Here is a 144,179-nt window from a genome sequence, read left to right as displayed (position 1 = left end):
CAGCAGTTTGAGCATTCTTTGGCATTGCCTTTCTTTGGGATTGGAATGAAAACTGACCTTTTCCAGTCCTGTGGCCACTACTGAGTTTTCCAAATTTGCTGGCATATTGAGTGCAGCACTTTCACAGCATTGTTTTTTTAGGATTTGATATAGCTCAATAGGATTCCATCACCTCCACTAGCTTTGTTCGTAGTGATGTTTTCTAAGGCCCACTTGACTTCACATTCCAGAATGTCTGGCTCTAGGTGAGTGATCACATCATCGTCATTATCCAGGTCAGGAAGATCTTTTTTGTACAGTTATTTTGTGTATTTTTTGCCACCTCTTCTTAATATCTTCTGCTTCTGTTAGGTCCATACAATTTCTGTCCTTTATCGAGCCCATCTTTGCAAGAAATGTTCCCTTGGCATCTCTAATTTTCTTGAAGAGATCTCTAGTCTTTCCCATTCTGTTCTCTTCCACTTTCTTTGCCTTGATCGCTAAAGAAGGCTTTCTTATCTCTTCTTGCTATTCTTTGGAACTCTGCATTCAGATGCTTATCTTTCCTACACAGTCACCCCCAATTATGAGAAACTAAAAAAAGGGGAAATTGTCAGGGGATGTTCAACTTTAAGGGATCCAGTATGTTTTCTTGCTTTGTGTGCCATTTCTCAAGGACTATCTGTTCCTTATCAGTTCCTGGAAAACCGGAATGAGCAGGGCTGCATGCAGTTCTCAGGACTGAGATCATGGGAAAAGAGCACCTGCTGGGATTCCCTTCAGTGACTCTCTTCAGTGACCTTTTATTTAAATGACTATCCATTTTGAACTGTGGTGTTGGAGAAGACTCTTGAGAGTCCCTGGGACTGCAAGGAGAGCCAATCAATCCATTCTGAAGGAGATCAGCCCTGGGATTTCTTTGAAAGGAATGATGCTGAAGCTGAAACTCCAGTACTTTGGCCACCTCATGCAAAGAGTTGACTTTTGGAAAAGACTTTTATGCTGGCAGGGATTGGGGGCAGGAGGAGAAGGGGACAACAGAGGATCAGATGGCTGGATGGCATCACTGACTCAATGGACGTGAGTCTGAGTGGACTCCGGGAGTTGGTGATGGACAGGGAGCCTTGGCATGCTGCGATTCATGGGGTTGCAAAGAGTCGGATATGACTGAGCGACTGAACTGATCCATTTTGTTGCAACGGGTGGAATTCCATTCTTTTTAATGGCTGAGTAATCATTTTTTTGACGATATATAAACATGCATTTCTGCAAATAAAGTATCCTTGTTTCACTTGAGACTTGCGTCCCCTGTGTCCCTCTTCTTGTCAACTCCAGCCCCCAGTCCCTGTCTATGAAGACCGTGACATTCATGCACCTCACAACTGGGAGATGCTGTATCTCCCAACCACGTTCCTACTTGCAAGCCTCCTTGTCCCACCAGATTCCAAACCCAACAGCACCACCAATCCTCATCTTCCCATGTGATGGCATCACTTTGATAATCCAAAACTTCAACAGGGCTCCCTGCCTGCAGCAGTGTTTTCCCAACTTGAACCCTTCCCCAGGTCAACCACCTCGGTGGCTTTGAACATCCAAAATCCCCCTATGTATGCCTCAGCTGATGTTTATAAAGTCACTTTGCACTTAAAGCAATCAGAAACTCAAATCATCACCAAAAGCAGGAAAGCACAATACCTGCCACACACAGACAGCGACTCTACAAATCAACATAATGAAAACCAAACTGTAGCAGGAAACTTGAGGTGGGTGCTATGCTGCTGCTGAAGTCTCAGGTCTGCTCTGCCTTTGTCAAAAAGAGAAGCTAGAAGAAGGGATGAGGAAGATGCCTCAGCTCCAAAATCAACGTGTGCTCAAGACGCAATCACAAGACCCTAGTGAGAGTGAGAAGGGAATTGACAGGCAATTCAGTCATAATTCCATGCCTATTCCTATTCATATTCCTCCTAAAGTCAGCTCATGCCACTCTCCCTTCATGTCTCCTGAACCTAAACCCCAGTTCCAGTGCCACTGGGAAACCTCCAGCCACCCTAACAAGGGACACCCTTTCTTCCTCCATGTATTCAATATGCAGAAGTGGAAAAAAAAAAGTTTGGTTTTCAGTGGAAGAAAATGATCTGGGAAAGAGAAAGATACTGGAGCTGAAGGACCCTGAAAAACGCAGAATTCTGAGGATGAACTGTTTTGAAATGCCCTAAGACTGGTGTGAGAGCATGCAAGGGAAAGCCCATTGGGCTAGGAAAGAAGACAGCATAAACTCCACAGAAGATGAAAACTAGAAAAGTTAGTGCCACCCGAAACAGGCTGCCAGGTTATCCCTTGAGAGGAAAGATTTTTACAGAAAGATCACTTACCTAGAAATGCTTTTTTCCTCTGAAGGCCTCCAAGGAATGTTGGTGCTGGGACCTCAGGGACAGTTTCACACAGTTTCATTCACTACAGTCATTTCTGAGGGCAGAAGAACTGCCCGAACCAAATGTATCTTCTACCTCACCCAAGGTCAGCAAAGAATCTGTCTTCTTTGATTCAAAACTCAAAAAAAAAAAAAAAATTCAAATAAGGTAAATACTGATCCCTTTGGAGAAATGCCACAAAGCTGCTTGCCCAGCCATCTGTCACCTCTACTGACTGGCCCAGGGTGCCCCGAATGATTCCTAGGCTGCCACAGTTGGAAAACCACTGACCTTAAACCTTCAGGCTTTCCCTGAGGACATGGCTCCCCTCTACCCTGGCAAAACATAAGAGCACATTCACCCATTAGGGGGCAACATACCAGAGCCTAGATTGGAGCCTAAGAGAAAGGAGAGGGCATCTCCCTGGAGCCAGAGAGGTCAAGGGTCTAGAAATACAGAAAGAGAGAGATGGAGGCAAGGCACTGTGGGAAACAGAGCCACCCTCTCCCCTCAACCCCCCTACCCCCCTGCCCACTGCCCAACCCAGGGAGGTCCAGGCATCCATGGACACGGCTCCAATGACACTGCCATGCCCCCTGCTTGGCATGCTCAGGGAGGGAAGGCCAGGCCAGCCAGGGTGGCCTTAACCCTGTGCCCCTTTTTGCTCTGTCTGCCTGGACACAGAAATAGGGAGGCCCCTTACTCAACTATAGAGCCTCATCTTCAAGAACACTGTTCCTCAACTCCCCCCTCTCTTACCTACTGCTTCTCTGGATTTCTACTTTATCTCAAAAGGAAGTGCGGCCATCCCCTAGTACCCAAGGTGGAATGGTTCCAGGAGCCCCCAAGGATACTAAAATCCAAATTCCTTCTATAAAATGGCCTAGAAGGATGAACACAACTGTGCCCTTGTATCTGAGGGTTTCACATTCACAGATTCAACCACAGAGGGAAATTTGGCTGGTTGCCTCTACAGGTGAGAAATCCATGGATAGCGAATCCTGTCTATATATCATATTACATTGATTTATTTCACAATAACCTCTTCCTAGGCAATGGTATCAATGAAGTCAAAGACGTTTGACTTCTGGGATGACTTAATGTTTTTCCAACACACATGAAGTAAAATCATAATGACTACAAAAGTCAAACATGACCAATGCATCCTCTAAAATAATGTCTGCATACTATCCATATACCACACCCTCAGAATATAAGAGATTCGATCTCTGTGTCCAATATGGCAGTCACCAGCCACCCATGGCTATTGTATTTAAATTAATTTATTAAATCAATTTAATACCATCTGAAATCCAGGTTCTTGGTCACACTAGCCCCAGTTCAAAGGCTCACAGTTCAAGTGCCAAAAGAGGCCAGTTGGTGGCCCCATAATGGGCAGAGGAGATGTAGAACATTTCCACCATCACAGAAGGTCCTATTGGACAACACTTGCCCTCAACACACACCTGGGGAGACGAAGACCTGCAGAGACTCTGTCACCTCTACCTGCAGCCTGAAGACAGACAACCTCCCACACCATAGGAATCGCCATGGAGCTGGGAGGGGTACAGGTCTGAGATTCTGCTTGGCCCCAAGGTGTGTGGGATGGATCCTCACTGGGCCACTGTCCTTGCTTTTCTCAGCTGGTGTCCCCTTCTCATTCAAGGCACTGGTTTCCAAGGGTTGCTGCCTGAGTATTGGAGGAGGTGCCCTGGGATGACTTATTTAGTGTTTCTGTGTTCACCTCAGGGTCTATGTCCTGCTGACGGGTGGTGGCTGAGTGCAGAGGGGGACAGAAGCCACATATAAGCCGAGCATAATAGCTCCCAGGACTACAGGGAACCCTGCTCTGTGCAAACCACGTGTTAAGAGATGACACACAGCCCCACCAAGGTTACAGTGAGGGCCAAGAATAGTAGGATCAAAGCCTTCCCAGACACAGGAATTCCAGACTGTGTGTGAAGATATGTTCATTTTTAACAAACTGTGATTTAAGTTTTATTAAATCATTCTGGAGAGAAAAGAATGTTCCTGAAGCAAACAGTATGGCTGTTCCAATTTCATAATTTCCAATTTTAGGCCACTGTTCACCCCAATGCACTTGCTTTCACCCTGTAACAACATAATTGAGAGGTTTTGACAGACCACATGGACCACAAATCCTAAAACATTCATTCTCTGGGCCTTTATAAAAAAAGCTTACCAACCCCAGCCTAGAGCTTCTCAAACTTGGGTCATTCATCTACCACCTTTGAAAAATGTGGCAATCTATTTACACATTCCCTTGTCACATTATTTATGTTATTTGTATTTAAATAAATTATTTGAAGTGGATACTTTTACTTCTAAACACAGAAATCTAATATTGGCCATAAATAGGCACTAACTATAAAATATTAATAATGCATATTATTAATACATTCCAACTAAATGTTGTTTCCAGCTAGAGTTTCCTGGCCTGGGATCTGCTTGCTGTTCATTAGAAAGAGACTTTAAAGACAGATTAGTTCCAAATCAACACTTTATCCTTCACAAAAGAACTGGTGATTGTTTATAGCCTTGAGTCCAAGATGAGCTCTACGGCTTATGCACTGTACAGTGTGCATTGTAGAATGGGGTAGAAGATGCATTTAGTGTGTGTGTGTGTGTGTGTGTGTGTGTGTGTGTGCGTGTGTGTGTCTGCTTAGTCACTCAGTCATGTCTGATTCTTTGCAACCCCATGAATTACGGCCTGCCAGGCTCCTCTGCCTGTGAGATTCTCCAGGCAAGAATGCTGGAAAGGGTTGCCATTTCCTTCTTCACGGGATCTTCTCAACCTAGGGATTGAACCCAGGTCTCCTGCACTGCAGGCAGATTCTCTACCAAGGAATGCCAACACTGGTTTGGGCAGAAACAAATACTGTCCCCAGTAGAGAACCACAGCAAACCACATGAAACTAAAGTCATCTGGGCTACCATTACAAGCTCCATTCACACAAGTGAATGCTGCCAAGGAAACCAGAGGGTGGAGACAATGGTGCCTGGAGACTTGGCTATGTGTCTGCCTGCTGTTCTCATGTATGTAGGAGTCACTGGTGGTCAGTAAGTGTGGCAAGTGCTCTGCGGTCCAGGGGGAGCCAAGGGCCCATCCACCACAGTCTGGGCCAGGGGGCACTCCTAAGGCCCTACATGACTGGGTGCAAGACTTCATGTGCTCGGGCCAGTGGGCCTGCTGGCAGGGGTAGTCACAGCAGCTGGTGTTCCAGCAGCAGTAGGAAATGGCCTCCTTCTTGCAGTTGGCACACCTCTGCTACTTCTCGGTCTCATCCACTGCCCGCCACTTCTCCAGCTCCAGTTGCTTCTTCACCTCAGCAATGAGCTGGTCCTGCTCCTGCTTGAGGCTCAGACACATCTCTGCATGGTCAGCTCTGCCAGAGGCGGGGAGAAAGAAGATGCCAACTTCATCCCCATCACAGGCCATGGGATTGTTCACACCAGGTCAGAAGGTGAATCCTAACGGGAGGAACCCCAGGGTCACGGATGCCCTGGTCATGTGAGCCAGTGCAGAGAGTCACTAAGCTTTCCCAAACTCCAATGTCTTCATCTGTAAAATGGACGTCCACCCTGCTGACCATGAATGTCAGCACGATCATGAATGTCAGGTCCTGAGGATACTGACAATGGGGCCCTGTGGTGATTCCGCAGGAAGTGCTCACATAAATCCTCAGAAAAATTTCCACTCAATTCACTTCAAAATTTACCATTTGTATAGGCTTTTTTCTCTATCAAATACTTATACAGCACCCGTGATTGGTAGGCACTGTTGTAAACACTTTATAAAGAGGAACTCTTTTAATCCTTACTCTAATCTTAAGGAGGTGAATACTATTATAATGCCCATTTCACAGATGAGGAAACTGAGGCACACAGCTAAGATGAACAGAGCTGGGACAACAACTTAGATATACTTCCTTCTTGAAGTGTTTAGTGGCAGCAGATCTAATCTGCCAGACAGGGTGGATCTTTAGGCTGAAAGGACAATTATCAAACTGTTCAGACTACTGTTCAATTTTACAACAGGTCGCAGCTCACAAGCAGGAGCAGCTACCACAGCTGTTGTGTTGCATTTGTTGCTGATGTTGGTATTTGGAAGAGAGGAAAAGGGGTTCCTGCCACCTCTTGCTTCATACACGGTTTCTCCAGGTTAGACTCCCCAGGATGCTGTGTTCTCCCAAGGAGTGGTAAGTCGCCCCAGCCTACTTTTGACTCAGTTCACATCTGGGCCCAGCTCTAGACATGCCAAGAAGCTCCTATCCAGAACCTTTGTCAGTGCAGGCCAGGTCAGCAGCACTTACCCAAGTTTCATGTCCGAGAACTGTTGGTACAGCCACTGGAGATTTTGTAGCTCTGTGGAGCTGTAAGGAGACAGAAAGACTTACAAAGTGCATCTGGGTGCCTGTTGCCAATAAATAGGGCTCGGAAGCTCCAGCTATCACTATGGGGTTAATGTCATGTGCTGAGTCAAAGGGTGGGAAGCCTGGTCTCTCCTGGCCTCCCCCAGATGGTTGCCAGTAAGTTAATTCAAATTCATGAGAAAGTCTGCTTAAGAAAAACAAATACAAATGCTCCATCTTTTCTAACAGATGCTCCAGTAAAAGCCATTTAAAAGAGATGTGAACTAATTTACATGATTAGACATGCAAACATTCACGTCTTTCAAAATTGCCAACTTGAAGGTTCACACATAAGAGACTTCAGTCCAGTTCAGTTGCTCAGTCATGTCTGACTCTTTGAGACCCATGAACCACAGAACGCCAGGCCTCCCAGTCCATCACCAACTCCTGGAGTGTACCTAAACTTATGTCCATTGAGTCAGTGATGTCATCTAACCATCTCATCTTCTGTTGTCCCCTTCTCATCCTGTCTTCAATCTTCTCCAACATCACGGTCTCTTTAATGTGTCAGCTCTTCGAATCAGGTGGCCAAAGCATTGGAGTTTCAGCATCAACATCAGTCCTTCCAATGAACACTCAGGACTGATCTCCTTTTATAACTTTTTGTTAATTGGAGGCTACTTACTTTACAATATTGTAGTGGTGTTGCATGTGTTCCCCATTCTGAGCCACCCTTTCACCTCATTGCCCATTCCATCCCTCTAGGTCATCCCAGTGCACCAGCCCCAAACACCCTGTCTCATGCATCGAACCTGGAATGGTACCCAAGTTGCGGGGGAAGGGGTTGGAGGATTAAATAAAATGATGACATCAGTAATAAAGAGTAGAGGGTAAGGCCTGGGATTAGGTAGGGTGGCAGTTATAGCCCCACCACCTGCTGCTGTGATGGAGACTGCTGGCTGGCTCACTGCATTCCACAGGTCACTAGGTGTGAAATATGCTTGGAACTACAGACAGAGGTTTGTAACACTGTATGGGAGGAAGTGATGAAAATCATCCCCAAGAAGAACTGCAAAAAAGGCAAATGGTGGTCTGAGAAGGCCTTTCAAATAGCTGAGTGAAGAAGAAAAGTAAAAAGCAAAGGAGAAAAGGAAAGATATATCCACGTGAATGCAGAGTTCTGAGGCATAGCAAGGAGAGAGAAGATAGCCTTCCTAAGCATTCAATGCAAAGAAACAGAGGACAACAATAGACTGAGAAAGAATAGAGATCTCTTAGAGAAAACTAGACATACCAAGGGAACATTTCATGCAAAGAAGGGCACAATAAAGGACAAAAACAATATGGACCTAATGGCACAATAAAGGACAAAAACAAGATGGACCTAACGGAAGCAGACAATACTAAGAAGAGGTGCCAAGAATACACAGAAGAACTACTGAAATGACTGAGATAACCACGATGGTGTGCTCACTCACCTAAAGCCAGACTTCCTGGAGCAAGAAGTCAGTTGGGCCTTAGAAACCACCACTATGAACAAAGCTAGAGGAGGTGATGGAATTCCGGTGGAACTATGACAAATCCTAAATGATGAGGCTATGAAAGTGCTGTACTCAATAGGCCAGCAAACTTGGAAAACTCAGCAGTGGCCACAGTATTGGAAAAGGTCAGTTTTCATTCCTATCCCAAAGAAACGGCATGTCAAAGAATGTTCCGACTACCAACAACGGCATTCATCTCACACACTAGCAAAGGAATGCTCAGTCTCCAAGTCTTCAACAGCAAGTGAACCAAGAACTTCTAGATGATCAAGAGGGATGTAGAAAAGGCAGAGGATCCAGAGAGTATATTGCCAACAACCGCTGGATCATAGAAAAAGCAAGAGAATTAGAGAAAAACATGCAGTTCTGCTTCACTGAGTATGCTAGAGCCTTGGACTGTGTGGATCACAACAAACTGGAAAATGTTTAAGGAAACATCAACACAGAACGACTGAGAAATCTCTATGCAGGTCAAGAATCAACAGTTAGAATCGGACATGGAACAATGGACTGGTCCCAAACTGGAGGAAAGGAGTGCGTCAAGGCTGTCTATTGCCACTTTGCTTATTTAACTTCTACGCAGAGTACATCAAAGGAAAGGTAGGATTCCATGAAGCTCAAGCTGAAATCAAGATAGCCGGGAGAAACATCAACCTCAGGTATGCAGATATGCATATTTCAAATGTGCAGACGACAACCTCAGATATGCAGATGACACCATCGCTTCTCAGAAAGCGAGGAGGAACTGAAGAGTCTGTACTGATGAAAGTCAAAGTGGACAGTGAAAAATCTGGCTTAGAACTCAACATTCAAAAAACGAAGATCATGGCATCTGGTCCCATCACTTTATGCTGAATAGAAAGGCAAACAGTGGAAATACTGACAGACTTTACTTTCCTCAACTCCAAAATCACTCCAGATTCTGAATGCAGCCATGGAATTCAAGGAACTTGCTCCTTGGAAGAAAACCTATGACAAACCCAGAGAGCACATTAAAAAGCAGAGACATTAATCCATTGACAAGGGTCCATCCAACAAAGCTATGGCTTTTCCCATAGTTATGGATGGGTGCGAGAACTGGACCATAAAGAAATTGAAAGCCAAAGAATGGGTTGACGCTTTTGAATTGTGGTGTTGGAAAAGACTCTTGAGAGTCCCCTGAATTTCCAGAAGATCAGCCAGTCAATCCTAAAGAAAATCAGTCCTGAATAGTCATTGGCCGGACTGATGCTGAAGCTCCAACAGTGTGGCTACCTGATGTGAAGAACTGAAGCACTGGAAAAGACGCTAACCCTGGGAAAGACTGAAAGCAGGAGGACAAGGGGATGACACAGGATGAGATGGTTGGATGGCATCACTGACTCAATGTACACAAGGCTGAGCAAGCTAAGGGGAGAAGGTGAGGAACAGGGAAGCTTGGTGTGCTGTAGGCCATGAGGTCACAAAGAGTCGGTCACGACTGAGCGACTCAACTGAACTGAATAATGCTTATGAGAACCGTCCACTATAGCTGAGTCCTGGCTCCAGCTCTATGAAGTATTCAAGGTGTTGGAACAAGTCTGATACAGCAAGTCTCCAGGAAGTTCCAACAACCCCAGAAATACCTGCATATTTCAGATGTTCATATGACAACTTCAGCTATGCAGATGACACCACCCTTTGTCAGAAAGCAAGGAGGAACTGAAGAGTCTGTACTGATGAAAGTGAAAGTAGCCAGTGAAAAAGCTGGCTTAGAACTCAACCTTCAAAAACTAAGCTCATGGCATCCAGTCCCATTACTTCATGCTGAAAAGAAAGGCAAACAGAAATATGTCCTGAATTTCTAACTGGTGATACTGCACTTAGTCTAGTCTGGTATCAGGTCAGTTCAGTTCAGTCACTCAGTCATGTCTGACTCTTTGCGACCCCATGAAACACAGCACGCCAGGCCTCCCTGTCCATCACCAACTCCCAGAGTTCATTCAGACTCATGTCCATTGAGTCTGATATGCTGAGGCACTAACACCGTAAAAGCTCGGAGGGCAGTGGCCACCTTTCTTTATTAAATTTGACCGTAAGTCCCCAAGGCCTCCAGATATGTCTGAAGCAGCTCCCACCACCTCAGGAAGTCAGATCGTAGCTCAGAAATCTCCCCTTCATTCTCCTTTCCAACTTCCTCCAGCATATCACCTACCTGTAGCATTTTCTGTCCCTGGCCTGGGAAAGATTCTCTGTTCTTAGAGTCTTCACTGAATTCCATGAGTGCCCATCCATTGTCCATATTTTGAGCTGCCTGCTGACTGACTGGCAACATTTGAGGAATGGAAATGAGAGGCTGAAGGCAGGCCTGCACTGAGATTAATTAAGTTCCATAAAGGGAACCTGTACTTCCTTTTAGCTAAGCTGAGTGTGTTAGTGATTTGAATCCTATTGATCTGATCATCTGGGAGATGAGCATTTTCTCTCCAAAACTGGAATTAAAGGCATCTATTGGTTTCACTTTGGGTGTTCGACTTCTCCAAGGCCTACTGTACCTGTACTGTTACCTCCAATATTCTCATTTGAGCATGCCTTGGTCATGATGGGCTGCAGTAGAGACTCTTCCAGGTGTGGCTAACATGGATGGTGGAGAGGTCTTGCTAGCACAGTTTCTCGAGCTGGTAGAGGACTTGAAGTCTATACTCTATCAATCCTGGGGATGTGTCCCTGGCATGGCTGAAAGTGTTAATATTAAGCTTGCCTGGAGCTGCGGTTTTGCTGCCCATAGTGGCCCTTGTTGGGGTTGAGGACCATGTACCTCTCCATGGGTTGGGGGCCCTTCAGCCTGGAGTGGATTGTATTCCTGTTTTCTTTTTTTATTTTCCAGAGATGTAGTTAGGAAGCTAGAATGGTGGCCTCTTTGGGGTCTCAGGAATCCAGAGGACTGGAGAGAGGCGTGGCGGCCATAGACAACAAACTCTGCTGTGGACAAAGTGACACCAACACACCCACCTGGCCAACTGTGTGGGGGGCAGGCCCAGGCAGCTCCAATGGTTTGAGAGGGCTTGAGATCCTCTAGGCTGCCTCATGGCTACTGCAGCCTAGAGTCTTGGTGAGGGGAGGTTTAGGGACGCCTAGACCTCCCTCCTTACCATGATGTCATGGTGACCATGACATCACAACTGTGTGATTTCACTACAGCAATGGGCAGCGATGCCTTGGTCACTACCATTCGCCTCCTCGGATTTAAAAGGAGAGGACTGTGTCTTTTTAATGAGGTCAGACTGCCTTCCTGATGTACTTATTTTCATCTACCACTGCCTGTGAATTATGCTCACTCTAATAGATCAACTTGATCCATGAAAGAGGAGTACGTTCTAGCCCAGCTGAATCTCTAAAGAGACAGTGAAAGCTCTTAGGGAGCATGAGGTATCCATGAGGATTATCAGTTGATGGCAAAAAGAGCTCTTTAGCATTTTCCATTCCCTGAAAATATACGTATGACAGGGCCAATACAATATTGTAAAGTAATTAACCTCCAATTAAAGTGAAGAAATTTTTTAAAAAGTAATAAAGTATGCCTGTTTTGGAACTGACGGCTTATTTTCCAGAGAAAGTGCATGTACTGGTTTGCTAGTGTTGCCGTAACAAAGTGGCCCATACCAGGTAGCTTCAGTAAATGTCTTCTCCAAATCCTGGGGATCAATTCAGTAATCAAAGAGTCAGCAGATTTGTCTTTTTCTGACATCTCTTTTGGATTCTGACTGGCCATTCTTTGCCTTTGTCTTCACATAGTAATGTCTCTGTGTTGATTGTGACTGATCTCCTGCTCTTATAAAGTGCCAGCCGTATTAACCCAACTACCTATATAGAGACCCTATTTCCAAAACGGGTCCGAAATAAATTATAATTTATGCAGTCTGACTATACATAAAGTACAGACTGTTACACCTTAAACATACACATTCTGAGAGAACACAATTTATTCCATAATATCGAGTTTCTTCTTTCCACTTGGTATTGCTCTATCTCCCAGAATTCACCCTATGAAGTAGGTCTCCACAACACAGAAAACAACTGGTTAAAAAAAAGGATTGTCCAGGGGTAATACAGATGAAGACAAATTTCAGAATTTATAACCAATCTAGAAATCCTCTCCTCAAAGACATAATGGAAGGAAAGCATTTCTATCTTGGAGTAAGTGTTAAACTATAATTTGAAGTACACTCTATAAGCAAACTACTAAAAGACTGACAAGACAAAGATATACTCTACATGTGCATCCTAGAAAATCAGCTCATTACAAAATTTTCAAAATAGTAAGTAGTCCTTGAGTAAGACCGGATGACAGCCTTTGTCACACTTGATCCTAAATTTACCTGGTAACTGGGGGAGCTATCAGTCTCTGCTAATTTGCTTTATACAGAAGGAAAAACTGCTCATACTTTTCTGAGTGTATGTGGTTTTGAACTGAGTCACTCTCAGTCTGTTACCCTCTATAGACTTGAGAGGTAACTCGTTACTGTAACAAAATACTCATGCAACCAACATCCTTAGGCCAAGCAATATTGAAACACTAGAGTTTAAAGCAGAGATATGCTTTGTTGCAGAGACATGCAAGGAGATGGATGGCTTATGCCTTTAAAAATCACAATCTACCTACAGAAACAAAAGACCTACATATAGAAAACTATAAAACACTGATGAATGACAAAAATAGATGGAGAAATAGACAGTGTTCATGGAATGGAAGGACTACTATAGTGAAAACGAATATACTACCCACAGCAATCTATAGCTTGAATGCAATCCCTACTAAGATGCCAAGGGTATTTTTCAGAGAACTAGAATCAATAATTTCACAATTTGTATGGAAATACCAAAAAACCTCCAATAGCCAAAGCAATCTTGAGAAGGAAGAATGGAACTGCAGGAATCAGCCTGCCTGATTTCAGGCTATACTACAAAGCAACAGTCATCAAGGCAGTATTGTACTGGCACAAAGACAAAAACATAGATCTATGAAACAAAATAGAAAGCCCAAAGAGAAATCCACGCACCTATGGACACCTTATCTTTGACAAAGGAGGCAAGAATATACAATGGAGGGAAGACAATCTCTTCAACAATTGATGCTGGGAAAACTTGTCAGCCACTCATAAAAGACTGAAACTAGAACACTTTCCAATGCCATGCACAAAAAATAAACTCAAAATGATTGAAGGTCTAAACGTAAGACCACAAACTATAACACTCCTACAGGAAAACATAGGCAAAACACTCTCTGATGTAAATCACAGTAGGATCCTCTAGGACCCACCTCCCAGAATAATGGGAATAATAGCAAAAATGAAACAAATGTGATCTAATTAAACTTAAAAGCTTTTGCACAACGAAGCAAACTATAGGCAAGGTGAAAAGACAGCATTCAGAATGGGAAAAAAACAATAGCAAATGAAGCAACAGTAATAACTAATCTGAAAAATATACAACCAATTCCTGCACTCAATTCCAGAAAAGTAAGCGACCCAATCAAAAAATGGGCCAAAGAACTAAACAGACATTTCTCCAAGAAACATATACAGATGGCTATCAAACACATGAAAAGATGCTCAAAATAACTTATTATCAGAGAAATGCAAATCAAAACTACAATGAGGTATCATATCAGGCCGGTCAGAAAGGCTGCTATCCAAAAGTTCTCAAACAATAAATGTTTGAGAGGGTGGGGAGAAAAAGGAACCCTCTCACACTGTCGGTGTGAACTGAAACTAGTACAGTCACAATGGAGAACAACATAAAGATTCCTCAAAACCCTGGAAATGTAACTACAATTCCTCTGCTGGTCATACACACCGAAGAAACCAGAATTACAACACATGTGTGCCCCCGTGTTCATTGCAGCTCTGTTTACAACAGATAGGACATAGAAGCAACCTAGATGTCCATTGGCAGACAAATGGAGATGAAATTTGTGGTACATATAGACAGTAGAATATTACTCAGCTATCAAAAAGAATGCATTTGAATCAGCTCTAATGAGGTGGATGAAACTGGAGCCTATTATGCAGAGAAAAGTAAGTCAGAAAGAAAAATTAACCCATATATATGGAATTTAGAAAGATGGTAACAATGACCCTATATGCGAGACAGCAAAAGAGACACAGATGTAAAGAACAGACTTTAGGATTCTGTGGGAGAAGGCAAGGGTGTGATGGTTTGAGAGAATAGCACTGAAACATGTACATTATCCTATATGAAACAGATATCGCCAGTCCCGGTTCAATGCATGAGACACGGTGCTCAGGGCTGGTGCACGGGGATGACCCTGAGAGATGGGATGGGGGACAGGTGGGAGGGAGAATCAGGATGGGGAGTGCATGTGATTCACGTGAAATTACGGCCAAGACCACCACAATAATGTAAAGTAATTAACCTCCAATTAAAATAAAATTTTAAAAATAGGTATTAAAGAAAAATTAAAAACATATTGTAGCTGAGTGAGAATAAAACCACAGCATATCTGAATTTGTGAGATGCATATCTAAAAGTGCTTATAATTATAAATGCTTGTATTAAAAAAGAATAAAATGCTAAGTCAATGGAAAGAAAAATTGCAAACTCCCTCAAAGCTTTCAGCAAAGGCCACGTATAGGAAATGTGAGGTCGGGGGGGTGGGGAGGAGTGGGGTGTGATTAGCTGTTGCAAAATTCTTGCTGTCAGATCTTGTGTTCTTGAGGTAAGGTGGTGGACAGCTAACTGTGTCCTGTAATCCTCAAGGGAAACAATTATTATTCCCTATTCCCTGAAAGCAGATTTCGAAGATCGACTTTTACCTTCCAAGGTCCTGGCTGCAAGGATGGGGTCCCTGTATAGCCTGGTTATCCTGTCTGAGAGCATCCATCTAGCACCAATCTTGTTAATTCCAGCAGTTCCCAGTCCCAGTTGGAAGACGCAGATCTCAGTTCTCTGCGCCCTTCCCTTACCAAGGCCCCCACACACTGCCCAGCCACCTTCAATGAGGGAACTAGGTAACCAGCATGCTGCTGACCCTCAGCACCCTCAGTCTACCCAAATGGGGAGCTGGGTCCTGTATACTGTGACCCATGGAGACTGCCATGACCAATCGGACATGAAGATGGCGATGGGACATGTTGGCCATTGCTTTGAAACCTGGGCCAGGCCAGTGAGTGGATCCAGCAAGGGCTCCGGGACTCTGCAAGACAAAGCCTGTCTTCAAGCTTGTCCAAGCTCCACAGTTCATTACCCAGCCCAAGGCCTAAGGGCCTGGAGGGCCCTGTGGGAAGTCTGTAATATATCTTTCAGTACATTCTGCTGAGAGGCTTTCTGTTGGTGGTGTGGGGTTTTCTAATTTCCCTAATGGTTTTGGGCTGAGGCCTGCAGCTCTGTTTTCCATCCTGCCTCTATTGCAGTATCTTCCTTGATGGGCTTATTGAACCTGTGAGTAAAAGTTGGTAACTTGGGCCATCATGGGCCATTTCCACTAGCCTGATGACCACATTCTATTCTGTTTCTATACTATAACACAGGGATTTGAACTTTACAATGTTATGTGATGTAAAAGCTTTTGTCTGCCTCTAACTGAAGTAGTTAACTTAGCATAACATCCTCAAGGACATATACTGCAAACGGAGCTACCATTTATTTATTCATTGCTGGAATTATAGTTGACATGTACTGTATTTCCAACAGTCATATTTGGACTGCAGTTGCATAACAGTGTTGCTTTCGTTTCTGCTGTACGTATGTCACACTGAATCAATTTTACGTGTACATCAGGTCAGTTCAGTTCTGTCAGTCAGTCGTGTCTGACTCTGTGACCCCACGAATTGCAGCATGCCAGGCCTCCCTGTCCATCACCAACTTCTGGAGTTCACTCACACTCATGTCCATCAAGTAGGGATGCCATCCAGCCATCTCATCCTCTGTTGTCCCCTTCTCCTCCTACCCCCAATCCCTCCCAGCATCAAAGTCTTTTCCAATGAATCAATTCTTCGCATGAGGTGGCCAAAGTACTGGAGTTTCAGCTTTAGTATCATTCCTTCCAAAGAAATCCCAGGGCTGATCTCCTTTAGAATGGTCTGGCTGGATCTCCTTGCAGTCCAAGGGACTCTCAAGCGTCTTCTCCAACACCACAGTTCAAAAGTATTAATTCTTCGGTGCTCAGCCTCCTTCACAGTCCAACTCTCACGTCCATATCTACATCCAGTCAATTTTGGATTTCCTTCCTATTTATGCCACCATACAGCAGTTGAGCCCCTCTCTTCTTTTACTTTTCTTAAAACATAGTAGTTTTTTAAATTTAACTGGTGGTTAATTACCATACAATATTGTGATGGTTTCTGTCATGCAACAACATTAATAAGCCATAAGTGCACAGGTGTCCCACCCATCCTGGAGCCGCTCCCACATCCCTTCCTATGCTATTCTTCTGGGTTGTTCCAGACCACTTGCTTTGCATGCCCTGCTTTGTGCAGATGAAAACCTGAAAGATGATTTTTCTGCATAAAATATGTAATTTTCTCCATTCCACCTGTGAGAAAATGAGTGCATATGTTTCTACCTGAAACAGGAAATTGGTATTTCACGTCAGAAAATCTTGCATAATTTTCTTCATCATATGTGGAATCTTGTCTGTTTCACAGATGTGTATCTGTGCACATGTTTTCCTACATGAATGGGGAATTCTATACATTTTAGATATGAAAAGTTGAGCATACACTTCCCTTCTTGGATTCTGAAACTGGAATAGGAAATCACATTTCCTATATGAAAATCTCCATGAAATTTTACTGACATGAAGTTTGTAATTAAGATCTGGGGAACCAATATGGAATTTAAATTATCTCTTTTCATAAATGAAATTCTGGGCACCACCGTTTCTTTGTGAAATACTTAACCCTTTGTATTTCTAATGTATAAAACAAGGACTGTCCACCATGAAATGTGGAGTTCTCTATATTTCCTGTATCAAAATCTAGGCATTATTCTCCTTCATGAAAGTTGGATTTCTCTATATATCATATCTGAAGATCAGAATAAATATTTTCCTGTGAGAAATAAAGAAATCTATGCAGTCATGCTAACCACTGGTTCTTCAGTCTCTGAAACACCTGTTTGCATTTGTGTCTATGCGTGTTGCACACGTGTACAAGTGTGAACTTGTGTCACCTGTTTGTGTGTGTGTGTGTCTGTGTGTGTGTGTCAGGCCTAAGATAGGTGCTCAGTGTGAAACACCAGACATCCTAGGAGACAAGAGTGTGAGCAGTGGAAACTGTCCAGGCACTTAACCTGAGTGTGCTCACCTTAACTATGGGGCCGGGAGGTAGGAGAAACTAATGGTCAGGAGGAGCACTTTGGGCCACTTGAAACAGGAATACCTCTGTTCCTCTGGGAAGTGCATCCGCAGGCGCACATCCTTAACTACCCAGGTGCCTGCTCTAAGCCACAGGCCTGGGGGATGTGCCAAGAGCTGACCGAGTGTAGGCCAGGGGCTTCAGTGGGGGTTGGCTAGGGGCAGCACTGTGGAGCTTGGACAGCTAGCCGAGGAAAGTGCTCTGCTTCTTCCTCAGAGGATGGCTGCATTCTTGACACTGCTCAAGCCTAAGGCACAAGTTTAGGGATGACTCTAAAGCACGTGCACATCGGTGAGGTCGGCGTAAGCCCTCCCCCAACCCGCCCACCTTCCCCCACCCCCTCCACCGTGCACTCCCCTCCCAACCCCCCAACCCTGCCCGCTTCCGTCCTACTCCACCCACCCCCAACCCGTGGCTTGCAGTTTGATTCGGAAGTGAGCAATTCTGAACCTGAGGTACCCAGGAAACCTGTCACAACTGTGTGGATCCCTGAGCATGCGGAGTCGCCCACTGCCCCAGGGGCAATTTCAAGCTTGAGGATGATTGCAGCGGCAGGTGCCCTGGCTCTCCCAGCCGCTCCTCAGGCACTGCTACATTGTTAGGCAGGCAAATAGCTTGCGAGGACACGCCCACTTTGCGCTGGGTTGGGTTTGGCGGATCTTCACCTGCTGCCAGAAGGCCCAGACCTCCGAGGGGCGTGTCCAAAGAGCTAACGCCTTTAGACTCCATTTGATTGGTTCTGTGATGAGGTCTGGAGGTCAGGGTGGAGAGTTCAACCCCTTCCCGCCGCCATATTAGACGTGCGCGGTGGCACAGGGTTCTGCGCATGCGTCTCTCCCTTTCCCTGTTCGTTGGCTGTGGGCAAGTAACCCGTTGAAGTACCACGTGTACTGCGGCAGGTGGGCGGACTGTGAGGGCTGTCTGCTGTGCTCTAGTGTCCAGTTTGTTTGCAGCTCGGGGCTACGGCGAAAACAGCATGGAGAGTGAGACGGGGCCAGAGGAAGGTGGCAGCACTCCAGGATCCTGGATCTTAGTTGTGAGCCCGGGTCTTCACGAGGGAGGGGCCCTGGGCCCTACCAGCCTGGTGGGGGCGGCAGAGGCGATGCAGGCCCCAGGTGGTGAGTCAGGAGAGGAGGCCGCCCTCTTCTGGGTGGAGGCAGTGGAAGAAGGTGCAGCCCTGGAGGAGGGAGAGGTGGCGGGAATCGGGCAGGAGTTCCAGCTGCTGGTGTTAGACGTCATGGAGGAGGTGGAAGTGGTGGTGTACGAAGAGCAGGAGCAGGTGGTCTCGGAGGATCAGGGCCAGGAACATCCAAGGCCCAGAGCCCCGAGTGACCAGCCTGCACTGGAGGCGCTGGTGGCCTTGCAGCTGGAGTTGGATCCCGTGAATAAGAAAGCCCAAAGGGCGCATGCTCGCCTGAAGCATAAGAACTGCCAGAGGCGGAGGGTGCATTTAGAACACAGAAGTGCCATCATCCAGGGAATCCCTGGCTTCTGGGTCGAAGTTGTATCCCTTGGTGTGGTGCTTGTGATTTTTTTTTTTTAACCTGGGGTATTGCAGGAGCAGTTTACAGATCTGGCAGTTCTGGTACAAAATTTACTTTTTTGGATGATGTGTATTGCATATCCATTCCTGCATATCTGTTCCTGAAAGCAGGTGTGATGTCCTAGCGTTCTGGTTAGTTCAAACTGATTACTTGGACTTTATTTGCAGAGGTCTCAGTCAGAACTGTCATTAGCACCAGGGACTCTTCAGAGAAAAGGGTAGTCTGGAATCCAGTTCTTCTCCGAAAAGCTGAGTGAATTTGGGGGTGATGTTGTGATGTGTAAGTGGTCATACTGGTTCTAGCTAGGAGTGCTTGTTTTCCAGAGTAAGCTAACTTTCAAGGGGCTGTGATGAAGCTTATGCTCTTAGGAAGAGAACTTCCTGATACTGCATGCATAGGCACAGCCTTGGACCTTATTCAGCATTCATACAGTTTGGGTCAACAGAAATGTGACGAGTTAACTGGTAGCAAGTTGAAGTCAAACAGTGCCATTCTACTTTTTAGGCTAGCTTTGTTTTTCCAGCACTTTTCCCTCTAGCATCTAGAGGCTCCTTGACTTAAAGCAGTTTATGAACCACCCCCAAATGTCAGTTTTGATGAGCAACCAAGATGAAGACATGCTTCACTTCATGACCAACTTGAAGGTCAGGCAGGGGACACTGGTGATTGTGGGGGAGAGGTGACTGGGCGGGGGCATTGTTTATCCTTAAAACATGAAAGGACAGCTCTTCTGTAAAAGGTTCACACCTACCCCACCCCCAGCTCCCCACACTTTGTCCTGGCAGGTGGAGGAATTCAGGCATCCCACTCATCACTGCAAGATCACATTGTCCTTTCGGAGGAATAGGTATTTCCAGAATGAAGTGATTGTTAAGGAGTATCTGATTAACGTCACTGGTAAGAAGCAGCTCCCTGGATTTGGGAGGTGGGGTCAGAAAAGTGTAGGTTGAATTGGAAAGCGATTTAGGTCTTTCTCCCATGCGACTTTTCCTGCAGGATACCAAGCATCTTGTTCGACTCCAGTTCAGTGGTACCAGGGGTTTGAACGTAAGGCATACAGCCGCAGGCACCATGACAGCAGCGTTAATTTCTTCAACTGGTTCTTTGACCACAACTTCACTGGATCTGACCGGATTGCTGAGGTGGGGTCCCACACAGCCAATGGGCCAGAACTGGTGATATATGTTGGAGCTTTTGGTGATACACGGGAGGGCTTGTGGTCTGGCCAGCCATGTGCTGACCTTGCTCATTTCCCTGGCAGATCATCATAAAGGATCTGTGGCCCAATCCTTTGCAGTACTATGTGAAGAGGAAGGCTCCACCACGAGAGATACCGGGAGGACAAGAGGTGAGGTACCCAGGGTTTGAGCACTGGGATAAGTGTTGTCCAGGAACTTGGGTCATTTATTTCACTTGTGGAGAAAGTGGGACTCTGTGGAATACAGAGTGACACCAGGGCATGAGGGAATCAGCAAGAGACAGCAAGGGTACAGAAATGTAGTGAAGAACAGGTTCTAATTAGAGAAGCTTGAGGCAGATGAAGTGGCCTGGCCAGGCCAAAGTCACTCCAATTTATATCTAAGTCAGCTGCACATCTCTCAACTCTCATTCCATGGCCAAAACGTCCACCCACAGGCTCCTCTTAAATTGGAACCCACCTACTATTCCTCATGAAGTCCCCTTTCAAAAAAGGTCTGTGAGTCTCCTTTGTGCAAGGCGGTTCCCTCAGTGACCCAGCATTTGATTCGATTTTGATCATCACACTTGTTTTGTTTTTTAATTTTCTTTTGCATCTTTTTCACCTGCTACCCTCATTCTGAGAATAGTGACCACTGTGCAGGATTATGGAGAACAGTCTATTTATTTATTTTAACTGGAGGATAATTACTTTACAATACCTAGACAGGTTTTGCTCTACATTGGCCAACATGTGTCCCTCTAAATGCTGAACCCACCACCCACTGACCTCCCCTGCCTATCTTTCTGGGTTGTCCCACAACATGACTTTGGTTGCCTTGCTTCATGCATCAAACTCACACTGGTCATCTATTTTACATAAGCTAATGTAAATGTTTTAGGGCTGTTTTCTCACAGTAACCTACCATCCCCATCTCCCGCTGAGTCCAAAGTCTGATCTTTATATGTCTCTGTCTTATTTGCTGCCCTGCATGTTGGATGTTCAGTACCACCTACAAGGTCCTCAACTCCGTGTATTTGTGTTAATGTAGTGTTTGTTTTTCTCTTTCTGACTTACTACACTCAGTATAATAGGCTCCACATTCATTCCTTCTCCTTAGAACTGACCTAGATGTGTTCCTTTTTAGAGCTGAGTAACATACCATTGTGTATCTGTACTCCAACTTATCCCTTCATCTACCGATGGACATATAGGTTGCTTCCATGTCCTAGCTATTGTAAATAGTTCTATGGAGAAGACTGGGATACGTGTTTTTTACTATGTGCTTAGAAATAATGTAAAAGTGCACAGACACTCTCTCCTAGGAACTGACTTGAAAAATTCAAGCCGTCTTTGGTGTTTTTAGAGAAGGTAGGTTTACATATTTCTTTCTCTCTCTGTTTTGAAAGGAACCCCCTCCCCCTAGATGTTGAAAAACTTATGATGGAGTGTCCCCATTTACCCAAAATAGAAAACCGAAGAAGCTGCTTCACATGAAGATCAATGGCCAGCATAGTTCTCGGATGGGAAATTAATGAAGAGTGGTCTGGTGCTGAAATGGTTTGAGCGAGAGACACAAATAAACCTGAAATAATTGTGAAGGATAAATAAAAAGCATCTACTGCCTGTGTCTGCGCATTGTTTGGGCAGGATTTCAGGACAAACACTTCAGCTGCATGTAGGATTCTCAGTTTACTGCGCGTGAATTACCATCCATGGAGATTTGTAGAGAGAGTTAAGTCATATGTTGGGGTTGTGTCGGGGACGCAGTTCTTCCTATGGGGAGGGGGTTGGGGAGGATGGAGAAAGAAGATGAAGGGCCCATTAACTGTGTGTTTGGAAGTTTTACAAGAGAAATGTGGATGTTCATGGAGAGGGTCTGGTGAACAAGGACCAGAGATTGAAACAGTGGAACACAAAATTTTGTTGGAAGGTGGTGCCCCAGGTATCTTCTCTGTCGCATATCATCAGACATTTTAAGAGTACAGGACAAAGAAAAGGCCTTCACATTCAACTCACTATGAACCTAGAAGGCCATATGTATATGAGCATGTATATGAGTGCACAGTCAGCTTTGCTGAGAGTGCTTCCCAGAGTTAGGTTTCCAGGTAACGTCTTAGGGAATCAGGTATAAAGTATATGGTGAGGGGCTGTGGCCTAGGGAGAAAGTGAGGGGTGGGAAGGCAGTGAGGATATTAGTGTCTGGTAAAAGTGACCAGAGGGAAAGATAAATTGCAAGGAGTCAGATAAAGGAAAACAACTCCCATCATAGATGTTTGAGGTCATGTGAACTCTTGTTTTTTTCCAGGAACTCAGGTAGGTACAAAGTGTGCAAGGGCAGCGGTGAGGGGAATGAGGATGTTCGGGCCAACCTACCCAGCCATGTGCTCTGTGTCCCATGCTGCTGCTGCTGCTATGGCTCAGTGGTAAATATTCCTTTTTCAAGGAAGGCTTAAGCTCTTTGCCCAAGCGCCTCTATCAGGCCAAGGTGTAGAAATAACATTTTTCTCACGAGCCCCCTGGTGACAGTTTCTCTTCCTTGCTGAATGGCTCAGCACAGAATGTTTTCAACCACAACGGACCTGTCCTTTATCTAGGGCTATGTCGCTAGTCTGTTCAAGGGCCAATGGGAACACCTGGAGCGTATGGAGCTCACTGAAGGACTGGTCAACACTTAGGGTGGTCCTCCCCAAGTAGATGACTGCTTTCTGGAATCAAATCCACCTCTGGATTGGGCAAAGGATAGACTAGCACAAATGGGGTAGGGAGTTCAACATCTATTTAACCCCAGTGTTGTCCTCTCATCCCAGATAGAATGGCTCCAACGTGGGCATGCCTGAGGGTGATGTCCCACATGAAGTTCTGTCCCACATGAAATTCTCACTCTACGACTTTCCTTCCTGAAGCAGCGTCTCTTGACGGCAAAGGGTAAATGTTGAATGTCAAAGTTCACGGGTTTATGGATGTCCCCTTCAAGATGTCCTGAATGAGATCTCCTGCTTAGGGCCAGCTTTTCCATTGTTGTTGTTGTTGTTTATTTTTTAAATTTTATTTTATTTTTTTTTTCTCTTTTTTTTCTTTTTAGTTTTTTATTTTTTAAATTTTAAAATCTTTAATTCTTACATGCATTCCCAAACATGAACCCCCCTCCCACCTCCCTCCCCATAACATCTTTCTGGGTCATCCCCATGCACCAGCCCCAAGCATGCTGCATCCTGCGTCAGACATAGACTGGCGATTCAATTCACATGATAGTATACATGTTAGAATGGCATTCTCCCAAATCATCCCACCCTCTCCCTCTCCCTCTGAGTCCAAAAGTCCGTTATACACATCTGTGTCTCTTTCCCTGTCTTGCATACAGGGTCGTCATTGCCATCTTCCTAAATTCCATATATATGTGTTAGTATACTGTATTGGTGTTTTTCTTTTTTTTTTTAGTTTTTTATTTTTTAAATTTTAAAATCTTTAATTCTTACATGTGTTCCCAGATGTGAACCCCCCTCCCACCTCCCTCCCCATAACATCTCTCTGGGTCATCCCCATGCACCAGCCCCAAGCATGCTGTATCCTGCGTCAGATATAGACTGGCAATTCAGTTCTTACATGATAGTATACATGTTAGAATGCCATTCTCCCAAATCATCCCACCCTCTCCCTCTCCCTCTGAGTCCAAAAGTCCGTTATACACATCTGTGTCTTTTTTCCTGTCTTGCATACAGGGTCATTGTTGCCATCTTTCTAAATTCCATATATATGTGTTAGTATACTGCATTGGTGTTTTTCTTTCTGGCTTACTTCACTCTGTATAATCGGCTCCAGTTTCATCCATCTCATCAGAACTGATTCAAATGAATTCTTTTTAACGGCTGAGTAATACTCCATTGTGTATATGTACAACAGCTTCCTTATCCATTCATCTGCTGATGGACATCTAGGTTGTTTCCATGTCCTGGCTATTATAAACAGTGCTGTGATGAACATTGGGGTACATGTGTCTCTTTCAATTCTGGTTTCTTCAGTGTGTATGCCCAGCAGTGGGATTACTGGGTCATAAGGTAGTTCTATTTGCAATTTGTTAAGGAATCTCCACACTGTTCTCCATAGTGGCTGTACTAGTTTGCATTCCCACCAACAGTGTAGGAGGGTTCCCTTTTCTCCACACCCTCTCCAGCATTAAAAGCTTCTGCACAACAAAGGAAAATATAAGCAAGGTGAAAAGACAGCCTTCTGAATGGGAGAAAATAATAGCAAATGAAGCAACTGACAACTAATCTCAAAAATATACAAGCAACGTATGCAGCTCAATTCCAGAAAAATAATGACCCAATCAAAAAATGGGCCAAAGAACTAAATAGACATTTCTCCAAAGAAGACATACGGATGGCTAACAAACACATGAAAAGATGCTCAACATCACTCATTATCAGAGAAATGCAAATCAAAACCACAATGAGGTACCACTTCACACCAGTCAGAATGGCTGCGATCCAGCTTTTCCATTTGACTATCTACACCCCAGCTTTGCTCCTACAGAGATGCAACTACAGCTCGAGAAGGCTTGGCCTTCTCTGGGTGCTTTCTGAACAAGCAGCCCAGGAGACACTGGAAACATGTCTTCTTACTTTCTTAATCTGTAAACTTCAAAGAATCCTTAGGGCTCTGGCAGGCTGGTACCTGTCTTTCCTAGTGCTAGTTAAAGCAGAAAGTATGGTGTGATAACTACAGCAGGTGTGAGATAGCATAATGGGGCATGGTTTTCGGGACCTTATACTGGGTCATTCTAGGGACTGCATGGCATTCATCCACATTCAGAAGTTTTAAGCATTGTAAAGAAGATAAAGACAAGAAAAGTTTAGGACAGTGTCCCCCGACACCTAATATTTCCTAGCAGTGCTTCAGGACCAGGGGTGGCTTTAGCTCCAACCTGTCCTGCAGTGAAGTGTAGAGATAGTCATGGATCAGTCAGTAAATCTGAACTGTGGATGGTTGACTGGATGGTCATTCTCTGGAAACTTGCCATGACTTGTGCCCCAGACTCTTCAGGGCTTTCTCTTGGGCCCTAAAGTCTAGGTAGTATTAGATTTGACTGCACACTCGGATGTGTTGTGTAAGGTTTTCTTCCACTGAATATCAATGCGTGTGAGACTCAGTGGATTAGTGATGAATTCATGAGCATTCTGGCTCAATCATCCTGAGCTGCATTTGCTTCCTGTGCCCTGGATGTGTTCATGTTTTCCTATGTTTAGAATGAAGACTGGGTGTGTCCGTTGTGTTTGCCCATGATTGTGAGTTGATATTTCTTCCTGTGAGTCTGCCTGTGCCTCCTATCTTCTTTCATGTTGCACCCCTGCTTGTGCCATTATGCACAGCTCTGCTGTCATATCTGTCTTGCATGTCCCTATTCAACATACATGTATTGCTTGTGTTTACTCCTTCTTTTTTTAAGTTTGTGTATCTTTGTTAGACTGCATGTGAATTTGACCTATTCTTTCATTCCTGGATCAAATGCTTCCAACATCTTGAATTGTGACTTTTTAAAAGACTTCCATGATATTTGCACACATCAAGAAATTCTTTATCACAGGAATAGTTAACTGTGACCCACATGTGGAAACAAGAATACCCATACACTTACAGTAATGCCTGATGGGCAAGAATATCACTCGTTGAAGTGAGAATATTAATTAGGATCGCAGAGGGCAAAGATGTTGCAGGAATGCATCTGTCAGGAAATTTTTTATCTGTCAGGAAAGATTTGGGGTTGACTTGTTAAGTGTTCTAAAAACACTACTGCAGGACTGAAATACATTGACTTTTACCCCTACTCATGTATTCTTGCCTTGATCATTAAACTGACATTACCCACGCAGAATTTCTTCATGATTGTCAGTAAATCATCACCCACGTGAGAGGAATTGGGGCTTGCCTTTCTGTAAAGAGAAAGTTGTTAAGGAATTCTTGTCCCAGGGAAAAGGCGTGCATGATCAATTTCAAGTTCAAAGTCCCATGCTATTTCTGTGTCGTTTCTAGACGGAAAGCACGGGGAATGGAATCATACCAACCTGATTGGCACTGTGAACCAGTCCACAGTGAGAGGAGTAGAGAACACAGGGACAGGTCACTCAGCTGTCCACAGTGAGGACTTCCAACCCTGACACCTCCTTGCATGTCAATCCCCATCATAAGCAGATCCCATTCACCTTCCCGAATATATCATAGAAGTAGAAGAGGACACTGACATGATCAACTAGTGAGTGAAAAATTAACCGGGGCCAAAAAGAGAGTGGTGCTTACCAAAGTCCATTATACTGAATAAATAAACCAATAGTTCCGCACGTCTGCAAGTTTCTTTTCAGAATTCTTCTGTGTGTGTGTGTGTGTGTGTGTGTGTGTGTGTGTGTGTGTGTGTGTGTGTGTGTGCTTGCCCAGATGAAACAGTGAGCATAAAAGCACTTGGCAAATAAGAGACAAGTAGAGAGGAGGGCTGGGGTGGCGGATGGGACACTGGGAATCTGGGAGTAGCGGATGCAAACTATGATGTGTAGACAAACAGCAAGGTCCTTCTGTATAGCACAGGGAACTACAATCAATATCCTGTGATAAACCATAATGGAAAGGAATATGAAAAACTATGTGTGTATATAACTGAATCATTTTCTTATATAGTTGAAATTAATACAACACTGTACATCACCTATACTTCAATAAAATAAATTTTAAAAGACAGAAGACAGAACCTAAATGGAGAGTGTGCCCACAAGTGAACATAGAGCAGGTAAGCCTGCCCACCACATCCCTAACAAGGACCATGCTAAGAGAACAGGCAAGTTGGAGAGGGATTCCACCACTTCCCGGTCCCCTTTAATTCCTGGAAAGATCCAAGGTTGGCCCTCCCCTATCCAACCACTGGCACTCACATTGCTAGTGTACTTGGTGGTGTCTGCAGCGACATCAGCTGAAGCAGTAGTGATGGGCGTGCTGACTGAAGATGCAAGGGTGCTCATGGTAACTGAGCTGGTCACCAGGGGCCACAAATAGGTGCTGGTCACCAGGGTGATTGTGGAGGTGGATGGGTTCTGTGTGATCTCTTTCTGCTGGATACCTGAAAAAGCAAACGTTCTTGGTCACCCACAGCCTGGGGAAGGCTGTCCCATCTGGAAGCTGTGGTGGGAGCAGGGCCCAATCCACACTCTTTGAGTTTCTCTGTTTTCAAAGAACAGAGATTGTCACATTGGCCAAATTTGAGCAAGGCTCCAAGGAGCCCTTTCTCAGTAAGTCCCCCACCTGGGTCTTTAAGTTTCCAACAGCTCAAGGCTGCCTCTTAGGATGACCCCCCCCCCCAAACGCCTTTAAAGTCCCCACCTAAGAAAACTCAAGGCTGCCAATAAAATTGACTATTTGCTCCAGTCAACACTTAAGGATAGGGCCCATTGCCCAGTCTCTATGGGAGGGCAGAAGCCTACCTTTAAGAGGTACCAGAGTTAGCAAACCCAGATATTTCACATGGACCAACACCCCCTTCCCACTTTGTGTAAAAGTGTCACTTTCCGACTCTATAGAGTTCCCATGATTCCCCCTGCCTATTCCCAGATTCTCCCTTTAAACCCCAGTCCCCTGTGTACACATTTGGGTTGATGTCAGTTCATGCTGGACATTTTGCCCTACTGCGATAGTAAATAGCAGATTAAAATCTATCCTAACTACCTCAACTAGTTTTGAACAGTTTTGTTTATGTTTAACAGCACAATCTGGGAATTAGGAACCATACCATCAGTGAGCTCCTTCTTGCCAGCTCCCAAGTTCCCCTGGAATGCTCGTTATACTTAATTGTTATGAATTCAGGAGCCTGGAACTGCCCATCCCAACTTGAAAGATCCCAGACCTGGTTCAGCCATAGCAAAATTTCAGACAGCAGTATCAATCTGGCTGTACTCCCATACTCTGTGTTCAATCTTTGGGTCTTCCTCCACCCCAAGCTTTGAAGAGTTTCACTGGGGGCCAGTTCCATATCTGGCTACTCTTTTATTTCACAACGTGCTGCAACTCTTACCAGTTCTCCTCCTCATGGTGCGCTCAGTATGTGAGAGTTCCAATCCAAGAGCCCAATAATGAAGGATCTCAATGCAGGTTTCCTCATGAAACAAGACCAGTATCAGTCCTCATGAGAACCAGACAAACTAGTCCCCATCAGATCAGCACTTTGTTCCGCTTTCATCATCCCAGAAAGAGACTCCAGCTGGGAGCTGTCATTCTGCACTTTGGCAATGGTTCTTGACACTGGCTCTTCTTGCACTGGGTGGCAGGTGCTAATCCCTTGGTATTAAGGTATCCTTTATCATCCACTTCACACACTCTACTCTTTCAAAAATAATGCCCAGGGGTTCATCAACATGCACAAAGATACTTATACAAAGATATTTATTGTAGCAATGCTTACAACAGATAAAAACTGGAAGCAACTGAAATGTCTATCAGGATGCAAATATTTTATTAAATAAACTGTGGAATATTACACACAAGTCCAAAAGAAAAAGAGAGCCATATGCACTGACATTGATTGCTCTCCAAAACATGCTGATGGGTAGGGGGAGAAAAAGGTAAGGACAGTACAATTTTTATGTTTTCAAAGAGAAAAAAAAAGTAATAACTTTATGAAGTCATTTATGTATATATAAACACACGTAGATAAACATATGTGATACATGAATTAGAGAAAGATCTCATGGTTAACAATACCTCTGAGAAAGGGTGCAGAAAGAAACAGAGAGTCAATAAACACAACAGATTTTTATGTGTCTCATTTTTATGTGTCAGATTTTTATTTTTTAGGTGAAATCCATTTCACCCCGTTTTAAGAAGATGTGTATATACTGTATATGAAATGAAATTGAAAAAGGAAAAAAGCAAGCTGCCAAATAATTTTTTAAAATAATGCCAAATGGCTGTACTAGTTTGCATTCCCACCAACAGTGTAGGAGGGTTCCCTTTTCTCCACACCCTCTCCAGCATTTATTGCTTGCAGATTTTTGGATCGCAGCCATTCTGACTGGTGTGAAGTGGTACCTCATTGTGGTTTTGATTTGCATTTCTCTAATAATGAGTGATGTTGAGCATCTTTTCATGTGTGTGTTCGCCATCCGTATGTCTTCTTTGGAGAAATGTAGTACTGCCACTATGGAGAACAGTGCAGAGATTCCTTAAAAAATTGCAAACAGAACTACCTTATGACCCAGCAATCCCACCGCTGGGCATACACACCAAGGAAACCAGAATTGAAAGAGACACATGTACCCCAATGTTCATCGCAGCACTGTTTATAATAGCCAGGACATGGAAACAACCTAGATGTCCATCAGCAGATGAATGGATAAGGAAGCTGTGGTACATATACACAATGGAGTATTACTCAGCCATTAAAAAGAATTCATTTGAATCAGTTCTGATGAGATGGATGAAACTGGAGCCGATTATTCAGAGAGAAGTAAGCCAGAAAGAAAAACACCAATACAGTATGCTAACACCTATATATGGAATTTAGGAAGATGGCAATGACGACCCTGTATGCAAGACAGGAAAAAAGACACAGATGTGTATAACGGACTTTTGGACTCAGAGGGAGAGGGAGAGGGTGGGATGATTTGGGAGAATGGCATTCTAACATGTATACTATCATGTAAGAATTGAATCGCTAGTCTATGTCTGACGCAGGATGCAGCATGCTTGGGGCTGGTGCATGGGGATGACCCAGAGAGATGTTTTGGGGAGAGACGTGGGAGGGGGATTCATGTTTGGGAACGCATGTAAGAATTAAAGATTTTAAAATTTAAAAAAATAAAAAAAAAGATGAAAAAAAAAATAAAATTAAATTAAATTAAATTAAAAAAAAAGAATTAAAGATTTTAAAATTTAAAAACTAAAAAAAAATAATAACAATGCCAAATGGAATGTGTTAGGCCTCCAGAATACAGTGGCCATGAAAAGAAGGGAAACTAAGCAAATAAAACAAGGACTATTTTCCTCCTGTCCATGTGGCAAAAAAGGAGAGGATACCATGGAAAACAGAGCGGGGAGGCTCGGTACCTTTCACAGCCTGTCTCTTCGGATATCTTGTCCCCTGTGAAGACTGAGGCTGCTGCTGCTGCTGGCGCTGTATCTTCTGCATATGCCACTTTTAGGAGGGCGTTTGAAACCTGCTTGATGAGTTCCAGTCAACCTGCTGCATGGCCAGGGCAGTCTTCTTTGGTAAAAGCGGCCTCAGCCTTTGCACCGGGCTTCCCATGGTGCTGGTGGCAACACCGGCGGCTGGGCAGTGACCGTGCAGGTGGTGATGGCAGTGGCCGTGACCCTAGCCATGGGAGTTTGGGAGGATGAGTGGATGAGGACCAGCATTTCAGGGGCAACTGGCTGCCCGCTGTTGTGGCTGGTGGAGCTTTACTATGACTGAAGCCAATACATGAAAAAACAAAACAGAAAGTAGATGGGATTCAGACTGACCTGCAGGGTCACCATGCCACTGAGTTCTATGTGACCATCCCAGGCTGCCATGCCAAAGACTTCCACATGAATGAGAACATTCTCACTTTATATCCTTAGGCCTCTTCTGCAGCATGTTCTAGCTTAAAACATCAGCTTCCTTGGATCAGGTGCTTGTTCAAATCTGAGATACTTGCCAAAACCTTTGAGGTTCTGAGGCCAACTGACCCAGCCCCTGGCCTGGAGTTGCCCACCTGCCAGCCGATAACCCAGTGGATGAACAGAATCATTGAAAGTACCTTGTTTTACAAAATTAGAGTTCAGTAAGCACTGAGAAAGACTAACCAAAGTCCATCTGGATAATAACAAGAACGCTTTCCTTGGCCAGGAAACCTACAGAGCATGTACCCCAAGGAAATTGACAGCCTCCCAATGGCCAAAGCACTGAAGAACAATCACTGAGAAAAATGGGTATTGTTCTCATCTCTTTTAATTCGTTCCAGAATAGTCTCAGCATGGTCCTGGCACCTTGACACCTAACACTCAAGGCAACTCACACCAGGAACAGAACAATCCCCAGCAAAATGGTATTTATGGAGAATTTAGAAGAGTTGCTTTTGTTTTGACTGCAGTTATCCACATTGCATCTTTTATTCCGAGCAAAAATACCATCTTAACCTACTGTCTGGTAGTCAAGTTTATGTCCAAAATTGAAATCAGGTTTTGTTTTTTTCTTTTTTTTCCAAAAGAGCTGCTGCTTCAGATAAAAAATATATTAAGGCAGTAGTTGTATGATCAGGTCTTGGGAATGCCAAAAATAATAAATACAAGTGACTAGAGTTTGAAAAACACTGCCCTTCAGAATGTATCTACTGGGAGGAACTGGGCTATGAGTGTGGAGGGCAGGATTTCAATAGGCAACAGGGCAAATTTGGAGGAGAACTGTTTTAGACAAGACATGCCCAGGAATAGGCAGAATTTTGGTGAACAAGGACAGACAGGGAGAAGGACTGGCCAGAATGCAGGTTAGAGCCAGAAGCATTGAGCAGCGGAGAAGGGGTGACCACAAGAATATTCATCTGTGAGGGGAAGGGGGCCACCTCTGACTGCAGGGGCTCCAGGAACTGGAGAGATGAACATGCATCCCCAGAGAGGATTCTCTCATGTTCACAAAAACAAAAACAAAAACAACACAACAACATCAAAACTGGTGTAAGTCAGCATTCTTGATCTCAGACGATGTGCCTGGACACATCGTCACACATTTTTAAAAAGGACTGAACGTGAAGTCACTAAGTCTTGTCCAACTCTTTTCCAACCTCATGGACTATAGCATGCCAGGCTCCTCTGTCTATGGGAGATTCCAGGCAAGAATGCTGGAGTGAGTTGCCATTTCCTTCCCAGGGGACCTTCCCGACCCAGGAAAGAAATCTGGGCCTCCAGGACTGCACACACATCCTTTACTATCTGAGCTACCAAGGAAGCCCTTAATGACAACACTTCTTTTAGGGCCCAGCATGCTTCTGCTGCATGACTCCATGCCTGTCATTTTTAGATTTCTATCACCCTAAAAAGACAGGAGTTCTTAATTATTCTAGGGGAAAGTTTCAGTTAACTGTGGGTCTGTGACAACCAAGGAGTGTGAAAGAAAAAGTGTGCTGACAGGCTGATTTTTCTGCCTGGGGGTGGGGGTGTCTTGGTCATTACACAGCTGACTTGCCCTTTTGCTCCTCTGGGGAAGAATTCAGCCAAAGTCCTAGGTAGGAACACAGGGTGGTGCTGGGAGCAGATCTCTACCTAGAGTGAGGAGCCCCCATCCTTGCCTAGGACAATCTTTTGGATATCAGTCACAGCCACTGCCCCTTCCCCTTGTAGGGGCAGAATTGGCTTTGAGCTTGGCCCTTCTAAAAGGCAGAGCTCCCACAGGCAAGGCTTCTAACCTGCAAAAGCAACTTTAGTGCCTCTCATTTCAGCCATGTGATTAAAAAATATTCTGTCTTTGTCATTATGCTAGCCCAATAGGTCCATAGGCAAAGGGCAACCAGGAAAAGATCCTTTTCCTCTCTCATCTTGCAAAAGCAAATAGCTGACTTTCTGGCATGTTTACCACTCTGATAGAGTCCCACTGGAGCGCTTTCAAATTAAAACAAACAAACAAACAAACAAACAAACAACAGCAACAGAAACAGAAGTATGCAATCTGAAAACATTCTAGGCTTGACACACCCTTGGGCAGTTTTAATTTAAACACTAAAATATTTTAATTTCTAAAGGATACTAATGGTTTAATGGGGGCAGTGCTGGCGACGGAGGAAAGGCCATGGAAAGTTTCATTTGTCCTAAAACTTTAGGAATATATAATCACCTGTAGTCTCATAGAGAAGAGAACTTCTTAAATGTCAACACTCCAAAGTGATCCCACCCAGCTAGCCTACTTATATCAGACTTAGGTCACTGTCTTGTACATTAATAAAGGGCTTTTAAAGAGAAGGCTGGAAATGACAGATGTGATACAGGTTAAGTGTAGTCATGGTCCTGAAGTGAGCTCACTTAGCCTCTGCTCTAGGATCTCTAGCAAGAAAAGCCAGAAGATTCAGATTCTGTATATAAGCTGAACTCCTAACTGAAGATTGGTTGGAGGTTACCAAGCACTCTCAAAAACACCCATCACTTAAACTTATGAGTTAAAGCATACCTTTGAAAAGATGCTCAACTGCATTCTGATGTGAAGTCAATTCTTCAAGACTGCACTCATACTCGGGTGGCTCTGGATTTCAACCTGTGCGAAGTTCCTCTAACTGAATTATTGTTTCACAATCATCCATTGCTTAAAAGCCCCACACACTCAGAGGTTTCTAGAGAAAATTCAGTCAGACACCAGTGAAAGGAAAAGCTCAGCTTCATTTTATCAACTGGAGTACTTTTTTATTTAGGGTGTGAAACACAAGCTCTTTTCATGCACTCATATGTTTTTCCATTTTCACTTTGACTGACAGGAAGCTCAGAGCCAAATGGAAGCCTGACGTTGCTACTTCTGAAGGCCGAAATGGTTATTTTCGTGTACAAACATTCTCCCAGATCTCTCACTATTCTATTTTCATCTTTCTCACTGTCTTGATTTCCATTCTATCAGTATATCGCAAATCCTTTCTGGAAGGGGTGAAAACAACCACCAAAAAAAACACCTATTTGAGAAAGAGAGGAATAGTATAAATGTATCATTCATAGGAACACTGTCACAGGCTGCTGCTGCTGCTGCCGCTTAGTTGTGTCAGTTGTGTCCGACTCTGTGTGACCCCATAGACAGCAGCCCACCAGGCTACTCCGTCTCTGGGATTCTCCAGGCAAGACTCCTGGAGCAGGTAGCCATTTCCTTCTCCAGTGCATGACAGTGAAAGTAAAGTTGCTCAGTCATGTCCGACTCGTAGTGACCTTAGGACTGCAGCCTACCAGGCTGCTCCGTCCATGGGATTTTCCAGGCAAGAGTACGGGAGTGGGTCTCCATTGCCTTTGGGACACAACAATTCCACAAACTTCATGGAATAAATGCCACCCCTTTTGCTTTCTACAACATCAGATGTGGTCCCTCAAACCCCAATCCACACAGAGTTGGATGTTTCAGATGCCATTCATAATTTTAAGGGATGGGGTGGTGATCCATCCTTCCTGACTGACTCAACTGCTTCTCTCTCTTGCTGCCCTGTGTCACTGAGAGACAGTCCCTCCTCTTTCAATGAACTGCCAAACTGAGGTTCCGGAACAGTTCACAATGATGCAAACACAGAGGAAAAACTGCTCAGAACACTTCCCCGCTCCTGCTTTAAGCAGCCAGACTAGGAAAGCCCCAGGGGACACAAAACTGAGATGATAGCTCCTGTCAAAAGCTGTGTGTTGTCTGTTTAGTCACTAAGTCATGTCCAGCTCTTTGGTGACCCCAGGGACTATAAAGCCCACCAGACTCCTCTGTCCACGGAATTCTCCAGGCAACACCACTGGAGTAGGTTACCATTTCCTTCTCCAGGAGATCTTGCTGATCCAAGGATCAAATTCGTGTCTCCTGCATTGGCAGATGGAGTCTTTACCACTGAGCCACATAATGAAACCTGACTATCCCTGTATGTGAGTCTGAGTGAATTCCGGGAGTTGGTGATGGACAGGGAGGTGTTGCATGCTGCAATTCATTGGGTCGCAAAGAGTCAGACACGACTGAGCGACTGAACTGAACTGATCCCTGTATGTAACTCACAAAGTACAAGAGGTTTTGTGGCTATCATCTCCAATTTGTCCTTAAGCCATGTCCCTTTGGGTCCTTAATTAATTCTTCTCTTTCTCGGGCATACCATCTCCCACTTGCCAAGCCAGCTGAGAAATTCTCTGACTGCTTTGCCAATGGGACAAATATCCTTCAAATATTCCTATGTTCTGTAGGGGGTCTGCCTGCATGCCTGGGGTGTGGCAGGTTTGAGAGAAGCCACTGCTGGTTCAGTCCCTAACAGCCGCAGCTGTTAAGACCTGCTAACACTCAGGCAGCAGTTCACAACTAGGGGAGATTTCGCTTTGTCAAGACACTTTTGCAGGACACCACTGGATAGATGCTACTGATATCCAGTTGGTAAAGGCCAGAGATACCGCTAAACATCCTTCAATACTCAGGACAAAGAATTATCTAGAATAAAAAGTCAATAGCGCCAAGGTTGTGAAACATCAGGCCCATGTCAGTTACATGCAAATATGGCAGACCACAGGCACAGGTGCATATCATACAATGCCCCTTGGATTTCTAGAGGCCTAAAGAAGAACTCAGCAGTCTGGTCCCACCGACCCGAAAGGGCTTATAGTCTAGTAAGAAAATGTATTTTGAGATGCCTGGGCAGCGTGAGGGGAGGTAAGGTAGAATAAATTCATCAAGGTCTTTGACCTGAACACTTTCATCAGTGTCAGTCTTGTCCAGTGTCTTAACACTGACAAACATTTTAGGTATATTTGTGAACATACTGGAAAAAGAAACTGCTTAGGTTCAAAATGACTTGACTGCTAGAAGCAACCGTTCCTTTCTAACAGACTTCTTTTCCGGTGCTCAAGGTCAACCACATTGGGTATCAAAAAGGTAAAAGGTGGGCAGGCCCAGCTTAAGTCCTTGTCCTGCTCAGTAACTAGCTACGTGACCAGGAGCTAATCCAAGCTTTATTGTGCCACACTTTCTGACGTCAGAAGGTGACACGACATGCAACATTACAAATGGCAAGGTGACATCCTCAGACCAAATCAAGAAACCAGAAACTGGTACAGTCACTCACCCTCCTCCTTGGGAGATGGTTCTCTGGCTTCCTTCCTATATTTTTGACCCTCCTATGCAGAATGGTGTTTTCCTAAATCTATGTCAAGTCCACTCTTTGAATTGGAGTCCAGGCCCAAATGCACTGTTGGGGATTCCACTTCACCTTTTCCCTCCAGCATATCCTTTGTGGGATGAGGCAAGGGTTTTGCTTTGTCTGAAAAGTCCTTCTCAAGCTGGGGGCTCATCTTCTCCTAGACTGCTCTTGGGTCCACTTTCTCACTGGCTGGTGACATGCTTTCAGCTCCTCTTCCATCTCCACTGGGTTCAGCAATTTGGCCTTTTTTCTTGACAGCACATGGCTTTTTGTACATCTGAGCCCCCTCTTTTCTTCAGCATCTTCTGGCTCTTTCTTGGACCTTTGCTCCTCATCATTCATAGAGTCATTTCAACTACTATCTGACTTCTCAGAATCCCCTGAACTGCTATGGTCGACAGGCATATAAACATCTGCTGAGATTTCATGTATGCCTAAGCAAACGAACAGATAAACCTGAAACAAACAAGCAAACCCAGCATGTAGTGTAGTCATAGAATAAAGAGCAGGACCAAAACCCCACAAATATTTTCCATGCTCACTGCTGGAATAAAAAGGAATATACAAGGCATCACACTGGCCTGGTGGGGTTAGCAGTAGACTTAAGTTGCAGCTGACTACAGGGAACAAATGGAACTTGCTGGCAGAGCATCATTTACTGACATTCAGAGATGACAGGGGACCAAACAACATGAATTTCTGATTTATCCAGAGCTCAATCTTGCCCGCATATGTAACACACCAGGACACAGAGAATGGGAGGCATGGAAGCAAATGATACACAGGAGTTGTTAAAACTCATTTAACATTTAACTGAACATTTCCAGTTCAGTTCAGTTCAGTTCAGTTGCTCAGTAGTGTCCAACTCCTTGAAATCCCATGACTGCAGCACATCCAACTGTTTTTCTATTTGTAATTGAGTCCAGAGGAAAGTCACCCATTTCCATGCCTCAAGCAAAAGGAAAAATGATAAAACAGCAGGAATTTCCTACATATACAAGCAAAAATGGGAAAATCTCTTTTCTAACAAGAATTTCATTTAACCCATTTATGTTTTCTGCTCCTGGTAGTGAGTCTCATCCATCTGTAGGTAAATAATCTGATACCCTACAATTTTGAAAAGACGAAATCCCCATCAGCTCTGTATTGTCTTCATTCTAGAGCAATGGTTACCCTGAGTGGGATCACAGAAGAGAAAATCATAAAAGGGTAAGAACTACCAACAGCCCAGCAGGATCAGGAGTGAATGATATCCACCTCCTCCAAGACTCAAACGGAAAGAACCTAAAAACCAAATTGGGTTTAATTTCTGGATCTCAGGGCTGGTGCAATTAGTAACTAAAGGTTGGCCAACAGAATGACAAGCATGGCCACACATGCTTGGATACTGGAGCCCAAAGTAGGTGAATTCAGATCCTGCTTCTCTGCTTCTACTAGTTGTGTGACCCTGAATGAGTGAACTACCTGTCTAAGCCTCTGTCCCTTCCCCTGGATAATGGGTGTGATAATAGTATCAACCTTCCAGGACAATCTACACACAGTTCAAGGGGCATAGGAAGTCCTCTGTAAATCCTTAATAACAATGACAAAACGAGGACCTAGACCAGCTGCCTGCAAGGACCCAAGACACACACCTCACTGTGCTTTGCAACTCTCTATATCTTGTCGAGATTTGGCTGGAATCTGCTGTGAATCTGCCCCTTGGGAGAGAGGAGAAGAGAAAGGAGCAGACTGCTGCTGGACAGACTCACTCACCTCCATCAGGTTCATCTTAGCCTTGCTTTGATCTTGAAGACACCACCACACTCTTGTGAGATCAGGCACTGGAGGGAAATATCGAATAAAACTCATCACTTGGCTTCTTCTAGAAAACACGTTCTTGCGTTCAGGAGGAAAAAACTTTAAATACCTCCATCGTTTATCCCAACAATATTATCTACTTGACTGCCTGGGCTGACTTGGACATAAGAGGCTGAGAGAACATTTGGCCGGTTTCTACTCAACTATCACCTACTTTCAATATGGAAAATGCACTACTCCAGCCAGATGGTTGGTTTCCATGAAGCTCAGCATCATTGTGGATCCTCCAAGGTCAAAGATTACACTATTTTCAACCTCAACAACACTTTGCTTTGAATTTCAGGTCCAGATTAGCATGGGTTTGTAACATAGAGTGGTGCTGATCCTCACAGAGAATATGGTGATAAAGATGGGGAGATCAGCTCATTTACCCAGAGACTTCATTCTTTGTCAACCTGGTCTGGAGCTCAAATTAGAAAGAAAGGGAATGTCGGGGTCCAGCCCCAGTGGATCTAGGGAATTTGAAGTGGAGACTGCATTGGCAAGGAAAAAAACTTATTTATTTATAAATATAAGATTCGATTAAGGAGGAATAGTGTAGTAGGAAAATTAAGTGGAGAAAAGAGTCTGAATAACTTGGTTTATGTGGAAAGCCAATAAAGTTCCAGACAAGGAGCTTGCACCATCTATGTTAGGTCACTGGCATCCATTTGAATATTGGATAGTGCCCCGCCTTGGGCTCCCTCTCTCACGGATCTTAGAAGCTGGGACAAGTAAGCATACATAGCGAGCCTCCACACCCCAGATGGGAATTCAGCCTGAAAACAGAGTAAAGAGAAGACACAATTTTACGTATACATACATCCCATCAATTTTGGATTTCCTCCCCATTTAGGTCACCACAGAGCAGAGTCGAGTCCCCTTGTTCTTTTACTTTTCTCAAAATGAAGGTTTTGTTTGTTTGTTTTTATAACTGGGGGTTAATTCTTATACAGTATTGTGATGGTTTCTGCCATGCATCAACATTAATAAGCCATAAGTATATAGGGGTTCTATCCATCCTGGAGCATCTCTCAAATCCCTTTTTACACTATTCTTCTGGGTTGTTCTACAGCACTTCCTTCATATGCCCTGCTTAGTGCAGATGAAAACCTGAAACATGATTTTTCTGCACGAAATATGTAATTTTCTCTATTTCCCATGTGAAAACATGGGTGCAGATATTTCTACCTGAAATCGAAAACCTGTATTTCATGTTTGAAAATCTACTTGTATACTTTGCTTCATCATGTATGGAATCTTGCCTGTTTCACATATGGATATCCGTGGACATGTTTTCCTACACGAATGGGGTATTATATATATTTCAGATATGAAAATTTGAGCATACACTTCCCTGCTTGAATTGTATACATTTCCTATATGAAAATCTCAGTGAGTGGGATGGAAACAACCTAGATGTCCATCAGCAGATGAATGGATAAGAGAACTGTGGTACATATACACAATGGAGTATTACTCAGCCATTAAAAAGAATACATTTGAGTCAGTTCTAATGAGATGGATGAAACTGGAGCCGATTATACAGAGTGAAGTAAGCCAGAAAGAAAAACACCAATACAGTATACTAACACATATATATGGAATTTAGGAAGAAGGCAATGACGACCCTGTATGCAAGACAGGGAAAGAGACACAGATGTGTATAACGGACTTTTGGACTCAGAGGGAGAGGGAGAGGGTGGGATGATTTGGGAGAATGACATTCTAACATGTATACTATCACGTGAATTTAATCGCCAGTCTATGTCTGATGCAGGATGCAGCATGCTTGGGGCTGGTGCATGGGGATGACCCAGAAAGATGTTATGGGGAGGGAGGTGGGAGGGGGGTTCATGTTTGGGAATGCATGTAAGAATTAAAGATTTTAAAATTTAAAAAATAAAAAACTAAAAAAAAAAAAGAAAAACACCAATACAGTATACTAACACATATATATGGAATTTAGAAAGATGGCAATGATGACCCTGTATGCAAGACAGCAAAAAAGACACAGATGTGCATAGTGGACTTTTGGACTCAAAGGGAGAGGGAGAGGGTGGGATGCTTTGGGAGAATGGCATTGAAATACGTATACTATCATGTAAGAATCGAATCGCCAGTCTATGTCCGATGCAGGATACAGCATGCTTGGGGCTGGTGCACAGGGATGACCCAGAGGGATGTTGTGGGGAGGGAGGTGGGAGGGGGGGTTCAGGTTTGGGATTGTATGTACACCCATGGTGGAGTCATGTCAATGTTTGGCAAAACCAATACAGTAGTGTAAAGTAAAATAAAGTAAAAATAAAAATAAAATAAAAATCTCAATGATAGTTTACCAACATGAAGTATGTAATTAATACCTGGGGAACGAATATGGAATTGGAATTATTTCTGCTTCATAAGTGAAATTTTGGGCACCACTGTTTCTTCTTGAAATACTTAATTCTTTGTATTTCTAATGTATAAAATAAGGACTGTCCACCATGAAATATGGAGTTCTCTATATTGCCTGTATCAAAATCTAGGCATCATTCTCCTTCATGAAATTTGAACTTCTTTATATTTCACAGAATGAACATTTTCCTGTGAGAAATGAAGAAATCTATGCATTTCATGTGAAACACTAGTTCCTCAGTCTCTGAATCACCTGTTTGCATTTGTTTCTCTGTGGATTGCACACGGGTGTGTACATGTGTGTACTTGTGTCACCTGTTTGTGTGTGTTTTTGTGTGTGTGTGTGTGTCTGGGAGGAGCTCTGTTCCTCTGGGAAGTGCATCACATGCGCACAACCTTAGCCACCTGGGTGCCTGCTCTAAGCTGCAGGCCGTGGGGAGACCATAGGCCAGGGGCTCCAGGGTGGTTTTCATGGGGCTGCATTGTCCGCCCCGGAAAGCAAGAAGAGGAAAGTGCTCTGCTTCTTCCTCTGAGCATGCCTGCATTCCTGCCACTGCTCAAGCCCAAGGCACAAGTTTAGGGATGATTCTGCAGCAGGTGAACGGCAGTGACATCGGTGTAAGCCGGCCCCTACCCTGCCCCCTCCCTCCTCATCCCCACCCCCTGCCCGTGGCATTCACTTTGTATCTGAGGTGAGCACCTCTATCCCTGAGGTACCCAGGAACCCTATCTCACCTGTGTGGATCTCTGAGCACATGGAATTGCCAGCTGCCCCAGAGGCAATTTCAAGCTTGAGGATGATTGCAGCGTCAGGTGGCCTGGCTCTCCCAGTCGCTGGTCAGGCACTGCCGCACTGTTCATCAGGCAAACGGCTTGCGTGGACCCGTCCACTTTGCACTGGAACGTGTTTGGCCGCAGGGTCACCAGAGGCCAGAAGGCCCAGAATTCTAAGGGGCGTGTCCCAGGAGCCAACGCCTTTAGACTCCATTCGATTGGTTACTTGATGAGGTCTGGAGGTCAGGGTGGAGAGTTCAGCCCCTTCCCGCCACCATACTAGGCTTGCGTGGTGGCGCAGGGTTCTGCGCTTGCAGGCTTCGCTTGCCCTGCTCATTGGCTGTGGGCAAGTAACCTGTTCTTAGTACCACGTAAACTGAGGGCGGGGGGTGGGCTGTGCTGGCTGTCTGCTGTGTTCTTGTGTCCAGCTTGTTTGCAGCCCGGGGCTATGGGGAGAATAGCATGGAGAGTGAGACGGGGCCAGAGGAAGGCGGCAGCACCCCAGGATCCTGGATCTTAGTGTGAGCCCCGGTCTTCACGAGGGAGGGGCCCTGGGGCCTACCAGCCTGGTGGGGACGGCAGAGGTGATGCAGGCCCCAGGTGGAGCACTAGGCGAGGAGTCCGCCCTCTTCTGGGTGGAGGTAACTGAGCAAGGTGAGGCCCTGGAGAAGGGAGAGGTGGTGGGAATCGGGCAGGAGTTCCAGCTGCTGGTGTTAGACTCATGGAGGAGGTGGAGTTGGTGGTGTATGAGGATCAGGAACAGGTGTCCTTGGAGGAACAGGGCCAGGAACATCCAAGGCCAAGAGCCCCGAGTGACTGCTCTGCACTGGAGGTGCTGGTGGCCCTGCAGCTGGAGTTGGATCCCATGAATAAGAAAGCCCAAAGGGTGCATGCTCGCCTGAAACATAAGAACTGTCAGAGGCTGAAGCTGCATCTACAACAAGGAAGCACCATCATCCAGGAAATCCCTGGCTTCTGGGTCGAAGTTGTATCCCTTGGTGTGGTGCTTGTGAACTTTTTTTTTTTTTTTTAACATGGTCTATTGCAGGAGCAGGTTACAGATCTGGCAGTTCTGGTACAAAATTTACCTTTTGAGATGATGGGTAATGGTTTCTGTCCTGCATATCTGTCTCTATTAGGTGTGATGTCCTTGCTGTTGCATACTTATATTAGGTGTGATGTCCTTACTCTTTAGGCTAGCTTTGTTCTTCCAGCACTTTTCCCTCTAGCATCTAGACGCTCCTTGACCTACAGCAGTTTATGAACCACCCCAAATATCAGTTATGATGAGGAACCAAGATGCAGACATGATTCACTTCATGACCATCTTGAAGGTCAGGCAGGGGACACTGATGATTGTGGAAGGGAGGTGACAGGGGAGGGAAGATAACATGGTTTATCCGTGAAAATAAGAAAGGACAGCTCTTTTGTAAACAGATTTCATCCCTGGGCAACCACCCACCCCCTGACACTTTGTCCTGGCAGGTGGAGGAATACAGGCATCCCACTCATCACTGCAAGATCACATTGTCCTTTCAGAGGAATAGATACTTCAAGAATGAAATGACTGTTAAGGAGTATCTGATTAGTGTCACTGGTAAGAGTCAGCTCCCTGGATTTGGATGGTTGGGGGAGAAAAGTGGAGGTTGAATTGGAAAGCAATTTAGGTCTTTCTCCCATACACCTTTTCCTGCACGATACTGAGCATCTCATTCCACTCCAGTTCAGTGGTACCAGGGGTTTGAATGTAAAGCATACAGCCGCAGGCAACACAACAGCAGCGTTAACTTCTTCAACTTGTTCTTTGATCAAAACATCACAGGATCTGACTGGATTGCTGACTTGGGGTCCCATGTGGCCACTGGGCCAGAACTGGTGATTTATGGTGGAGCTGTTGGTGGTCCATGGGAAGGCTCATGGTCTGGCCATCCCTGTGCTGACCTTGCTCATTTCCCTGGCAGATCATCATAAAGGACCTGTGGCCCAATCCTTTGCAGTACTATGTGACAAGGAAGGCTGTACCACGAGAGGTACTGGGAGGACAAGAGGTGAGGTGTGCCCAGGGGCTGAGCACTGGCATAAATGTTGTCCAGGGACTTGGGTCATGTATTTCTCTTGTGGATAAAGTGAGACTCCATGGAACAGAGTGACACAAGGGCATGAGGGAATCAGCAACAGACAGCAAGGATAGAGAACTGTAGTGAAAATCAGGTTCTAACTAGAGAAGCTTGAGATAGATGAAGTGGCCTGTCCAGGCCAAAGTCACTCCAATTTACATCTAAGTCAGTTGCACATCTCTGAACTGTCATTCCATGGCCAACAAGTCCTCCCTCAGGCTCCTCTTAAATTGGGGCCCACCTACTATTCCTCATGAAGTCTCCTTTCCAAAAAGGTCTGTGAGTCTCCTTTGTGCCAAGTCTGTTCCCCCACTGACCCATTATTTGATTCCATTTTGATCATCACACTTTTTTATATTATTTTATATCTTTTTCACCTGGTACCCGCATTCTGAGAATACTGACCACTGTGCAGGATTATGGAGAATAATCTTTTATTTATTTTAAATGGAGGATAATTACTTTCTAATACCGTGACAGGTTTTGCTCCAGATTGACCAACATTAGTCACCCGTACGTATACATGTATTCTCACAAATGCTAAACCCACCACCCACCGCCCTCCCCTTCTTGTCTTTCTGGGTAGTGCCACAACATGACTTTGGTTGCCTTGCTTTGTGCATTAAACTTGTACTGGTCATCTGTTTTACATGAGGTAATGTAAATGTTTTAGAGCTATTTTCTCAAATTAACCCACCATCACCATCTCCCCCTGAGACCAAAGTCTGTTCTCTATATGTCTGTGTCTTATTTGCTGCCCAGCATGTTGGATGTTCAGTACCACCTACAAGGTCCTCAATTCCATATATTTGTGTGAACATACAGTGTTTGTTCTTCTCTTTCTGACTTACTACACTCAGTATAATAGGCTCCATGTTCATTCCATCTCATTAGAACTGACCTCGATGTGTTCATTTTTAGAGCTGAGTAACATACTCTGGTGTATCTGTACACCAACTTCCTTATCCCTTCATCTACCAATGGACATATAGGTAGCTTCCATGTCCTAGCTACTGTAAATAGTTCTACGAGGAAGACTGGGACGTGTGTTTTTTAGTATGTGCTTAGAGAATATGTAAAAGTTCACAGACTCTCTTCTCTGGAGACTAACTTGAAATATTAAAGCTGTCTTTAATATTTTCAGAGAGGGTAGGTTTACATATCTGTTTCTGTCTCTGTTTGGAAAGGAACCCCTTCCCCCCGATTTTGAGGAACGTATGATGGAGTGTCGCCCTTTACCTAAGAAGCTGCTTCACATGAAGATCAATGGCCAGCATAGTTCTCTTGGATTGGAAAGCAATATAGAGTGTTCTGGTGGTGAAACGGATCAACAGGGAGACACAAATAAACCTGAAATAATTTTGAAAGCTAAATAAGAAGCATCTAGCATGTGTCTGCATATTTTTGGGCAGGTCCTCAGAACAAACACTTCAGCTGCATGTAGGATTCTCAGTTTACCACATGGGAATTACCAGTCCATGGAGATTTGTAGAGGGGGTTAAGTCATGTGTTGGGGTTGTGTCAGGGGACACAGTTCTTCCTCTGGGGTGGTGGTTGGGGAGGATGGAGAAGGAAGATGAGGGGCTCATCAACTGTGTGTCTGGCATTTTTACAAGGGAAATGTGGATGTTCATGGAAAGGGTCTGGTGAACAATGGCCAGAGATCGAAAGAATGGAATGCCATTTTGTTGGGAGGTGGTGCCCCTCCCAACAGGTATCTTCTCTGTTGCATATCATCAGACTTAAAGAGTACATAACAAGGAGAAAGCCTTAACATTCAACTCAATATGAACCTAGAAGGCCATACATATAAGAGTGTGTATATGATTGCATGGTCAGCTTTGCTGAGATCCATTTCTTAGAGCTAGATTTCCTGGTAACATTTTAGGGGGGAGGGAATAAGGTATATGGAAGGAGGCTGTGGCCTAGGGAGAAAGTCAGGGGTGGGAAGGCCTTGAGAATATTAGTTTCTGACAAAAATTACCAGGGAAAAGATAAATTGCCAGGAAACTGATAAAGGAAAACACATCCCGTCGTAGATGTTTGAGCTCATGTGAACTTTGTTATTTTTTTTTCCAGGAACTCAATTTAGGTACAGAGTGTGCAGGGGCAGAAGTGAGGGGCCAACCTACCCAGCCATGTGCTCTCTGTCCCATGCTGTTGCTGCTGCTGCTGCTATGTTTCAGTGGTTAATATCTCTTTTTCCAGAAAGGCTTAACCTCTTTGCCCAAGGCCCTCTATCTGGCCAAGATGTAGAAATAACATTTTTATCATGAACCCTCTGGTGACAGTGTCTCTTCGTTGCTGAATGGCTTAGCACAGAATATTTTCAACCATGACGGACCTGTCCTTTATCTAGGGCTATGTCGCTACTCTGTTCAAGGGCTAATGGGAACTCCTGGAGTATATGGAGCTCACTGAGGGACTGGTCAGCACTTAGGGTGGTCCTTCTGAAGTAGATGACTGCTTTCCAGAATTGCATCCACCTCTGGATTGGGCAAAGGACAGACTGGCACAAATGGGGTAGGGAGAGTTCAACACCTGTCCCTCCAGTGTTGGCCTCTCATCCCAGATACCACGGTTCCAACGTGGACATGCCTGAGGGTGATGACCCACATGAAGTTGTGTCCTGCGTGAAGTTCTCACTCTACAACTTTTCTCCCTGAAGCAGCATCTCTTTGGAGGACAAACGGTAAATGTTGAATGTGAAAGTTCATGGCTTATGGATTTCCCTTCTAGATACCCCAAATGAGATCTCCTGCTCAGGGCCAGCTTTTGCATTTGAACATCTATACTCCAGTTTTCCCTTTCTACAGAGAAGCATCTACAGCTCTAGAAGGCAAGGCTTGGCCTTCTCTGGGTGATTTCTGAACAACCAGCCCAGGAGACACTGGAAACATGTTTTCTTACTTTTTTAATCTATAAACTTCCAAGAACCCTCGAGGCCCTGTCAGGCTGGTACATGTCCTTCTCAGCGTTAGTTCAAAACAAAACAAAGCTGAAACTATGGTGTAATAACTCTGCAGTAGGTGCGAGATGGCACATTGGGGCATGGCTTTCAGGATCTTAGACTGGGCTCGTTATAGGGACTGCACGGCGTTTATCGACATTAAAAATTTTAGCAAGGCATTGCAAATAAGACAAAAAAAAAACTTTAGGACAGTGTCCCCCAATGCCTAATATTTCCTACCAGTGCTTCAGGACCAGGGATGGCTTTAGCTCTAAGCTGTCCTGGAGTGCAGAGTGCAGAGATAGTCATGAATCAGTTAGTAAACTGAACTGTGGATGGTTGGCTGGATGGTCATTTTCTGGAAACTTGCCATGACTTGTGTCCCAGTCCCTTTATGGCTTTCACTTGGGCCCTAAAGTCTAGGTGCTATTAGATTTGAGTGCACACTTGACTGTGTTGTGTAAGGTATTTTTCCACTGAATATCAATGCATGTGAAACTTTGCAGATTAGTGATGAATTAATGAGCATTCTGGCTCAATCACCCAGAGCTGCATTTGCTTCCTATTCTCTGGATGTGTTCCTGTTTTCTCTGTATAGAATGAAGCCTGGATGTCTCCATTGTGTTTGCCCATGAATGTGAGTTGATGTTTCTTCCTGTGGATCTGTGTATGCCTCCTGTCTTCTTTCATGATGCACACATGCTTTGCCATTATGCACAGCTCTGCTGCCATAGCTGTCTGAGTTCTTGCACATCCCTATTCAACACACATGCATTGTGTTGCTCGTATTCACTCATTTTTTTTAAGTTTGTTTATCATTGTTAGATTGCGTATGAATTCCTGAATCAAGTGCTTCCAACATCTTGAATTTTGACTTTTTTAAAAAAGAATTCCATGATATTTGTGCATAGCAATTAATGTTTACAACAGGAATAGTTAACAGTGACCCACACGTGGAAACAAGAATACCCATACACTTACAGTAATGCCTGATGGGCAATATTACTTGCTGAAGTGAGAATATTGATTAGTATCACAGAGGGCAAAGATATTTCAGGAATGCATCTGTCAGGAAATTTTTTATGTTTTGGGAAAGATTTGACTGGTTAAGTGTTCTATAAACACTACTGAAGGATTGAAATACATTGACTTTTACCCCTACGAATGTATTCTTACATTGATCATTAAACTGACATTACCCATGCAGAATTTCTTCATGATTGTCAGTAAATCATCACCCAGGCGAGAGGAATTGGGTCTTGCCTTTCTGTAAAGAGAAAGTTGTTACGGAATTCTTGTCCCAGGGAAAAGGGGTGCATGAGCAATTTCAAGTTCAAAGTCCCCTGCTATTTCTATGTCGTTTCTGGAAGGAAAGCACAGGGAATGGAATCACACCAACCTGACTGGTACTGTGAACCAGTCCAAGGCAACGGAAGTAGAGAACACAGGCATATGTCACTCAGCTGTCCACAGTGAGGACTTCGAACCCTGCTAACCTCTTTGCATGTCAATCACCCTTATGAGCAAATCCCATTCACTTTCCAGGATATATCATAGAAGTAAAAGAGGGCACTGACTTGATCAGGTAGCAAGTGAAAATATTAACTTGGCCAAAAAAGAGGGGTGTGCCGGGAGCCAGCACGGGAGATCCCACCCATGACAAGGTCATGCGGAGAGGCCTGATGGGCAAGACGAGTCAGGTATCAAGGGGTCCTCTGTCTGAGCATCTACCCCGAAACCAAAACCTGTCTGTTTACTGTCTGCTATACTGTACTCTTCTGACATTACCACCTTTTCTCTGGAAAGAGTTAATTCAGAGCTCCAGTTAACAGTCTCCTGTATGTAAAAAGAATGTCTCAGCTTGAAACCCCTTTGATGGCTTTCTAACTTATCTGACAGGCCTGTTTTACAACTTGTGGATTGTTTTCAGGCCCCAACCGTGAGAGGCACAAAGCTTAAAACATCTTCAAGATATAGAGCCTTTTGGAGCTAAGAATTACTTTGGTGAAGAGTTTGTTAAGTTAATGTTTGCTGCCAGGCCTCCATATCCTTCATCTTTTAGGCAGCTGCGGGGATATTAATCAATGTAAACATGATGCAGAAATAGGAATATAGTAGTTTTGATGTTAGCAATACTAGATTTTTGAGTTAATTAATTTTCTCTTTGTTATAAATCACTGTACTCCACTTTCTTGTTATAAAATGTTGTATCCTTGCTATGTAAGAATGTCACTTTATTTAGTGCTTTCTGAGAGTGGCACCAGACTTTGGGGAGAGCAACATTTTTAAGACAAATAAGTCTTCTGGTTGACAAACCCTTATCAGGAAAGGGCCATAAAATGTTAATTGGCCTTCTGGCCAGGAGATGATATAAATCACCTAAGACTTTTGTATACAACTAGGTATGCAGAGATAAAGCCTGGTCTTGATAAGAGTCAGGGCGGTTGACACTGCATAATTTTGTATTACCCATTGATTTCTATGTATAATCAGAGGTATAAAAAGCCTTCGGAACAATAAAGGATGGACCAGTTTCTCGGACTAGTCTCTCGAACTAGATTCAGGCCGAATCTTGCATTGGTAAAGCCTTCAGCAAACACTCCCCAGCACACATCTGTTGTCCAAGCTTCCGAAAAATATTCCTGGCTCCACCTCCTGGTCTGTGTACTGAATCAGGCTGGGTCCCGCCCTTGTGCATGACATCTACAACACCCCTTAGTGCATATCTTTGGTACTGAGCAGAACAAAGCTGGACCCTGTGCTTGCTCAAGCCCCTGAAAACGATTCCTGAGCCCACATTAGGTCCCTTTGCTGACCCAGGCTGGTCCTGTGCTTGCTCAGACCCGAGAGACACGGGTGAGGCCACATATGCCCCATACACGGAACCAATCTGGGCCCTGTACTTGACAAAGCCCTCGACAAATAATCCAGAACCCACATTTCGGTCCCTTTTCTGAGCCAGACTGTGTTCTGCCCTTCTTCAAGCCCCAGACAATCACACCTGGGCCCACATCATGGTCCCTGAACTGAATTCTGCTGGGTGGTGAACTGGTTCCATGCCCTGACCAACAACTTGAGCCCATATCTCACTCCCAGAACTCATGCAGGTTGGACTGTGCCTTTAGTCATGCCCCAGCAAACATTCCTGAGCCCCCTAAGTCATCTCTGCACTGACCTAGGATGGGTCCTGCCCTTGTTCAAGGTGCCAGCCAACACTGCTGAGTGTCTCTCTGACTCTCCGGCTACTCCTGGCCATATTCAAACCACCGACCTACAATTTGAGCCCACAATTTGCTCCCTGGCTCTGAACTAGGGTGTGTTCTGCCTTTGGTCAGTCCCCATAGGAAACACTCCTATCTGGCATCACACTCGCAGCACTGAATCAGAATCAAAGGCCTTTGTGCCAGATCCCAACAAACGCACCCGATTCCACATTTCATACCTACGTGGACCATGCTTGGAACTGCCCTTGTTCACGACCACAAAATACCCCTGAGCCCGCATTCCAGTCACTCTACTGAACTAGGCTAATTTCTGCCCTCTTAAAGCCTCAACGGATACTCCAGATTTGACATCTAGGACCTGCACTGACCCAGGCTGGATCCAGGCCTTGTGCAAGGCCTTTTCAAAGGCTCCCGAGCCACCCTCACAGTTGCTGCACCAAACCAGGCTAAGTCCTGCCCTACTTCCCCCCGACAAATACTCCTGAGGCTCATTTCGGTGCGTACCCGGACCAGGCTGGGTCATTCCCAGCATATGGTCCCTGCACTGAACCAATCTGGGCCCTGTACTTGAGCACCCTTCGACAAATATTCTGGAGCCCACGTTTCTGTCCCTTTTTTGCTCCAGACTTGCTCCTGGCTTTCTTCAATCCTCAGAAAATGGCTCCTGGGCCCATATCGCGGTCTCTGAACTGAATTCTGCTGGGTCCTGAACTGGCTCCATGCCCTGACCAACAACTTGAGCCCAGATCTCAATCCCAGAACTCACGCAGGTTGGACCCTGCCTTTGGGCATGCCCTGACAAACATTCCTGATTCCACTTCATCGTCTATGTACTGACCTAGGATGGGTCCTACCCAGGTTCAAGGTTTCGGCCAACACTGCTGAGCCTCTGTGTGACTCTCCGGCCATATCAAACCACCTACTTACCATGCTAGGTCACAACTCTCTCCCTGACTCTGAACGATGGTGTTTCCTGTCCTTGGTCAGTCCCCATAGGAAACACTCCCAATCCGAATCGCACTGGCTGCACTGAACTAGGTTCGATGTGCCTTTGAGCAAGACTGCTACAAACGCTCCCTAGCCCACATTTCGATACCTATGTGCACCATACTCGGTCCTGCCCTTGTTCAAAACCACGAAATAACCCTGTGCCCACATCTCGGTCCCTTTACTGAACCTGGCTACTTTCTGCCCAATTAAGCCTCAACGGATGTTCCTGAGTTGACATCTAAGGACATGCACTGACCCAGGCTGGGTCCAGGCCTTGTGCAAGACCCTTGCCAACACTCCCGAGCCTCCCTCTTGGGCCCTGCACCAAACAAGGCAAGGTCAGGCCTTTCTTCCTCCCTGACAAATACTCATGAGGCTCTTTTCGGTGCTTACCCAGACCAGGCTGGGTCCTGCCCTTCATCAAGCCCACAACAAATACTTCTGAACCCATGTCTCGGTCTCTGCACTGAACCAGGCTAGCTTCCTCCAACGTGAAAGCACTGACAGACAACCCTGCCCCCAAATGTCGGGTCCTGCAAAGAATGAGCCTAAGTGCTTCCCATGTTCATGACCCCTAATATGAGGCCTGAGCCAACATCTTGAGTCTGGCACTGAAGCATTTTGGGAGCTGCCCATGTTGCATCCCTGCAAGTGCTCCTAAGCCCACATCCTGGGCCCTGCACTGGCCTGGCAGGGCCCTGCCTTTGTTCAAGCCCCCGACAAACACTCCTGAGCTCACATCTCAGTTCTGGCTCTGAACCATGCTGGGTCATGACTTTGTTTACACCCCGGAGATACAACTGCGCCATCATTAAGGCCCTTTCATGACCCAGGCTGGGTCCTGTACTTATTCAAGGCCCCTACCAAAATAGCTGAGCCTGCATTTGACTCTCATGCTAATTGCTGGACTTATTCGAGCCAACGGCAAGCAATCCTGAGCGGACAAGGAGCTCCATGCCTCTGAACTACTGTGTGTACCGCCATCGTTCAGTCCATCAGAAACACAGGCGATCCCACATCCCACTCGCTACACTCAAGAAGTCTGGGTCATGCCTTTGAGGAAGACCCTGATAAACACTCCTGAGCCCCAGGACACTAGGTCCCTGCAGTGAATCAGGCTGAATCTTGCAGTGGATAAAGCCTCCGGCAAACACTCCCCATAGTACATCTGTTGTCCAAGTTTCCGATAAATATTCCTGGGCCCACCTCTTGGTCCGTGCACTGAATCAGGCTGGGTCCTGCCGTTGTGCATGACACCTACAACACTCCTGAGTGCACTTCTGTGGCCCTGAATGGAACCAAGCTGGATTCGGCGCTTTTTGAAGCCTCTGAAAAGGACTCCTGAGCCCACACCAGATTCCATTGCAGACCCAGGTTGGTCCTGTGCATGTTCAGAATCAAGAGACATATGTGAGGCCACATATGGTCCCTGCACTGAACCAGGCGAGGCCCTGACCTGGCACAAGCTCTGGACAATATTCTGGAGTCCACATTTCGGCCCATCTCCTGATCCATACTGGGTCCTGGCCATCTTGAAGCCCCAGACAATTGCTCCTGGGCCCACATCGCTGTCCCTGAACTGAATTCTGCTGGGTCTTGAACTGATTTCATGCCCTGACCGACACTCTTGAGCCCATATTGAACTCACAGAACTCACACAGGTTGGACCGTGCATTTAGTCAAGCCCCGACAAACACATCTGAGTCCACAGTGTTGTCTCTGCACTGACCTATGATAGATCCTGCAGTTATTCAAGGTGCCGGCCAACACTGTTGAGCCTCTCTCTGCCTCTCAGGCTAGTCCTTGCCTTATTCAATACAGCGACCTACAATCCTGAGCCCACATCTTGCTCCCTGACCCTGAACTAGGATGTGTCCTGCCCTAGGTCATTCATCCAGGACACACTCCCTCTCCAGCATCTCACTTGCTGCTCTGAACAAGGCTCGACATGCCATTGTGCAAGACCCGTATAAATGCACCCAAGCCCATATTTCGATACCTACACGGACCATGCTCGGTCCTGACCTTGTTCAAAACCATCTTGAAGTCTCAACAGATACTCCTGAATTGAGATCTAAGGACTTGCACTGACCCAGGCTTGGTCCAGGCCTTATGCAAGACACTTGGGTACACTCCCTAGCCTCCCTTCCAGTCTCTGCATGTTACCATGCTGGGTCGTGCCCTTCTTCCACCCCAACAAATGCTCCTGAGCCTCATTTCAGTTCTTACTCAGATCAGGCTGGGTCCTGCCCTTCTTCAAGGCCATGACAAAACTCATGAACCCACATCTTGGCCTCTGCACTGAACCAGCCTATTTTCTTCCCACGTGCAAGCACTGACAGACAACCCTGAGCCCAAATGTCGCGTCCTGCACAGAAGGAGGCCAAGTGCTGCCCATGTTCATGACCCCTAGTAACAAGCTTGCGGCAACTTCCTGAGCCTGGCACTGATCCCTTTTGTGAGCTACAAATTTTAAACCCCAGGAAATGCTCCTATGCCTTAATCATTGGCCCTGCACTGATCCCGGGACGGGAGCCATGCCTTTGGTCAAGCCCCAACAAACACTCCTGAGCTCACTGCTTGGTTTGGCAGTGAACCATGCTGGGTCCTGCCTTTGTTAGAAACACTCGTGCGCCTGCATCTCCCTCCCTGCCGTGAACCAGGCTGGGTTCTGCACGTATTCAAGACCCAGTCCAACACTCCATGCTAGTTCTCGGCCTTATGCGAGCCACCAGAAATCAATCCTGAGCCGACAAGTAGCTCCATGCCTAGGAACTATGGATTGTACTGCTATTTTTCATTATACTGGAACACTAACCATCCCATATACCACTAACTGCATTCAAGGAGGCTGGGTCAGGCCTTTTCCCAAAAAGCCGAAAAACACTCCTGAGCCCTAGGAGACAAGATCCTGGCAGTGAAGCAGGCTGAATCTTGCACTGGATTAAGCCACTGGCAAACACTCCCCATCGCATATCCCTTGTCTAAGTTTCCGATAAATACTCCTGGGTCCACCTCTAGGTCCCTGCACCAAATCAGGCTGGGTCCTGCCCTTGTGCATGACACCTACAACACTCCTTAGAGCACATCTGTGGCCCTGAAAGGAACCAAGCTGGATTCTACGCTTCTTCAAGCCTCTGAAAAGGACTCCTGAGCCCACATCGAGATTCCTTCGCTGACCCAGGTTGGTCCTACACTTGTTCCGACCCAAGAGACATATGTGAGGCCACATATGGTCCCTGCCATGAATCAAGCAAGGACCTGTACTTGCACAAGCCCTCGACAAATATTCTGGAGCCCACATATCAGTCCCTCTACTGATTGATACTGGGTCCTGGCCTTCTTGAACCCCCGACAATCACTTCTGAGCCCCCCTCTATGTCCCTGAACTGAATTCTGCTGGGTCTTGAACTGATTTCATGCCCTGACCAACACTCTTCAGCCCATTTCTCACTCAGAGAACTCATGCAGGCTGGACCATTCATTTAGCCCCGACAAACACATCTGAGCCCACAGTGTCATCTCTGCACTGACCTAGGATATGTCCTGCAGTTATTCAAGTTGCTGGCCAACACTGTTGAACCTCTTTCTGACTCTCAGGCTGGTCCTCGCCATATTCAATCCACCGACATACAATCCTGAGCCCACAGCTCTCTCCCTGACCCTGAACTAGGATGTGTCCTGCCCTTGGTTAGTCCCTCCAGGAAACACTCCCTATCCGGCACATCACTCGAGCTCTGAACAAGGCTCGACGTGCCATTGTGCAAGACCATTACAAACGCCTCCGAGCCCACGTTACAATACCTATGCGGAGTATGCTCGGTCCTTCCCTTGATTGAGACCATGAAAGACCCCTTAGCCGGCATCTCGGTCGCTGTACTGAACCGGGCTATGGTCTGCCCATCTTGAAGCCTCAACAGATACTTCTGAATTGAGATCTAAGGACTTGCACTGGCCCAGGCTTGGTCTAGGCCTTGTGCAAGACACTTGCAAACACTTCCTAGCCCCCCTTCCAGTCTCTGCATGGAACCAAGCTGGGTCCTGCCCTTCTTCCACCCCAACAAATACTCCTGAGCCTCATTTCGGTTCTTACCCAGACCAGGCTGGGTCCTGCCTTTCCAAGGCCATGACAAATATTCGTGAACCCACGTATCAGTCTCTGCACTGAACCAGGCTAGCTTCTTCCCACGTGCAAGCACTGACAGACAACCCTGAGCCCAAATGTCGCGTCCTGCACAGAAGGAGGCAAAGTGCTGCCCATGTTCATGACCCCTAATAACAAGCTTGCGGCAACTTCCTGAGCCTGGCACTGATCCATTTTGTGAGCTACCACGTTTATACCCCAGGAAATGCTCCTATGCCCAAATCACAGGCCCTGCACTGGGCCCTTTGGCCAAGGCCCCAACAAACACTCCTGAGCTCTCTGCTTGGTTTGGCACTGAACCATGCTGAGTCCCACCTTTGTTTAGGCCCCCCAGAAACACTCCTGCACCGGCATCTCCGTCCCTGCTATGAACCAGGCTGGGTCTGGAACGTATTCAAGGCCCCGACCAACATACCTGAGTCTGTATCTGACTCTCATGCTAGTTCCCAGCCTTATTCGGGCCACCAGCAGGCAATCCTGAGTCGACAAGCAGCTCTATGCCTTGGGACTATGGATTGTGCAGCCATTGTTCATTACACCGGGACACACTAAGGATCCCACATCCCACTAATTGCACTCAAGAAGGCTGGGACAGGCCTTTGCACAAGAAGCTGACAAACACTCCTGAGCCCTAGGAGCCTAGGTCCCTGGATTGAGACTGAATCTTGCACTGGGTAAAGCCTCTGGCAATCACTCCCCAGCACACATCTGTTGTTCCAGCTTCTGATAAACACTCCTGGGCCCACCTCTAGGTCCGTGCACTGAATCAGGCTGGGGCCTGCCCTTGTGCATGGCACCAACAACACTCCTTAGCACACATCTGTTGCCCTGAAAGGAACCCAGCTGGAGTTAGCACTTCTTCAAGGCCCTGTAAACGACTGCTGAGCCCACATTTAGGTTTCTTCCCTGCCTCAGGCCAGTCCTGCGCTTGTTCAGACCCCAGAGAAACACGTGAGGCAACATGTGGTCCCTGCATGGAATCAATCTAGGCCCTGTACTTGAGCAACCCTCCACAAATATTCCAGAGCCCACATTTCTCCCCCTCTTTTGATCCTGTTTTGGTCCTGGCTTTCCTCAAGCCCTAGACAATGGCTCCTGGGCCCACATCATTCTGAACTGAATTTTGCTGGGTCCGGAACTGGTTCCAAGTCATGACCAACAACTTGGGCCCATATCTCAATCCCAGAACTCATGCAGGTTGGACCCTGCCTTTGGTCATGCCCTGAGAAATATTCCTGAGCCCACTACGCCATCTCTGTACTGACCAAGGATGGGTCCTGCCCTTGTTCAAGGTTTTGGCCAACACTGCTGAGCCTCTCTCAGACTCTCTGGCTATTCCTGGCCATATTCAAACCACCTACTTACAATTCTGAGCCCACAGCTCGCTCCTTGACTCTGAACTAGGGTGTTTCCTGCCCTTGGTCAGTCGCCATAGGAAACACTGCCAATCCAGCATCGCACTCGCTGCTCTGAACTAGGTTCAACATGCCTTTGAGCAAGACCACTTGAAACGCTTCCGAGCACACATTTTGGTATCTACGCGGACCATACTCGTCCCGCCCTTGTTCAAAACCACGAAATACACCTGTGCCCACATCTTGGTCCCTTTACTGAACCTGGCTACTTTCTGCCCAATGAAAGCCTCAATGGATACTCCTGAGTTGACATTTAAGGACATGCACTGACCCAGGCTGGGTCCAGGCCTTGTGCAAGACCCTTGCCAACACTCCCGAGCCTCCCTCCCGGGCGCTGCACCAAACCAGGCTGGATCCTGCCCTTCTTCCACCCCAACAAATACTCCTATGGAGCTTTTCAGTGCTTACCCAAATCAGGTTGGGTCCTGCCCTTCATCAAAGCCATGACAAATACTTCTGAACCCACGTCTCGGTCTCTGCACTGAACCAGGCTAGCTTCTTCCAACGTGAAAACACTGACAGACAACACTGCCCCAAATGTTGGGTCCCACAGGGAATGAGACTAAGTGCTTCCCATGTTCATGACCCCTAATATGAGGCCTGAGCCAACATCCTGACTCTGGCAAGGAAGCATTTTGGGAGCTGCCCCTGTTGCATCCCTGCAAGTGCTCCTAAGCCCACATCCTGGGCCCTGCACTGACCTGGCAGGGCCCTGCCTTTATTCAAGCCCCTGACAAACACTCCTGAGCTCACATCTCAGTTCTGGCTCTGAACCATGCTGGGTCCTGACTTTGTTTACGCCCCGGAGATACACCTCTGTGCCATCATTAAGGCCCTACCATGAACTAGGTTGAGTCCTGCACTTATTCAAGGCCCCTACCAACATAGCTGAGCCTGCATCTGACTCTCATGCTAATTCCCGGCTTTATTTCGAGCCAACGGCAAGCAATCCTGAGCCAACAGGTAGCTCCATGCCTTGGAATTATGGTGCATACTGCCATTGTTCAGTCCATCAGGAAACACAGCGATCCCACTTCCCACTCGCTACACTCAAGATGGCTGGGTCATGCTTTGAGCAAGACTGAGACCAACACTCTTGAGCCCCTGGACACTAGGTCCTTGCAGTGAAACAGGCTGACTCTTGCACTGGTAAAGCCTCTGGCAAACACTCCCCAGCACACATCTGTTGTCCAAGCTTCTGAAAAATATTCCTGGCTCCACCTCTAGGTCTGTGTATTGAATCAGGCTGGGTCCTGCCCTCGTGTATGACACGTACAACACTCTCTAGTGCACATCTGTGGCCCTCAACGGAACCAAGCTGGATCCTGAGCTTGTTCAAGATCCTGAAAAGGACTCCTGATCCCACATCCAGATCCCTTCTCTGACCCAGGTTGGTCTTGCTCTTGTTCAGACACGAGAGGCATGGTCCCTGCCCTGAACCAAGCTGAGTGCTGTACTTTCAAAAGTCCTCGACTCATATTCCAGAGCCCTCATTTTGGTCCCTCTACTGATCCAGACTGGGTCCTGGCCTTCTTCAAACCCCAGCCAGTCGATCCTGGGCCCACATCACGGTCCCTGAACAGAACTGTGCTGCTTCCTGAAGTGGTTTCATGCCCTGACCAACACTCTTGAGCCCATAGCTCACTCCCAGAACTCACGCAGGTGGGACCCTGTCTTCAGTCAAGCCCCGGGAAACACTTCTGAGCCCACACCGTCGTCTCTGCACTGACCTAAGAGAGGTCCGGCACTTCTTCAGGGTGCTGGCCAACACTGCTGTGCCTCTCTTTGACTCTGGCGATATTCAGGGACAGACCTACAATCCTGAGCCCACAACTCACTCCCTGACTCTGAACTAGGGTGTGTCCGGCCCTTGGTCAGTCCCCATAGGAAACACTCTCAATCTGGCATCACACTCACTGCTCTGAACATGGCTCAACGTGCCTTTGTGCAAGACCCCAACAAATGATCCCGAGCCCACATTTCCATACCTAGTGGACCATGCTCACTCCTGTCCTTCTTCAAGACCACGAAATACACCTGAGCCCGCCTCTAGGTCCTTGTATTGAACCAGGCTAAGGTCTGCCCATCTTGAAGCCTCAACAGATACTCCTGAATTGACATTTAAGGACCTGCAATTACCCAGACTGGGTCCAGGCTTTGTGCAAGACACTTGCAAACACTCCCGAGGCACCCTCCCAGTTTTGCACCGAACCAGGCTGCATCCTGCTCGTCTTCCACCCCGACAAATACTCCTGAGGCTCATTTCAGTGCTTACCCAGACCAGGCTGGGTCCTCAAGGCCAGGACAAATACTTTTCAACCCGCGTCTCGGTCTCTGCCCTGAGCCACGCTAGCTTCTTCCCACGTGCAAGCTCTGACAGATAACCCAGTGCACAGAGGTCAAGTCATGCACAGAACAAGGCTAAGTGCTTCCCATGTTCATGACCCGTTATAACAAGCCTGCGCCAACTTCTTGAGCCTGGCACTGAAGCATTTTGGGGAGCTACCCCTGTTGCACCCCAGTGAATGCTCCTATGCCCACTTCATGGGCCCTGCACAGCTCCCGACAGGGCCCTGCCTTTGTTCAGGGCCCTGCCTTTGTTCAAGCCCCCGACAAACACTCCTGAGCTTGCACTCGGTTGCAGCACTGAACCATGTAGGTCCTGCTTTGGTTGCGTCTCCGAGAAACATGCCTGCGCTCGCAACTCCACCCCTGCCATGAACCAGACTGGGTCCTGGACTTTTTCAAGGCCCCGACCAGCATAGCTGAGCTTGTATCTGACTCTCCTGCTATTTCCCGGCCTTACTCGAGCCAACGGCAAGCAATCCTGAGCCGACAAGTAGCTCCATGCCGTGGAACTATGGAGACAACTGCCATTGTTCATTACCCCAGGAAACACTAGCGATTAAACATCCCACTCACTGCACTCAAGAATCCTGGGTCAGGCCTTTGAACAAGAACCTGAGAAACACTCCTGAGCCCTAGGAGACTAAGTCCCAGCAGTGAACAGGGCTGAATCTACACTGGATAAAGCCTTCGGCAAACACTCCCTAGCATACATCTGTTCTTCAGGCTTTGACTAAGTATTCCTGGGCCCACTTCTATTCCATGAACTGAATCAGGCTGGGTCCTGCCCTTGTGCATGACATCTACAACACCCCTTAGTGCATATCTTTGGTACTGAGCAGAACAAAGCTGGACCCTGTGCTTGCTCAAGCCCCTGAAAACGATTCCTGAGCCCACATTAGGTCCCTTTGCTGACCCAGGCTGGTCCTGTGCTTGCTCAGACCCGAGAGACACGGGTGAGGCCACATATGCCCCATACACGGAACCAATCTGGGCCCTGTACTTGACAAAGCCCTCGACAAATAATCCAGAACCCACATTTCGGTCCCTTTTCTGAGCCAGACTGTGTTCTGCCCTTCTTCAAGCCCCAGACAATCACACCTGGGCCCACATCATGGTCCCTGAACTGAATTCTGCTGGGTGGTGAACTGGTTCCATGCCCTGACCAACAACTTGCGCCCATATCTCACTCCCAGAACTCATGCAGGTTGGACCGTGCCTTTAGTCATGCCCCAACAAACATTCCTGAGCCCCCTAAGTCGTCTCTGCACTGACCTAGGATGGGTCCTGCCCTTGTTCAAGGTGCCAGCCAACACTGCTGAGTGTCTCTCTGACTCTCCGGCTACTCCTGGCCATATTCAAACCACCGACCTACAATTTGAGCCCACAATTTGCTCCCTGGCTCTGAACTAGGGTGTGTTCTGCCTTTGGTCAGTCCCCATAGGAAACACTCCTATCTGGCATCACACTCGCAGCACTGAACCAGAATCAAAGGCCTTTGTGCCAGATCCCAACAAACGCACCCGATTCCACATTTCATACCTACACGTACCATGCTTGGAACTGCCCTTGTTCACGACCACAAAATACCCCTGAGCCCGCATTCCAGTCACTCTACTGAACTAGGCTAATTTCTGCCCTCTTAAAGCCTCAACGGATACTCCAGATTTGACATCTAGGACCTGCACTGACCCAGGCTGGATCCAGGCCTTGTGCAAGGCCTTTTCAAAGGCTCCCGAGCCACCCTCACAGTTGCTGCACCAAACCAGGCTAAGTCCTGCCCTACTTCCCCCCGACAAATACTCCTGAGGCTCATTTCGGTGCGTACCCGGACCAGGCTGGGTCATTCCCAGCATATGGTCCCTGCACTGAACCAATCTGGGCCCTGTACTTGAGCAACCCTCGACAAATATTCCGGAGCCCACATTTCTGTCCTTCTTTTGCTCCAGACTTGCTCCTGGCTTTCTTCAATCCTCAGAAAATGGCTCCTGGGCCCACATCGTGGTCTCTGAACTGAATTCTGCAGGGTCCTGAACTGGTTCCATGCCCTGACCAACAACTTGAGCCCAGATCTCAATCCCAGAACTCACGCAGGTTGGACCCTGCCTTTGGGCATGCTCCGACAAACATTCCTGATTCCACTACATCGTCTATGTACTGACCTAGGAAGGGTCCTACCCAGGTTCAAGGTTTCGGCCAACGCTGCTGAGCCTCTGTGTGACTCTCCGGCTAGCCCTGGCCATATCAAACCACCTACTTACCGTGCCAGGCCACATGCTAGGTTCTCTCCCTGACTCTGAACTAGGATGTTTCCTGCCCTTGGTCAGTCCCCTTAGGAAACACTCCCAATCCGAATCGCACTGGCTGCACTGAACAAGGTTCGATGTGCCCTTGCACTAGACCACTACAAATGCTCCGCAGCCCACGTTTCGATACCTACATGGACCACACTCGGTCCTGCCCTTGTTCAAAACCATGAAATACCTCTGTGCCCACATCCTGGTCCCTTTAATGAACCAGGCTACTTTCTGCCCAATTAAGCCTCAACGCATACACCTGAGTTGATATCTAAGGACCTGCACTGACCTAGGCTGGGTCCAGGCCTTGTGAAAAACCCTTGGAAACACTCCCAAGCCTCCCTCCCAGTTGCTGCATTGAACCAGGCTGGGTCCTCCCCTTCTTCAAGGCCACGACAAATACCTTTGAACCCATGTCTCAGTCTCTGCACTGAATGAGGCTAGCTTCTTCCCACGTGCAAGAACTGACAGACAACCCTGAGCCCAAATGTCGTGTCCTGCATGGAAGGAGGCAAAGCGCTGCCACTGTTCATGAACCCTAATAAGAAGCCTGCACCAACTTCTTGAGCCTGGCACTGAAGCATTTTGGGAGCTACCCCTGTTATAAAATACCAGCAAATGCTCCTATGCCCAATTCATGGGCCCTGCACTGATCCCGGTGGGGCCCTGCTTTGGTTCAAGCCCCCGGCAAATACTCCTCAGCTCTCATCTCGGTTCTGGCACTGAAACATGCTGGGTTCTGCCTTTGTTTTACGCCTCCAAGAAACATTCCTGTGCCCGCATCTCCGTCCCTGCCATGAGCAGGCTGGGTACTGCAGGTATTCAAGGCCCCGACCAACATACCTGAGCCTGTATCTGACTCTTATGCTAGTTCCCGGCCTTATTCAAGCCACCGGCAAGCAATCCTGAGCCTACAAGTAGCTCCATGCCTTGGAACTAGGGAGTGTACTGTTATGCTCCGAGCCCATATCTCCGAACCTACCGAGAGAGCAAGTCCACCACAGTAATGCAAAAACAAGAAGGGAGTTTATCTCTAGCACGCTAGGGCCCAAGTCTCATCCCACACAAGGGAATCCGACAAGAGCCCGGAACAAAGGAGTATGGCGGCTTATATACAGGCAGTCCTTTGTCTCAGTTTCAGGAATAGCTGGCGTTACATGATTGGCCAGGCAGGAGGAGTGCATAACCTGTCTCTTTTTGGTGAACATGACTCAGGTCCTAGAGACCGTCGTTTGGTTCCTAACATTCCCCCCTGTCCTTAGATCATATAGAGGAATCTTCCTCTTGGTCCTAAGACACAGTTTGATATTGTTTTTGTAGAACAAACAGCTGTACTGTATTTATGCGTTCCTTTACAAAGGCTATAAGTCTATTGATAATACATGGGCCAAAGGTAAGCATCAGTAGAAGTAGTAGCAGGGTTCCCAGCAAGGTGGAGATTAGGGTGGTCAACCAAGGGGATTGTTGAAACCAAGACTCAAACCATCCTTGTTGAGCCTCACGTTTTCGTTTATGTTGGGCTAGTCTCTCTCTTACTTTGGCCATAGATTTTTTTAAAACTATTTTTGTGTGATCAGCATAAAAACAACACTCTTTTTTAGGGCAGCACAGAGTCTTTTCTGTATCTCTCCACATCTTTTAGTTTTGCCTGGGTGCACCTGGACATGCCCAGAATGCATGATTTGGGAGCTTGCCCCTCTTTCAGGGTACATTTACCACCGGCTTAAGGTCAAAGTATAAGTCTAGCCACCAAGTATTGGTGGATGTATTGCAGTGGTGGAGTTAAGCATCTCACGTGTTAGTCTATTTTGCAGCTTCCAGGTGATTTTGACGGGTTGATGCAGGTTCACACTGGCAGCTCCGGAGCAGAGTAACTGGGTCATCCAGAAGACGGCCCAGCTGAGCTGTCCTGGTCCTGTTGGCGCCTTTGAAGCTTTAGCCTCAGGGGTTGGACGGGTGCAGAGATGCTTTCCTTTTTTTTTTTTAGCATCTTTTTGCTCTGCTGAAGCAGCTGGGCGTACGTGGTTGCAATGCACCCAAGGCCCAATACCGTCGACCTTTAGGGCAGTTGGGGTGGTAAGAAGAACAACATAAGGGCACTTTTATTTGGGTTCTAGTGCCTTGGTTTGGTGCCTTTTGACCCATATCCAATCTCCTGGGCCAATGTCATGTGAGGGAATAGTTCCCTTATTTTGACCCACATGTATTTCCTGGAGCAGTTTTTAGACCCGAGAGTGTACCTTGCTTAAGGCCATCAAGGCCTCTTGGAATTGTCCCAGCATGGGAGGTGGTAGTGTTTTTTTTTTTTTTTTTTAATATTGGACATACAGGGGGAGGTCTCCCATACAGAATTTTAAATGGGGTCAGATTAAGTTGATAAGGAGTATTACGCACACGGAATAGGGCGAAGGGAAGGAGGGTCACCCAGTCCCCGCCAGTCTCTATAGCCAATTTAGTTAAAGTTTTTTTAGAGTCTGATTCATTTTTTTTTTTTTTGCTTGTCCTGAGCTCTGTGGACTGTATTTACAATGTAACTTTCATTTAGTCTCCAGGGCTAGGGCAAGGCTCTGAACTATTTGACTCACAAAAGCAGGTCCATTATCAGAGCCGATGGTCACTGGCAGGCCAAACCTGGGAACTATTTTTTTTTTAATCTTTTTTTTTTTTTTTTGCCACTATCATTGCGGTTTTTTCCTTTGTAGGAAAAGCCTCCATCCACCCTGAGAAGGTATCCACCAACACTAACAAGTATCAGTAACCATATTTGCCTGGCCTTACCTCGGTGAAATCTATTTCCCAGTGTTGCCCTGGTCCTTTTCCCCAATACCTCAGTCCTGCATGTTGTCCTTTTCCTGGCCTCATCCGTTGACACACCTTACAATCATGCACTATGTTTTTTACAGTTGTCTGGTGCCGGGGAAATCGCAGGCACGCAGTTTAAAAGAGCATCAGAGTCTTTTTTTTTTTTTTTTTCCCAGATGAGTAGACAAGTATAAATGCTCACATAGTTACCGTCCCAACTGAGCAGGGAGTATCAAGTAGCTGTCTGAGTCTTGGTACCATCTATCTTTATCTTTTTGAAGGTTGGTGTGTTTTTGGATCCAAGCAAGGTCTGTGGATGAATACTCAGGGGTTGGGGGCAGAGTTCTCATACCTGGAGGTGGAAGTCCAATCGCCAACACAGGGGTGATGAAATCTTCATCAGCTACTTTTTGAGCTGCCAGGTCTGCGGCACGATTCCCTCGTGCCGTGGGGCTGTCATCCTTCAGATGTCCAGGTACCTGTACTATTGACACAGCCCGAGGCATCTGTACAGCCTCTAAAGGTCTACAGATTTTAGGCAAGTTTTTAATTTCTCTCTTTTTAGCTGTTAAAACCCCCATTCCCGATATATTGGGCCCTGGATGTGTACCGTGCCAAAAGCATAGCGACTGTCAGTGAAAATAGTTGTTTATTTATTTATTTTTGGCTCTCTCTAATGCTTGAATCAGGGCAATTAACTCTGCCTTTTGTGCTGAGGTATCCTGGGGAAGGGCCTCTGCCCATATCGTCTGTCCAGAGTCATCTACTACTGTGGCTCCTGCCCATCTCTGTCCATCTTTTACACAACTGCTGCCATCTGTGAACCATGTTAGCTCACTGTTATCCAGTGGAGTATCGGTTAAGTCTTTTCGCATTGCTGTTACCCCAGCCAGTATCTCATCACAATCATGGAGGGGGCTATTTTCCTCCGGATTGGGCAAAAGAGTGGCCGGATTTAGAGTGCAGGGTGTTTGGAAGTGAATCCTTGGGGTGTCAAGTAGCAAGGCCTAAGTAGTGTGTCAAGCGGGCATTAGAAATCCATTTACCTGGGGGTTGCTTTAAAACTCTCTCTATGGCATGAGGAGTGTAGACCAAGAGTCTCTGTCCATAAGTCAGTTTATTAGCATTGTGGACTAAGAGCGTGGTGGCCGTGATGATACGGAGGCAAGGTGGCCATCCAGCTGCCACTGGGTCCAGTCTCTTGGAAAGGTAAGCTACAGGTCGCTTCCATGGTCTCCATCTTTGTGTTAGTACCCCTTTTCCTATCCCCCGCTTTTCATCTACAAATAATTGGAAAGGCTTAGATGGATCAGGGAGGGCAAGGGCAGGAGCCTCTAGCAAGGCTTGCCTGAGCTCTTGGAAGGCCTCTTTCATTGGCTCAGTCCATTTTTAGTCCTTGTTTGTTTGTTTTTTTTTTTTTCTTTGGTCCCCTTATATAGGGGCCTGGCCTTTTTTGCAAACCCCAAGATCCATAACCAGCAATATCCCACAGTTTCCAGAAATTTTTTCACTTGTCTAGTGTTAGCCAGCTCAGGGATCTGGAGGATGGTTTTTTTAATAGCCTGTGTTAGCCACCTCTGGCCCTGTTTTATCTTATAACTGAGGTATGTAACCTCTTGCTTGGCAATCTGGGCCTTTTTGGCACTGGCCCTGTAACCCAAAGTCCCCAAGGTTTGGAGAAGGTCACCTGTTGCCTCTTGGCACTCTTTTTCTGTAGCCGCTGCCAGCATAAGGTCATCAACATATTGTAATAAAACAACGGTAGTGTGTTCAACCCAGTACTCATGGAGGTCTTCATCCAGGGCCTCGTTAAATAACGTGGGCGAGTTTTTGAAACCCTGTGGTAAGCGAGTCCCTGTCAGCTGCACAGGGGTCTGACCACCTTCTTCCTGCCATTTGAAGGCAAAGATCTTTTGGCTTGTGGGGGCAAGAGGCAAACTGAAAAAGGCATCTTTTAAATCTAAAACAGTGTACCAAATGTAGTTTGGAGGTAAGTTGCTTAGCAATGTATAAGGGTTAGGAACCATAGGATGAATATCATTTACCCATTTGTTGACTTCTCATAGATCTTGAACCGGTCTAAAATCAGTTCCCCCAGGCGTTTTCACAGGCAACAGGGGAGTGTTTTATGGGGACCAGCACCTTCTCAAGACCCTAGCGTCTATGAGGCATTGTATCTGAGGAGTATTTTTTTTTGCCGAGCTTCTTGACTCATGGGATATTGTTGCACTCTCACTGGTGAGGCACTGGCTTTTAGTTTCACAATAATAGGGGGCCTCAGTTTGGCCAGTCCCATTCCTGCTGTTTTAGCCCAGGCCTGAGGGTATCTCTGAACCCATGGCTGTACTTCTGGACTTATTGTCGCTGGGGCCTTTGTCAAGTACAGTCTGTATTTATCTTTTAATGCCAGAGACAAGACCTGAAGAGGATGCCCGGTTTCATCTAAAACTGACACTTGCCCGTGGTCGAAATGAACTTGGGCATTTACTTTAGACAGCAAATCTCTTCCCAACAAGGGCGCTGGACACTCAGATGTCACCAGAAAGGAATGGGTCACTTGGTGGGCCCCCAAGTTTACATGCCGTTTTGTAGTCCATCCGTATCACTTAGTCCCGGTTGCTCCCTGCACCCAGCTACTTTTCTTAGACATGGGTCCATCTTTTTGGTTTAAGACTGAGTATTGAGCTCCTGTATCCACCATGAAGCCAATCAGTTTTTCCTCCACATTTATAGTTACCCAGGACTTGGGGAGGGGCTTTGAGCCCTGACCCCCCTAGTCGCTATCCTCACCCGCATAGAGGATATGACTGTCTGGAGAGGGAGTCACATCCTTGGGGTTCTTGGGCCCCTCTTTTAGATTTTGGGGGGGGGCATTTATCTTTCCAATGTCCAAACTCTTTACAAAACGCACATTGGTTTTTTTCAAGCTTACGCCTTGTCGTTTTTGTTTTTGTTTTTTTCAGTTTTTGAGTCCAATTTTTTTTTCCCCCTGGAACCTGTTTTTGTTTTTAACCCCAGCAAAAAATATCTGGGCCAGGTCTTTTTGATTTTTATGTTTTTTTTTAAGCTCTAATTTTTTTTTAATGTGGTCCTCTTTCTCTTCTGGGGTCTCTCTATGATTAAAAACTCTCTTGGCTGCCCTCACTAGATCTTGCAAGGATTGTTTACTTAACCTCTCTATCTTTTGTAACTTTTTTTTAATATCTGGGGCTGCTTGATTTATAAATGCTAACATAACTGCCGCTCGTGACTCATCTGCCTGTGGGTCCATAGGGGTATACTGTCTAAAACCTTCCATTATCCTTTTCAGGAAGGCTGCTGGGCTCCCATTTGGCTCTTATCTCACTGAATTTGTTTTGGCCAATTTAGTTGGCTTTTTGGTGGTGACTCTAAGGCCAGCCATGAGAGTCTGACGGTACACTCGGAGACGCTCCTTACCTTTAGCACTTTCAAAGTCCCAGTTGGGTCGCACCAAGGGGACCCCCTCCTCAATGAGGTTAGGCTGTATTGTGGGCCTCCCATCCACCTCTGGCACAATTTTTCCGGGCTTTTGACAGGATCTATTTGTGCTCCTCTGTAGTAAAAAGTACCTGTAACAGTTGCTGATAATCATCTCAAGCGGGATTGTGAGTAAACAGGATAGACTCTAAAAGTTCAATAAGACCCTGCGGTTTTTCAGAGAAGGAGGGAGTCTGGGTTTTCCAATTGTACAAATCACTAGTGGAGAAGGGCCAATACTGATATGTCCGTTTTCTACCCTCTCTGGCTGGCCCCGCCCAGACCGGAAACACATGAACGGTGGAGGAGGGAAACTCCGGGTCTTCTTCTGCTACGCCGGCCATTTTTTTTTTTTTTTTGGCCTTTTTTCGAGTTCCCTAGGCAGGGCCCCTTTTCCTGGGAGGAGCTGAAGTCTTGGTTTTCTTTCTGGCTTTTCCTGATGAAACCTGTGGAACCTGTGGAAGCAAGGGTGGGGAAGAGGGAAGGGAAGTGAGGGGCTGAAAAACAAAAGGTTTTAGCCAGGCCAGGGGGGTTTCCACCAGGTCCTGTCAGACCAAAATGTATGGAGTTTGGTCTGGCTGTGTGTCCCAAAGTGTAGGGGGCGAGCACCTTTTCTCTGACCACTCGAATAGTAGGCAGGCTGAAGGTGCCTTCTTGTGGCCAGCTGACATCAAAAGCAGGCCACTCAGCAGAACAAAAAGTTACTAACTTGCTTTTTTTTTTTTTACCAGCAATGATATATTTTGTACTCTAGACTTGAAATCAGAGAAGTGGTTAATCATAAGAGATAAAGGAGTAGAAGCTGTTTGTCCCTTGATCACAGAAAAGTACACTGGGAGCCAACAGAGCACACAAAGAGCACCACAGACACCACGAATAGACAAACAGATAACAAACACAAGGTGGCCACAAACAATGTACTCAATCTTACCTGCAGGATGTTCACAGAGCCAGCTGCCTCCCCAGCATGAAACTGGGCCCCGGCCTTATGCTGGGCTTAATCCAGTAACCAGAGCCAGCCGCCTCCCCAGCATGAAACCGGGCCCCGGCCTTACACTGGGCTTACCTCTGCACTTTACACCCAGATGCTTCCCCAGCATGAAACTGGACCCCGGACTTAATCTGGGCTTCTGCAACATTAGCACCGGTGCTCAGAGCTCTTATCTCCTAACGAGGTTACTCCCTTTTATCAGGAGAGTTGTCCTTCCCGGCAGGACGAAGATCCCGGATGAGCCCCCAGATGTTATGCTCTGAGCCTGTATCTCCGAACCGACCGAGAGAGCAAGTCCACCACAGTAATGCAAAAACAAGAAGGGAGTTTATCTCTAGCAAGCTAGGGCCCAAGTCTCATCCCACACAAGGGAATCCGACAAGAGCCCGGAACAAAGGAGTATGGTGGCTTATATACAGGCAGTCCTTTGTCTCAGTTACAGGAATAGCTGGCGTTACATGACTGGCCAGGCAGGATGAGCGCATATCCTGTCTCTTTTTGGTGAACATGACTCAGGTCCTAGAGACTGTCGTTTGGTCCCTAACATGTACCACCATTGTTCATTCCCCCAGGAAACACAAGCGATCCCACATCCCACTCATTGCACTCAAGAAGGTTGGGTCATGCTTTTGAACAAGAACCCAACAAACACTCCTGAGCCCTAGGCGACCAGGTCCCTGCAGTGAACCACGCTGAGTCTTGCACTGGATAAAGACTCTGGAAAGCACTCCCCAGCACACATCTGTTGTTTAAGCTTCCAAAAAATTCTCCTGGGCCCACTTCTAGGTCTTTGCACTGAATCAGGCTGGGTCCTGCCCTTGTGCATGACACCTACAACACTCCTTAGCACACATCTGTGTCCCTGAACAGAACCAAGCTGGATCCTCCGCTTGTTCACCCCCTGAAAATGACTCCTGAGCCCACATTTAGGTCCCTCCCCTGACCCAGGCTGGTCCTGTGCTTGTTCAGACCTGAGAGACATGTGAGAGGCCACATATGGTCCCTGCACTGAACCAAGCTGGGCCCTGTACGGGACCAAGCCCTCGACAAATATTCCAGAGCCCACATTTTGGTCCCTCTTCAGATCCAGACTGGGTTCTGGCCTCTTTCAAGCCCCAGACAATCACTCCTGGGCCCACATCATGGTCCTTGAACTGAATTCTGCTGGGTGGTGAACTGGTTCCATACCCTGACCAACAACTTGAAACCACATCTCACTCCCAGAACTCACACAGGTTGGACCCTGCCTTTCGTCATGCCCGACAAACATTCCTGAGCCCACTACGTCCTCTCTGCACTGACCTAGGATGGGTTCTGCCCTTGTTCAAGCTGCCAGACAACACTGCTAAGACTCTGTCCAACTCTCTGGCTAGTCGTGGCCATATTCAAATCGACCAACAATCCTGAGCCCACAACTCGCTCCCTGACTCTGAAATTGGGTGGAACCTGCCCTTAGTCAGTCCCCATAGGAAACACTCCCAATCTGGCATCGCACTCACAGCCTTGAAGAAGGCTCGAAGTGCCTTTGTGCAAGACCCCAACAAACGCTCCCGAGCCCACATTTCGATACCTATGCGGACCATGCTCGGTCCTGCCCTTGTTCGTAAACACAAAATACCACTGAGCCTGCATCTCGGTCCTTGTATTGACCAGGCTAAGGTCAGCACATCTTGAAGCCTCAAGAGATACTCCTGACTTGACTTCTAAGCCCTGCACTGACCCAGGCTGGGTCCAGGCCTTGTGCAAGACACTTGCAAACATTCCCGAGCCTCCCTCCCCATAGGTGCACTGAACCAGGTTGCGTCCTGCTCTTCTTCCACCCTGAAATATTCTCCTGAGGCTATTTTCAGTGCTTACCCAGACCAGGCTGGGTCCTGCCCTTCTTCAAGGCCATGACAAATACTCCTGACCCACGTCTTGGTCTCTGCACTGAACCAGGCTATCTTCTTCCCAAGTGCAAGTACTGACAGACAACCCTGTGCCCAAATGTCGGGTCCTGCATGGAATGAGGCTAAGTGCTTCCCATGTTCATGACCGCCAATATCAGGCCTGAGCCAACATCTTGAGTCTGCAACTGAAGCATTTTGGGAGTTGCCCCTGTTGCATCCCTGCAAATGCCCCTAAGCCCACATCCTAGGCTCTGCACTGACCCTCAGGGCCCTGCCTTTGTTCAAGCCCCCAGCAAACACTCCTGAGCTCACATCTCAGTTCCAGCTCTGAACCATGCTGGGTCCTGTCTTTCTTTACGCCCCAGAGATACACCTCTGTGCCCGCATCTAAGTCCCTGCCATGAACCAGGCTGGGTCCTGCACTTATTCAAGGCCCCTACAACCATAGTTGAGCCTGCATCTTACCCTCACGCTAGACTCACCCAGACTTTTTTGAGGCAATGGCAAGCAATCCTGAGCAGACATGTAGCTTGATGCCTCGGAACTACGGTGTGTACCGCCATTGTTCAGTCCATCAGGAAACACAGGCCATCCCACATCCCACTCGCTACACTCAAGAAGGCTGGGTCAGGCCTTAGGGCAAGACCCCGACAAACACTCCTGATCCCTAGGACACTAGGTCCCTGCATTGAACCAGGCTGATTCTAGCACTGGTAAAGCCTCCGGCAAACACTCCCCAGTGCACATCTGTTGTTCAAGCTTCCAAGAAATGCTCCTGGACCCACCTCTAGTTCCGTGTACTGAATCACGCTGTGTCCTGCCCTTATTCATGACACCTACAACATTCCTTAGCACACATCTATGTCCCTGAATGGAACCAAACTGGATCCTGCACTTGTTGAAGCCCCTAAAAACGACACCTGAACCCAAATCTAGGTCCTTTCGCTGACCAATGCTTATACTGCGCTTGTTCAGACACGAGAGACAAGCGTGAGGCCGCATTTGTCCCTGCACTGAACCAAGCTGGGATCTGTATTGCACATGTCCTTGACAAATATTCCGGAGCCCACATTTTGCTTCCTCTACCGATCCACACTGGGTTTTGGCCTTCTAGAGCCCCAGACAATCGCTCCTAGGCCCACATCACTTTCCCTGATGAACTGAACTCTGCTGGGTCCTGCACTGGTTCCATGCCACGACCAATACTCTTTAGCCCATATCTCACTCCCAGGATTCATGCATGCTGGATCTTGCCTTTAGTTCAGCACTTACCAACCCTCCTGAGCCCACACGTCATCTCTGCACTGACCTAGGATGTGTCCTGCCCTTGTTCTTGGTGCCAGCTAACACTGATGAGACTCTCTTACTCTCAGGCTAGGCCTGGCAACATTCAAGCAATGGACCTACAATCCTGAGCCCAAATCATACTCCCTGACTCTGAACTAGGGTGTGTCCTTCTGTCCTGCCCTTGGTCAGTTCCCCAAGGAAACACTCCTAATCCAGCATCGCACTCGCCGCACTGAACAAGGATTGATGTGCCTTTGTGCAAGATCCCAACAAACACCCCTGAGCCCACATTTCGATACCTATGCTTACGTGCTCGATCCTGCCCTTGTTCAAGACCACAAGAATTACCTCTGAGCCCATATATAGTTCCACGCGCTACACGGCTGTTCCCTGTAGTGAACGAGTCTAAGGTCTGCCCATATTGAAACCTCAATGGATACTTCTGAATCAACATCTAAGAACTGGCACTGACCCAGGCTGGGCCCAACCTTGTGCAAGACCCTTGCAAACACTCCTGAGCCTCCCTCCCTGTATCCACACCAAATCATGCTTGGTGCTGCCCTTCTTCATGGCTGCAACAAATACTTCTCAACACACGTCTCGGTCAATGCACTGAACAGGGCTAGGTTCTTCCGACGTGCAAGCAATGACAGACAACCCTGAGCCCAAATGTCGAGTCCTGCATGGAATGAGGCAATGCGCTGCGCATGTTCATGACCCCTAATAACAGGCCTTAGCCAACATCTTGAGCAAGGCACTGAAGCATTTTGGGAGTTGCCCCTGTTGCACCCCAGCGAATGCTCCTGAGCCCACATCTTGGGCCCTGCTGATCCCGCCGGGGCTGTGCCTTTTTTCAAGCACCTGACAAACACTCCTGAGCTGACAACTCGGGTCTGGGACTGAACCATGCTGGGTCCTGCCTTTGTTTACACCCCTGAAAACACTTCTGGCCTGCAACTCCATCCCTGCCATGAACCAAGCTGCGTCCTGTAGGTATTCAAGGCCGCGACCAACAATCCTGAATCTGTATCTGACTCTCATACTTGTTTCCGGCCTTATTCGAGCCACCGGTAAGCAATCCTGAACTGACAACTAGTTCCATGCCTCGGAGCTATGGTAAGTACCACCATTGTTCAGTCCCCCAGGAAGCACAGGCCATCCCATATCCCACTCGATGCACTCAAGAGGGCTGGGTCATGCCTTTGACAAGACCCCAACAAACAATCCTGAGCCCTAGGACACAAGGTCCCTGCAGTCAACCAGGTTGAGTCTTGTACTGGATAGAGCAACTGGCAAACACTCCCCAGCACACATCTGTTGTATAAGCTTCCAAAAAATATTCCTGGAACACTTCTAGTTCCGCGCACTGAATCAGGCTGGGTCCTGCCCTTGTGCATGACACCTACAACAGTCCTTACTGCACATTTGTGTCCCTGAACCAAGCTGGATCCTGCACTTGTTCAAGCCCCTAAAAACGACTCCTGAGCCCACATCTAGGACCCTTCACTGACCCAGGCTGGTCCTGAGCTTGTTCACACCACAGAGACACACATGAGGCCACATACGGTCCCTGCACAGACCAATCTGGGCCCTGTACTTGACCAAGCCCTCAACAAATATTCTGAAGCCCACATTTCAGTCCCTCTATGGATCCAGACTGGGTCCTGGCCTTCTCAAGCCCCAGACAATTGCTCCTGGGCCCACTTTGCAGTCCCTGAACTGAATTCTGCTGGGTCCTGAACTGGTTCCATGCCCTGACCAACAACTTGAGCCCATATCTCACTCCCAGAACTCACACAGGTTGAACCCTGCCTTTAGTCAAGTCCCAACAAACATTCCTGAGCCCATAACGTCATCTCTGCATTGACCTAGGATGGGTCCTGCACTTGTTCAAAGTGCCAGCCAACACTGCTGAGGCTTTCTCTGACTCTCCGGCTAGTCCTGGCCATATTCAAGCCACTGACCTACAATCCTGAGCCCACAACTTACTCCCTGACTCTGAACTAGGGTGTGTCCTTGTGTCCTGCCCTTGGTCAGTCCCCCCAGGAAACACTCCCGATCCAGCATCACACTCGCTGCTTTGAACAAGGATCAATGTGCCTTTGTACAGGACTTCAGCAAACATGCCCGAGCCCATATTTAGAGCCCTACGTGGACAATGCTGGGTCCCGCCCTTATTCTAGACCACGAGAAATACCTCTGAGCCCGCATCTCGGTCCTTGTACTGAACCAGGCTAAGGTCTGCCCATCTGTATGCCTAAACGGATACTCCTGAATTGATATCTAAGGACATACACTGAACCAGGCTGAGTCCAGGCCTTGTGCAAGACCCTTGCAAACACTCCCGAGCCTCCCTCCTGGTCCCTAAACCGAGCTTCACTAGGTCCTGCATTTCTTCAAGGCCATGACAAATACTTCTCAACACATGTCTCGGTCACTGCACTGAACCCAGCTAGCTCCTTCCAAAGTGAAAGCATGGACAGATAACCCTGAGCCCAAATGTTGGGCCCTGCATGGAACGAGGCAAAGCACTGCCCATGTTCATGATGCCTAATAACAGGCCTGAGTCAACTTCTTGAGCCTGGCACTGATGCATTTTCGGAGCTGCCCCTGTTGCACCCCCGCAAATGCCCCTAGCCTACATCATGGGATCTGCACTGTACCCGGCGGGGCCCTGCCTTTGTTCAAGCCCCCGACAAACACTCCTCAGCTCTCAACTCGTGTCTGACACTGAACCATGCTGGGTCCTGCCTTTGTTTATACCTCCAAGAAACACTCCTGTGCCTGCAACTCCACTCCTGCATGAACCAGGCTGGGTCCTGCACGTATTCAAGGCCACGACCAACATACCTGAGCCTGTATCTGACTCTCATGCTAGTTCCCGGCCTTATTCGAGCCACCGGCAAGCAATCCTGAGCCTACTAGTAGCTCCATGCCTTGGAACTATGGAGTGTACCGCCTTATTCATTCCACCAGGAAACACTAGTGATCCCATATCCCACTCACTGCACTCAAGAAGGTTGGGTCATGCTTTTGAATAAGAACCCTACAAACACTCCTCAGCCCTAGGAGACTAGGTCCCTGTAGTGAACAGGCTGAATCTTGCATTGGATAAGCCTCCAAAAAACACTTCCCAGCACATATCTGTTCAAGCTTCTGATCAATACTCCTGGGCCCACCTCTAGGTCCGTGCACTGCATCAGGCTGGGTCCTGTCCTTGTGCATGACACCTGCAACATTCCTTAGCGCACATCTGTGTCCCTGAACAGAACCAAGCTGGATCCTCTGCTTGTTCAAGGCCCTAAAAATGACTTCTGAGCCCATATCAAGGTCCCTTCACTGACCCAGTCTGGCCCTGCGCTTGTTCAGACCCGAGAGACACGCATGAGGCCACATGTGGTCCCTGCACTGAACCAAGCTGAGACCTTTATTTGCACAAGCCCTTGATAAATATTCCAGAGACCACATTTCGGTCCCTCTACTGATCCACACTGGGTCCTGGCCTCCTTCAAATCCAAACAATCGCTCCCTGGGCCTACATCGTGGTCCCTGAACTGAATTCTGCTGGGTCCTGAACTGGTTCCATGCCCTGACCAACACTCCTGAGCCCATTTCTCACTCTCAGAACTAACTCAGGTTGGACCCAGCCTTTAGTCAAGCCCCAACAAACATTCCTGAGCCCACTACATCATCTTTGCACTGACCTAGGATGGGTCCTGCCCTTGTTTTAGGTGCTGGCCAACACTGCTGAACCTCTCTCTGAATCTCAGGCTAGGCCCGGCCATATTCAAGCAACTGACCTACAATCCTGAGCCCACAACTCGCTCCATGACTCTGAACTAGGGTGTGTCCTGCCCTTGGTCAGCCCCCCCCCCCCCCCCCCGCCACAGGAAACACTCCCAATCCGGCATCACACTCACTGCACTGAGCAAGGATTGACGTGCCTTTGTGCAAGATCCCAACAAACACTCCCAAGCCCACATTTCGATCCCTATGTGGACAATGCTCAGTCCTGCCTTTGTTCAAGACCACAAGAAATTCCTCTGAGCCCGCATCTCAGTCCCTGTAGTGATCAAGGCTAAGGTCTGCTCAGTTTGAAGCCTCAACAGACACTGTTGAATCGACAACTAAGGACTGGCACTGACCCAGCCTGGGTCCAGGCCTTGTGCAAGACCCTTGCAAACACTGCCGAGCCTCCCTCCTGGTCACTGCACTGAACCAGGTTTGGGTGTGCCCTTCTTCCACCCCGACAAATATGCCTGAGCCTCGTTTCGGTGCTTACCCAGACAAGGCTCCATCCTGCCATTCTACAAGACCACAACAAATACTTCTGAACCCACATCTTGGTCTCTGCACTGAACCAACCTAGCTTCATCCCACGTGCAAGCACTGACAGACAACCCTTAGCCCAAATGTCGGGTCCTGCAAAGAATGAACCTAAGTGCTTCCCATGTTCATGACAACTAATATGAGGCCTGAGCCAACACCTTGAGTCTGGCACTGAAGCATTTTGGGAGCTGCCCCTGTTGCATCCCTGCAAATGCTCCTAAGCCCACATCCTGGGCCCTGCCCTGACCCAATAGGGCCCTGCCTTTGTTTAAGCCCCCAACAAACACTCCTGAGCTCACATCTTGGTTCCGGCTCTGAACCATGCTGGGTCCTAACTTTGTTTATACCCCCAAGAAACACCTCTGCGCCCGCATCAATGTCCCTGCCATGAACCATGCTGGGTCCTGCACTTATTCAAGGCCCCTATCGACATAGCTTAGCCTGCATCTGACTCTCACGCTAGTTCCCGGCCTTACTCGAGCTACTGGCCAACAATCCAGAGCTGACAAGTAGCTCGATGCCTTGGAATATGATATGTACCGCCATTGTTCAGTCCATCAGGAAACAGACAATCCCACATTCCACTCACTACATTCATGAAGGCTGGGTCATGCCTTTGAGCAAGACCCCGACAAACACTCCTGAGCCCTAGGACACTAGGTCCCTGAAGTGAACCAGGCTGAATCGTGCACTGGATAAAGCCTCCAACAAACACTCCTCAGCACACATCTGTTGTTGAAATTTCCGAAAAATATTCCTGGGCCCAGGTCTAGGTCCATGCACTGAATCAGGCTGAGACCTGCCCTTGTACAAGACACATACAACACTCCTAAGAGCAGATCTGTATCCCTGAATGGAACCAAGCTGGATCCTGCGCTTGTTCAATCCCCTGAAAACGACTCCTGAGTCCACATCTAGCTCCCTTTGCTGACCGAGGCTGGTCTTGCGCTTGTTCACATCTGGAGAATCACGCGTGACCCACATATGGTCCCTGCACTAAACCAGGTTGGGCCCTGTACTTGCACAAGCCCTTGACAAATATTCCGGAGCCCACATTTCAGTCCCTCTTCTGATCCAGACTGGGTTTTGGCCTTCTTCAATTGCTCCTGGGCCCACATCGCTGTCCCTGAACTGAATTCTGCTGAGTCCTACACTGGTTCCATGCCCCGACTAACACTCTTTAGCCCATATCTCACTCCCAGGACTCACTGATGCTGGACCCTGCCTTTAGTCAAGACCCGACAAACACTCCGGAGCCCACAACGTCGTCTCTGCACTGACCTAGGATGGGTCCTGCACTTGTCAAGGTGCCAGCCAACACTACCGAGCCTCTCTCTGACTCTCAGGCTAGGCCTATCGTATTCAAGCCCTCGACCTACAATCCTGAGCCCACAACTTGCTCCATGACTCTGAACTAGTGTATGTCCTTGTGTCCTGCCCTTGGTTAGTGCCCCCAGGAAACACTCTCCAACTGGCATCACACTCACTGTACTGAAAAAGAATCGATGTGCCTTTGTGCAAGACCCTAACAAAAACTCCCGAGCCCACATTTCGATCCCTATGAGGACAATGCTCAGTCCTGACCTTGTTCAAGACCACAAGAAGTACCCGTGAGCCCACACCTCGGACCTTGTACTGAATGAGGCTAAGGTCAGCCATCATGAAGCCTCAAGGGATACTCCTGAATCGACATCTAAGGACCTGCACTAACCCAGCCTGGGCCCAGGCCTTGTGCAAGACCCTTGCATCACTCCTGAGCCTCCCTCCCTGTCTCCGCACCGAATCATGCTAGGTCCTGCCCTTCTTCAAGGCCACGACAAATACTTCTCAACACACTTCTCGGTCACTGCTTTGAACCAGGCTAGCTTCTTCTGTCGTGAAAGCAATGACAGACAACCCTGAGCCCAAATGTCGTATCCTGCACGGATCGAGGCCATGCGCTGCCCATGTTCATGAACCCTAATAACAGTCCTGAGCCAACATCTTGAGCAAGGCACTGAAGCATTTTGGAAGCTACCCTGTTGCACCCCAGCAAATGCTCCTGCACAGCCCCCATCCTGTGCCGTGCAGTGATGCCGGGGAGGATCTGCCTTTTTTCAAGCCCCTGACAAACACTCCTGAGCTCACAGCTCTGGTCCAGCACTGAACCATACCGGGTCCTGCCTTTGTTTAGGCCCATGAGAAACACTCCTGCGCCTGCATCTCCGTCCCTGCCATGAACCAGGCTGGGTTCTGTAGGTATTCAAGGAAGCGAGCAAGATAACTGAGCCAGTATCGGACTCTCATGCTAGTTCCTGGCCTTATTCGAGCCTCTGGCAAGCAATCCTGAGCCAACAAGCAGCTCCATGCCTTGGAACTATGGTGTGTACTGCCATTGTTCAGTCCCCCAAGAAACATGGGCGATCCCACATCCCACTTGCTACACTCAAGAAGGTTGGGTCATGCCTTTGAGCAAGACCCCAGCAAGCACACCTGAGCCCTAGGACACTAGGTTCCTGCAGTAAACCAGGCTGAATCTTGCACTGGACAAAGCCTCCGGCATACACTCCCCAGTGCACATCTGTTGTCCAAGCTTCCAAAAAATACTCCTCGGCCCAACTCTAGGTCCATTCGCTGATTCAGGCTGAGTCCTGCCCTTGTGCATGACACCTACACACTCCTTAGCACACATCTGTGTCCCTGAACGGAACGAAGCTGGATCCTGCTCTTGTTCAAGCCCCTGAAAACGACTCCTGAGACCACATCAAGGTCCCTTTGCTGACCTAGCCTTCTCCTGCGCTTGTTCAGATCTGAGAGACATGTGTGAGGCCACATGTGATCCCTGCACTGATCCTAGCTGGGTCCTGCACATGCACAAGCCCACGTCAAATATTCCAGAGCCCATATTTCAGTCCCTCTACTCATCCAGACTGGGCCCCGGCCTTCTCCAAGCCTGAGACAATTTCTCCTGGGCCCACATCGTGATCCCTGAACTGAATTCTGCTGGGTCCTGAACTGGTTCCATGTCCTCACCAACACATTTGAGCCCATATCTCACTCCCAGAACTCACGCAGGTTGGACCCTGCCCTTAGTCAAGCCCCAACAAACATTTCTGACCCCACTACCTCATCTCTGCACTCAACTAGGATGGGTTCTGCCCTTGTTCAAGGTAAGGTGCCAGCCAACATTGCTGAGCCTCTCTCTGACTCTCAGGCTAGTCCTGGCCATTTACACCACTGACCTACAATCCTGAGCCTACAACTCGCTCCCTGACTCTGAACTAGGGTGTGTCCTGCCATTGGTCAATTCCCATAGGAAACACTCCCAATCTGGCATTGCACTTGCTACACTGAGCAAGGCTCGACTTGCCTTTGTGCAAGATCCCAACAAATACTCCCATGCCCACATTTCGATACCTGCGCAGACCATGCTTGGTCCTGCCCTTGTTCTAGACCACGAAATACCCCTGAGCCTGCATCTTGGTGCCCGTACTGAACCAGGCTAAGGTCTGCCCAATTGAAGCCTTAACGGATACTCCTAAATCGACATCTAAGTACCTGCACTGACCCAGGCTCGGTCCAGGCCTTCTGTGAGACCCTGCAAACACTCATGAGCCTCCTCAAGGTCGCTGCACTGATCCAGTCTGGGTCCTGCCCTTTTTCTACACCGTCAAATAGTCCTGAGGCTCATTTCAGTGCTTACCCAGACCAGACTGGGTCCTGCCATCCATCATGTCAAATACTTCTGCACCCACATCTCGGTCTCTGCACTGAACCAGGCTAGCTTCTTCCCATATGCAAGCACTGACAGACAACCCTGAGACCAAATGTCAGGTCTTGCATGGAACGAGGCTAAGCGTTGCCCATATTCATGACCCTAATAAAGACCTGAGCAAACATCTTGAGCCTGGCATTGAAGCATTTTGGGTAATGCCCCAGTTGCACCACAGCAAATCCTCCTGAGCCCACATCCTGGGCTCTGAACTGAACCTGGCAGGGCCCTGCCTTTGTTCAAGTCCCAGGAAAACACTCCTGAGCTTTCAACTCAGTTCAGACTCTGAACCATGCTGGGTCCTGCCTTTGTTTACACATCCGAGAAACACTCCTGACTCTGCATCAATGTCCCTGCCATGAACCAGGCTGGGTCCTGAACTTATTCAAGGTCCTGACCAACATAGAGCCTGTATCTGACTCTCATGTGAGTTCCCGGCCTTATTTGAGCCACCGGCAAGCAATCCTGAGCCAACAAGTAGCTCGATGCCTCTGAACTATGGTGTGTACTGCCATGGTTCAGTCCCCCAGTAATCACTGGTGATCCCACATCCCACTCATTGCGCTCAAGAAGGCTGGGTCATGCCTTTGAGCACGACTCCGAGAAACGCTCCTGAGCCCTAGGACACTAGTTCCTGCAGTGAACCGGCCTGAGTCTTGCACTGAATAAAGCCTCTGGAAAACACTCCCCAGCACACATCTGTTGTCCAAAGTTCCGAAAAACACTCCTGGGCCCAATTCTAGGTCTGCACTGAATCAGGCTGTGTCCTGCCCTTGTGCATGACACCTACACCACTCCTTAATGCACATCTGTTGCCTTGAATGGAACCAAGCTGGATTCTGTGCTTGTTCAGTCCCCTGAAAAAGACTCCTGAGCCCACATCTAGGTTGTTCTGACCCGAGAGACACGTGTGAGGCCACATATGTTCCCTGCACTGAACCAAGCTGGGCCCTGTACTTGCACAAGCCCTTGACTAATATTCTGGAGCCCACATTTCGGTCCCTCTACTGATCCAGACTGGGTCCTGGCCTCCTTCAAGCCCCAGACAATTGCTCCTGGGCCCACAACGCATTCTCTGAACTGAATTCTGCTGGGTGCTGAACTGGTTCCATGCCCTGACCAACACTCCTCAGGCCATATATCACTCTCAGAACTCATGCAGGTTGGACCCTGCCTTTAGTCAAGCCCCAGCATATATTCCTGAGCCCACATGTCATCTCTGTACTGACCTAGGATGGGTCCTGCCCTTGTTCAAGGTGCCGACCAACACTGCTGAGCCTCTCTCTGACTCTCAGGCTAGTCCTGGCCATATTCAAGCCAATGACCTACAATCCTGAGCCCACAACTCTCTCCCTGACTCTGAACTAGCGTGTGTCCTGCCCTTGGTCAGTCCCCACAGGATATACTCCCAATCCGGCATTGCACTCGCTCTACTGATCAAGGCTCGATATGCCTTTGTGCAAGACGCCAACAAATGCTCCTGGGCTCCCATTTTGATACCTACGTGGACCATACTCGGTCCTACCTTTGTTCAAGACCACTAAATACCCGTGAGCCCACCTCTCAGTCCCTGTACTTAAGCAGGCTATGTTCTGCCCATCTTGAAGCCTCAACGGATGCTCCTGAATTGACATCTTAGGACCTGAAGTGACCCAGGTTGGGTCCAGGCCTTGTGCAAGACCCTTGCAAACACTCCTGACCTCCCTCCAGGTGGCTGCACCGAACCAGGCTGGGTCCTGCCCTCTTTCCACCCCGTGAAATATGCCTTCGGTGAGCCTCCCTGTAAGCCTCCTTCAGTGCTTATGCTGACCAGGCTGGGTCATGCCCTTTTTCAAGGCCACAGCAAATACTTCTGAACCCATGTCTCGGTGTTGCATTGAACCAGGCTAGATTCTTCCACTGTGCAAGCACCAACCGACAACTCTGAGCCAAAAGTCGGGTCTTGCACAGAACGAGGCTAAGTGCTACCCATGTTCATGACCCTAATACAGGCCTGAGCCAACATTGTGAGCTTGGCACTGAAGAATTTTGGGAGCTGCCCCTGTTACAAAACAGCAAATGCTCCTGAGCCCACATCATGGGCCCTGAACTGAACCTGGCCAGGCCCTGCCTTTGTTCAAGCCCCCGACAAACGCTACTGAGCTCACATCTCGGTTTTGGCAATGAACCATGCTGGGTCCTGCTTTTGTTTATGCCCCCGAGAAACACTTCTGCATCCGCATCTCTGTCCCTGCCACGAACCAGGCTGGGTCTTTCACTTATTCAAGGCCCAGACCAGCATACCTGAGCCTGTATCTGACTCTCATGCTAGTTCCCGTCCTTATTCGACCTACTGGCAAGAAATCCTGAGCTCACAAGTAGCTCGATGCCTCGGAACTACGGTGTGAACCACTATTGTTCAGTCCCCCAGGAAACACTGCAGATCCCACATCCCACTCGCTGCACTTAAGAAGGCTGGGTCATACCTTTGAGCAAGACCTCGACAAACACTCCTGAGCCCACCACTAGGTCCCTGCAGTGAACCAGGTTGAATCTTGCACTTGATCATGCCTCCAGCAAAGACTCTCCAACACACATCTGTTGTTGAAGCTTTCTAAAATACTCCTGAGACCACCACTACGTCCCTTCCCTGAGTCAGGCTGGTTCCTTCCCTGAGTCAGGCTGGTTCCTTCCCTTGTGCAAGACAACTACAATACTCCTTACCGCACATCTGTGTCCCTGAACAGAACCAAGCTGGATCCAGCACTTGTCCAAGCCCCTGAAAACTACTCCTGAGCCCTCATCTGGGTCCCTTCACTGACCCAGGCTGGTCCTGCGCTTGTTCAGAGCCTGAGAGACACTCATGATCGCACATACAGTCCCTGCTCTGAACCAGGGTGCATCCTGTACTTGCACAAGCCCTCTAAAAATATTCTGGAGCCCACATTTCTGTCCCTCCACTGATCCAGACTCGGTTCTGACCTTATTGCAGTCCCAGACAATCTTTCCTGAGCCCACATTGCTGTTCCTGAGCTGAATTATGCTGGGTCCTGCATTGGTTCCATGCCACAACCAACAGTCTTGAACCCATATCTCACTCCCAGATCTGAAGTAGGCTGGACCCTGCCTTTATTCAAGCCTTGACAAATAATCCTGAGCCCACAACATCCTCTCTGCACTGACCTAGGATGGGTCCTGCACTTGTTCAAAGTGGCAGCTAACACTACTGAGCCTCTCTCTGACTCGCAGGCTAGTCCTGGCCATATTAAAGCCACCGAGATACGATCCTGAGCCTGCAACCCGCTCCCTGCCTCTGAACTTTGGTGTGTCCTGCCCTTGGTGAATCTCCCATGAAGCACTCCCGATCCCACATCTCACTAGCTGCACTGAACAAAGCTCGACATGCCTTGTGCAGGACCCCAACAAACACTCCTGAGGCCACATTTATCATTCTTTTTTTTTTTCATTCTTTTTTTTTTTAATTTTAGTTTTTTATTTTTTTTATTTTTTAATTTAATTTAATTTTTTTTATTTTTAGTTTTTTATTTTTTAAATTTTAAAATCTTTAATTCTTACATGCATTCCCAAACATGAACCCCCCTCCCACCTCCCTCCCCATAACATCTTTCTGGGTCATCCCCATGCACCAGCCCCAAGCATGCTGCATCCTGCGTCAGACATAGACTGGCGATTCAATTCACATGATAGTATACATGTTAGAATGGCATTCTCCCAAATCATCCCACCCTCTCCCTCTCCCTCTGAGTCCAAAAGTCCGTTATACACATCTGTGTCTTTTCCCCTGTCTTGCATACAGGGTCGTCATTGCCATCTTCCTGAATTCCATATATATGTGTTAGTATACTGTATTGGTGTTTTTCTTTCTGGCTTACTTCACTCTGTATAATCGGCTCCAGTTTCATCCATCTCATCAGAACTGATTCAAATGAATTCTTTCTAACGGCTGAGTAATACTCCATTGTGTATATGTACCACAGCTTTCTTATCCATTCATCTGCTGATGGACATCTAGGTTGTTTCCATGTCCTGGCTATTATAAACAGTGCTGCGATGAACATTGGGGTACATGTGTCTCTTTCAATTCTGGTTTCCTCGGTGTGTATGCCCAGAAGTGGGATTGCTGGGTCATAAGGTAGTTCTATTTGCAATTTTTTAAGGAATCTCCACACTGTTCTCCATAGTGGCTGTACTAGTTTGCATTCCCACCAACAGTGTAGGAGGGTTCCCTTTTCTCCACACCCTCTCCAGCATTTATTGCTTGCAGATTTTTGGATCGCAGCCATTCTAACTGGTGTGAAGTGGTATCTCATTGTGGTTTTGATTTGCATTTCTCTAATAATGAGTGATGTTGAGCATCTTTTCATGTGTTTGTTAGTCATCCGTATGTCTTCTTTGGAGAAATGTCTATTTAGTTCTTTGGCCCATTTTTTGATAGGGTCGTTTATTTTTCTGGAATTGAGCTGCATAAGTTGCTTGTATATTTTTGAGATTAGTTGTTTGTCAGTTGCTTCATTTGCTATGATTTTCTCCCATTCAGAAGGCTGTCTTTTCACCTTGCTTATATTTTCCTTTGTTGTGCAGAAGCTTTTAATTTTAATTAGATCCCATTTGTTTATTTTTGCTTTTATTTCCAGAATTCTGGGAGGTGGATCATAGAGGATCCTGCTGTGATTTATGTCTGAGAGTGTTTTGCCTATGTTCTCCTCTAGGAGTTTTATAGTTTCTGATCTTACATTTAGATCTTTAATCCATTTTGAGTTTATTTTTGTGTGCGGTGTTAGAAAGTGATCTAGTTTCATTCTTTTACAAGTGGTTGACCAGTTTTCCCAGCACCACTTGTTAAAGAGATTGTCTTTACTCCATTGTATATTCTTGCCTCCTTTGTCAAAGATAAGGTGTCCATATGTGTGTGGATTTATCTCTGGGCTTTCTATTTTGTTCCATTGATCTATATGTCTGTCTTTGTGCTGAGGCCACATTTAGATCCCTACACTGACCATGCTCAGTCCTGCCCTTGTTTAAGCCATGAAAATTTCTCCTAAGCCCACATCTCGGTCCCTGTACTGAACCAGGCTACATTCTGGCTATCTTGAAGCGTCAGCGAATACTCCTGAATCGACATCTAAGTACCTGCACTGAACCTGACTTTGCCCAGAGCTTGTGAAAAACACTTGAAAAACGTACTGAGCCTTCCTCTCAGTCCCTGCGCCAACCAGGCTGGGTCCTGCACTTGTTCAACCCCGAGAAATACTCCTGAACCTCATTTTGGTGCTTACACTGACCAGGCTGGATTCTGCTCTTGTTCGAAACCATGACAAATACTCTTGAACCCACTTCTTGGTCCCTGCACTGAACCAGGCTAACTCCTTCCCATGTTCAAGCACTGACAGACAACCCTGAGCCCAAATGTCTGTTCCAGCACTGAACAAGGCTAAGTGCTGCCCAGGTTCATGACTCCTAACAACAGGCCTGAGCCAAAATCTAGAGCCTGGCACTGAAGCATTTTGGGACCTGCCCCTGTTGCACCCCCAGCAAATGCTCCTGAGCCCACATGTCGATCCCTCTACTGATCCAGACTGGGTCCTGACCTTGTTCAAGCCCCAGACAATCGTTCCTGGGCCCACATCATGGTCCCTGAACTGAATTCTGCTGGGTCCTGCACCAGTTCCATGCCCTGACCAACACTTTTGAGCCCATATCTCATTCCCAGAACTCAGGCAGGCTGGACCCTGCCTTTATTCAAGCCCTGACAAACACTCCTGAGCCCACAACATCATCTCTGCACTGACCTAGGATGGGTTCTGCATGTGTTCAAGGTGCCGGCCAACACTGCTGAGACTCTCTCTGACTCTCAGGCTAGTCCTGGCCATATTCAAGCCAGCGACCTATAATCCTGAGCCCGCAACTCGCTGCCTGCCTCCCTCTGAGATAGGGTGTTTCCTGCCCTTGGTCCATCCCCCAGGAAACATTCTGTATCCCGCATCTCACTCACTGCACTGAACAAGGATCGACATGCCTTTGTGCAAGACCCCAGCAAACACTCCCGAGCCCACATTTCAATCCCTATACGGACCATGCTTGGTCATGCCCTTGTTCAAGACCATGACAAATACCCCTGAGTCCGCATCTTGGTCCCTATACTGAACTGCGCTAAGTTCTGCCTATCTTGAAGCCTCAACAAATACTCTTGAATTGACATCTAAGTACCGACACTGAATCAGGTTTGGGGCAGACCTTGTGCAAGACCCTTGCAAACACTCCTGAGCCTCACTCTCGGACCCTGCACTGAACCAGGCTGGATCCTGCACTTGTTCAACCCCGGAAAATACTCCTGAGCCTCATTTCAGTGCTTATACTGACCAGGCAGGGCCCAGAACCCCGAGTGACTGGCCTGCACTGCGGAGCTGATGGCCCTGCAGCTGGCGCTGGATCCCGTTAATAAGAAAGCCCAAAGGGTGCACACTCGCCTGAAACATAGGACCTGTGAGAGGCGGAAGATGCATCTAGAACATAGAAGTGCCATCATCCAGGGAATCCGTGTCTTCTGTGTCAAATTTGTATCCCTTGGTTTGGTGCTTGTGATTTTTTTATTTTATTTTTTTTAACCTGGGCTATTGCAAAAGTGTTTATAGATCTGGCAGTTCTGGTATAAAATTTACATTTTTGGATGATTTATTGACTATGCCAAAGCCTTTGACTGTGTGGATCACAATAAACTGTGGAAAATTCTGAAAGAGATGGGAATACCAGACCACCTAACCTGCCTCTTGAGAAATCTGTATGCAGGTCAGGAAGCAACAGTTAGAACTGGACATGGAACAACAGACTGGTTCCAAATAGGGAAAGGAGTACGTCAAGGCTGTATATTGTCACCCTGCTTATTTAGCTTCTATGCAGAGTACATCATGAGAAATGCTGAACTGGAAGGAACAGAAGCTGGAATCAGGATTGCTGGGAGAAGTATCAATAACCTCAGATATGAAGATGACACCACCCTTATGGCAGAAAGTGAAGAGGAACTAAAAAGCCTCTGGATGAAAGTGAAAGAGGAGAGTGAAAAAGTTGGCTTAAAGCTCAACATTCAGAAAAAGAAGATCATGGCAGCCGGTCCCATCACTTCATGAGAAATAGATTGGGAAACAGTGGAAATACTGTCACACTTTATTTTGGGGGCTCCAAAATCACTGCAGATGGTGATTGCGGCCAAGAAATTAAAAGACGCTTAGTCCTTGGAAGACAAGTTTTGACCAACCTAGATAACATATTCAAAAGAAGAGACATTACTTTGCTGACTAAGGTCAGTCTAGTCAAGGCTATGGTATTTCCTGTTGTCATGTATGGATGTGTGAGCCAGACTTGAAGAAGGCTGAGCACCAAAGAATTGATGCTTTTGAATTGCAGTTTTGGAGAAGACTCTTGAGAGTCCCTTGGACTGCAACGAGATCCAACCAATCCATTCTGAAGAAGATCAGCCCTGGGATTTCTTTGGAAGGAATGATGCTAAAGCTGAAACTCCAGTACTTTGACCACCTCATGTAAAGTGTTGACTCATTAGAAAAGACCCTGATGCTGGGAGGGATTGGCGGCAGGAGGAGGAGGGTCGACAGAGGATGAGATGGCTAGATGGTATCACTGACTCGATGCACGTGAGTCTGAGTGAACTCCGGGAGTTGGTGATGGATAGGGAGGCCTGGTGTGCTGCAATTCATGGGGTCGCAAAGCGTCAGACACGACTGAGTGAATGAACTGAACTGAACTGAACTGAACTGAACAGTTACCTTCCAGCATATCTGTTCCTGATATTAGGTGTGATATTCTTGCTGTTCTGGCTACCACAAATTGATACTTGGGCCTTTCTTGCAGAGGTTCCAGTCAGAATTGTCATTAGCACCAGGGACTCTTCAGAGAAAAGGCTTGTCTGGAATCCACATCTACTCTGAAAAGCTGAGTGAATTTAACAGTTAGGTTGGGATGTTTAAGGGGTCATATTGGTTCTAGCTAGGAGTGCTTGTTTTCCAGAAGAAAGCTAACTTTCATGATGCTGAGGTCCAACTTAGGGCCTTCCTGTTAGGAACAGAACCTCTTCTGTGCATGCATAGGCACAGCCTTGGGCCTTGTTCGGCGTTCATACAGTCTGTGTCAACATAAATGTGACAAGTTAACTAGTAGTAAGTTGAAGTCATAACAATGTCATTCTACACTTTAGGCTAGATTTGTTCTTCCAGGACTTTTACCTCTAGCATCTAGAGGCTCCTTCACCTAAAGCAGTTTATGAACTACCCACAAATGTTAGTTTTGATGAGCAACCAAGATGAAGACATGCTTCACTTCATGACCAACTTGAAGGTCAGGCAGGGACACTGATGATTGTGGAGCAGAGGTGACCAAGGAGGGGAGAGGACATGGTTTATCCCTGAAAACTGGAAAGGACAGCTCTTCTGTAAAGAGGTTTCACACCCACCCCACCACCCCACCGCCCACACTTTGTCCTGGCAGGTGGAGGAATGCAGGCATCCCACTCAACACTACAAGATCACATTGTCCTTTCAGAGGAATAGGTATTTCCAGAATTAAGTGATTTTTAAGGAGTTTCTGATTAACATCACTGGCAAGAGGCAGCTCCCTGGATCTTGAGGGTGGGAACAGAAAAGTGTAGGTTGCATTGGAAAGTGATTTAGGTCTTTCTCCCATACTCCTTTTCTTGCAGGATACCAAGCATCTCATTCCACTCCCATTCAGTGGTACCAGGGGTTTGAATGTAAGGCATACAGCTGCAGGCACCATGGCACCAGCGTTAATTTCTTCAACTGCTTCTTTGACCACAACTTCGCAGGATCTGACTGGATTGCTGAGGTGGGGTACCACGTGGCCACTGGGCCAAAATTGGTGATTTATATTGGATTTCTTGGTGGTGCACGGGTGGGCTCATGGACTGGCCAGCCCTGTGCTGACCTTGCTCATTTCCCTGGCAGATCATCATAAAGGATCTGCGGTGCAACCCTTTGCAGTACTATGTAAAGAGGAAGACTCCAACACGAGACGTCCCGGGAGGACGAGAGTTGGGGCCCCCGGGACTGAGCACTGGTATAAGTGTTGTCCAGCAACTTCGGTCATTTATTTCACTTGTGAAGAAAGTGAGACTCCTTGGAATAGAGAGTGACACCAGGCCATGAGGGAATCAGTAAGAGCAAGTGTAGACAACTGTACAGAAAAAACAGGTTCTAACTATAGAAGGTTGAGGTAGCTGAAGTAGCCTGGACAGGCCAAAGTCATTCCAGTTTATATCTGAGTCAGCTGCACATCTCCGAACTGTCATTCCATGGCCAACAAGTCCACCTTCAGGCTCCTCTTAAATTGGGGCTCATCTACTATTCCTCATGAAGTGTCCTTTCCAAAAAAGACAGTGATTCTCCTTTGTGCAAGGCAATTCCCCCACTAACCCATAATTTGATTCGATTTTGATAATCACACTGGCACCTTCATTCTGAAATACTGACCACTGTGCAGGATTATGGAGAATAGTCTCTTATTTATTTTAACTGTAGGATAATTACTTTGCAATACTTTGACAGATATTGCTGTACACTGCCCAACATGAATCACCCATAGGTATACACATGTCCCCCCAAATACTGAACTCACCACTCACCGCCCTCCCCTACCTGTCTATGGGTTGTCCCACAACATGACTTTGTTGCCTGGTTTCACGCATCAAACTTGCACTGATTATCAATTTTACATAAGGTAATGTAAATATTTCAAGTCTATTTTTTCAAATTTACCCACCATTACCATCTCCCACTGAGTCCAAAATCTGTTATGTTTGTGTCCTATTTTTGCCCTGCATGTTGGATGTTCAGTACAACCTACATGGTCCTCAACTCCATATATTTGTGTTAACGTACAGTGTTTGTTTTTCTCTTTCTGACTGACTTCACTCAGTATAGTAGGCTCTACTTTCATTCCATCTCATTAGAACTGACTTTGACACGTTCCTTTTTAGAGCTGAGTAACACACCATTGTGTATCTGTACCCCAACTTCCATATGACTTCATCTGCCAATGGACATATAGGTTGCTTTCATGTCCTAGCTATTGTAAGCAGTTCTAGGGTGAAGACTGGGATACGTGTTTTTAGTATATGCTTAGAGGAGATGTAAAAGTTCACAGACTCTCTGTTGTGGAAACCGACTTGAATGGTTAAAGCTGTCTTTAGTGTTTTGAGAGAGGGTAGGTTTACATATCTGTGTCTCTCTCTGTTTTGAGAGGAAGCCTCCCTGCCCCACAATTTTGAGAAACTTATGATGGAGTGTCCCCCTTTACCTAAAATAGAAAACTGATGAAGCTGCTTTATGTGAATCAATGGCCAGCATATTTATCTTGGATGGGAAAGTAATGAAGAGTGGTCTGGTGCTGAAACAGATCGAGAGGGAGACACAAGTAAACCTGAAATATTTCCAAAGGATAAAAAACATCAACTGCATGTGTCTGTGTATTGTTTGGGAAGGTCCTCAGGACAAATAGTTCAGGTGCATGTAGGATTCTCAGTTTTCCACGTGGGAATTACCAGTACATGGAGAGTGGTAGCAGGGCTTAAGCCATATGTTGGGGTTTTGTCAGGGGATGCAGTTCTTCCTGTGGAGTAGGGGTTTGGGAGGATGGAGAAAGATGAGGGGCCTATTACCTGTGGGTCTGTCAGTTTTACAAGGGAAATGTGGATGTTCATGGAAAGGGTCGGGTGAACAAGGACCAGAGATCGAAAGAATGGAATGCAATTTTGTTGGAAGGTTGGGGCCCAGGTATCTTCTCTGTTGCATATCATCAGATATTCTAAGAGTACAGAACAAAGAGAAAGCCTTAATATTCAACACTCTATGAACCTACAAAGCCATATGGATATGAGTGTGTATATGAGTGCACGGTCAGCTTTACTGAGAGTTCGCTAGGGCAAACTAGAGAGAGCTAGTGTTCCAGGCAACATCTTAGGGGATCAGGTATAAGGTATATGGAGGGGGGCTGTGACCTAGGGAGAAAGTGAGGGGTGGGAAGGCAGTGAGGATATTATTTTCTTGCAAAATTGACCAGGAGAAAAGATAAATTTCAAGGAATTAGATAAAGGAAAACAGATCCCATCATAGGTGTTTGAGGTCATTTGAACTTTGTTATTTTCTTCAGGAACTCAGTTTAGGTACAAAGTGTGCATGGGCAGAAGTGAGGGGAATGAGGATGTTAGGGCCAGCCTACCCAGCCATGTGCTCTGTGTCCCACGCTGCTGCTGCTGCTGCTATGGCTCAGTGCTTAACATCCCTTTTTCCAGGAAGGCTTAAGCTCTTTGCACAAGGCCCTCTATCAAACCAAGGTGAAGAAATAACATTTTTCTCAGGAACCCTCCAGTGCCAGTGTCTCTTCCTTGCTGAATGGCTCAGCACAGACTATTTTCAACCACAAGGGACCTGTCCTTCTAGGGCTTTGTCACTACTCTCTGGGCCGAGGGCCAATGGGAACACCTGGAGCATACAGAGTTCACAGAGGGACTGGTCAGCACTTAGGGTGGTCCTTCTGAAGTAGATAACTGCTTTCTGGAATTGTGTCCACCTTTGGATTGAGCAAAGGACAGACTGGCACAAATGGAGTAGGGAGAGCTCAACATTGTCCCCCACCACATGTCCTCTCATCCCAGATAGAATGGCTCCAACGTGGGCATGCTTGAGGGTGATGTCCCACATGAATTTCTGTCCCACCTGAAGATCCCACTCCACAACTTTTCTCCCTAAAGCAGCATTTCTTTTGAGGGCAAAGGGTTAATGTTGAACGTCAAATTTTGCGGGTTTGTGAATGTCCCCGTCAAGGTGCCCTAAATGAGATCTCCTGCTCAGTGTCAGCTTTTGCATTTGAATATCTACACTACAGGTTTGCCCCTTATACAGAGAAACATCTACAGCTCTAGAAGGCAAGGCTTTGCCTTCTCTGGGTGCTTTTTGAACAACCAGCACAGGAAACACAGGAAACGTCTCTTCTTACTTTTTTAACCTATAAACTTCAAACAACCCTAGGAGAAACGTCAAGCTGTTACTTGTCTTTCTCAGCGCTCATTCAAGACAAACTAAAGCAGAAACTATTATGTAATAACTCTACAGCGTCTGTGAGGTGGCATATTGGGGCATGGATTTCAGGACCTTAGACTTGGCTCATTCTAGGGACTGCATGGCATTTATCCACATTCACAAGTTTTACTGAGGCATCGCAAGGATGTTAAAGACAAGAAAAGTTTAGGACAGGGTTCCCCAATGCCTAATACTTCCTGCCAATGCTTCAGGACCAGGGGTGGCTTTAGATCTAACCTGTTCTGGAGTGAAGAGCACAGAGAGTCCTGGATCAGTTAGTAAAATTGAACTGTGGATGGTTGACTGGATGATCATTCTCTGGAAACTTGCCATGACTTGTGTCCCAGTTTCTTTAGAGCTTCACTTGGGCCCTAAAGTCTTGGCGCTATTAGATTTTACTGCACATTGGATGTGTTGTGTATGGTTTTCTTCCACTGAATATCAATGCATGTGAAACTTTGCAGATTAGTGATGAATTAATGAGCATTCTGGCTCAATCACCCTGAGCTGCATTTGTTTCCTGTTCCCTGGATGTGTTCATGTTTTCTCTGTATAGAATGAAGCCTGGATGTCTCCATTGTGTTTGCCCATGAATGTGAGTTGATGTTTCCTCCTGTGGATCTGTGTATGCCTCCTGTCTTTCATGATGCACACATGCTTTGCCACTATGCACAGCCCTACTGCCATAGCTGTCTGAGTTCTTGCACATCCCTATTCAACATATATGCATTGTGTTGCTCATATTCTCTCATTTTTTTTAAAGTTTGTGTATCTTTGTCAGAATGCACGTGAATTTGACCCTTTCTTTCATTGCTGGATCAAATGCTTCCAACATCTTGAATTGTGACTTTTTAAGACTTCCATGATATTTGTGCACATCAAGAAATGCTGCATCACAAAAATAGTTAACATGACCCACATCTGGAAACAAGAATATCCACATACTTACACTAATGCCTAATGGGCAAGAATATCACTCCTTGAAGTGAGAATATTAATTAGGATCACAGAGAGCAAAGATGTTTCTGGAAAGCATCTGTCAGGAAAATTTTATCTGTCAGGAAAGATTTGGCATTGACTTGTTAAGTGTTCTGTAAACAATACTGTAGCATTGAAATACATTGACTTTTACCCCTACCCGTGTATTCTTGCATTGATCATTAAACTGACATTGCCCATGCAGAATTTCTTCATGATTATCAGTAAATCATCACCAGGTGATATGAATTGGGGCTGCATTTCTGTAAAGAAAAAGTGGTTAAAGAATTCTTTTCCCAGAGAGAAGGGGTACGTGATCAGTTTCAATTTCAAATTCCCTTGCTATTTCTGTGTCGTTTCTGGAAGAAATGCACTGGGACTGGAATTACAACAACCTTATAGGCACTGTGAAATACTCCATGGTGACAGAAGTAGAGAACACAGGTATACGTCGCTCAACTGTCCACAGTGAGGAATTCCAACCCTGCCAACCTCTTTGCATGTTAGTCCACCTTGTGAGCAAATCCCATTCCCCTTCCAGGATATGTCATAGAAGAGGACAGTACTTGATCAACTAGTGAGTGAAAAAATTAACTGGGACAAAAAAGAGGGGTGCATACCAAAGTCCATTATACTGGATAAGTAAACCAATAGTTTTTCAGGTGTTCAGGTTTTGTTTCAGAATTGTTGGGCGTGTGTATATGTGTGTGTGTGGGTGCACACACATGTGCACTGGCAAAAATATGTGTGTGAGCTCTCTGAACAGGCCTGGCTGGGGGATGGAAGAATGGACACTGAAAACCTGAAAGAGTCTGTATAAGGTATAAAGATCTTGCCAGAGCAGAAGCACTGATGCCCTGCAAAAAAGCTCAGGGATCTCATGATGGAGCAAGCTGTATGTCTAGACAGGTATGTAAGTGTAAACATGGATTCCGGAACAGAAAGGATAGGCAGGCCAAAAGCACCTGGGGGCAGTCATGGAAGATACAAAGGAGCAGAATGGGCCAGATTCCCAGGCACAAAAGAGGGGCTACACACAGCCCCTAGGCACCCGGCTACAAAGGGTTTTCTATCCTCAAGTGAAGGAGCACTCTTTCCACAACATGACCAGCCATATGAACACAGCTTGCCCTTTTCCTGTTAGGTTTGGGAGACTCTTGGCTCTGTAGCATAAGCAGCTACAGAGTTTGCCAGCTTGAAACATCACTCCTTAAAAGGGTGTCTTAGGTTGATCCTCTCACCCCTCCCAGTGCAACAGGCCTGGGCTGATGGGGTAGGCTGGGGTGTGTTCTCACCTGGAGGCTGGATAAGAACAGAACTCCTTTGAAAGGAACTCTGTACAATAAATGGGCAGATTTCAATTCCTCTGGCACTGGTGAGTCATGGCTCTTAGCAAGACACTCTTCTTAGCATCTCTGGATTTAGAGATGAATCTCTCTCTACATAGAGAATTCCATGTTTGTGTTACATTTTGACATGTGGGCAAAAGTGTCGTATATGAAGCATGGAACTCATTATTTCACATAAGAATACACACATTAAGTTTTATTGAATGAATAATGGAATTCTCTATATTTCACCTGTGAAAATCTCACCACAAACTTTCCAAAGCAAAAATGGAATTCTCCATATTTTGTATGAAAAGTACGCACCTATTATTTTCCTACATGAAATATGTAGTTCTGTGTATTTAACGAATGAAAATCTGGGCACTGATTTTCCTACATGAAATGTGGATTTCTCTACTTTGGCATTTGAAACTCTAGGCACAGAGCTTTTTCCTATGAAGTATGAAATTCTTGTATTTCACATTGAATTGGGAATAAAGAAGGTAACATGAAAATGGAATTTTTCATATTCTCATTTGAAAATCTGTGTGCTGACTTTCCTTCATGAAATACAGAATACTGTATACTTAACAATGGAAAGATTTGGCATCAATTTTCCTACAAGAAATATGGAATTTTTTATTTCATACATAGAGTGATTTTCATGCCTGAGGTATGGAGTGATTATAAATTAAAATATGAAGTCAATTCTAGTTCAAGGTGGTGAACTGGTATGTTAAAAACTTTGAGGATGTGATCACACCTAATAATTGAACACTTCCTGTTCTGAAACTCAGAGATCTGATAAAAAATTTTTCTTTTATTCAAAATGGGGGGAACAGATATACTAAATAAGAGATGTAACCCCAAGACCTGGATTTTATCTCTTTAGCCACACTTACTCTTCAGCGGGGTTGCTTTAAAAAGCCACATGTAAGAACAATCAGTTTGTGGACCTGGACAGCTGTGGTCAGCAGGCCTGGTGTGAATTCACAAGTGAGCTCAAAGACAGTCAAGAGGGTATTCTAGATCCTGGCTGCTGCTGCTGCTACGTCGCTTCAGTCGTGTCCAACTCTGTGTGACCCCAGAGACAGCAGTCCACCAGGCTCCCCCATCCCTGGGATTCTCCAGGCAAGAACACTGGAGTGGGTTGCCATTTCCTTCTCCAATGCATGAAAGTGAAAAGTGAAAGTGAAGTCGTTCAGTCATATCCGACTCTTAGTGACCCCGTGGACTGCAGCCTACCCGGCTCCTCCATCTACGGGATTCTCCAGGCAACAGTACTGGAGTGGGGTGTCATTGCCTTCTCCGTAGATCCTGGCTACTAGCATTCGAATGCGAATTAGACATCCACGGATAATTTGACCCTGAACAAGCTGTTTGACCTGGCCAGATCTCAGTGTGCTCATCTATAAAATGGGTGTGAGGACCTCCCTGGACCTCCAGTGGTTGAGACCTTGCCTTCCAATAATGGGGGTATGGCTTTGATTCCCAACTAGGGGAGATACGATTCCATGTGCCTTGTAATAAAAAGAAAAGTTTTCAAAGAAGGAAAATAAAGTGATATTACAACAAATTCATAAAAGACTTAAAAACTGTACACATTAAAAAAATACTACTGATAAGCCCAATGAGACATTGGGCAGCAACCTGCTTTCATTCTACAACTATGTAGCAATTACTGTCCTAGACCCCAGCAAGGAGCAGAAGGGACTCCCCAGAGAGCTGCAATTCTGGTGGTGATTTTCACTCACTGGATTCTACAGACATGAACCGGCATATCACTCCAGAGTACTCTCATCCAACAGCAAGGAGATCTGGAAGCTTTACTTGCCCAGATTAATCAGTGAGCATAAAAGCACTTGGAAAATTAGGAGAGAAGTAGAGAGGAGGGCTTGGGTGGTGGATAGGACCCTTTGGGAATCTGGGATTAGCAGATGCAAACTATCATACATAGAATAAACAACAAGGTCCTCCTGTATAGCACAGGGAACTAGAATCAATGTCCTGTGCTAAACCATAATTTAAGGGAATATGAAAAATATATGTGTATATAACTGAATCATTTTCTTTTACAGTAGAAATTAATACATTGTATATCACCTATACTTCAAGAAAATAAACTTTAGAAGACAGAACCTAAATGTATAGTGTTCCCACAGGTGAACACAGAGCAGGCATGCCTGCCCACCACGTTCCTAACAAGGAGCATGCCAAGAGGACAGGTGAGGTGGGAAGGGACTCCACCACTTCCAGGTCCCCTTTAATTCCTGGAAAGACCCAAGGCTAGCCCTCCCCTATCCCACCTCTGGCACTCACTTGGCTAGTGTATTTTAGCAGAGTCTGCAGTGACTTCAGATGAAGTGGTGGCGATGGGTGGGACTGATCGAAGATGCAAGAGTGCTCGTGGACCCTGAGCTGTTGACCAGGAGCAACGATTAGGTGCTGGTCACCAGGGTGTTGGTGGAAGTGGATGGGTTCTGTGTGATCTCTTTGTGCTGGACAGCTGTGAAAGTAAATGGTTCTTGGTCACCCCACTGCCTGAGGAAGCCTGTCCCAATCCACACTCTTCGAGTTTCCCTGCTTTCCAGAGACAGTGATTCTCCCATTGGCCAAACTTTAGCAAAGCTCCAAGGAGTCCTTTCTCAGCAAGGCCTCCACGTAGGTCTTTAAGGACTAATACAGTTTCCAGCAGCTCAAGGCTGCATCCCTAGGATGATCCACACCCCTTTAAAGTCCCACCTAAGAAAACTCAAGGCTGCCAATAGAATTGCCTGTTTGCTCCCGTCAATACCTAAGGATAGGGCCATTTGCCCTGTCTCTATGAGAGGGCAGGAGCCTACCTTTAAGAGGTAACTGAGTTAGCAACCTCAGATATTTCACATGGACCAACACCCCTTTCCCACTTTGTGTAAAATTGTCATTTTCTGACTCTATAGAATTCCCATGATTCCCCCTCCGTATTCCCTATTCTCCTTTTAAAACCCCAGTGCACTGTGTACACATTGAAACTGACTTCAGTTCATGCAGGACGTTTTGCCCTACTTCAAAAGTAAATAGCAGATTAAAATCTATCCTAACTACTTCAACTAGTTCTGGCCAGTTTTTAAAAAATGTTACACAATGGAGTATTACTCAGCCGTTAAAAAGAATTCATTTGAATCAGTTCTGATGAGATGGATGAAACTGGAGCCGATTATACAGAGTGAAGTAAGCCAGAAAGAAAAACACCAATACAGTATACTAACACATATATATGGAATTTAGGAAGATGGCAATGACGACCCTGTATGCAAGACAGGGAAAGAGACACAGATGTGTATAACGGACTTTTGGACTCAGAGGGAGAGGGAGAGGGTGGGATGATTTGGGAGAATGCCATTCTAACATGTATACTATCATGTGAATTGAATCGCCAGTCTATGTCTGACGCAGGATGCAGCATGCTTGGGGCTGGTGCATGGGGATGACCCAGAAAGATGTTATGGGGAGGGAGGTGGGAGGGGGGTTCATGTTTGGGAATGCATGTAAGAATTAAAGATTTTAAAATTAAAAAAAAATTAAATCAGATTGGTTTAAAAAAAAAAAATGTTTAACAGGACAATCTAGGAATTAGGAACCACACCATCAATGAGCTCCTTCTTGCCAGCTCGCAAGTTCCCCTGGAAGGCTCATTATACTTAAGGGCTGTGATTCAGCAGTGTGGAACTCCCCATCCAGACTCGGTTCTGCCACAGCAAAACTTCAGACAGCAGGATCAGTCCAGCTGTACTCCCCCACTCGGTGTCCAATCTTATGGTCTTCCTCCACCCCAGTCTTTGAAGAGTTTCACTGGGGGCCAGTTCCATATCTGGCTATTCCTTCATTTCACAACCTGCTGCAACTCTTACCTGTTCTCCTCCTGATGGTGCACTCAGTATGTGAGAGTTTCAATCCAAGAGCCCAATAATGAAGGATCTCAATGCAGGTTTCCTCACGAAACAAGACCAGTACCAGTCCTCATGAGAGCCAGACAAACTAGTCCCCATCAGATCAGCGCTTTGTTCTGCTTTCGTCATCCCAGAAAGAGACTCCAGCTGGGAGCTGTCGTTCTGTACTATGACAATGGTTCTTGATGCTGGCTCTTTTGCATTGGCTGGTGGGTGCTAATCCCTAGTTATTAAGGTATCCTTTATCATCCACTTCTCATACTGTACTCTTTCAAAAGTTATGCCCTGGGGGTTCACAGACATGCACAAGGAAACTTATACAAAGGTATTCATTGTAGCAATGCTTACAACACATAAAAACTGGAAGCAACCAAACTGTCTATCTGCAGGTGAATACTTTATTAAATAAACTGTGGGATATTATACATCAGTGCAAAAGAAAAAGAGAGAGCTACATGCACTAACACGGATTGACCTCCAACACATGCTGAAAGGTGGGGGGAGGAAAAGGCAAAGAATTTACCATTTTGATGTTTTCAAATAGAAAAAATAAAACTAATATCTTTGTGAAGTTATATGGGAAGATGGAGGCTGCTGCTGCTGGCTTTGCTGCTTCTGCTGCTGCAGGCGCTGCATGTTCTGCATGGGCCACTTCTGGGAGGTCGTTTGAAACTACTTGATGAGTTACACACAGCCAGCTGCATGGCTGGGGCAGTCTCCTTTGGTAAAAGCGGCCTCTGCTTTTTCACTGGGTTTCCCATGGTGCTGGTGGTAGTGGCAGCTTGGCCATGACCATACAGGTGCTGCTGGTGGTGGCCGTGACCCCAGCCATGGGAGTTTGGGAGGATGAGAGGTTGAGGACCAGCACCTTAGGGGGAGTCTGGCTGCCTGTTGCTGTGGATGGTGGAACTTTACCTACAACTGAAGCCAACACATGAAAAAACAAAACAGAAGGTAAATGGGACTCAGGCTGAACTGCAGGGTCTCCAGGCCAGTGAGTTCTAGGTCACCATCCCAGGATACCATGCCATGGACCTCCCCGATAATGAGCACATTCTCATTTTATATGCTTAGGCCACTTCTACAGCATGTGCTAGCTTAAAAAAAATCAGCCTCCTTGGGTTACATGCTTGCTGACATTTGAGATACTTGCCAACTTCTCTGGGGGACTGAGGCCAATATAACACAGCCCTTGGCCTGGAGTTGCCCATCTGCTAGTCGACCCAGTGGATGAACAGAATCTTGCAAGTACCTTGTTTTACAAAGTTAGAATTCAGTAAGCACTTTGAGAAGGACTTAGCTAAAGTCCATCTGGACATTAAGAGAAAATCTTTCCTTGGTCAGGAAATCTACAGAGGATGCACCCCCAAAAATCAGACAGCCTCTCAGTGGCCAAAGCAATGAACAACAATGAATCACCCAGAAGGAATAGTATTGTCTTTCATTTCTTCTAATTCCTACCAGAATAGTCTCAGCATGGCCTGGCACCTTGACCCATAACACTCAAGGGAACTCCACACCAGGGACAGAACCATCCCCAGCACAATGGTATTTATGGAGTATTTAGAAGCATTGCTTTTGTTTTGACTGCAGTTATCCATTGTGTATCTTTTATGCAGAGTACAAAATACTGTTTTCCCTACTGTCTTGTAATCAAGTGTAAGTCCAAAATTGAAATTGATCTTTTTTAAAGAGCAGATGCTTCATATAAAAAATATATTAAGGCAGTAATTGTACCAGCAGGTTGGGAATGACAAAAAAAAAAAAAAAAAAAAAGAATACAAGTGACTAGAGTTTGAAATGTATCTACATGGAGGAACTGGGTTATGGATGTGGATGGCAGGATTTCAACAGCAGCAGGGAAAATTTGGAAAACAGTTTTAGCCAAGAAATGCCCAGGAATAGGCAGAAGTTGGGTGAGTGAGGACAGGCAGTGAGAAGTGCTGGCTAGAAGGCAGGTTAGAACCTGCCTGAAGCACTGAGCAGCAGAGAGGGGTGACCACATGAGTATTCATCTGTGAGGGGAAGGGGGTCAGCTATGAATGCTGGCACTAGAGAAATGAACATGCACCCCTCAGAGGGGGTCCCCTCGGGTTCACACATAAAACACTGGTGCAAGTCAGCATCCTTGATCTCAGACGATGTGCCTGGACACATTGCCACACACTTTTAATAAGGACTGAAAGTGAAGTCACTCAGTCGTGTCCAACTCTTTTGCAACCTCATGGACTGTAGCCCTCCAGGCTCCTCTGTACATGGGATATCCCAGGCAAGCATGCTGGAGTGGGTTGCCATTTCCTTCCCTATGGGAACTTCCTAATCCAGGAAAGAAATCTGGGCCTCCAGGACTGCACGCACATCCTTTACTATCTGAGCCACCAAGGAAGCCCTTAATGACAACACCTCTTTTAGGGCCCAACATGCTTCTGCTGCATGACTCCATGCCTGTCATTTTTAGATTTCTATCACCCAGAAAAGACAGGAGTTCTTGATTATTGTAGGGGAAAGTTTCAGTTAACTGTGGGTCTGTGACAACCAAAGGGTGTGAAAGGAAAAGTGTGCTGACAGGCTGATTTTTCTGCCTGGGTGTGGGGGTGTCTTGGTTGTTACACAACTGGCTGGCCCTTTTGCTCCTCTGGGGAAGAATTCAGCCAACATCCTGGGCAGGAACACAGGGTGGGGCTGGGAGCAGATCTCTACCTAGAGTGAGGAGCCCCTATCCTTTCCTAGGACAACCTTTTGGATATCGGTCACAGCCACTGCCCCTTCCCCTTGCAGGGGCAGAAGTGGTTTTGAGCTTGGCCCTTCTGAAAGGCAGAGATCCCAAAGGCAAGGCTTATAGGGTTGCAAAAGCAACCCTAGTGCCTCTCTTTTCTGCCATGAGATTAAAAAATATACTGTCCTTTTTTATTAGCTAGGCCAATACCTCCTTGCGCAAAGTGCAACCACAAAAAGGATCTTTCTCTCTCTCATCTTACAAAAGCAAATAGATGGCTTTGTAGTTTGGTACTCCTTTGATAGAGTCCCACTGCAGCTCTTTTCCAAATTAAAACAAACAAACGACAACAGCAACAAAAACAGAAGTATGCAAGCTGAAAACATTCCAGGCTTGACATACTCTGGGGGTTTTAATTTAGACAATAATTATTTTTTTTTCTAATTTCTAAAGGATACTGATGGTTTACTTAGGGGCAGGAGGGAGGAAAGGCAATGGAAAATTACATTTGTCCTAAAACTTTGGGAGTATATAATCACCTATATTCTCAAAAAGAAGTGAATTTCTTAAAGGTCAACACTCCAAATGCGGCCCCACCCAGGTAGCCTACTTATATCACTTAGGGCACTGTCTTGTACGTTAAGAAAGGGCTTTTAAAGAGAAGGCTTGAAATGACTAATGTGACACAGGTTAGGTATAGTCACAGTTCCACAACTCTTAAGTTGTGATGCAAGGGCTTATCGCAGTGGGGTTTATGGTGGCCACAGGTCTGTTCTTGGAAAAGGATGAGCTGGTAAAGTCCTGGGTCTGGACATGTCTGCACCATCCGAGAGCCTGCCACCCCCACTTCACATCCACCCCACCCAGAGTCCTGGGAAGTGGATTCTTAATGTCCCAAAGTTTAATTTGGGGGACCTCATTTCCCCCTTCCTGCCACAGAAACAGGTTCTAAGGAAACACAAAAATGTTTAGGTTCTCAGCAGATAAAACCCACGAGAAGCTGGAAGGTCCTGAGGGAGGTGTTCCAGAGAGGGAAGGCTAGAAAGCTTTGCATATATCATCCCAGCATCCTGGAAGGCTCCTTCTCTTGCTCAGCTCTTTGGACTAATCCTTTTCCAGCCTCAGCCTCACTCCTGAGGAGGCATTCCCTCCCAGCTCGGACTCGCATGTTCCAACTCGGTCAGGCCTGCACTCTGCCTGCACTTCCCTAAAGACCTATATATAGAAAACTATAAAACACTGATGAAAGAAATCAAAGAGGACACTAATAGATGGAGAAATATACCATGTTCATGGAGAAATATACCATGTTCATGTTCAGAAGAATCAATATAATGAAAATGAGTATACTACCCAAAGCAATCTACAGATTCAGTGCAATCCCTACCAAGCTACCAGCAGTATTTTTCACAGAACTAGTACAAATAATTTCAAGATGTGTATGGAAATACAAAAAGCCTCGAATAGTCAAAGCAGTCGTGAGAAAGAAGAATGGAACCGGAGGAATCAACTTGCCTGACTTTAGGCTCTACTACAAAGCCGCAGTCATCAAGACAGTATGGTACTGGCACAAAGACAGAAATATAGATCAATAGAACAAAATAGAAAGCCCAGAGATAAATCCACACACACAGGGACACCTTATCTTTGACAAAGGGGGCAAGAATATACAATGAAGTAAAGACAATCTCTTTAACAAGTGGTGCTGGGAAAACTGGTCAACCACTTGTAAAAGAATGAAACTAGATCACTTTCTAACACCACACACAAAAATAAACTCAATGCATTAAAGATCTAAACATAAGACCAGAAACTATAAAACTCCTAGAGGAGAACATAGGCAAAACACTCTCCAACATAAATCACAGCAGGATCCTCTACGATCCACCTCCCAGAATACTGGAAATAAAAGCAAAAATAAACAAATGGGATCTAGTTAAAATTAAAAGCTTCTGCACATGTAAGAATTGAATCGCCAGTCTATGTCTGACGCAGGATGCAGCATGCTTGGGGCTGGTGCATGGGAATGACCCAGAGAGATGTTATGGGGAGGGAGGTGGGAGGGGGGTTCATGTTTGGGAACGCATGTAAGAATTAAAGACTTTAAAATTTAAAAAATAAAAAACTAATAAAAAAATAAAATAAAACCAATTCCATTAGTAAGAGACACATAGACCATAATATCCTAGAGACACAACTAGACAAAAAAATTTTTTAATAGAATGGTCTCATTTTAAATTGAAACACATGAAGATTTTCTATATAAATTGATAACATGTTCATGAGTAGGAGGGGTGAATAGCAAAGAGATGTTTTATTATTATTATTAATAAACTTTGTTAATTAGAAAAAAAAACTTCTGCACAACAAAGGAAACTATAAGCAAGGTGAAAAGATAGCCTTCTGAATGGGAGAAAATAATAGCAAATGAAGCAACTGACAAGGAACTAATCTCACAAATATACAAGCAACTCATGCAGCTCAATTCCAGAAAAATAAACGACCCAATCAAAAAATGGGCCAAAGAACTAAATAGACATTTCTCCAAAGAAGACATACGGATGGCTAACAAACACATGAAAAGATGCTCAACATCACTCGTTATCAGAGAAATGCAAATCAAGACCACAATGAGGTACCATGCCACACCAGTCAGAATGGCTGTGATCCAAAAGTCTGCAAGCAATAAATGCTGGAGAGGGTGTGGAGAAAAGGGAACCCTCTTACACTGTTGGTGGGAATGCAAACTAGTACAGCCACTATGGAGAACAGTGTGGAGATTCCTTAAAAACTGGAAATAGAACTGCCTTATGACCCAGCAATCCCACTGCTGGGCATACATACCAAGGAAACCAGAATTGAAAGAGACACGTGTACCCCAATGTTCATTTCAGCACTGTTTATAATTGCCAGGACATGGAAACAACCTAGATGTCCATCAGCAGATGAATGGATAAGAAAGCTGTGGTACATATAGACAATGGAGTATTACTCAGCCATTAAAAAGAATACATTTGAATCAGTTCTAATGAGATGGATGAAACTGGAGCCGATTATACAGAGTGAAGTAAGCCAGAAAGAAAAACACCAATACAGTATACTAACACAGATATATGGAATTTAGAAAGATGGTAATGATGACCCTGTATGTGAGACAGCAAAAAAGACACAGGTGTGTAGAACGGACTTTTGGACTCTGAGGAAGAGGGAGAGGGAGAGGGTGGGATGATTTGGGAGAATGGCATTGAAACATGTATACTATCATTTAAGAAATGAATCGCCAGTCTATGTTTGATACAGGATACAGGACGCTTGGGGCTGGTGCACAAGGATGATCCAGAGAGATGATATGGGCTGGGAGGTGGGGGGTTCAGGATTGGGAACTCATGTACACCTGTGGCAAATTCATGTCAATGTATGGCAAAACCAATACAGTACTGTAAAGTAAAATAAAGTAAAAGTAAAAATTTAAAAGATAAAAAAATAAAAAACAAATAAAAAAAGATAATTCAATAAAGAGCTCAAAATTGGAAGCAACCTAGATGTTCATCAGCAGACGAATGCATGAGAAAGCTGGGGTATGTATACGCAGTCAACTATTATGCAGCCATTAAAAAGGATACATTTGAATCAGCTCTAATGAGGTGGATGAAACTGGAGCCTATTAAACCGAGTGAAGTAAGCCAGAAGGAAAAAATATCAATACAGCATACTAATGCATATCTATGGGTTTAGAATGGTAGTAGTGATAACCCTATATGCAAGACAGCAGAAGAGAAACCGATATATAGAACAGTCTTTTGTACTCTGGGAGAACACAAGGGTGGGTTGGTTTGCGAGAATAGCACATGAAAATAGCATGTATATTATCATATGTGCAACAGCCAGTCCAGGTTCGATGCATGAGACAGGGTGCTTGGGGCTGGTGCACTGGGATGACGCAAAGAAATGGGATGCGGAGGGATGTGGAAGGGGTGTTTGGGATGGGGAACACATGTACACCCATGGCTGATTCATGTTAATGTATGGCAAAACCGCTATGGTATTTTAGAGTAACTAGCCCCCAATTAAAATGAATACATTGATTATAAAAATAAAACTATGTTGCAAAAATAAGTGTAAGACAATAAAAATAACAGCAGTAAGAAAAAAACATGGTCCACATTAAAAAATTTTTTAAGAAATAGAGAAGTTCATTTATACTCAAGGGTTCCTCAGGTGGCAGTAGTGGTAAAGAATCCACCTGCTAATGCAGGAGACATAAGAGACACAGGTTTGATCCCTGGGTCAGGAAGCTCCTCTGAGGAGGCCATGGCAACCCACTCTGGTATTCCTGCCTGGAGAATCCTGTGGACAGAGGAGCCTGGGGTCTATAGGATCACAAAGAGTTGGACACGACTGAGAACACACATGTATTTATACTCACAATAGCGTGTGCTCCAGTAGGTAAATGTAGGAGCACACAGCCTTGCACCCAAGTGTGCCATCACTGAGTATTCAGCCTGGCAAATGCAGGAGGACACAAGTGTGCAGCCTCAGCCATTCACAAAGCCATCGAGGTACTGTGGCCATCATGTGATTGCCACAAACTGCAGAGCAGCCCATGGTTAGGCTCTGAATAAGACAAAATATAGACTTCTCCAGTTTACACAATAATTGCAGCCCTGGAAAACTTTTACTAAATATAGGTGACAAAGTGCAGATAAGGGGTCTCCACTCAGGTTCTCATGAATGGGTTTGTACTTACTTAGCTATCTGGTAGAACATTTGAAAATCATTCAAGCCTAAGATATGCAATGAAGCAGGCCCCTCCCCCATGTGTAGTGACCCCCATTTCATGGCAACAGTCAATAATCACACCCGTAGAATTTTTCACAGTCACTCGTTCTTCTTCAAGAGCTAGAGTCTCCTAGTCTAGGGTCGCCCTCCCTTAGTGAGCCAGGAGGAGGTAGAGCTAACAGAGATGCCTCTTTATAAACTAAAGTGAAGTGGAGTCTCTCAGTTGTGTCTGACTCTTTGTGACACCATAGACTATACAATCCATGGAATCCCTCAGGCCAGAATACTGGAGGGGGTGGTGAGATTTCTGGGCCATTTTCCAGGATGTCTGTGCTTCTGCTGCCCCAAGATCTTTGTACCTTACACAAGCTCTTTCATGTTTTCAGTGTCTCCTCTTCCATCCCCCAGCCAGGCCAGATCAGAGAACTCACACAGTTTTCGCCAGTGCACATGGGTGTGCATGCATATACACACACGCAACAATTCTGAAACGAAACTTGCATATATGGGGAAATATTGATTTGTCAGGAGCCACACTACACATTACTGACAAAATGGAGGCATGACCCAACTCCCTGTCTTTGTCCCACAGGCACAGACCTGAGATGAAGGAGTTAGGCCGTGTGATTCTGACTTGAATTTTCCCTTCCTTGGTTAAGTTGACTAAAAAGAATATTAAGGTGCTTATTGTTCTCGAGAGGAGCATGGGAAGGCACAAAGCCTTCTGCAGTTTTGCTCAGAGAATAATTCATAAAGTTAATCATTGACATTTATTAAAGGATCTTTACAAAAGAGTGGTCCAGGATGACCATGTAGGCTGCAGCTTGAGGCCATGGGAAGGATTGTTTTCTGAAACTTACCTGTGAGGGGAATGTTTATGGCAAAGGAGTTTGATGAATTAAGGGTTTATGAATATAAAAACAGAAGCTAAAGATTTAGTTTTTTATTTTTTAAATTTTAAAATCTTTAATTCTTACATGCATTCCCAAACATGAACCCCTCTCCCACCTCCCTCCCCATGACATCTTTCTGGGTCATCCCCATGCACCAGCCCCAAGCATGCTGCATCCTGCGTCAGACATAGACTGGCGATTCAATTCACATGATAGTATACATGTTAGAATGGCATTCTCCCAAATCATCCCACCCTCTCCCTCTCCCTCTGAGTCCAAAAGTCCGTTGTACACATCTGTGTCTCTTTCCCTGTCTTGCATACAGGGTCGTCATTGCCATCTTCCTAAATTCCATATATATGTGTTAGTATACTGTATTGGTGTTTTTCTTTCTGGCTTACTTCACTCTGTATAATCGGCTCCAGTTTCATCCATCTCATCAGAACTGATTCAAATGAATTCTTTTTAATGGCTGAGTAATACTCCATTATTTAAAGAATGTTTTAATATTAGCATATTTTTCTATAGCTTATAGAGATTAGGAATTTTAGAGATATTAATATCCAGAAGGCTTTTAAAGAGACAGTGAGATCAGGATACTAGGGGCACACAGGATTTAGAAAGATAAGAAATAAACTGAGGTTTGTGGTATGCAGCCCAGATATAAGCATGAGTTACAATGTAATCATTAGTTAAAGTAAACACAATTCCAAGAGAACTGCTGCAGCAGAAACTCTGCTTGAAGGACAACAATGATTTATGGAGATAGTAAATCTGGGTGAGGGGAAATTGAAAATGTCAAACCTCTAACCTAATGCTTTTGTCAAAGTACAAAACAGAATCTAAAGCTTGAAATAAACATGCAGTCCAAAAAAACTAAATGAGAGGCTATATCATTACTCGCCAACACCGCCCATCCCTTCAGGTTGATTCCCTGGCTGCTGGAGCTGAACTCCGGCATTGGTTTACTTGTTCAGTATATGGATTTTTGTAAGCACCCCTCTTTTATGTCCCAGTTATTTGTTTCACTCTGCAGTTGATCAAGTCAGTGTCTTCTTCTACTTCTATGATATATCCTGAAAGGTGAATGGGATTTACTCATGAGGGTGATTGACATGCAGAGGTTGGCGTGGTTGAAAGTCCTTACTATGGACAGTGGAATGACATATACTTATGTTCTCTACTCCTGTCGCCTTGGACTGGCTCACAGTGCCAATCAGGTTGGTGTGATTCCATTCCCTGTGCTTTCCTTCCAGAAACGACGCAGAAAGAGCACAGGACTTTGAACTTGAAATTGGTCATGCACCCCTTGTTCCTGGGACAAGAATTCTTTAACAACTTTCTCTTTACAGAAAGGTAGCCCCAATTCCTATCACTTGGATGATGATTTACTTAAAATCATGAAGAAATTCTGCATCAGTAATGTCAGTTTAATGATCAATACAAGAATACATGGGTAGGGGTAAAATTTAATGTATTTCAATCCTTCAGTAGTGTTTGTAGAACACTTAACAAGCCAACCCCAAATCTTTCCTGATAGATAAATATTTTCTGACAGATACATTCCTGCGACATCTTTGACCTTTGTGATCCTAATTAACATTCTCATTTCGACAAGTGATATTCTTGCATGTTGGACATTAATGTAAGGGTGTGGGTATTCTTGTTTCCACATGTGGGTCACTGTTAACTATTTCTGTGATAAAGCATTTCTTGCTGTGCAGAAATATCATGGAACCCTTTTAAAAATTCCAATTCTATTAATGGCTGAGTAATACTCCATTGTGTTTATGTATCACAGCTTTCTTATCCATTCATCTGCTGTTGGACATCTAGGTTGCTTCCATGTCCTGGCTATTATAAACAGTGCTGCAATGAACATTGGGGTACACGTGTCTCATTCAATTCTGGTTTCCTCGGTGTGTATGAAAACAGTGGGATTGCTGGGTCATAAGGCAGTTCTATTTCCAGTTTTTTAAGGAATCTCCTCACTGTTCTCCATAATGGCTGTACTAGTTTGCATTCTTACCAACCGTGTAAAAGGGTTCCCTTTTCTCCATTTGAATCAGTTCTAATGAGGTGGATTAAACTGGAGCCTCTTATACAGAGTGAAGTAAGCCAGAATGAAAAACATCAATACAGTATATTAGTGCATATATATAGAATTTAGAAAGATAGTAACGATAACCCTGTATGCGAGACAGCAAAAGAGACACAGATGTATAGTACAGTCTTTTGAACTCTGTGGGAGAGGGTGAGGGTTGGGTGATTTGGGAGAATAGCATTGAAACATGTATAGTATCATATATGAAATGAATCACCAGTCCAGGTTCGATGCATGGTACCGGATGCTTGGGGCTGGTGCACTGAGACGGCCCAGAGGGATAGTAGGGGGGGGTGGGGTGGGGTTCAGGATGGGGAACACGTGCATACCTGTGGTGGATTCATGCTGATGTATGGCAAAACCAATACAATATTGTAAAATAATTAACCTCCAATTAAAATAAATATTTTTTTTTTAAAGTCCAGTTCAAGATGTTGGAAGCCTTTGACCCAGGAATGAAAGAGAGGGTCAAATTCACATGCAGTCTAACAAAGATATACAAACTTAAAAAAAAATGAGTGAATACGAGCAACACATTACATGTGTTTTGAATAGCGACGTGCAAGAACTCAGACAGCTATGGCAGCAGAGCTGTGCATAATAGCACAAGCATGGGTGCATCATGAAAGAAGACAGGAGTATAGGCAGACCCACAGGAAGAAACATCAATTCACATTCATGGGCAAACACAATGGAGACACCCAGTCTTCATTCTAAACAGAGGAAAACATGAACACATCTAGGGCACAGGAAGCAAATGCAGCTCAGGGTGATTGAGCCAGAATGCTCATGAATTCATCACTAATTCACCAAGTCTCACACGCATTGATATTCGGTGGAAGAAAACCTTACACAACACATCCAAGCGTGCACTCAAATCTAATAGCACCTAGACTTTAGGGCCTAAGTGAAAGCCCTCAAGAGTCTGGGACACAAGTCATGGCAAGTTTCCAGGGAATGTCCGTCCAGTCAACATCCACAGTTCAGTTTACTAACTGATTCATGACTATCTCGGCACTCTTCACTCCAGAACAGGTTGGAGCTAAAGTCACCCCTTGTCCTGAAGAACTAGAAGGAAATGTTAGACATTGGGAGACCCTGTCCTAAACTTTTCTTGTCTTTAAATTCTTTGCAATGCCTTGCTAAAACTTCTAAATGTGGATAAATGCCATGCAGTCCTTAGATGAGCCCAGTCTAAGGTCTTAAAAACCATGACCCAATATGCCATCTCACACCTGCTGCAGAGTTATTACACCATAGTTTAGGCTTTGTTTTGTATTGAACTAGAGCTGAGAAAGACAGGTACCAGCCTGATGGAGCCTCAAGTGTTCTTTGAAGTTTATAGGTTAAAAAAGTAAGAAGACATGTTTCCAGTGTCTCCTGGGCTGGTTGTTTAGAAATCACCCAGAGAAAGTCAAGCCTTGTCTTCTAGAGCTGTAGATGCTTCTCTGGAGAAGGGGCCAAGCTGGGGTTTAGATATTCAAATGCAAAACCTGGCCATGAGCAGGATATTTCATTTGGGACATCTTGAATGGAACATCCATAAACCTGTGAACATTGATGTTCAACATTTACCCTTTGCCCTCCAAAGAGATGCTGCTCACAGAGAAAAGTTTTATAGTGAGAACTTCATGTGGGACAGAACTTCATGTGGGATATAACCCTCAGGCATGTCCACGTTGGAGCCATTGAATCTAGGATGAGAAGACAACACTGAGAGGACAAATGTTGAACTCTCCATACCCCATTTGTGCCAGTCTGTCCTTTGCCCAATCCAGAGGTGGACACAATTCCGGACAGCGGTCATCTACTTCAGAAGGACCACCCTAAGTGCTGACCAGTCCCTCAGTGAGCTCCATATGCTCCAGGTGTTCTCTTTGGCCCTTGGCTCACAGAGTAGCGAAAAAGCCCTAGAAGAGAGATAGGTCCCTTGTGGTTGAAAACATTCTTTGCTGAGCCATTCAGCAAGGAAGAGACACTGTCACCAGAGGGTTCCTGAGAAAAATGTTATTTCTATACCTTGGCCTGATAGAGGGCCTTGGGCAAAGAGCTTAAGCCTTTCTGGAAAAAGGGATGTTAACCACTTAGCCATAGCAGCCACAGCAGCCACAGCAGCAGCAGCAGCAGCAGTGGCAGCAGCATGAGACACAGAGCACATGGCTGGGTAGGTTGGCCCTAACATCCTCATTCCTAACTTCTGCCCATGCATGCTTTGTACCTAAACTGAGTTCCTGGAGAAAATAACAAAGTTCACATGAGCTCAAACATTATGATAGGATCTGTTTTCTTTTGTTTATCTGTTTCCCGGCAATTTATCTTTCCCCCGGTCACTTTTGCCAGAAACTATATCCTCACTGCCTTCCCACCCCACACTTTCTACCTTGGCCACAGCGCCCCCTCCATATACCTTATACGCCCACCCCTTAAGATGTTACCTGGAAATCTAGCTCTGGGAAGTGGACTCTCAGAAAAGCTGGCCATACACTCATATACACATGCATATACATATGGCCTTCTAGGTTCATAGTGAGTTGAATGTTATGGCTTTCTCCTTGTTCTGTATGCTTGAAGTCTGATGATATGCAACAGAGAAGATACCTGGGACACCACATTCCAACAAAATTGCATTCCATTCTTTCGATCTCTGGCCCTGGTTCACCAGACCCTTTCCATGAACATCCACATTGCCCTCATATAACTGCCAGACCCAAAGTTAATGGGCCCCTCATCTTCTTTCTCCATCCTCCCCAACCCCCACCCCAAAGGAAGAACTGTGTCCCCTGACACAACCACGACATAGAACTTAACCCCTCTACAAATCTCCATGGACTGATAATTCCCACACAGTGTTGAAGAAGACTTTTAAGATCCAACCAGTCCATTCTGAAGGGGATTAAGCCCTGGGATTTCTTTGGAAGGAATGATGCTGAAGCTGAAACCCCAATACTTTGGCTACCTCATGCAGAGAGTTGACTCATTGGAAAAGACTCTGATAATGGGAGGGATTGGCGCCAGGAGAAGAAGGGGACCACAGAGGATGAGATGTCTGGTTGGCATCACTGACTCGATGGAGGTGAGTCTGATTGATCCAGGAGTTGGTGATGGACAGGGAGGCCCGGCATGCTGAGATTCATAGGGTCGTGAAGAGTCAGACATGACTGAGCGACTGAATAGAACTGAACTAAAATTGAGAAGCCTACATGCAACTGACGTGTTTGTCCTGAGGACCTGCTCCCTAAATATGCAGACACATGTAGCTGATGCATTTTATTTATCTTTCAAAATCATTTCAGGTTAATTATGTCTCCCTGTCAATCCATTTCAGAACCAGACCACTCTTCATTACTTTCCCATCTGAGAGAACTATGCTTGTCATTGATCTTCACAGCTTCTTCGGTTTTCTATTTTAGGTAAAGGGAGACACTCCATCATAGGTTTCTCAGAATCAGGGGTGGGAGGGGAGTGGTGCCTTTCAAAACAGAGAGAGACACATATCTGTAAACGTATCCTCTCTGAAAACATTAAAAACAGCTTTAATATTTCAAGTGAGTTCCTAGAGGAGAGAGTCTGTGAACGTTTACATTTCCTCTAAGCACGTACTAAAAAACACGTATCCCAGTCTTCAAGTAGAACTGTTTACAATAGCTGGACATGGAAGATGCCCATGGCAGATGAAGGGATAAGGAAGTCGGAGTACAGATACACAATGGTGTGTTCAGTTCAGTTCAGTTCAGTCGCTCAGTCGTCTCCGACTCTCTGCGACCCCATGAATTGCAACACACCAGGCCTCCCTGGCTGGGTATTGAAGGTGTGGGTGCTTTGGTACAAGGAGGGCACAGAGAACTGAGAACTGCCTCTTCCAACTGGGACTGTGCACTGCTGGAAGTAGCAAGACTGGATGCTAGATGAGTGCTATCAGACAGGATAACTGGCCTACACAGGGACCTCTCCTCACAACCAGGACCATGGAGGGTGAAAGTCAATCTTGAGAATCTCCTTTCAGTGCATAGGGGATAATATTTGTTTCCCTAGAGGATTATAAGAACACAGTTAGCTGACCACCACCTTACCTCAAGAACACAAGATCTGTCAGCAAGCAGTTTGCGTCAGCTAATCACACCCCTCCCTCACGTTTCCTATATGTGGCATTTGCTGAAAGATTTGAGGGAGTTTGTGATTTTTTCCCCACTGGCTTACACTTTTATTTGTTTTTAATACAAATATTTGAAATTATAAGCACTTCTAGATATGCATCTCAGGAATTCTGATATGCTGTGTTTTTATTCTCACTCAGTTACAATATTTTCTAATCTTTTTAGTTTTACCTCTTTTTAAAAATTTTGTTAATTGGAGGTTAACTATTTTACATTATTGTGGTGGGTTTTGCCATACATTCACATGAATCAGCCATGAGTGTACCTGTGTGCCCCATCCTGACCCTCTCTCCCACCTCCCTCCCCATCCCATCCCTCAGGGTCATCCCAGTGCACCAGCCCTGAGCACCGTGTCTCTTGCATCGAACTTGGGCTGGTAATGTATTTTATATATGATAATATACATGTTTCAATGCTATTCTCTCAAACCATCACACCCTTGCTTTCTCCACAGAGTCCCAAAGTCAGTTCTTTACTTCTGAGTCTCTTATGCTGTCTCGCATATACGGTCATTGCTACCATCTTTCTAAATTCCATATATATGTGTTATTTATTCTTTCTGACTTACTTTGCTCTGCATGATAGGCTCCAATTTCATCCACCTCATTAGAATCGATTTAAATGCATTCTTTTTAATAGGTCAGTAATACTCCACAGTCTATATATACCACTACTTTCCTCTCCATTCATCTGCCGATGGACAGCTAGGTTGCTTCCACGTCCTATCTGTTGTAGACAGTGCTGCAATGAACACTGGGGCACATGTGTCTTTTACTTCTGGTTTCTTTGGTGTTTATGCCCAGCAGAGGGATTGCTGGGTCGTATGGCAGTTCTATTTCCTGGTTTTAAAGAATCATTATATTGTTCTCCATAGTGGCTGTACTAGTTTGCATTCACACTGACAGTGTGAGAGGATTCCCTCTTTATCGGCACCCTCTCCAGCATTTATTGTTTGTGGACAATAAATAGATGGTACTTCATCGTGGTAATACATAGATGTTTGGTAATAAACATTAAATAAACAGACTTTTGTGGTAATAAATAGATATGTGTGACAATAAATAAATGGTACCTCATTGTGGTTTTCATTTGCATTTCTCTGATAATCAGTGATATTGAGCATCTTTTCATGTGTTTATTAGCCATCTGTATGTCTTCTTTGGAGAAATATCTGTTTAGTTCTTGCCCCTCCCCCCCCCTTTTAAATTGCATCGCTTACCCTTCTGGATTTGAGCTGCAGGAGTTGCTTTATATTTTTGAGGTTAGTTCCTTGTCAGTTGCTTCATTTGCTATTACTTTCTCTCATTCTGAATGCTGTCTTTTCACCTTGCTTATAGTTTCCTTCATTATGTGAAAGCTTTTAAGTTTAATCATGTTCCATTTGTTTTATTTTTGCTTTTATTCTGATTATGCAGGGAGGTGGGTCATAGAGGATCCTACTGTGATTTACTTCAGAGAGTGTTTTGCCTGTTTTCCTGTAGGAATGTTATAGTTTGTGGTCTTATGTTTAGATCTTTGATCCATTTTGAGTTTATTTTTTTGTGAATGGTGTTAGAAAGTGTTCTGGCTTCATTCTTTTACAAGTGGTTGACCAGTTTTCCCAGCACCATTTGTTGAAAAGCTTGTCTTTTCTCCATTGTATGTTCTTGCCTCCTTTGTCAAAGATAAGGTGTCCATAGGTGCGGATATTTATCTCTGGTCTTTCTATTTTGTTCCATTGATTTATGCTTCTGTCTCTGTGCCGGTACCATACTCTATTGATGACTGTTGCTTTGTAGTATAGCTTGAAGTCAGGCAGGCTAATTCCTACAGTTCCATTCTTCTTTCTCAAGATTGCTTTGGCTATTCGAGCTTTTTTGGATTTCCATGCAAATTGTCAAATTATTGGTTCTAGTTCTCTGACAAATACTGCTAGGAGCTTAATAGGGGTTACATTGAACCTATAGATTGCTTTGGGTAGTATATTCATTTTCACTATATTGATCCTTCCATTCCAAGAAGACAGTCTATTTCTCCATCTATTTTTGTCATTCATCAGAGTTTTATAGTTTTTTATATGTAGGTCTTTTGTTTCTGTAGGTAGACTCCGATTTTTAAAGGTATAAGCCACCCATCTCCTTGCATGGCTCTGCAATAAAACATATTTCTACTTTAAACTCCAATGTTTCAATATTGCTTGGCCTAAGGGTGTTGGGTGCATGGGTTGGTTACAGTAGCACGTTATCTCTCAAGTTTATGGAGGGTAAACAGACTCTCTGAGAGAATGCCTCATTTCAAAACCACATACATTCAGAAAAGTATGAGCAGTTTTTCCTTCTGTGTAAGGAAAATTAGCAGACACTGATATCTCCCCCAATTGCCAGGTGAATTTAGGACAAAGTGTGACAAAGTTTGTCATCAGGTCTCATTTTTTAATGAGTTGATTTTCTAGGATGCATATGTAGAATATATCTTTTGTCTTGTCAGTCTTTTAGTAGTTTGCTTATCATGTGCATCACATTATGGTTTAATACTTACTCCAAGATAGAAATGCTTTCCTTGCCTTATGAATTTGAGGAGAGGATTTCTAGATTGGTTATAAATTCTGAATTTGTCTTCATCTGTATTACCCCTGGACAATCCATTTTTCTTTTCTGTGTTGTGAAGAGCTAGTTCATAGGGTGAACTCTGGGAGACAGATAGAGCAGTACCAAGTGGAAAGAAGAAACTAGATATTAGGGAATAAGTTTTATTCTCTCAAAATGTGTATGTTGAATCTCTAACTCTCTGTACTTTATATGTAGTCAACCTCCATAAGATATAATTTCTTTCTGAACTTTTCTGGAAATAGGGCCTCTATATAGGTAGTTGGGTTAATACAACTGCATTTTATAAGAACAGGAGATCAGTCACAAACAACACAGAGACATTACTATGTGAAGACAAAGGCAAACAATGGCCAGTCACAATCCAAAAAGATGTCAGAAGACAAATATGCTGACCCTTTGATTACTGACTTGATACCCAGGAGTTGCCGAAAACATATATTGAAGCTGCCTGGTATTGGGCACTTTGTTATGGCAACCCTAGCAAACTGATACATGCACTTTCTCTGGAAAAGAAGCTGTCAGTTCCAAAAGAGGCATCTTTTACTTATATATATTTTCAGGAAATGGAAAATGGCAAGGAACTCTCTTTCTCATTAACTGATAAACCTCACAGCTTCCTCATGCTCCCTAAGAGCTTTCACTGTCTCTTTAGAAATTCAGCTGGGCTAGAACGTAATCTTCTTTCACGGGTCAGGTTGACCTAGGACATATTAGAATGAGCATAAATCACAGGGAGTGGTAAAAGAAAATAAACATATCAGGAAGGCAGTCTGACCTCCTAAAAAAGATTCAGCCCTGTCTTTTCATCCTTCCCATACATCTCTTTTTAAATCCTAGGAGGCAAATGGTAGTGACCAGGGCATTGCTGCCTCTTGCTGTAGTGAAATTGCAAACTTGTGATGTCATGGTCACCATGCCTCCCTAAACCTCCCCTCACCAAGACTCTAGGCTACAGTAGCCATGAGGCAGCCTAGAGGATCACAAGGCCTCTTAAACTTTTGGAGATGCCTGGGCCTGCTCCACACATTTGGCCAGGTGGGCGTGTTTGTGTCACCTTCTCCATGTCAGTTTGTTGTCTGTGGCCTCCACTCTTTTTTCCACTCCTCTGGATTCCTGAGACCCCAAAGAGGCCACCATTCGAGATTCCTAACTACATATCTGAAAGAAAAAAAATAAAACAAACCAGAAATACAGTCCAGATTAAAGGACCCCAACCCAAAGAAAGGCAATGCCAAAGAATGCTCAAACTACCACACAGTTGCACTCATCTCACATGCTAGTAAAGTAATGCTCAAAATTCTCCAAGCTAGGCTTCCGCAATACATGAACTGTGAACTTCCTGATGTTCAAGCTGGTTTTAGAAAAGGCAGAAGAACCAGAGATCAAACTGCCAACATCCGCTGGATCATGGAAAAAGCAAGAGAGTTCCAGAAAAGCATCTATTTCTGCTTGATTGACTATGCCAAAGCCTTTGACTGTGTGGATCACAATCAACTGTGGAAAATTCTGAAAGAGATGGGGATACCAGGCCACCTAACCTGCCTCTTGAGAAATCTTTATGCAGGTCAGGAAGCAACACTTAGAACTCAACATGGAACAACAGATTGGTTCCAAATAGGAAAAGGAATACCTCAAGGCTGTATACTGTCACCCTGCTTATTTAACTTCTATGCAGAGTACATCATGAGAAACGCTGGGCTGGAAGAAACACAAGCTGAAATTAAGTTTGCTGGGAGAAATATCAATAACCTCAGATATGCAGATGACACCACTCTTATGGCAGAAAGTGAAGAGGAGAGAAAAAGCCTCTTGATGAAAGTGAAAGAGGTGAGTGAAGAAGTTGGCTTAAACATTCAGAAGACGAAGATCATGGCATTCGGTCCCATCACTTCATGGGAAATAGACAGGAAACAGTGAAAACAGTCTCAGACTTTATTTTTTTGGGCTCTAAAATCACCGCAGATGGTGACTACAGCCATGAAATTATAAGACGCTTACTCCTTGGAAGAAAAGTTATGACCAACCTAGAAAGCATATTCAAAAGCAGAGACATTACTTTGCTGATTAAGGTCCGTCTAGTCAAGGCTATGGTTTTTCCTGTGATCATGCATGGATATGAGAGTTGGACTGTGAAGAAGGCTGAGCATGGAAGAATTGATGCTTTTGAACTATGGTGTTGGAGAAGACTCTTGAGAGTCCCTTGGACTGCAAGGAGATCCAACCAGTCCATTCTGAAGGAGATCAACCCTGGGATTTCTTTGGAAGGAATGATGCTGAAGCTGAAACTCCAGTGCTTTGGCCACCTCATGCGAAGAGTTGACTCATTGGAAAAGACTGTGATGCTGGGAAGGATTGGGGACAGGAGGAGAAAGGGATGACTGAGGATGAGATTGCTGGATGGCATCACAGACCCGACGGACATGAGTCTGAGTGACCTCCAGGAGGTGGTGATGAACAGGGAGGCCTGGTGTGCTGCGATTCATGGGGTCACAAAGAGTTGGACATGACTGAGCGACTGAACTGAACTGACCTGAACTGAACCCATGGAGCGGTACATGGTCCTCTATTGCCACAAAGGCTGCTATGAGCAGCAAAACCACAGCTCCAGGCAAGCTCACCATGAAAATCTTCAGCCATACCAGGGACATGTCCCCAGGATTGATAAAGACTATAGACTCTACGTACTCTACCAGCTCAAGAAACTGTGCTAACAAGTCCTTTCCACCATCTGCCATAGGCATGCATGGAAGACTCTCTATTGCAGCACATCAGGCCCAAGGCATGCTTAACTGAGAATATTTGGAGGTAACAGTACTGGTACAGTAGGCCTTGGAGAAGACGGACACCAAAAGTGAAGCCATATAGAAGCCTTTAGTGCCAGTTTCAGAGAGAAAGTGCTCATCTCTTAGATGATCATGTCAATAGGATTCAAATCACTAAAAACACTCAGCTTAGCTAAAAGGAAGTGCAGGTTCCCTCTGTGGAACTTAATAAATTTCAGTGTAGGCCTGTTTTCAGCCTCTCATTTCCATTCCTCAAATGTTTCCAGTCAGTCAGCAGGCAGCTCAAAATATGGACAATGGATGGGCACTCATGGAATTCAGTGAAGACTCTAAGAACAGAGAATCTTTCACAGGCCAGGGACAGAGAATTCTACAGGTGGGTGATATGATGGAGGGAATTGGAAAGGAGAATGAAGGGGAAGCTTCTGAGCTACAATCTGGATTCCTGCAGTGGTGACAGCTGCTTTAGATATGCCTGCTGGCTTGGGGATATATTTCCAAATTTAATTTAAAAAAATGTGGCTACTGGTGTCCGAGCTTTTACAGTACTAATGCCTCAGTGTACTAGACTAGACCAAGTGAAGCGTCACCACTTAGAAATTCAGGAGATATTTGGTGGGTGGTGTGGAACTTCTGGGAGACTTGCTGTATCAGACTTGTTCCAGCACTTCGAATCCTTCATAGAGCTGGAGCCAGGACTCAGCTATAGTGGACGGTTCTCGTGAGTAAAATTCTGTTCAGTTCAGTTGAGTCGCTCAGTCGTGTGTGACTCTTTGCGACCCCATGAACTACAGCATGCCAAGCTTCCCTATACATCACCAGCTCCCCCTTGCTTGTTCAGACCCGTGTGCATTGAATCAGTGATGCCATCCAACCATCTTATCCTCTGCCATCCTCTTCTCCTCCTGCCTTCAGTCTTTCCCAGTGTTAGCGTCTTTTCCACTGTGTCAGTTCTTCACATCAGGTAGCCACACTGTTGGAGCTTCAGCATCAGTCTTGCCAATGAATATTTAGGACTGATTTTCTTTAGGATTGACTAGCTGATCTTCTGGCAATCCAGGGGACTCTCAAGAGTCTTCTCCAACACCACAGTTCAAAGCATCAATTCTTTGGCTTTCAATTTCTTTATGGTCCAGTTCTCACACCCATCCATGACTGTGGGAAAAGCCATAGCCTTGATTGGATGGACCTTTGTCGGTAGATTAATGTCTCTGCTTTTTAATATGCTGTCTAAGTCTGTCATAGCTTTTCTTCTAAGGAGCAAGCTCCTTTGAATTCCATGGTTGCATTCAACATCTGGAGTGATTTTGAAGTTGAGGAAAGTAAAGTCTTTCAGTGTTTCCACTGTTTGTCTCTCTATTCAGCATGAAGACATGTGACCAGATGCCATGAACTTAGTTTTTTGAACGTTGAGTTCTAAGCCAACTTTTTCACTGTCCACTTTCACTTTCAATAGTACAGACTATTCAGTTCCTCCTCGCTTTCTAACAAAGAGTGGTGTCATCTGCATATCTGAGCTTGTCATATGCATATCAGTGTTATACATATCTGCATATCTGAGGTTGATGTTTCTCCCGGCTATCTTGATTCCAAGTGGTGCTTCATCAAATCCGTCCTTTCGTATGATGTACTCTGCATGTAAGTTAAATGAGCAAAGTGGCAATATACAGCATGGATGTACTCCATTCCCCCAATTTGACACCAGTCCATTGTTCCACGTCCGATTCTAACTGTTGCTTCTTAACCTGCATACAGATTTCTCAGGCGGCAGGTAAGGTGTTCTGGTGTTGGTGTTTCCTTAAGCATTTTCCAGTTTGTTGTGATCCACACAGTCCAAGGTTCTAGTGTATTCAGTGAAGAAGAAATGTATGTTTTCCTGGAATTCTCTTGCACTTTCTGTGATCCAGCAGATGTTGGCAATTTGCTCTCTGTATCCTCTGCCTTTTGTAAATCCCCTTTGAGCATCTAGAAGCTATTGGTTCACTTGCTGTTGAAGACTTGGAGCCTTTGAGCATTCCTTTGCTAGTGTGTGAGATGAGTGCAATTGTTGGTAGTCTGAACATTCTTTGACATGCCATTTCTTTGGGATAGGAATGAAAACTGACCTTTTCCAGAACTGTGGCCACTGCTGAGTTTTCCAAGTTTCCTGGCCTATTGAGTATAGCACTTTCACAGCCTCATTTAGAATTTGAAATAATTCAGCCAAAATTCCATCACCTCCACTAGCTTTGTTCATAGCGGTGGTTCCTAAGGACGAATTGACTTCTTGCTCCAGAAAGTCTGGCTGTAGGTGAATTAGCACACTATCATGGTTATCTCAGTCATTATCAATGGTTATTCTGTGTATTCTTGCCACCTCTTCTTAGTATTGTCTGCTCCTGCTATGTCCATGTCGTTTTTGTCTTTTATGGTGCCCCTCTTTGCATGAAATGTTCCATTGGTATGCTTAATTTTCTTGAAGAGATCTCTTGTCTTTCTCAGTCTATGGTTTTCCTCTGTTTCTTTGCATTTATGCATAGGAAGGCTCTCTTCTCTCTCATTGTTGTGCTTTGGAACTCTGTATTCTGGTGGCTATATCTTTCATTTTCTCCATTCTTTTCACTTCACTTCTTCACTCAGCTATTAGAAAGCCCTTCTCAGACAACCATTTGCCTTTTTACAGTTCTTCTTGGCAATGGTTTTCATCACTGCGTCCCATACAATATTACAAACGTCTGTCTTTGTTCCAAGAATATATGGCACCTAGTGACCTGAAGAGTTTATCTTTCAGTGTCCTATCTTTTTGCCTTTTCTTACGATTCACGGGGTTCTCAAGGCAAGAATACTGAAATGGTTTGCCATTCCCTTCTCCAGTAGGCCACATTTTGTCAGAACTCTCCATCATGACCAGTCCCTCTTGAATGGCTCTACACGGCCTGGCTCCTAGTTTCACTGAATTAGACAAGGCTAAGATTCAAGTTTTCAATATGGTTAGTTTTCTGTAACTGTGGTTTTCATTCCACCTGTTTCCTAGTGCATAAGGATGAGAGGTTTGTTGGAGCATCCTCATAATATTTCAATTACAAGATCATATAACCACCTATCTCGGATTTCTCTTTCTTTATCTTTGAATACATCTCTCCTTACACAAAATGAAGATAGCATTAACTTGAAAGCCACATTTTTGTGTTAGGACTTTTCTCTCACTCTCTGACTGTAACAGTTGTACTGAATGACTTCCTGCCACTAAATATGGCCCATTTTATAGTAACTCCTCCTATGCCAGATATGCACAAGTGAATGTAAAGGGAGATAAAATTCAGAAGTCCAGACATGCCAAGCTTCTGTTGTAAATAAAGGACTGTTGTAAATAAAGGACTGTTGTAAAGAAAGAAAGGCCATGGCAAAGTGGGCTGTGAGTTGGCTGATTGACTTAACAGTGTGGGATAAGCTCTGAGGAGAAATCAGCAACCCTTGTACATAGTTCATTTGTCATAGATATCAATAAGTCCCTGTTTATCCCAGCTAGTTCTCATTAAGTCTTCCCCCTCACTGCCTACATATGATGATCCTGCTTGCTCTCGAATGTAAACCACAGAGTTCAACTTCTTGCTTAGACTCTTGACAGGATCGTTTTTGACCTTACTGGCCATCCCTCTTTGTTTTACTAAAGCAATCAATCAGTCTAGCCCATTGCTTCTGACACTTTCACATATGTCACTGTGGAGGCCATGCTTTCATCTTCCTAACATCATCTTCCCCTGAGCACTCAGATACCTCCAGCAGTACTTCTGATGTGTTTCTCATGGAGACAATTGTGACCGACCTCATGACTTCTTATCAGTCTTATTACAGTATGAAATAGGCAAATACGTGAAAAGCCTGTGGAAACTTCACTAATATCTGGGAACTCCTTCAGAGAATGGACTTTCAGCCTTCTTGATACATTCTTGGACAGGGTCAATTAGCTTGGAGAAATGAATATGTGGGAGATTGACATTCTTGCTATGGAAATAATTGTGGAATACAATGGAATCGAAAACTTCTTTTACTTGTGACATAAAAGTAAGCACGACAGCATGGCAATCACAGGAAGCAGAGCAACATACACTTGGGAGATGAGTTCTTGTGGGTCTCTAGTGCTTTGAGAGATCTGTTCTCATTGTAAAGTAGCCTGCTACTCCTAGATGAGGCAGAGATATATGGGATTCTCGAGGTTATCATTGCGTCTCAGTCGCAGAGCCTTCCATTGCACTCCCTATTGCTCTAGACAAGGGTAACATTAAATTAGAGGTTATTATTCCCAGATCCAGAGAAGAAATGTACCAATGGACCAGACCCCCTAAAGCCAAGACAATGTAGAAATCCTTACTTCAGGTAACAGGAAAGAAATTCCAAAATGTTGATAGAGGAAAGGAAGAAAAACTCTCTCCACATAGTAGGAAACTTTTTTTTTATTTCTTTCCTTTAAAGGAAAAGAAATAGCCAGTAGTCCATTAAAAAAGGCACAAAGTTAATTTAGAGAAAAAGATTCATCCTTAAGTGTGAACTGAATATACCACTTTCAAAAACAGAGAACAATTTCTTTCTAAATGTAAGTAAGATATGTGTGTGTGTGTGTGTGTGTGTGTGTGTGTGTGTGTGTGTGTGTGTGTGCTCAGTCATGTTTGACTGTGCAACCCCACTGAATGTAGGCTGCTTGGCTCCTCTGTCCTTTGGATTTTACAGGCAAGAAAACAGGAGTGGTTTGGTATTTCTGCTCTATTAAGTTAGATATTTAGAGCTGAAGAAAACCATTACCCATGTATTTTCCTGCATCTCTTTCAAGACAAAGCAACCTGTACAAGCTCATTGCTCCAGAGAGTCTTCCTGAAATTCCAGAATTACACTTGTGAATAAGAAAGCTTTATGATATTGTGGACTGGGATGAGTCGCAGATAGAGGGACCGATTGAAAAAAAGCTTAAACTCTCGAAATCTTGTCTACCTCCGAATTCATTGAGTCCCCCCACCTTTTTTTCCCCCTAAATGAAAGTACAAAAACAAAAAAAGAAAAATCCATTCTTTACTGCCATTCAATACCTGAAGCAGGAGAAATAGGCAGATGATGGAGTAGAGTGCAGAGGAGAGGAATGGGAATATATTGTGTCCAACACAATTAACTTTATGTTTTCACATTTCTTTTTTCTAAACTTCACCTCCCAAAACTTCCACACAAAGATAATGACTCTGCAGATCCTGTGTTCCCTTGGGGATGGTAGTATCAGGCCCATGAGCTAGTGGCACTGATTTCCCCTTAGGGCTCCAGGAATAAGCCAATACATCTAGGGTTTATGTTCTTTGTCAGAGGTTCTAGAGACCAGGTATTGACAAGTCCCAAATGGACACAGAACCCATAGGCATACAGAACCAATTGCAGATTAAGAAGTTCTTACAACTTATCCCTCCCGGACATGTTCTGCAACAAGTTCAATAGGTTTGAGGCACAGTGGTAGTTTTTGTACCTATAGTTAAAATACGAAATACAGCTTGGTGCTGGGTTGAAGAGGGGCTAGTGTGTATCTAGAAGCACCGGTGCCCATAAGGAAGTCTTAAAGGGGCTGGTTGGTGTCAAATTCCAGTAATGAACAGCTGAAGAAAATAAATATGTTTTTAATCATGCTGCTAGAACTATGCAGAACTATGGCTGCTGATGCAGAATTTCAAGGATGGCTGCAACATGTTCCCTCACTAGGTCCTAACACCTATTCCATCTTGTATCCTACCCCTTCAAGAAATGTTTGGGGAGGAGAAAATTCCACCAGTTTGCTGCCCTGAAGCTGGAGCTACTGTTATGTCCTGAATTAGGGACTAGGGCAAGCATTAGTCTCTTCCACTGGTACTGCTTATTTCAGCCAAGTTGAAGATACAGCATCCTAAAACTAAAGGGTAGTTGGTCCTCAAAAGTCAATTGATTATTATCACTACTCCACAGAAGAGATATCAGAAACTATCATTCCTCCACTTAAGCATCTCTAATGAGTTTCACATCCTACTTACTGTGATATTTCTTAATCTCTTCTGTCATCCCTGCCCATTGCACATGACCACACATAACCTGTCATTCAGGTGCCTGAGTCTCCATAGTTTATTCTTTCCCTGTACTGTGCCATGTCAGTGTTCTTCCTTGTGACTGAACTGTCCTTCCCTTATTTCCCAGTCTCTGCTACCAAATCCTGATCATATTGACGAGTCTAACTCGCATGTAATTACATCTTCAGAAGCTTCCAGAACATCTATAAGCTTCAACAAATACATCACGACCTATAGTCTGGCTGGTGTCTGTGCATTAATATGTATCAGACATACTCATTACAATCGTTTTTTACTCTCACTTCTATTTAGACTGAGGTGTAGAATAGTGTGAAGAGCACTTGAGCGTATTTATTCATAGCGCTTACAAATTCCTGACATAGTTATTCATAGATTCTCTCTTTCTGGTGAATAGCTACAGGTAGGACCACAAGCTGACCGATAAATTACTGCTTGCTCATCTTTGACATATTCATCCAAGAAATCTACCACTAGACCTTAAGAGCCCTGGACTAATATTAAAAAGCTCTGGCTGATCAGAGTGTAAGCAACAGCAGGTAACCACCACAGCTACTGCTGCTGAGGAGAAAAAAATCATAGTAATACAGAAAATGATGACAATGGTAACAGTGGCTTATATATAGTATCAGATGCTGAGTGTAGTATCTTGTCCAGCCTTATGGAAACATAAGCCCTACAGTAGCTTGGGGATATGCTGCAATTTTCTCAGGTCGAACCTGTTTGAGGAAAATTCATACTAATAACTTGCTGGGCTTAAACAAGCAACCTCTCTTGTATGTCTATTTCTTAATCTATATAGTTACGATACTGGATAAGGTTATCACTTGCCCAACTCTAAGCATTAACCTTTTCTGCCTCACAAGACAGTGTATACAATCAATAATATTTAAGATGTTGAAGCTGAATTATGGAACAAATGTGGGCCTGCAAACTCTTTCTTCTAATTTTTCCTTTACCTGCAAGCTTCATAATCAAGGCATCCCCCTGGAACCTCTAAACTCTTTCATATATAGATATTTTCAATACTAAACACCTGGCTATTTTGCTCCTTAGAATCCTTCTTACTCATAAGTATCTAATTCTGTGCACAGGACTTTGTACTAATGCATGCATTTTAGAGGTTGACCTCACTGCCTGGAAGGGGCTTCCCTGATAGCGCAGTTGGTAAAGAATCTGCCTGCAGTGCAGGGCACCCTGGTTCAATTCCTGGGTTGGGAAGATTGGCTGGAGAAAGGATAGGTTACCCACAACAGTATTCTGGCCTAGAGGATTTCATGGACTGCTGAGTCCCTGAGGTCGCAAAGATTCAGACATGACTGAGCATCTTTTATTTCACTTTAGAGCCTAGATTACTAGTAGCAGCCAAAAGGAACCATTCAACAGGACAGTTGTACCCAGGACCTTGGACATTGAACATGGTGGTTAGTCGGTGGAATGCATAGTATTCTCATTGCCCTTGATGTGCAAGGTTCAGAAAGTAAGATATCTACCTACAACGTGGGAGAGCCAGGTTCAATCCCTTTGTCAAGATTCCCTGACAACGTCTCTCACTGTTTCCTCTGTTTCCCCATCTGTTTGCCATGAAGTCATGGGACCAAATGCCATGATTTTACTTTTCTTAATGTTGAGCATTAAGCGAACATTTTCACTCTCCTCTTTCACTTTCATCAAGAGGCTCTCTAGTTCTTCACTTTTTGACGTAAGGGTGGTGTCATCTGCATATATGAGGTGATTGATATTTTGCCCAGCAGTCTTGATTCCAGCTTGTGTTTCCTCCACCCCAGCATTTCTCATGATGTACTCTGCATATAGGTTAAATACGAAGAGCAACAGTATACAGCCTGGATGTACTCCTTTTCCTATTTGGAACCAGTCTGTTGTTCCATGTCCAGTTCTAACTGTTGCTTCCTGACCTGCATACAGATTTCTCAAGAGGCAGGTCAGGTGGTCTGGTATTCCCATCTCTTTCAGAATTTTCCACAGTTTATTGTGATCCACACAGTCAATGGCTTTGGCATAGTCAATAAAGCAGAAATAGATGTTTTTCTGGAACTCTCGTGCTGTTTCAATGATCCAGTCGATGTTGGGGATTTGATCTCTGGTTCCTCTGCCTTTTCTAAGACCACCTTGAACTTCTGGAAGTTCACGGTTCACATATTGCTGAAGCCTGGCTTGGAGAATCACTTCATGGCAAATTCTAGTGGTCCAAGAGTCAGAGGTAGCCTCTGAATCAGGCATACAATAAGTAGGAAGACCAGTGGTAAAAAAGAGAGCCAGTGTGGCCTGCTGGGAAGACTGCACCAGACTATACCTCTTTTAGTACACTACCCAGGTCCCTTTGACTAGGTATCTGTCAACTCTACATCCTGGCCACGAGTTTTTCTGAAAGGTTCCCTATTATGGAAAATTGCCTTTGGTCACATGAAAGCCTCCTCATCCCAGAGGTGAAAACCCCACATCTATGGGACAAATTTTGTCTGGGTGACATGGAAGCAAACGATGTAGTACAACATGAGATAAAGCATGGTGCAACTTGGTCTCCGCTTGAGGTTACATTTTGTTTTTCCTCTGCTGTATTTTGCTTCCCTCATTCCATTTCTCCTGAAAACCCTCACCACTTAGTTCTGTGAGTAGCAAACCTGGAGTGTGTTTTCAGGGAATCTGATGGGAAAGAATCCCACTACAGAATCAGTTCAGTTCAGTTCATTTCAGTCGCTAAGTCATGTCCGACTCTTTGTGACCCCATGAATCGCAGCACGCCAGGCCTCCCTGTTCATCACCATCTCCTGAAGTTCACTCAGACTCACGTCCATCGAGTCCGTGATGCCATCCAGCCATCTCATCCTCGGTTGTCCCTTTCTCCTCCTGTCCCCAATCCCTCACAGCATCAGTGTTTTTTTCCAATGAGTCAACTCTTCGCATGAGGTGGCCAAAGTACTGGAGTTTCAGTTTTAGCATCATTCCTTCCAAAGAAATCCCAGGGTTGATCTCCTTCAGAATGGACCGGTTGGATCTTCTTGCAGTCCAAGGGACTCTCAAGAGTCTTCTTCAACACCAGAATTCAAAAGTATCAATTCTTTGGCGCTCAGCCTTCTTCACAGTCCAACTCTCACATCCATACCTGACCACAGGAAAAACCATAGCCTTGACTAGACGGACCTTAGTTGGCAAAGTAATGTCTCTGCTTTTGAATATACTATCTAGGTTGGTCATAACTTTTCTTCCAAGGAGTAAGTGTCTTTAATTTCATGGCTTCAGTCACCATCTGCAGTGATTCTGGAGCCCAAAACAATAAAGCCTGACACTGTTTGCACTGTTTCCCCATCTATTTCCCATGAAGTGATGGGACCGAATGCCATGATCTTCGTCTTCTGAATGCTGAGCTTTAAGCCAACTTTTTCACTCACCTCTTTCACTTTCATCAAGAGGCTTTTTCGCTCCTCTTCACTTTCTGCCATAAGGGTGGTGTCATCTTCATATCTGAGGTTATTGATATTTCTCCCACCAAACTTGATTCTAGCTTGTGTTTCTTCCAGCCCAGCGTTTCTCATGATGTACTCTGCATAGAAGCTAAATAAGCAGGGTGACAATATACAGCCTTGACGTACTCCTTTTCCTATTTGGATCCAGACTGTTGTTCATGTCGAGTTCTAACTGTTGCTTCCTGACCTGCATACAGATTTCTCAAGAGGCAGGTTAGGTGGTCTGGTATTCTCATCTCTTTCAGAATTTTCCACAGTTGATTGTGATCCACACAGTCAAAGTCTTTGGCATAGTCAATAAAGCAGAAATAGATGTTTTTCTGGAACTCTCTTGCTTTTTCCATGATCCAGTGGATGTTGGCAATTTGATCTCTGGTTCCTCTACCTTTTGTAAAACCAGCTTGAATGTCAGGGAGTTCATGGTTCATGTATTGCTGAGGCCTGGCTTGGAGAATTTGGAGCATTACTAACTAGTATGTGAGATGAGTGCAATTGTGTGGTAGTTTGAACATTCTTTGGCATTGCCTTTCTTTGAGATTGGAATGAAAACTGACCTTTTCCAGTCCTGTGGCCACAGCTGAGTTTTCCAAATTTGCTGGCATATTGAGTGCAGCACTTTCACAGCATCATCTCTCAGGATTTAAAACAGCTCAATAGCAACTACTATTTGCCAAAAAAATTGAAAGTGAAACATATTCATACTCTAGCCTCAGTTTTCCTTAAGGTGAAATGCCACTGTCTGTTGCTATTTACTCTCCTTGATACAGGCCTCTTAGATTACTTTTTTTTTTTCTTTTTGATGTTTCTTGGTCACATTAGTCATGGAAATATATATGCTTTTCTTAGAATCTGATGATATTTCTTTTTAGCTGATCTTGGGATTGACACCCAAAACTGGTTGTTTTAACTTGTAAACAATATTATTCTTTTTTTGAAGGATAGGATTTCAAGAATCTGTCTTCAAGTCCAGAGTTTATTAAGTTTCTTAAGTTTAGTTAGTTAGTTTAACAGACCTGTTTCTTATCGATTATGTAGGTTGTATGTTTCAAATAAAGACCTGTATTCCAGAAGGGAATGGAATAAAATCCCAAAGGAAATAGACTTGGGAGGTGGTCGTCTGTTCTAGTTACTGAAGGCAATCTATCAAAGCACATATAAGAGGTCAATCTAGAATAATAATCTAATAACAATCTGTAAAATCAGAAAAAGCTGCATGAGGAAGTTAAAATGAGATCTCATCAGTTCAGTTCAGTTCAGCCGCTCAGTCGTGTCCGACTCTTTTGGACTCCATGAACTGGAGCATGCCAGGCCTCCTTGCTGGGTTCCAGCCCCGGTGGATGCAGGGTAATTTGAAGTGGGGATGGAGTCAGCATCCCAGGAATTAATTGCTTAATTAAAGATATAGAGGGAGATTAGAAAGAAATGGTGTACTAGGAAAATTAGTGGAGAAAAAGAGGCTGAATAACTTGGTTTACATGGGGTACAAATAAAGCGTTGAGACAGGAAGCTTGCACTACCTATGTAGGCCACTGGTGCCCACTTGAATATTGGAGGGTGTCCCACCTTGGGCTCCCTCTCGCGTGGAACTTAAAAGCCAGGGCAAACTTAGCAGGCTTGGCGAGCACCCACACTCCAGGTGGGAATTCAGCCAGAAAGACAAAGAACAAGAAAGACAACACGGGGGAATCAGTCTTTCCAGAAACTGATCCGATTTCTTTATTTTCAGGTTTGCTTATATACCTTTTGTTACACATAGAGACAAATGAAAAATTTAGAGTCACGTGGGGGTTGGCAGTCCTGATCATTAGCAAAACCAGGTGCTTCATATAAATGTATACAAAAAAGGTCTTAGGGGTTTTACATCATCTTATGGCCATGAGGCCTGCTGACATTTTATGATCCTTTCTTTTCTGATAACGGTCAGTCAACCAGAAACTTATTTTCCAGGGGTGATTTTTCTTAAACCAAGCACCACCCTCCAAAGGTACAAGATAAAGTTGCATTCCTATAGGGTAAAGGTGTAGTGGGTTACAATTAAGAAAGGAGTTTACTTAGCCTAAGTTTAACATGATTAATCTTAAAGGTCAATACTTATTTCTCCTATATGCTAGTTATATATTCATTAACATGCATAAGGGCAGGGGATTTAGCATCAAATATTGGCTCAACAAATGAAATACCCTTCAATCTCTAATCAACCCACTATACTATTCTAATAATTTTCTAACTTCTCAAAAGAATCTGTATTTAGAAAGTTTATAGCATCTCTTGCCTCTCACGGTTGGGAGGCTGTAAACAATCACATGCGGCCAGACGAACCTGTACAGGCAGGCTAGATAAACTTCAGAGGAGTTCGGAAGTTGAAATACTCTTTTCATGCCCAGGAATTGTTATTAACTGGGGCTGTAGGTTAACTCCTTCTCCGAGAGAGGTGATGGGGGAGAGCCCCCTGTAAAGTCAGAGGTGTAGGTGAGAGCATAAAACAGTAAAGTGGGCAGACTCTGGTATTGGGGGTAGATGCTCGGGAACAGGGGGTTTCCTGAGGCTCAATCCTGCCTTTGCGTATGCTGAAGCCTCCTTCCTCATGACCTTTGCCATGGGCAGAGTTCCTCACGCTGGCTCCCGGCACCTCCTTGTCCAACACCTACTCCTGGAGTACACTCAGACTCACATCCATTGAGTCAGCGATGCCATCCAGCCATCTCATCCTCTGCCGTCCCCTTTTCCTCATGCCTCCAATCCCCCTCAGCATCAGAATCTTTTCCAATAAGTCAGCTTTTTGCATGGGGTGGCCAAAGTACTGGAGTTTAAGCTTTAGCATCATTCCTTCCAAAGAACACCCAGAACTGATCTCCTTTAGAGTTGGGTCTCCTTGGAGTCCATGGGACCCTCAAGATTCTTCTCTAACACCACAGTTCAAAAGCATCAATTCTTCAGCACTCAGCTTTCTTCATAGGCCAATTCTCACATTCATACATGAACTACTGGAAAAACCATAGCCTTGATTAGGTGGACCATTGTTAGCAAAGTAATGTCTCTGCTTTCAAATATGCAATCAAGGTTGGTCATAACTTTCCTTCCAAGGAGTAAGCGTCTTTTAATTTCATGGCTGCAATCACCATCTGTAGTGGTCTCATAGGCATTAACAAAAACGAAAAAGCAATGGAAGCAGAAGAAATGGCATAGGCACAGACAGTGAGACTGAGAAGAATGGAGCACGGACTGAAAGGTCAATGTGATTCAAGAATAGAGTTAAAAGAACACCACGTAGATTGGGAATAAGGTAGAATACAGAGTCCTCATAGGCTCATCTTAAGTTCTTGGCTTCTGTCACAAGGCTTAGCTTGTGATTGCAGAAAGGTAGGCAGTGTGTGAGGAACATATGTGGATGCTAGAGAATGGATAGGAGACCACTGAGTCAACTACAGTTGAAACCCACACATCTGGGGCCAGGTTGGTGGCAATAAAGAAAGTGATATGTGGCTGAATCTAAAGCATGATAAGAAGAAGAATTAAACATAACTGAGATATAGACAGGGTGAAGTGGGTTAGAAAGGAAGTTCAGTTCAGTTCAGTTCAGTCACTCAGTCGTGTCCAACTCTTTGTGACCCCATGAATCACAGCACACCAGGCCTCCCTGCCCATCACCATCTCCCGGAGTCCACTCAGACTCACGTCCATCAAGTCCATGATGCCATCCAGCCATCTCATCCTCGGTCATTACCTTCTCCTCCTGCCCCCAATCCCTCCCAGCATCAAAGTCTTTTCCAATGAGTCAACTCTTCGCATGAGGTGGCCATAGTACTGGAGCTTCAGCTTTAGCATCATTCCTTCCAAAGAAATCCCAGGGTTGATCTCCTTCAGAATGGACTGGTTGGATCTCCTTGCAGTCCAAGGGACTCTCAAGAGTCTTCTCCAACACCACAGTTCAAAGCATCAATTCTTCAGTGCTCAGCCTTCTTCACAGTCCAACTCTCACATCCATACCTGACCACAGGAAAAACTATAGCCTTGACTAGATGGACCTTAGTTGGCAAAGCAATGTCTCTGCTTTTGAATATACTATCTAGGTTGGTCATAACTTTTCTTCCAAGGAATACGCGTCTTTAATTTCATGGCTGCAGTCACCATCTGCAGTGATTTTGGAGCCCCCCAAAATAAAGTCCGACACTATTTGCACTGTTTTCCCATCTATTTCCCATGAAGTGATGGGACCGGATGCCATTCATTCATCTTCTGAATGTTGAGCTTTAAGCCAACTTTTTTGCTCTCCTCTTTCACTTTCATCAAGAGGCTTTTTCACTCCTCTTCACTTTCTGCCATAAGGGTGGTGTCATCTGCATATTTGAGGTTATTGATATTTCTCCCGCTAAACTTGATTCCAGCTTGTGTTTCTTTCAGTCCAGCGTTCCTCATGATATACTCTGCATAGAAGTTAAATCAGCAGGGTGACAATATACAGCCTTCACGTACTCCTTTTCCCATTTGGAACCAGTCTGTTGTTCCATGTCGAGTTCTAACTGTTGCTTCCTGACCTGCATATAGATTTCTCAAGAGGCAGGTCAGGTGGTCTGGTATTCCCATCTCTTTCAGAATTTTCCACAGTTTATTGTGATCCACACAGTCTAAGGCTTTGGCAGTCAAAAAAGCAGAAATAGATGTTTTTCTGGAACTCTCTTGCTTTTTCCATGATCCAGCAGATGCTGGCAATTTGATCTTGGGTTCCTCTGCCTTTTCTAAAACCAGCTTGAACATCAGGAAATTCACGGTTCACATATTGCTGAAGCCTGCCTTGAAGAATTTTGAGCATTACTTTAACTAGCATGTGAGATGAGTGCAATTGCGCGGTAGTTTGAGCAATCTTTGGCATTGCCTTTCTTAGGGATTGGAATGAAAAGTGACCTTTTCCAGTCCTGTGGCCACTGCTGAGTTTTCCAATTTTGTTGGCCTATTGAGTGCAGCACTTTCACAGCATCATCTTTCAGGATTTGAAACAGCTCAACTGGAATTCCATCACCTCCACTAGCTTTGTTCATTGTGATGCTTTCTAAGGCCCACTTGACTTCACATTCCAAGATGTCTGGCTCTAGATGAGTGATCACATCATCATGATTATCTGGGTCGTGAAGATCTTTTTTGTGCAGTTCTTCCGTGTATTCTTACCACCTCTTCTTAATATCTTCTGCTTCTCTTAGGTCCAGGCCATTTTTGTCCTTTATCAAGCCCATCTTTGCATGAAATGTTTCCTTGGTATCTCTAATTTTCTTGAAGAGACCTCTAGTCTTTCCCATTCTGTTCTTTTCTTCTATTTCTTTGCATTGATCGCTGAAGAAGGCTTTCTTATCTCTTCTTGCTATCCTTTGGAACTCTGCATTCAGGTGCTTATATCTTTTCTTTTCTCCTTTGCTTTTTGCCTCTCTTCTTTTCACAGCTATTTGCAAGCCCTCCCCAGACAGCCATTTTGCTTTTTTGCATTTCTTTTCCATGGGGATGGTCTTGATCCTTGTCTCCTGTACAATGCCACGAACCTCATTCCATAGTTCATCAGGCACTCTATCTATCAGATAGGCCCTTAAATCTATTTCTCACTTCCACTGTATAATCATAAGGGATTTGATTTAGGTCATACCTGAATGGTCTGGCAGGTTTCCCTACTTTCTTCAATTTAAGTCTGAATTTGGCAATAAGGTTCATGATCTGAGCCACAGTCAGCTCCTGGTCTAGTTTTTGTTGACTGTATAGAGCTTCTCTATCTTTGGCTGCAAAGAATATAATCGATCCGATTTCGGTGTTGACCATCTGGTGATGTCCATGAGTAGAGTCTTCTCTTGTGTTGTTGGAAGAGGGTGTTTGCCATGACCAGTGCATTTTCTTGGCAAAACCCTATTAGTCTTTGCCCTGCTTCATTCCGCATTCGAAGGCCAAATTTGCCTGTTACTCCAGGTGTTTCTTGACTTCCTAGTTTTGCATTCCAGTCCCCTATAATGAAATCGACATCTTTTTGGATGTTAGTTCTAAAAGGTCTTGTAGGTCTTCATAAAACTGTCAACTTCAGTTTCTTCAGTGTTACTGGTTGGGGCATAGATTTGGATTACCATGATATTGAATGGTTTCCCTTGGAAACGAACAGAGATCATTCTGTTGTTTTTGAGATTGCATCCAAGTACTGCATTTGGGACTCTTTTGTTGACTATGATGGCTACTCCATTTCTTCTGAGGGGTTCCTGCCCACAGTAGTAGATATAATGGTCATCTGAGTTAAATTCACCATTCCAGTCCATTTTAGTTCACTGATTCCTAGAATGTCGATGTTCACACTTGCCATGTCTTGTTTGACCACTTCCAATTTGCCTTGATTCATGGACCTGACATTCCAGGTTCTTATGCAATATTGCTCTTTACAGCATCGGATCTTTCTTCTGTCACCAGTCACATCCACCACTGGGGATTCTTTTTGCTTTGGCTCCATCCCTTCATTCTTTCTGGAGTTATTTCTCCACTGATTTCCAGTAGGAAGTAGTCAAGAATAAATTGTAGTGTCCATCACAGAAGGAGTGAATTTGTGTTGTTGCTCAGTCAGTAAGTGATGCCCATCTCTTTGGAACCCCATGGGCTCTAGCCTGCCCGACTTCCCTTCCCTGTCTCCCAGAATTTGTTCAGATTCATCTCCATAGATTTGGTGATGTTATCTACCCATCTCATCCTCTGCTGACCACTTCTCCTTTTACCTTCATCATTCTCAGCCATCAGGGCATTTTCTAATGAGTCCGTTCTTCGCATCAGGGAGCGAAAGGAACAAAGAACACTGAAAGATAACTAAGTTTTCCAAGGAGAGGTCCTGAAACTCTTTAGGATACAGATACAGAAAACACTTTTGACAAAATTCAACACCCATTTATGATGAGTGTACGGGAAAACCTGTACAATCAGTGGGATCAGAGGGAATCTTCTTCAATTTTCCTAATGAAGGCCGCCACATATGAATAAATCCACTGCAACCATGACTCCCAATGGTAAGAAACTGAAAGCATGTCTCACAAGGTTAGGAATAAGCCAAGATGCCCACTCTCACCATTTTTATTCAGTATAGTCTTGAGACTCCAAATGACAGAAATCAGAGGAGAAGAAGAAAACGATTTTCAAACGAAGGGGAAAAGAAGAGGCAAAACTGTTACTGTTTGCACATGACGTGACACTATGCCCAGAGAATACAAAGATGCTACTGGGAAACGACTAGAACTAATCAAGGACTTTAGGGAAGTTGCTGGATATGAAATTAACACACAGAAAACTCTTGCTTTCCTATACAATAAGAAAAAAAATCAAAAATAGAAGCTAAGGAAGCAAACCCATTCACCATGGCAACAAGAAGAGTAAAATTTCCAGGAAAAAACCTACCTAGGCTGCAAAGAGACTGGTGCACAGAAAAGAATAAGGCATGGCTAAAACAAAGGTGACACAAAGAGATGGAGAGAGTTACCATTCTCATGTACTGGAAGAATCCAATTGTGGGGCCCTAAATGGGAAACCTTGAAAAAGAAGGGCTAGCTTTGCGGTTTAGAGCTAAGATGGCGCCTGGCGGAAGAGATGAGTGCGTGGCATAAGTTGTTTGTCAAAACTTTTGATTGGCTCTCTTGAGTTCTGTGCACATGGACAGCTTGTGATCACCATAGACTCCCGATACAATGAAACACATGACGACTTGACCTTTAACATGATTGGTGCAACTATGATATATTAAGACTTGACCTTTAACGTGATTGGTGCAACTATGGCATATTACAATTTGACCTTTAACGTGGTTGGTGCAACTATGGACAGTCCCTCGCAAAGCCCCCTTGCTTGTCTATATAAACCAAGAGTTTGTGGCAATAAAGTGAAACTGCTTAGACGGAACCCCTGTTGCGTTTGATTGTCTCTCGCTGGCTGAGGGGCTGGGTTGGTGGACATCAGGCTCACCTCTCCTTGGGACCCCTCAGCTTTGCTGAGGGAAGTTCCACTGCCTCTCTCTTTCTGTGGAGCAACCCCTGCAGAAACTGGCACCCAACGTGGGCTGCGAAGTGGACGGATGGAGGTGGTGTCACCGTGCGGCTCTGAAAGAGGAGTGATGAAGGACCGCAGGCTGGTGGCGGTGCAGAGGTCCCCTTTAGAGGAGTATCGCCTGAGGTAATCTGGATTTCAAGGTGGGTCCCCCTCTCTTTTGAGGGAAGTGGCAAAAAACTCTCCTGACTTATTTTCGTTCTTTTCTTCTTTTCTGATCTGTTCTTAACTCCTTTTTCGAGAGTTTCAGTGAACAGGCGAACAATTGTGGATGCAATTGATAAGTCCTGGCTAGGGCCACTCTCTGGTGGACTTTGAAGGCCCCACAACAAGTAAGCCTCAGTAACCAGAGCCCGACCAGGTGAAACTCTCCTTTAATCATTCTTTTTTTTAAAAATAAATTTTTATTTTTACTTTATTTTACTTTACAATACTGTATTGGTTTTGTCATACATTGACATGACTCCACCACGGGTGTACATGCGTTCCCAAACATGAACCCCCCTCCCACCTCCCTCCCCATAACATCTCTCCAGGTCATCACCGTGCACCAGCCCCAAGCATGCTGTATCCTGCGTTGGACATAGACTGGCGATTCGATTCTTACATGGTAGTATACATGTTACAATGCCATTCTCCCAAATCATCCCACCCTCTCCCTCTCCCTCTGAGTCCAAAAGTCCGTTAAACAAATCTGTGTCTTTGTTGCTGTCTTGCATACAGGGTCATCATTGCCATCTTTCTAAATTCCATATATATGTGTTAGTATACTGTATTGGTCCTTTAATCATTCTTAACTGAGAACGTGGGCTAGAATCTTCCCTGTGGGCATGGGTCAGGCACTTAAAGGCCATTAGGGCGCCTGCCACTTGAAGACTCCTGTGACAGGATAAGAGGGTCACGGAACAGGCTAGAAACTTCTAGGGTGCCTACCCCCAGCAAGAAAACTTCTGTGTAACAATGCAGGCACATAAACAGTTTCAAAAGCATACCACAAGCCCAGCTTTCTGGCTGCCACCACTCCCGGTAGGATTTTTGGTGGTTGTCCTCAAAGACTTTTCTTTCTATTCTCTTTCAGCAGCATGGGAAATAACATCGGGAAATCTGATGAGCCTGCACTCAGGGCACTGAGATATATGCTCATAAGCAGAGGACTTGAGATTTCTGACACTTAGGCCATTAAGGTCTGGGGGGCCATTGTACAGTTAGCCCCCTGGGTTGCTTCAGCCAATCTGTTTTCTTGGGACACTTGGGATCGAGTACAAACCCTTGCTAGGCAATGAGAGGCTCAACACGGTGAGAAGCCCCCCTTAAGGTTCTGTCTGACCATTTTGGCCCTCAAGCTCTGCTTCTCATGGAGCGAGGAGCATGTCACTGGTATGGGTACCCCCAATTCAAAATCAAGAAAACTATGGGAAAAGTTAGACGAGGAACGAGTCATGTCCGACCAAAATATAGCAAAAGGGACTGTAGGGAATAAATACTCTAGAGCGAATAGTGGGCCATGGGAGCCTTTTGGGGATGATAAAGGGGCAAAAGAGAATAGGGACCCCTCTGATGTCCCGAGACCAGGAGCCCAGGGGAGAGATCTGTGCCCCTTCCTGCCTCCCCCATTTGAGGAAATTCTGGGGGCACCTTGGGTGGGAAAGACAATGAGGTCACTTTGGAAAGGGAGAACCTATATCGGGGACCCGTGGAGATCCTCGCTGCCTTTTACTGGCCCGACTCAAGCCTTTCCTGTAAATGTTAACCCGGGGTGGAATAGGCCGGCAGCCTGGTACCCCTGGGAGGCCAATGATTTAAAAGAGCTCAAAAAGGCAGTGGCAGAGGATGGCCCGAACTCCCCGTGGGCAGAAACTATTCTCCAGGGCCTGGCTCATCAACCTTGTATGACCCAGGACTGGAAGATGCTATGTAAGGCAGTGCTCCCCAGGAATACCTATATCAAATGGTGTGCCTTTCTCAAGGAAGAGTGTCATGCTCAGGCAAAAAGAAATCAAGCTGCCAATCCCGCTATCCTGGTGACATTTGGGATGTTGTCAGGGATGGCAGATCAATGGAGTATGGGACCTCAACAGGCCACCATTCCTGCTCCTTATACAGATCAGGTGCAGTCCATATGCCTGGCCGCCTGGAAAAAGCTTGTGGAGGGCCCCAGTGAGCCCCCTATATCGGGCATCACTCAAAAAAAAATAATGAAGACCTCTCCACTTCATAAATCGGGTGGAAAAGAGTATACAGAGGAAATTCCCTCCGGGGCCCCTGAGAGATCAATTTGTTAGACCATTAGTCTGGGAAGAGATGAACTCAGACCATAAGTTGGCTTGCACAGGACAGAAAGACCACTCTATGGAGTGATGGATTGTAGCCACCAAAGACGTGGGGACACAGAGCCATCAGACCCGCTCTATTTTGACTGCCCTTCAGGCTCAGACTGAAGCTCTTACCGAGGCGATGACCAAGGCCCTCTCCACTATGACGGCCTCTGGGGGGGAGAGGACCCCTAAGGGACCCCTAGTCCCCCCAAAATTGGGTCAATGCTTTGGCTGCGGACAAGAGGGACACTTTAAGAGGGAGTGCCCTCAAGGCGGGGGAGGGCCTGCTGGTCGGAGACCCCCCCACTACTCCATGCCTGCGATGTAGGAAGGGATATCACTGGAGGGCAGAGTGCAAATCTAAATTTGAGAATGAAGGCAAGACTCTAAACTAGATGAGGGGCAACCCCCAGCCCCATCACCCAAAAGGGGACCTCATTTCTCTCCAGATTATATTGAAAAGTTCCTTCAAAACCCTTCCCTAGATGCAGCTTGCTCCAACCCCCTACAAGGCTAAGGGGGATCACTAAGGCCAAAGAGCCCCCCAGAGCCAATTGGACTGTGCCTATTGTGCCTGGATTAAGGCCTAAAATGGATATTACCATGGGAGGAAAGAGATTTCGATGTCTGATCGATACAGGAGCTGATCAGACAGTACTCAGGGCAGAGGAGGTCCCACCTAGATGGAAATTGGTCCCTGGCCCTCAATTATTGGGCATTGGGGGGGGACACTCAATGTAAGGAGACTGCTGAGTGGCTCCCCTGGAAAGATATTGATGGTTCTACAGGAGACGTTTGGCCCCTGATAGCTTCTGGATTGAATGCAAATCTGCTTGGCCAGGATATTTTGGGACAAGCAGATGTATATATTACCATGGATTATAAGGGCCTTTATGATGACCTTAATGAGGAAAAATATCAACATTATAAACATTCTCCCATACCAAACTATAGAGGAGATCCCGAATTTGATCAGCTTCACAAGGGAGAGCCTCTAACCCAATGGAAGGTGCCTCCCAATCCTAAGGGCCACTGCCCCCAGGTTCCTCTTATACAATGGAAACCTGGACCCCCAATATGGGTGGAGCAGTGTCCTCTTCCATCCACTAAGCTACAAGACCTTAGAGAAATCGTCTCTGAACAACTAAATTTGGGACATATCCGCCCTTCTACTAGCCCTTGGAATACCCCGATATTTGTAATTAAGAAATCCTCGGGAAAATGGAGGAGGTTACAAGATCTTAGAAAGATCAATGAGAGAATGATCATCCAACGGACACCCCTAAGGGGGTTACCCTGGATACCAGCTATTCCTAGTAATCTATGTCTTACGGTAACAGATATTAAAGACTGTTTCTTTTCTATACCTCTACAATCCCAAGATTGTGAAAAGTTTGCCTTTTCAGTACCCTCCACTAACTTCAAGAGGACTGATGAGCATTTCGAATAGACAGTTTTACCACAGGGAATGACAAACAGCCCTGCCTATTGTCAAAATTATGTAAAAGATCTTCTCCAGACAGTTAGGGGTCTGACATATATTAAATTGTATGTTTACATGGATGATATCATCTTGGGTGCCCCTACTGCTGAACAGATGACAGAAGCATATAAAATTTTATGAAAGTGTCTATCAAAAGGGAGACTCCATATATTCTCTGACAAAGTCCAGGTTGTCCCGCCTTTTAAGATTCTTGGATCTCAGCTGTCCCTAGAAGGTGTGATCCCCCTAAAACCTCAGCTATACATCCAAGATTCCTACTCCCTGACTGGCCTACAACGGGTCTTGGGAGAACTCAATTGGCTACGACGCTGGATCCCTGTTTCAGCAGGTCAACTCTTGCCCCTCTTTATCTATTAAAAGATAGACTGCCCAATGATGAGATAGCCCTTCTACCTTCCCATAAAAAGATCTTTCAAGACAAAAGGCCCTCAATGTGGCCCAGCTTACCAGGTATACTCCTGAAGAGAATCTACAATTGTGGGTCCTGCCTAGTCCGTTCTTAATTATGGCAGCCTTGGTCCGGGTTGGGGGGGAAGCCTCTACAATGGGTTCACATATCCTTGGGGGGAACTCCCCGAGTCTATACCAGTATAGATCAAATGGCTGACTTAATACAGAAGGGAAGAGATATCGCAGTCTGATGCCATGCACATGAACCCGATAAGATTGTTATCCCACATAGACTATCAGATTTTGAATGGATTCAAAGAAACAATGGGAGAATAGCTTTAGCCCTGGAGGGGTACCTAGGCATCCTTGACTGTCATTATGGGCCACACAAATGGGTTCCTTCTTTTGGTTGCCTAGATTGGAGGGCTCCCCAACTATTTCTCTTTAAGCCTATACCAGATATCTTCAATGTTTTTTCTGATGGAGGAAAGAATGGTGCAGCAGTCATCGTGTTCCAGCCACCACAGCAATCACAATAGCCAGATGAACATATACGAGAGTATTTTGGGCCTTGTGAGGGGTCCGCACAGTTTAAAGAATTATTTGCTGTTGTCATGGTGCTCACAAAAGTCCCTGAACCCATGAATCTGTTTTCTGACAGTCTTAAACTTGCTTCCAGGATTGCTAAATTCTCACATACAGCTAGATAACAATCCTATTACTCCCCTTATGATACAAGCACGTGCCCTGTTACTTGAACGGGTTAACCCCATTTATGTACACCATCTTAGGGGTCATCAACATTTACCTGGATTGCTTTCAATGGGAAATTCCCTGGCCGATAGAGCAGCCTCCCTTACAATCCAAGCTTGTAACTTACAAGATGCCTATGATCTTCATGATCTTACTCATATAAATTGGAGAGGGCTACATAAAAGGTTTCCATAGATCCCTATTAGAGAATTAAAGAAAATTATACATACTTGTAAATCCTGTCTTCCTTATCTACAAGTACCACCTTTACATCCCCCAGGAGTAAACCCTTGAGGGCTAAAACCCAATGTGCTGTGGCAAACTGATGTGACCCATTATTCTCCTTTTGGAAAACTTAAGTATGTTTTTGTGTCTATTGACACTTACTCTCATGCCTGCTGGGCTACTGCCCACACAGGAGAAAAAGCAAAACATGCTCAAAGCCATTTTTTACAATGTTTTGTGACCTTGGGCCTTCCCCATCAAATAAAAACAGATAATGGCCCTCGCTTCATCAGCCAGAGGTTACAGAAATTCTTCCAACAATGGCACATTCGTCATAACACCAGAATCCCACATAACCCCCAGGGACAAGCCATAATTGAGTGGCACCATCAAAATTTAAAGGCTCAATTACGAAAACAAAAAGGGGGAATAAGCCCTCACCGGCAACTTGGAATTGGCACTCTTTATTCTAAACATTTTAAATTTTTCAAAAAATGAACCGATACCATGTTTTCAAAAGCATTGGTCTAACCAAGAAACAAAACCTGAAATACAAGTGAGATGGAAAGGTCCTATCACTGGCCAGTGGAAGGGGCCCCATCCACTCCTTACAATGGGAAGAGGATTCGGATGCATATTCCCCATTGGGGACCCCAGCCCTATATGGGTGCCAGAAAGGAATCTTAAATTTACACCACAAGAGAGGGGTCAAATCTCAAAATCTGACAGATTAAAGAGACACTCACATATTGAGCCCAAGAACAAAAAGTTCTGAGGCGATCTTTTCTCTCCTTTCAGATCATCGATGCGGCGACCCTGGTGGACACTGCTCCTGGTGATCGTCGGATTACCTATCCTCTCCTTGCTGACCTTCATCATTGCCATGGCTGTGAAACAGTTTTTAGAATCTTTAAAGTCTGGGTTTAATGACACACAAGGCCGTCAACCATGAGGGTCAACAGTGTCAGCATCCATTGAGTTCAACAAGCTCTGACCATCGAGGTTGTGAACGGCATGTCCACTGCCTCTGCACAAGGATTTCAAACCAGCTGGAACACCTGAGATTCACCATATAGGGACTCCAACAACAGCTTGATCTCCATGCCAGAGCAATTGAGACACTGAGTGTCTTGGCACACATAGACTGTGATATGAGATACCCCAGCTTTTGTCAGCTTTTCCAGTGTTAAATGAGACACTAACAGGTGAAAAAGGGAGCAACGGATCTATTGGACTGGGTACAAAGTCCACTTACCTGGTTTAAAAATGCCTTCTATTTGCTTGTTTTTGTTATTCCGCTTGTTGTAATGTTAAAGGTAAAAAATCCCACAGCCTGCAGTAGGCACTTACAGCAAAGAAGTTATGCTTGCCCAGGTCATGGAAAAGGAGCCCCACACTGGGCACCCACAAAACCCCTGGATTAATTTAGCCCTTCAAGAGATTCACTGAGACAGATAAATAGTTCCAGATGCCCATCATCTAGAGAGATTCTGCCTAGCCCCCAAGAGGTGGCTGGATAGCCAATTACAGGTAAGACCCTCAGAGGAGGGCAACCTAAGACAGGCACAGCCATGAGAGGGGCTGGTGAGGCTGGAGGTTGGCCACCTACAGCTTTATGCCTTCTTCTACAGAACATCAATACAAATGTCTCAAGGGCTTAAATAAAATAAAAAAGGGGGAGATGTGGGGCCCTAAGTGGGAAACCTTGAAAAAGAAGGGCTAGCTTTGCGGTTTAGAGCTAAGATGGTGCCTGGCGGAAGAGATGAGGGCGTGGCTTAAGTTTTTCATCAAAACTTTTGATTGGCTCTCTTGAGTTCCGTGCACGTGGACAGCTCGTGGTCACCATAGACTCCTGTTACAATGAAACGCATGACGACTTGACCTTTAACGTGATTGGTGCAGCTATGGTATATTAAGACTTGACTTTTAACGTGATTGGTGCAACTATAGCATATTACAATTTGACCTTTAACATGGTTGGTGCAACTATGGCATATTACAATTTGACCTTTAACGTGATTGGTGCAACTATGGAAAGTCCCTCGCAAAGCCCCTTGCTTGCCTATATAAACCAAGAGGTTGTGGCAATAAAGCGGAACTGCTTAGACAGAACCCCTGTTGCGTCTGATTGTCTCTTGCTTGCCAATGGGCTGGGTTGGTGGACATCAGGCTCACCTCTCCTTGGGACCCCTCGGCTTTGCTAGGGACGTTCCACTGCCTCTCTCTTTCTGCAGAGTGCCCCCTGCATCCAATATTGTGATAATGGCTACACTACAAAATGCAGTTTACAGATTCAGTGCCAGTCCTATGAAAGTACCAATGGCATTTCTCACAGATAATAGAAAAAACAATTTTTTTTACAACTTGTATGAAAATAGAGAAGACCTTAAAGAAGTATGCTGTCTTGAGAGAGAAAAAGTAGAGATGGAGGATTCAGACTCCCTGACTTCAGTCTTTACTACAGAGCTATAGTAATCAGTGCAGCATGGAACTGAAACAGAAACAGGAATATGGACCAATGGAACACGACAGAAACACAGACAGAAATTCATGCCCAAACGGTCCCCTCATCTATGACAAAGGAAGCAGCAATGTGCAATGGAGAAAAGATAACCTCTTCTACAAGTGATGCTGGAAAATCTTGACAGCTAGAGGTAAAAGAATGAAATTAGGACACTTACTTGTGATTGTTCAGTGGCCAAGTCGTATCTGACACTTCATGAAGCTGTGGATGGCAGCACGCCAGGTCTCCCTGTCCTCCACCATTTCCTGGTGTCTGCCCAGGTTCATATCCACTGCCTCTGTGATACCATCCAACCTTCTCATCCTTGACTCTGGCTTCTCATTCTGCCTTCCATCTTTCCCAGCATCAGGGTCTTTTCCAGTGAGTTGGCTCTTCACATCAGGTGGCCAAAGTATTAGAGCTTCAGCTTCAGCAGCAGTCCTTCCAATGGCTATTCAGGGTTGATTTCTTTCAAGATTGACTGGTTTGTTCTCCTTGCTGTCCAAGGAACTCTCACGGGTCTTTTCCAGCCCCGCAATTCAGAAAGCATCAGTTCTTCAGCGTTCTGCCTCCTTTATGGTCCATCTCTCACAACCATATGTTACCTCTAGAAAGACCATATCCTCAGCTGTATGGACCTTTGTCAGCAAAGTGGTAGCTTTGCTGTTTTACACACTGTCTAGGCTTGTCCAAGCTTTCCTGCCAATGAGCATTTGTTTTCTAATATCATGGCTATAGTCACCATCTGCAGTGCGTTGAGAGCCCAGGAAGAGAAAATTTGGCACAGCTTTCCCTTTCCCCCCTTCTATTTGCCATGAAGTAATGGAATCCAATATTATGATCTGGGTTTCTTTAAAATGAGTTTTATGCCTACTTTTGCACTGTCCTCTTTTACCCTCATCAAGGGTACTTTAGTCCCTCTTCGTTTTCTATCATTAGAGTGGTATTCATATGCATATCTTAGGTGGTTGACATTTCTCCCCACAATCATGATTCCAGGTGTAACTCATCAGCCTGGCATTTCTCCTGCTATGTTCTGCGCTTAAGTTAAATAGGCAAAGTGACAATCAACAGCCTTGTCATCCTTTCTCAATCCTGAACCAGTCAGTTGTTCCATATGTGGTTCTAATATTTGCTTCTTAATCTGCCTGCAGGTCTCTGAGGATCCAGGTAAAAATGGTCCTGTATTCCCACCTCTTGAAGAGTTTTCAACAATTTGTTATGATCCACACAACCAAAGACTTTATAGAGTGTTTAGTGAAAAAGAGGTAGAGGTTTCTCTGGAGTTAATT

The 144,179-nt window shown here is 45.4% G+C and overlaps 1 protein-coding gene and 3 pseudogenes across 1 annotated transcript; 3 read left to right on the top strand and 1 right to left on the bottom strand.

Annotated features, from left to right (window-relative positions):
* Positions 1 to 41,201, bottom strand: part of LOC132658888 (MYND-type zinc finger-containing chromatin reader ZMYND8-like) — a 57,352-nt pseudogene extending 16,151 nt beyond the window's left edge.
* LOC132658862 (testis-specific Y-encoded protein 3-like) lies at positions 18,616 to 21,793 on the top strand. The gene is made up of 6 exons (XM_060408472.1): positions 18,616 to 19,143; positions 19,750 to 19,827; positions 19,969 to 20,080; positions 20,180 to 20,325; positions 20,445 to 20,531; positions 21,770 to 21,793. The coding sequence occupies exons 1-6, from the start codon at positions 18,616 to 18,618 to the stop codon at positions 21,791 to 21,793; spliced, it is 975 nt and encodes a 324-aa protein (XP_060264455.1).
* A 479-nt stretch (positions 41,202 to 41,680) lies between the features above and the next one.
* Positions 41,681 to 46,001, top strand: LOC132658887 (testis-specific Y-encoded protein 3-like; annotated as a pseudogene).
* Positions 46,002 to 85,655: 39,654 nt separating this feature from the next.
* On the top strand, positions 85,656 to 141,336 carry LOC132658886 (testis-specific Y-encoded protein 3-like; annotated as a pseudogene).
* Positions 141,337 to 144,179: the final 2,843 nt, after the last annotated feature.

The sequence above is a fragment of the Ovis aries genome, chromosome Y (genome assembly GCF_016772045.2).
Source record: "Ovis aries strain OAR_USU_Benz2616 breed Rambouillet chromosome Y, ARS-UI_Ramb_v3.0, whole genome shotgun sequence".
In the NCBI taxonomy this organism is placed as follows: Eukaryota; Metazoa; Chordata; class Mammalia; order Artiodactyla; family Bovidae; genus Ovis; species Ovis aries.
The sequence above is the reverse complement of the archived record's forward strand: the minus strand, read 5'-3'. Positions and strand labels throughout refer to the sequence as shown.

What these genes read in the sequence shown, in the direction of transcription:
- LOC132658862 (XM_060408472.1), top strand. Translation starts at nt 18,616, where the DNA reads ATGGAGAGTGAGACGGGGCCAGAGGAAGGTGGCAGCACTCCAGGATCC. An exon ending in CTGGCTTCTGGGTCGAAGTT is followed by an intron (nt 19,144 to 19,749) that starts GTATCCCTTGGT and finishes GACTTAAAGCAG; the next exon opens with TTTATGAACCACCCCCAAAT. An exon ending in ACTTCATGACCAACTTGAAG is followed by an intron (nt 19,828 to 19,968) that starts GTCAGGCAGGGG and finishes TTGTCCTGGCAG; the next exon opens with GTGGAGGAATTCAGGCATCC.